General features: G+C 38.8%; 4 protein-coding genes and 1 long non-coding RNA gene across 10 annotated transcripts; 2 read left to right on the top strand and 3 right to left on the bottom strand.

Annotated features, from left to right (window-relative positions):
- The first annotated feature begins 22,568 nt into the window (after positions 1-22,568).
- Positions 22,569-42,877, top strand: LOC103479248 (dual specificity protein phosphatase CDC14AB-like). The gene is made up of 14 exons (XM_008433576.3): positions 22,569-23,414; positions 26,017-26,107; positions 30,082-30,157; positions 30,259-30,351; positions 30,452-30,531; positions 31,705-31,771; positions 31,881-31,943; positions 32,089-32,176; positions 32,714-32,944; positions 33,021-33,159; positions 34,089-34,296; positions 34,380-34,471; positions 41,268-41,399; positions 41,487-42,877. Exons 1-14 carry the CDS (start codon positions 23,378-23,380, stop codon positions 41,533-41,535), a joined length of 1,446 nt encoding a protein of 481 aa, XP_008431798.1. The 5' UTR covers positions 22,569-23,377; the 3' UTR covers positions 41,536-42,877.
- Positions 34,347-63,230, bottom strand: dnai4 (dynein axonemal intermediate chain 4). 2 transcript variants are annotated; one of them, XM_008433575.3, is made up of 17 exons: positions 62,707-63,230; positions 62,496-62,607; positions 61,980-62,137; positions 60,557-60,663; positions 59,006-59,177; positions 58,765-58,904; positions 56,816-56,971; positions 56,528-56,713; positions 55,907-56,055; positions 49,425-49,511; positions 48,945-49,099; positions 48,431-48,591; positions 47,008-47,132; positions 46,817-46,915; positions 45,203-45,426; positions 44,940-45,093; positions 34,347-34,512 (listed from the first exon to the last, which is right to left on the bottom strand). In XM_008433575.3, exons 1-17 carry the CDS (start codon positions 62,763-62,765, stop codon positions 34,483-34,485), a joined length of 2,274 nt encoding a protein of 757 aa, XP_008431797.1. In that variant the 5' UTR covers positions 62,766-63,230; the 3' UTR covers positions 34,347-34,482. The 2 variants fall into 2 exon arrangements, with proteins under 2 accessions (XP_008431797.1, XP_008431796.1); XM_008433574.3 differs by lacking the exon at positions 34,347-34,512 and adding an exon at positions 42,424-43,941.
- A 110-nt stretch (positions 63,231-63,340) lies between these two features.
- On the top strand, positions 63,341-78,948 carry fam151a (family with sequence similarity 151 member A). 2 transcript variants are annotated; one of them, XM_081598267.1, is made up of 15 exons: positions 63,341-63,602; positions 65,088-65,147; positions 65,737-65,826; positions 70,447-70,616; positions 72,249-72,389; positions 72,517-72,666; positions 72,744-72,906; positions 72,982-73,039; positions 73,497-73,580; positions 74,001-74,077; positions 74,264-74,400; positions 74,816-74,986; positions 76,167-76,273; positions 77,062-77,241; positions 77,437-78,948. In XM_081598267.1, the coding sequence occupies exons 4-15, from the start codon at positions 70,448-70,450 to the stop codon at positions 77,740-77,742; spliced, it is 1,743 nt and encodes a 580-aa protein (XP_081454393.1). In that variant the 5' UTR covers positions 63,341-63,602; positions 65,088-65,147; positions 65,737-65,826; position 70,447; the 3' UTR covers positions 77,743-78,948. The 2 variants fall into 2 exon arrangements, with proteins under 2 accessions (XP_081454393.1, XP_081454392.1); XM_081598266.1 differs by having other exon boundaries at positions 65,088-65,826.
- On the bottom strand, positions 64,188-64,928 carry LOC145547982 (uncharacterized). Its single transcript, XR_014084250.1, has 2 exons — positions 64,470-64,928; positions 64,188-64,381 (listed from the first exon to the last, which is right to left on the bottom strand). It is a non-coding gene; the product is annotated as an uncharacterized LOC145547982 (long non-coding RNA).
- A 993-nt stretch (positions 78,949-79,941) lies between the features above and the next one.
- Positions 79,942-102,697, bottom strand: LOC103479249 (acyl-coenzyme A thioesterase 11-like). Of its 4 annotated transcripts, none has more exons than XM_081598264.1 (17): positions 102,593-102,697; positions 96,903-97,090; positions 96,747-96,816; positions 96,614-96,674; positions 96,033-96,137; positions 93,678-93,813; positions 93,515-93,606; positions 93,330-93,391; positions 92,201-92,320; positions 91,920-92,058; positions 90,051-90,106; positions 89,815-89,881; positions 87,920-88,003; positions 87,699-87,832; positions 80,767-80,934; positions 80,552-80,678; positions 79,942-80,473 (listed from the first exon to the last, which is right to left on the bottom strand). In XM_081598264.1, exons 2-17 carry the CDS (start codon positions 97,087-97,089, stop codon positions 80,261-80,263), a joined length of 1,821 nt encoding a protein of 606 aa, XP_081454390.1. In that variant the 5' UTR covers position 97,090; positions 102,593-102,697; the 3' UTR covers positions 79,942-80,260. The 4 variants fall into 4 exon arrangements, with proteins under 4 accessions (XP_081454390.1, XP_017165285.2, XP_081454391.1 ...); XM_017309796.2 differs by lacking the exon at positions 102,593-102,697 and adding an exon at positions 99,434-99,540; XM_081598265.1 differs by lacking the exon at positions 102,593-102,697 and adding an exon at positions 99,434-99,540 and having other exon boundaries at positions 80,332-80,468.
- Positions 102,698-105,530: the final 2,833 nt, after the last annotated feature.

Below are 105,530 nucleotides of genomic sequence, written 5' to 3'. Positions count from 1 at the left end.
ATAATGTTTGTTTTATTGATTATGTTTCAAAAACAACTCTAAACAGATGGATTTTTAGTCTAGATTTAAAAGAAGTCAGTGTTTCAGCTGTTTTACAATTTTCTGTAAGTTTGTTCCAGATTTGTGGTGCATAGAAGCTGAATGCTGCTTCTCCATGTTTGGACCAGAACCAGAAGACCTAAGAGGTCTGGAAGGTTGGAAGGACACAGTATCAATACAGTTTTGCTATGGACCGAAACACTTCATGACGCCTCGCCTGCCCATCACTAGGAGAAACCAAGGCGGCACAGGAACCCCGCTGAAAGGACCTTTAAAGATCATAACAGTGATTCACAAAAACCCCCAAAAAACTCAGAGATCACAGAAAGAACAAATACTGGGAGCCATAAAGTACCATGCATGGCTAACACCCAGGAACCAGAGGACTGACAACTGGCTCCTTTTAAGCTCTTTGCAGGTGCGTTTAATAGTTCAGCAGGTCCACCCTCCAATGAGGAGCAACCTCGTGGCTCCCTCTGGTGGATGACTGTAGTACTGAACAAAAATCCACACAGATCCCATTATGCTTTCCAACAAGATTGTTCTTCTTTTATCATTGGTTTGATAACTGCTGTTTTCAAAGCCTGGGGGAAAACACCTGATGAGAGGGATACATTTCATTTACTATCTGATCAGATCAGATACAATGACAGACAGAACTTTCTAAATCAAAGTTGAGGGTATAATATCAAGACAGCAGTAACTTGAGTTTTAATTGATTTATAATTTCTTCTAAGTTTTATAGTTAAGTAGTTGAAATTGAGTAATTTTTTTCTGCATTTGTTGTGTTTGGGAATAGCATTGGTTGTGAATTTAGTGTGGATGTGGAAATTAATTAATCCTCTGTTTTTTTTTTTTTTTTTACTTTTCTGTGCTAAGAAAATGGGAAATTCATTGCAGGCCCTGTTATTGGAGTTTGGGTGCAACAGTGACCAGAGTTCTCAAGACTGTTTGTGAACCTATTGACTGTTGCAACTAAAGCACAGGTTTTGTTAATGTTTGTGTTTATGATTTCCTCAAAACGTTTCCCTTGCATGTTTTAATGTTGAGTGATAGCTTTGCAGTCTTTCTTTGCAGATTTAATTATAAACGGGAACAGTAACGCCTGCAGCTGTACGGCTGAACACACTGTGCGCACCTTGAGATTTTCTTTTAACAAAAAAAAAAGAAAGAAAGTAAATATTGGATTCACCACACACTCCTCTACCAACCCTCAGCAATTAGTATGAAAGAAACAAAGAGTTTCCATTTCCCCTTTTGGACAAACCAATAGCTACTTCAACTGAGAACTAGGGGTTGCACCAATTATTCGACTAGTCGATTCTTTTCTCTGCAATGACTTTTTTCTGGGCCAGTCGTCTAGTCGCAATCACGTGACAAACCAGATTTTTCCAAGGAAATGAAAGTAGATGGACAAGGTGAGTTCGCCAGAAAGCTGAAATTGTATAAAAATGTAAATAATTTAACAAAGAGAAACTGTAAATTACAGCATAGGCTCCCGCAATAGGGGCATTGCGCGGCGAGGTGGTTAGCGCTGCGCCCCGCATATAGAGACTTTAGCCCGCAGTAGTCAGGAGTCCGACTCGCGTCCTCCATTCGCTGGACCCAGGCTTCTATCTGCTTTCTCTGTCCCCTTACAGTCAGATTGCTGTCAAATAAACTAGTGCCGAAAAAATCCTTAAAAAAAAAAGACTACCGGAGTAATGTGCGACAATTTGGCATGATGTCAGGCTTTTTTATCCCTCAACTGATCAGCGTCACCGGTCCCTGATACTGAAGCTTCTAACCTGGCAGCTTTACGCTCTTATAAAAATATGATTTGACTGCATCTGTACACTAAGTCCAAGCTTCATCTGTAGGGTCTGACAGAGGTGATCTCTGCCGCTGTCTGCATGTCGGTTCATAGAGCCGAACCGACTGAGTCAGCAGAGCTTCCTGCTGCGCATCGGGCGGAGGAGCAGCAGGAGGCTTCCTTGAATTCAACTGTAACCAAACGGGATCCGTTCATAATACGTTTGGTTTGTCATGTTCCAAAAGCGCCATTGTGGTCAGTGTGATAATTTGACTCCTATACGAGTAGCTATCCAGAGATCATCAGTATCAGCCGGTGTTTGAAACAAAGAAAAAAGTCAGACCCGACTTTGTGCAACGAAGTTTTCTCTGCTGCTCATGAAGAATGATCTGTTTATTGTTCTTTTAATTCTGCATAATAGACTTAGTAAAGGCGGGAGAAGGGGAGGGTGTGTCAATATTTGCAGTAAAAATAGCTGATAAAACCTCCAAGTAGTTGTGAAGCGGTTTGCACTTACGTCACTATGACGTCACTGCGACTAGTAGACAACGACTCGACTATTATATTTAGTCGACCTAGTCGTTCAATCCCTACTGAGCACAGGAACATTTTTGCAAAATTGAGGTTGTTAAATGTCATTTGTGTGTGTGTGTGTGTGTGTGTTTGCTTGTGTGTGTGTGTGTGTTTGCGTGTGTGTGTGTGTGTGTGTGTGTGTGTGTGTGTGTGTGTGTGTGTGTGTGTGTGTGTGTGTGTGTGTGTGTACCTTAGTTGGTATGCACACCTACTAAGGTCTAAGGTATGGGTAGGTCTGAGTTCAAGGCTTTTATGAAATATTGGGCAAAAGTCAAACCTGAAGCCAATATGAACATATGAACATGGAGACACTTTTCAGGATTAAATCTAGACAGATGCTTACTGTGGATTACCAGGCAGACCAGGTCAGATTAGCTCAATTTACTTTCTACAAAGAAGTTTGGCTGCTTAACTGTAAACAAGCAAAAAAGTCTGTGGATTTTTTTAAAAGACAATTTTGAGAGTTTTATTAGTTATGCTAGGTCAGGCAAACCTAATAGTGTTTCTGTCGTATATGGTGTTGTTGAGGCTCAACCAGCAAACATATTAAAAGAAACTGGGGACTACATTCAATAACAACAACAATGAACAAATCTGTTTTTATTTAGACATTGGATTTGAAGCCCAGTGTTGCCTATTCTCCCTGAAAACTGCCACGGAGCTTTGCAGTAGAATGGCTTATATTACAGTACTAACATTAAAAATAAATTGTCCTGAGCAATTAATGGATCTATTTTTAATGTCAATACATTCATGTTCTTCATTTAACTTAGTTTTCAGGGAGGATAGGCAGTACTATTCTTTAAATGCTCAGATGCTTAAATGTTTGTATAGTTTCAACATTTCTTAAATTCTGCTGCAAGGGTTTAAATTGATTTGGTTTTCTACATAACTTTTGCACCACAGAGAGGTACATCCAGTTATTAGGCAATGTGAGGGTTCTACCAGACCAGCCAGAGAGACTGAATGGATTCCAAAAATATTCTTAATTTATTACAAAAAGTCCCAAAATAATTCAAAAATTATGAATTGGGCCCAAAACTGAGGTCAACATAACAAACTACAAGTAACACAAAGAACTCAAGCACAAAACTGACCTAACAAACAAGACAATGAGCAGACCACTGCTGACACACATTAAACATACAAGAACTTATACAAATATTGGTCAACACAAGACTAAATCTTTAAATGAAATAAATACTTTTAGAACTGCCAAGAAGAAAAAGAAGAAACATTAAAGAAATAGTCAAATTAAACTAGAGAAAACCAAATTTCCCCGTCCCCTGGCAAACAAATGGAATGAGGAAGTTTGCCAGCCATATAAGGACATCGATTAGCTGGAGCTCTTCTGTGACCCTCCAGCAGCTCCAAAGGAAACTAGTAACTCAAAACAAAGAAATTAATTTAGTGCATTTAACAAAAATATAAAGAACTGACAGATAAAGTTAACTAAATGTGTGCACTGCAAATAGTTAATGAAAGAGTCAGGCTCAGGATCATTTTAAAAATACAAAATCTCAACTATTCACTAATCAATATGTAAACTAATGTTAAGAATGAACAGAAAACGATTACCATTCAGATCTCTGTGTGACAGTAGGGTCAGCTGTCACAGAGCACACCATAAAAGCACCATGTATTTGTGACTGGTTAATGGTGCTTGTTGTATTAAAAACTTTTTAATTCAAATTTAATTACATTTTTAAATTTAATTTAAAATTTGCTTTTATTCTAAAAGCAAATTTTTAACGTCATAACACCTAGTCAGTCATGTTAAGAGAATGTGAATTTGTTGATTTCTGGACAATCACTGTTTAAATCAATACCAAGACAATGGGTTGGTAGAGAAAAAGCTCATCAAACTATTCAAAAACCTGTAAGAGTTTGACAAAGGAGTGGGATTGATTTTCAGTCAGTGAAACAGTAGAAATCTTTTTATTTTTATAATTAAAGGTCAAAATTCATGATTAATTGAATTCTGTTAATATTTAACGTGCTTTGAAGTCAAAGAGCAGTGATAATCTTGATTACATGCTGAAACAAAATTTCCTGGACTTTCCATGTATCATTCTTTTAAAAAAGTTGATTATTATCATGTTAAAACACAATCTAGATTCTTCACTTTTTTCTGTTGGAACAGAAAAATAATCTATTAGTCTAACAAGTTTTGATGAATATTTTTACACCTCAATTGTTAAAGGTAATTTCATTTAAATTATTCTTGTTCATTCTTGAATGAGTCCTATTTTTCTATCATGAAGTTCAAGAAAATAATTGACCCTAGATCAGTCCAAAATTATCATCTATTTATTGATGTTTTTACAAAATCATTTCAACCAAAACACATGGTGAGAACAAATCTGTTCCTGCAGGGCACACAGAAAAATTGATGGGCTGTTTTATGAACCCAGTAGGCTTCATGCTACTACTACAGAACATTTGATGTTTTAACCTGAAATTAGCTAACCCTAACTACTCTTCTCCAATGATGCTGTCAGACTTTCTGTTTATCACTTTAGTTGTAATTTTAGATAACATTAACTTCAACCTGTAAGTAATCATACAGTCAGTATCGGCAGTTTTGTTAAACCTTCAAAATTTATCAGAAAAATATTTGATCCCCAATTTTACTTGTCTTGTGATCCAGTTTTATCCAATCATTCTTTGATGATGTTCTCACTAAAACCAGGAAGATGGAGACATAACACCAGCTCTAAAGTCCCTACACTGGCTCCCTGTAGCTCAGAGAATAGACTTTAAAATACTGTTAGTTTATAAATCACTGAATGGTTTAGCACCACAATACATTAAAGATCTGCTGTTGTTGTACCAACCTTCCAGATCCCTCAGGTTCTGGCTCTGGTTTTGCTTTACATCCACAGAACCAGAACCAAACGAGGAGAAGCAGCATTCAGCTTCTATGCACCACAAATCTGGAACAAACTTCCAGAAAACTGTAAAACAGCTGAAACACTGAGTGCCTTTAAAAAGCAACTTAAACCCAGCGGGTTAGAGTTGCTTATGGCTAAATTAGGGTTAGAGTGCCGGTTTTGATGTCTTTGATATTTTTTATGTTTTTATCTTTACTTTTTATTTCCTTATTCTCACTGTTTATGTTTTAATGAAGGTTTTAAGGTGTGAGTACCCTTGTTAGATGGCGTTCTAGCTAAAACTCTGAGGTTTTAATGTTTTTATCTTTTTAAAAAAAATCTTTTTCATAATCCTTTTCTCTTTCTCACTGTTTATTCCTGTTTTTATTTTAATTATGTAAAGCACTTTGAAATGCCTTGCTGCTGAAATGTGCTATACAAATAAAATTTGATTGATTGATTGATTGATTGATTGTTTTAACATTAGACTTCACTCACTTTACCACGGTTTTTAGGTAGAAAATGTAACCCAAACTGGTTACCATGACGCAATTCTGTTCTGTTAAGTAAACCTACTGGTTCAGCAAAACAAACTTATCAACATTTATAGACACTTTTCCAGATTGTTTAAATTGAACAGTTGCTCACTGGGAGGTTTGATTTTTATTTCAGGGTTTTAATCGATAACATATGGAATTCCAAAATACAGTCAAATTCAATACATTTGAAAATGCATCCAGACAAGGTTTGTTTGTCAAATGAAAAGTACCTCTTGAAAATAACAACCTCTAAGCAGGTATTAATGATACTTTTTGTTAACATTTCTGGATTAAAAAATGTTTTTTATTGGTCTGATATAATATTCTAATCTTAGATGTAATGTTTTTTTCAATATAGAAAATCATATTTACCAGAAAGGCTTGAAAACAGCAGTCTGAGTGTAACTGATCTGTATTGTGTTTCACTTAGTGAAATGATTGATTAAAATAAATGAGCTTTTCAAAAATATTCAATATGACTGTACTTTATTTTTTTGTCAATGTTACAGAACCTGTACAAGTATTAATTCAACAATGTGGTATGTTTTTGTGTGCTGTCACTCTGTTGGCTGAGACGGAACCATTTGTATCCAAGTTGGACTTTAATAAGTCAGCAAAGGAAAGATCACACATCCTCTTTATGATCATGTCTAAGCTGGTGGAGAATGAATGCAAAACCCGGAATAACAAAATCAAAATGTACAGTCATGTTTAAGTTCCAGCGTTGCAATGAGACTTCTCTCTTGGCATTCACCGCGTGCCTTAATTGACTGATTTTAAATCAAGGTCCACTGTGAACACGGAGAGAAAGGAGCCAAGAAACACACATGGTCAGGTAAACAGCAGGTAGAACAGAAAGAAATCATCAGAAGGTCACATATGTCTAAACATTTATCAACTGCACAAGAACATGCATGTTCCTGATCATTTGTTCTGCTTGACATGTCAAGGGCATCAGGCAGACGCCATAACGGAGCAGAACCAGCTGACAAACCTCCTGATATGAGAAACTTCCTCCTGTGGTTTAGGAGGAGATAGAATATAAAGAAAAGGGTGTCTGTTGTTTTCTCTTTGTTTCAGATTATCACACAGCCTCATTTCTTTAATATGTGCATAAAAGAGTAGTAAGTTTGTAGTAATAGAAATGCTGGATTACATGATCAACATTTGATCTAAATGCCCGTCATGTAATCCAGACAGGTTCAATCATATCGTGATCTTTTTGGAGTCTTATATAACAGTGTTTTCCTCCACCCCTCCGACAATGAATGGAGCAGATGAGTCTGCAGGCCGGACGGTGCAACGTTAGCCTACATGATCCAAACAGGCCCGAACCGCCGCATTCCGCCTCATCCAATGCAGCTTCTGCCTTCAGCCGTGTGTCATTTAGAGATGCTCGCATCTTTCAGCTGACTTCGTCTCCATCAGGCTGTTCAGCGCACAGAGGCAGTGAGTCCCGCAAGAACCGCAGCAGGGAGAGGAGAAGCACCGGGAACATTGATCTCTGCTGCTGCCTGTGTCGCATAATCTCCTCCAGGATCCATCCCGCAGCCTCCACATCCTCCCCCTCTCTCCTCCCGTCTTCTCCTTGATGCGGGACAGGAAAAATAGGGAGGAAAAAGAAGGAAAAACGAAAAACAACCGAAGCGTCTCTGCCTTCCGCTGCATGGATGATGAAAACCACCGTGTGGTGTTTTTGACGCTCAGAACGGATGAGCTGTTTGGATTCCTCCTCCCGGACGGCGGAGGATTCAGGCGCAGGAGAAGGCAGGGTGACGTCACCATGCAGACAGATGCTCTCTCTCACACACACACACACACACACACACACACACACACACACACACACACACACACACACACACACACACACACACACACACAGCATCACTTCCTCCCTCTCTTTGCCCTTGACAGCAGGCCTCCAGTACCGGTTGAGTCCGTCCTGTAGTGATGCTGGACGCTGCGTCCGGTTTTACTGGGTCAGGTTGAGAGGCATGAAATGGACACTTTGAAGAAACATGCTGTTTCTTGATGCTAAAGTTTATTTGCCGTTTGTGTGCCTCAATAAGCTTTAAAACAAAACATTTTGTGTTAAAAATGGTAAAGATGTCAAAGTTGGATAAAAAGCTGTATCTTTGTGAGAGAAGCATACGAGGGGGAACCCAAAAGTTTCCAGAATGAATTTTCTTGTAAGAGCCGTTTTGTTTTGTCCAGCCGTCGTTTTTCTCTGAGCGGCTGAAGTTTTGAAACCTTCCACATCAACGCCGCTTGGCACAATGACTGAGGAGGAGAGGAGGAACAAATAACTAGCGGCAGAATCGTGTAGTACGAAAACTGCGCGTGCAGCAGCGTCATTCTGAAACTTTTGGGTCCCCCTCGTAAAATGGACACTTTGAAGAAACTTGTGCTGTTCTTGAATGTTCACATTCATTTACTGCTTGTCTACCTTATTTACCTTAAAGTAAGTAAGTAAAATATTTAACTAGCTCAAAACAAAATACCGCGCTGGGCTATAAGCCGCTGGTATCTCCGCCGCTCTCGGTTTTTCACAAGGACCCATAAAGGGCAGCGTTGTTAATAAATCTGTTGGATTTATCAAGGACGCAGCCCTCCGAGCTTAGTGCAGCGGCTCTATTTCCCTTCTGTCCTACCAGATCGATAACCTTCAACTTAAAAGCTGCATCATATGAACTTCTTCGTGTTGTTTCATGATGAGGGGGTTTGAGTTTGAATACATTTCTCCGTTGTGCCTGCTGCTAGCTTGTGCTTTCTTCTTTGATTTCCAATTTTGACTTCCAATGATTCACTTCCTGCTAAGAAGCCCCCTGGTGGTTGAAGAAAAATCCACAGAAAAGCCACACAAGGCTACAAGCCACATGGTTCAAAGCTTAGGAAAAACGTAGCGGCTTATAGTTCAAAAAATACCATATTTAATTTGAAAGGTAAGTATTTAGCTTACAGAATTTAATTTATCAAAGTACTTCTGCACTCTTCAAATCATTGCGTCACTTGCACATTAAAAAAGTAGCTTCTTATTTCGTTCAACAAGTTGCAAACGACAGGCAAATAAGAAAATGTACATAAAGGAGTCACAAGCCAAATCCTTAACAGTGCTTAATATAGTGCTTCATTTAAAACATGTTAAACTTGTCAGGAGGCTGGAGTTTGGGTTCTGTGTGGGGTTTGCCTTCCTGAGTGTCCTCTACAGGGAGCCAATGAGCCGCTGTGGAGGATATATCTGCTGCACGTCTCGCACACCTGCAATTCATCTGGGCTCATCAGCCAGAGGATAAGAGGAGTTTGTTGCCAGTCCCTCGACGCCTGAGTGTTAGCCTTTATGGTATTATCCCTGAAACTAAGATGCTTCCCCACTCGGGACGGCTTCAGCCTCCGTCTGCCTTCTCCCCCCACAGATTCTTCCTCCGTGCCACCATACCATCCCAAACTCCTGGCTTCCCGATCTCCCAGACTTTAGACTCACATTCATAATCATCTTTGTACAATAAACTTTATCTTTTGTCACCTGCCTCCTGAGTGTGTTCTGCATGTGGGCAAAGAAAATACTCAAAACCAAGACAAAACTCTTGCCCATTAATACAACGCTCTCATGCAAACCTTCTTCAATCATAACGGAGGTTCAGGTATCTTTTACTGAACATTTCTGTTCAGTTTTCATTGAGCAAAAACGACAAAAGATGATGACAACTGCACAGTTGGTTGTAACATAGCAACCAAAATCAATTGTGACAAAAGAAAAAAATAGATCCTGTTAAGCATTCTTCATTGTCTGTATGGCTGGAGACAGGAGAGGATGATGATGAGCTTGTTCCTGAACTGCACCTATTGAAGAATGTGTTCAGCTCTATCCAGACTTCCATCTTTCTGATCCTCCTTTTGCTTTAAGCCTTACCACACATCTCTGATATTGTTCCTCTTCAGTTTTCCTCCAGCTTCTTCCTGTACTTCTCTTTGCTGTCTCTAATCTTGACCTTGAGCTTCTTCTGTATACTCAATAACTCTCTGTCTCGTTCCCTAAAGGCTCTTTGTTTCTGGTTTAACAGTTCCTTTAGGTCACTGGTGATCCAGTGGTCACTATTATGGTGGGGATGGTTCTGTCCACACAGAAGTTAGTCAGTCACACACACACACACACACACACACACACACACACACACACACACACACACACACACACACACACACACACACACACACACACACACACACGCACACACACACACACACACACACACTCAGTCATGGCACTGATGTCATCTCAATGTGAAAAGTGCTTTACTTTGGAACCATATTCATATTTATACACTGATATGCATGTGGCAGCACTAGATGGAGCTCATGAATATTATGCAACTTCAGTTCTTGGATCCAAAAAATAAGCAGCTCAGCAACACCACCCTGGGAATATTTCCTTCTTTTTTTAAGACACCTGGGTTCAAATATGAGATTTGAGTAAATCTGGATGAGATCCAGATTTACAAATAAATGTATTAAACTCTATTGAAATACTCTTTTAAAAACAGATTCTCAAAAAAGTTAGGGTGCTCCTAAGTCACTGGAAGGCCTTTTCTTTTTTTTTCTTTTCTAATACTAAGAATAAAGCCAAAACTTGCATGTGAATGCCAGACAGTCTTATTCAACAAATTATGATATGATGTGTCTTTAATATAGCAAATAATAAAGACGCAAAACCTTTTTTGGGTCTGGCTCAGGCAGTTGGTGAATAGAGTGACCATTGATGTTACTGGATTCTATAAAATGCGGCTTAAAGCTGTGTTGGATAAATGTTATAATTATCTTTTTTTACTTATTAGTTTTCATTCTAAATAATGTAGTTATCTATAAAAGTATCTCTTCTGTTTATGAATAGTGTGTGGATTTAGTAGGAACTTGTGTCATATATTTGTTTCATGTGGTTGTAAAATCCCCCCTCACTCCAGGACGCCAGCAGACAGAGTAGCTGGTGTCAACAATGCATGCTGACCATTACCTTATAAGGAGAAGAAGGCCAGTTGGGGGCATCTGGAGAAGGAAGAGGAATGCATACTGTAAACCAGTTTCAGCCTGTTTGCTCCCCCACCTTTAGAAATCATCTGTAACCAGGGCTTTCCCTAAATAAAAGCGGGGAGAGCGGAATGCAAGCCAGAGTTTGTTTGGGGCATGTGACTGGTTGCATCTCCGAACACCTCTCCTCGCAGCGAGTTGAATTCTAATCTCTGTCTCCGTGTTTCTTTTGCAGAGTTATATACTTATGTCAGGGGTTAAACCTGACAAGCTGATGTTTGGATATGTAAAATATATATTCTCTCTCCTAGTAAATCTATAGTTTGGTTTCTGTCAGTTCTAGAAACGAGAGAGAACAAAGCAAATTTCTCTTTATAACGGCCCATTATTTAATTTGACTTAATATGATTTAAAATTTAACAAACGGACTCCTATATGCTTTATGAAATATTTCATCCTATTTGATGATTGCTCTGAATTGCCACATTCTACGAATAAATGATGCATTTTGTCCAGGGGAAAAATTTAGAAAAACGGGTGGTTATTTTATTTTTTCAGCTTAATGTCACAGGCAGACTTGTTGCCGTGGCAACCAATAAACAACAGCCATTAATCATTATGTATCTGTCATTATTAATCATTATTTATTTGTGTTTGTATATTTATATAAATATGTATTGATATTACTAAATATAAATAAACGGCTGTGTGGTTTGTAAAATGCTCATCATACATCAATATCAGAATATTCTATTCCTATTCTATGGTTTTCCCCACTAAGTGTATTTAAATATGCTGAACTATGTATCAATACAATTTAAAAAATACTTTAAAAATATAATTGTTTATAAATGTAGCTTTGATAGATGTTTGAATATGGTTTCCAGTAACAAAAAAGCGTATTATGATCGATTAAATGCGCTGATACGTCATTGTGCTGCTAAACACATAACGCTGAGTGGAGTGGTGGACCGCTCCAAGATGGCCGCCCTAAATCTCGTCAGCGACAATAGGTGAGAGCGGCCATGAGGCGTCCATTCTTATATTATGTCTATGGCCCTGGTTATCTTCAAGTGCATCAGGAATTACTCCCACACACACACACACAAACATTTACCACACAAAAATGGACGAACAAACACCAAACAGAACATTCTGGGTGCGTTCACACTGCAGCCTGAAGTGACCCAATTCCGATTTTTTTTGACGTAATGCGAACTGTATCCGATCTTTTCATGACAGCATGACATGCGACCTGAACAGCACAGGTCGGATTCTATTTCGAATGTGACCCATATCCGATACGTATCCGATTCAAATCCGTCTTAACGTTCAGGCCGCATTCATCCGAACTGAATGTCACTGATTCTCAACAAATCTCACTATTCTGCGTCCTGATATGCGCAAGCGGGAAAAAAAACAACAACTATGATGGACAATATGAGGATTAAGTTGTTAATATGCTGCTCTGGTTGGACAATGTTAGGTTCAAACCCCAAACATTTTCACACTGAAAGGAAGAACACAGAGACAAGTTATTTGGGTTAGGGTTAGGGTTAGGGTTAGGGGTTAGGCTTTGTGGGTTACTCGCGAGGAGAGTGCCCGGAGACTTGTACAGTTACAATCTCCCAACACACTCTGACAAGTCTCCGCTCTGCCTTGCTTTTTATTTCTTTAGGAACGCCCTAATTACACTATTGTTTCAACCGCTGAAGGTTGGGGGTAACCGGTTGGAACAGGAATATATTTCATTATCAGTACTATGCATATAAGCAAGGTTATAATATTATGCATGCAAGCGAAGGTTATAAGTAGAACATTCCATTCCGCTGATCATGCGGAGAGCGGCCGTGCCCGCTTCCCTATCTTAATGCAACATTCTGTGATAAAAGTATGTAGAATTTTTCTAACATTTCCCTCCTGTTTATCACATTTAGATGTGTTTATCATCACTTCACAATTGCTTCAAAGAGATTTTTAATTGTAAGTTCACACTTCACATCATTATGTTTACACTTGGAGGACATTAGACTGGAGTCATCTGGTCATCTGGGTTTGGATCCAGGTCGGGGAAGTTCAGGGACATCTCTTCTTCACGTCTTCTTTTCTTTCTGGGTCATCGGTCTCATTTGTGGACAATAAGGTGTAAACCTGCTTTTCCATAGGGGATATAGCTTTAGTAATTAACCTGTTAATTAAAGCCCGAAGACAGGGAATACAACAACATCCACACAAGGTCAGAATAGCTGCAAAGACAGCAATAGACATTAGAACAGAAGTTACCAATGTTTTATATTTGCCAAACATGTTGGCCCAAGCGTCCCACATTTCTGTGTCAACTCCAGAATGGTCTTTCATTTTGCCGTTCAGGGACCTTAGTCCTTCAATGGCCTTGGTCAGGCTGCCATCAGCAGCTGTATTGTTTGGGATAAACGTGCAACATTGTTGTCCAAACAAGGCACATACACCACCTTTTTCAGCCAGTAGCATGTCAACAGCAATTCTGTTCTGGAAAGCCATCAAAGAGGTAGCTGACAATTGTTGGTGCACTGCTTGGAAACCATGCTCTGTTTTGTTCCCTAGCCTTTGGACGTTGTAGTGGATGTAGTTGATTCTGTCTACATTTTTATTAGGTGTGACTGGAAAAAAGGCTGAAATAATGGGCAGGCTTTCAAACCCTGCAGCAATTTGGTCTGCCAGTTTATACTCGTCTGGTACACCTCTAGGGATTCCTATACTATCTATATATGTTGGGTCGTCATCTGACCAACCTAGACCTCTCTTATTTCTAGTTGGCCATAGGCTAGGAAAAACTGTTTTGGTTTTTTCTACCAATTCTTCAGCTGACATGGGAAATATGGATATAGGCAATAGAAGTGTAATCAATGCACAGTGTCCTGTGGTGTTGTAGGGTAACCTGTCAAACAGTCTATCGTTGCCACACCACCACCAGACATCGCTCCGGGAAACAGGTTTAAAATTGGTTGAGTTCACTGGTCTGATGGTCTGACACTGTGTAGCTTTCAAGTGTCCCAGTCGACGTCCTGACCCTGTTCTGTTGACACAGGTAAAGTTCCCTGATGCTATCTTTTTGGAGAAGATCGGTTTACTCTTCTCTGGTGCTGCAAATGGGAAAACTGTGTCCCAATATGTGCAATTTTTACTTGGATTAGTATTGTTCATTACATCAACTAAGCAGTTTGATTCTACAGGAGCTGGGACTATCTTAAGCACAGGGCGTGGTCTCATGCAGACGACACAGTCTTCCTTAATCATGGCTGTCGCCTGTTCTACCATTAATAGCCAATTGTTGGTTATTCCAGTGACTCCGGTGGTGACCTTGAACCAATCATCTGTATTGAGATCTTTCTTAATAATAATAGTTTGCGATCGTTTTGACCCTTTGGCTGGAGTTAGAATCCCTGTTTTGTTTCCGTTCAGTACCATTTTGTTCCCAACAAATTGGGGGCATAATCTTAAATCCCAGCATGGGTCATATCCCGACACCCATGCTGTGAGTCGCATAGCAATGCAGTTTTTGTCATCTAATGGTTGAGATGTTGAATTTATTTTTACTGTGGCCACTTTACTGTCATGATTTACAGTGAAGCCCTGTACTATGCTTCTCCATTTTCTTGCTAACTGCATCCAGCCATAAGATGTGCTGTCCCAGGTTCCCGTCATCCAAAACACATCCCCCCACCAGTTCGTCCTAGTGTTATGTGTGGCTGGGTCTAGATAGAAGTCGGACTCTTTGTGGTTTCCTGGGTGGTCCTGATTGTACGTATGTTTTAAAGCTTCAAAAGGGATCATTACAATTCCTTGAACTCTGGTGGAATTGTAGCATAGATATACTTCTCTTTCCCACTTTGCCTGTCCAAATTTCATTCCACATGGGTGTGCTGGTTTATTGTCATGTTCTCTCATCCCTTGCTCATCTAGGCTTATGTCCTGTGCCAGACAGGATATCCCTACCCATGCTATGGTAATTATCAATGCTCCAATTAGGAAGAAAAATTTATTCAGCGGTGAAATCATTCCTTCTGAGTTTTTAGTCCTCTTTCTAAGAGTCTCTCGGCAGAGTGATGGACTATCTTCACTGGTTTGAGACAACTGTATACTAAAAATACAGTTCCCTTTGTACCACAGACTTCCTCTGGAGACCAGTAAAGAGTTCCAAACCTACAGAAGATAAAACAACGTGATTGCCAAGACACTGGTAACGATAGTAATGCAAAATGCTATTACAGCAATAGTTATTTTATTCATCTCTCTTGATAGATAATTTACAGTTAAATGAATCCAAGTATTTCTTTCCGCTATTTTTAGTGCAGTACCCATTGTCAACAACACCTGATAGGGTCCTTCCCACTTAGGTGAGTACCAATGCTTCTTCTTTATGCTTTTAACTAAGACCCAATCTCCTGGTTCAACTAATGGAGTTTCCTGTGGGCACACAGAAGAGGAAGTGTCATCAGTTTGTGTCTCTTTTTGTTTTTCCAGCATCTTTCTCATATAGTCTGCTAAATTGCTTTCTTCATCTGTTCCCAAATGTTTTTGAAAAATGGAAGTCTGTAAGGTCTTCCAAATAATGTTTCATAGGGAGTTAATCCAGAGGTGCTAGTGATGTTTATATACAGTTTGACCAGGTCTAGACACTGAGTCCAAGGTCTTCCTGTCTCTTCCATACATTTCTTCAACATGTTTTTTATTGTACCATTCATTCTTTCCACCAATCCTGCACTTTGTGGGTGATAAGCACAGTGATGTTTCAAATCTATCTGAAAAGCTTTTCCAATGTTCTTTACAATTTCGTTGACAAAGTGTGTGCCATTATCGCTATATATTTTTTCAGGTATCCCATATCTAGGTATTATATCTTTGCATAGTGCTTTGGCCACTGTTAAGGCATCAGGGTGTTGCGTGGGGAATAGTTCTATCCATTTTGAAAACGAGTCAATGATCACTAGACAAAACTGTTTCCCTTCACTTTTGTTTAATTGTATGAAATCCATGTGTATATGTTGAAATGGATATTCTGGTTTGGGAAAACGTCCTCTCTGAGGTCTCAGGTTCCCTTGTGCGTTGTGCTTTGCACATGTTAGACATGTTCTACAAAATCTTTTTGAATAAGATATAAATCCATAGGTCTTTCTATTATTCCTACCATCCCTTTTCTAACAGACAACAACTTCAAATATGTAAGCTAAGCTCCACCGTTAGTCTCCATGTTTACTTCCGCAAACACTGAGCACTTCTTCTTTTTATGGCGGTTGGCAGAACACTGAGAACGCTGACGCTATTGCGCCCTCTACTGCGCATGCGGGACACTTTCAGGTCGTTTTCCCGTTCACACTGCAGAACACATACAGGTCGCATTTACTGGCAGTGTGAACGGCCCCGGCAAAAAAATGGGAATTGAGTCACTTTAGGCTGCAGTGTGAACACACCCTTAGTCTGTTGCAGATTTATGTTCTTGAATTTCCATTTTGCGATCATTAGGAACTGATCGCCTGAACACTAGCGGTAGTTGATTAGCCATCTTAAACACCTGCACTTCTTTTTTTTATTTTATTTTTTATATTTATTTATGATTTTTCAAGGTTAAACAGCCAAGATAGAAGAAACAACAAAGAAAAACAACAAAAGTAAACAAAAGCAACAAAAACAAAAATCCACAAAACAAAACAATTAAAACACTGTCAGCTAACTGAAAGTCTGATAAAGAGGATACGAGGATATGCACTTCCGACCATAAAGGGTAATTAAGCATGGGACAGAGTCCAAGCGGACAACAGGCATTTCTGGAGACATTGTATCAAATAGCTCACCATGGAATGTGGAATATCAATAACAAATAAAAACAATAAATTATAATCACAATAAAAATAATAATGAAGAAAAGATACATAAAAATTAAAAAAATACAGGTCCAGATGAATACAAGTCATTTTAGCCCGTTATTTTGTATGTATCTATTGAAAGGACCCCACACATCAAGGAACTTCTGATAATTGTCAGACAAAGAGTGTCGAATTTCCTCAAGATAGATACAGGACACCATATCATTAAGTCATTTCTGAAAACAGGGTGGGGTAGAGGATTTCCATTCCCGCAAAATAACCTGCTTTGCTACCACTAAACCAAACATTAGAGACTGTTGTAGAGACATGGGAAAAGTAAGAGAGGATTTAGAACAACCCAAAATTATAAAATGCTTATCTGGACATAAAGGCTTGCCATAAGCATTGCTATAAAATTCAAATATCCTACACCAGAAGTCCAGAAGTTTAGGGCAGGAGCAAAACAGATGACCCAGAGTCCCATCATCAACTTTACATTTGTCACATTTTGGTGAGACACAGGGAAAAAGCTTATTAAGTTTAGTTTTAGAAAAGTGCAGCCGATGGATAACTTTGAATTGAATAAGTTGAAGTCTAGAATTAATAGAACAGGTTTTGATTCTCGACAGACTCAAATCCCACTGCTCATCCGAAATCTCATCTAATGTATCAGAAGCCCAGGCCTCTTTTATATGCCTAGTAGATGGGGATGAACTGAAAAGATTAACAAACTGAGAAATTAGCTTTTTAGAGGCAGGGGGCTTATTTATCAGCTCATAAAAACTATGCTGCACCGGTATGGAGTCATAGTGGGGAAAGTGTTGCCTGACAAAATTTCGAACTTGCAAGTACCTGAAAAAATGGCTAGAAGGAAGACCGAATTTTGACTGGAGTTGTGTGAAGGAAGCAAAGTTACCATTGATGTATAAATCCTTAAAAGCAGCTATGCCCTTATTTAACCAGTGCTTAAAAACTACATCCATATTCCCTGGCTTAAATGCTGAGTTCTGACAAATCGGAGCATAGATGGAAAAACCAGGGAGATTCAGGACATTCTTAATCTGTCACATCACTAATTTTTCTGCTTGTGGGCTCAATGTTGGCGTGCAAGACATTACCCGAGAGAATCCAGTTAAAGGATTTTCAAAATAAAAGATCCTCCAGACTCAAATAATACATAAAACTGAAATATTTAATTATTTCTTCCACGGCCCGGTACCAATTGGTCCACGGACCGGTGCCGGTCCGCGGCCCGGGGATTGGGGACCACTACTTTAAAGCACCAGACAGTGAGACAAGTCAAAACCCACTTCATCATCTAAATGGACACTAGAGGGCAGTCTTTTCCATGAAGACTTCAGTTTCCTGCTGATAACAGCATTGTCCCAATACTCCTGTGTGTGTGGAATGAAACAGTGAAAACAGTTTTAATTGGTGAGATGAGCAGCATTGTGGCAGAGCTAGGAGACCGTGTGCCCTATTGTTGGGATCAATAAAGATTGTCTTTATTCTCACTTTCCACTTTCCACTCTTGGACAGGTGTCCTCTGGTGTCCTCAGCTCATTCCCTCCCTTCCTGGGTATAATCTTATGTCTAATTGGCTAACTGGAGCAGCTAAGACCAGAAATAGGGCTGTGTCCCATGGAGGAACATCTATGTCTGACTACGAGTGTTAGACTTTAGCATGAAATACAGTGCTGGTCAGAAGTTTGCAAACACTCTGTGTCAATGTCAGTCTTGGATTTATTTTGTGCATTTTATTATGAATTTCTGTCTCTTTTTTTCTTTTTTAAATCTCTTTTTTCAGGGTTAGGATGGTCATAATTCATATTTCTGACTTCTATCTTAGAGTTCATGTAAATTACACTGTTAAAAAAGTCACTGTGGAATTTATAGTAACTCGCTGGCAGCAGGGTTTCCAGTGAGTTACTGTAATTTTTACGCTAAAGAAATTACAGTAACTACAATAACCTTACTGTAATTTTATTACAATTTTACTGTAATTTTATTGCAGTTTTACTGTATCACAGTAAAACTGTAACAGAATTACAATAATTGTAAAAAAATTTTACAGAAAGGTTACTGTAAAGTTACTGTAATTTCTTTACCATAAAAATTATAGGAAGGAAGGGATCCAGCAGTGTCAAATATTGAAGTTACTTTATTGGAACGCTAACAGTGCATCTTAAACATTTGGGCAAGTTTAAGACTTAGTGAACAGAAAAGCAAAACCAACATGGATGAGTTCTGAGTTGGTCTCAGTCCTGAACTTCTCCAGAATCAATCAAAAATCAATCAATCAAATTTTATTTGTATAGCACATTTCAGCAGCAAGGCATTTCAAAGTGCTTTACATAATTAAAATAAAAACAGAAAATCATCTGGTTGCTAGAAGATAAAGAAAGAAAAACATGTTTTAATTTATGAGATAAACAGACCATTAAACTGCATTTATGTCAGTTAAAGACAGACAAGATGAAAAGGACAGATTTAGTGGACAGACACTCTCTCTGACCTTCCTTCATTGTAGCTGTCCTCCTGTCTGTCTATGAGAAGTGGACAGGACAGATACAGAGAGACAGGCAGAGAAAAAGACAGACAGGAAGAGAGATGGAGTAAGAGAATTGATTATGTGTAAATGTGTAATTTGACCATTTTAAAAGTTCCACTACAAGTCCATGAAGAAGAAGAATGGAGACACACAGGTTCACTGCTGTCCTAGTATTTTGCATAAGTCGTCTTGTTGGTTTTCATGTCACTTTTCCATTTGCAGCTTTTGTTCTTCTTTCTGGGTTGAGGCCTATGAATCGCCTAGAAACAGATGGGAGACTTTTCAAAACTACCCTTTTGTTTATTTAAGTACATATTACATTTTTAGATTAAATGCCTGTGAACTACCAAATATGTTTTGTAAAAGCATTACTGAAATAGTTCATTTCCATAGACAGATACATTCCTCTGTCTCCATCCATATAGTATGTTTGCAGACAGAGACCTTCTGTACCTTCTGTGCCTCGATCTGTAGACTTAAGGTTGGCAGATTCAGTCAGATGGAAATATCTCATTATGTCTTCCATCTATTAGTTTATGGACAGAAGGATGGACATTACAATGAGACACAGACAATTGGAGTATCTGGGACAGTAACCCCCCCACAAGATACCGCCCTGGGCGGTTGCCCACGTCGCCCATAGCAGAATCTGGCATTGGCTGATTAATCACAATTAATCACTATGCCTAACTTTGTAAGCTTGAAATATAAATATGCACACAATTGTGCAAACTTATCTTGCTGTGCCAGCGATTTAAAATCCAAGCAATTATCTTGCACTTGTAGTCTCCCATACTCAATGGCAACTAAGAGAAATTTACTCCACTACACATGAATACAAATGGAACCAAACTTGTTCAGGAGCCAACTGATAGATAAGATCTATTTTATTAGATCTATTTAATTTTCTAGTTCTTGGATGCCCCACCCCAGACACGTGCAGAAGGGGGGGGGGGGGGGGAGGAATAGCACCTACCCCTTTTGCTCCTTGCCCTCAAGTGCCCTTTTGGTCTTTTTTATTATTATTATTATCAATTGCCTCTCGGTCAGTGAGATAAAGCGGCTAACTGGAGCTCAACGTAGTGAACGTTCCACATTACAGAACAGTTTTTGGTGAATAAAGTGGAGACTTGCTACTTGTCAGATGATGGAAAACGTTGAAGTATCGTTTCTGCTTCAGCTCGGAGTCGCGGTTTAAGCAGAGAGGTAATGAAATACAACAGACACTGACAGGCCTCTGCGTCTGCCTTTCTCTGAAGAACTACTGAGGGGAGGAGACAACCAGGTGAGGAGAAACTGTTCTTATCTATCGATTCAGTATTTTTATCATACAGACATTAGGCTGTTGTTGTTGTGCTATTAGCTAGCTGCTAGCTAACGACTTTGCTAGCAAAGCAAGATAACTAAAAGCTTCTTCCCTGTACCGTTAATGATATCAGTCATTCTTCAGTATTACTTATACAATAAGGGCACATCGCCCGTCCAAAACCGATCATCTCCATAATGGATATATCCGATCTTCTAATTTCTTTTCCTGCATAATGTACATTGCATTTATTTTAGCGTTAGGTAAATGTATCTTGAAGGAGAATAACACTTAAATAAAAGTCCTACAAGGATATTCATTTAGAATGAAAAATAACTCACCCTGAACTACCATGGTCAATATAATGTATGTAATAATCAGTCAAGCTGCTCCTGTCCAATAAAAGCGTGCCATTAATGAAGGGGAAAAAACTCAGTCCAGACTTTAAGTAATATTGTTATGTTGTGCTATGGACTGAAAAACATATTGGTTTAAACACAAGGGTAAATAATTGGTAGTGTGGTTTAATATAGTATTCTGATCATAATTCATTATGTTTTGCTTTTTTCAGTTCAAAGATGCCACGTAAAGTCAGACATCAGAAACAAAAAAGAAGCAGCCAAAGGTAGTGAATTGTTGACCAACTGGGTCAGAACCGCAGGTAAGAACATAAAGAAAATAAAGGTTCTTACTATGATCAACATGCAGTTTTTGGTAGTGAAAAATATATTTAATATTACATGTTAACATGTACTAAATCTAGTTGTATATCTCACAATTTGTAATTTATCATTGTTTATTAAACTCTGAAAGCTGTGTGACTTTAATATTCTGTCCTAAAATGCAGATGTACCCTTTTTTTTGAGCACCTGCCCCTTTAGTGGTCTCTGCACATCCCTGCCCCACCCTTTTATGATACCGACAAGGGCAACTGCCCAGGAAGCCCATATCATATATGCACATTCTCAAAAAATGTTTTATCTCAAACCAACCATGTCTGAAGATTCTCAGTTTTCCAGGTTTTTATATTCAGGAAGATTTATAGAAAGTCAATTTGTTTTAAATGTTGGTTTAGAAATGTTCCTCTACATTTATTTCCTGCGATGAGGCGACACTCAATTGTTGTCATCCAGTCAGCAAAGACCAGTGTAATTTGTGCACGTTAAATTGCGGGCTATTAAACTAGATGTGCACAACGTTGGCTAAAGACCCAACACAAGAAAGTTGAAACTATTCAATTCTTGTTGCTGTCTGCTGTAGTGGAACAAGTATTTTGCTGTTCGTAGCTCCCCATATGTAACGTGCTGCTGTGAACTAGAAGTGGTCCCCAACCTTTTTACCAAAATTGTTGGAGATTTTACTGGATTTTCTTTTGGAACCGGGATGCTCGTGAGTGGAATCGGTTCGTGTGTGGTGTGTTGTTCCTGCCGTGTCTCTGAACACAAACCGATCAAACCTGTTGTACTTTTATCGGTTCACGTGGTCACAGAGGTTTGGAAAATCGTCCAACAAGTCTTAAATCGTGTCGTCTAAACCAAACTTAAGACTCATAAGCTCTACTCCTCTCATCTCGACCACTGCCCTAACGCTCTCTGACTCTGGTCGCTATGGTAATGTTTACACATCCCTTCAAAATAAGATACAGATGCGCCACAAAAACGAACCTTTTATTTTCATGAAAATTTTAACTCTCGATAACGACAAATTAATGGGAGCCCTGAGCTTGTTTCTCTGCAACGAGACGGTCCCATCTGGGAGTGATGGGAGACAATGACACCTGAAGTGTTGCTTATGCTCATGGGTGCTTGGTCTCTACGTGACGAAGCAGTTTGAAGGCTTCATTGCCTCATTAGTGAGCTGATAAACACCACCAAAACCATAAACATAATGGATTATGAAGTCTCTGCAAACAAAATTTTAGACTAGACATAAGATGATTAAAACATCCAAACTCTCAGTTGGAACTTTTATGAGTATTGAACTCATTTTAATTTATAATGTGAATTTTTGATTTATTTCTTATTGCAACAGGCTTACATACATCTCAAATTGTTTTGACACCCTAAGCAAACGCTGGATTCGGAAATGTTTAGTTGGATAACCTAGAAAAAAATAGTCTGTAATCACCATGAACACTTGTGACTGAACTAGCCCCATGTGAAGCTCACAGCTTTGGAGCTCAGACTGTTCGCACCCTCAGGTGACAGAACAAAAACTCCCCAGGCCAGCTGAATCAGTCTGAGACTGGAAGCTATCAGAGGTTGCTTAGTGACGCACAACTGTAGAAACAATGTTATGAAAGAATTAATATCAGCTATTACATAAAGGAAAAGGGATTACTGCAAAGGCATGCTTAAACTGTTCACCTACCCTGCCCTGCTAGGCTCTGGGAACTTGCATGTCAGTGTGTGTGAATGTGTGTGTGATGTGTGAGTGTGTGTGTCCAAGCAGTGCAGATTAGCAGAGAGATTAGCGTTCTCTCAGTGTGTGGACGGCTTGATGGAATGTTCTGGAAAGCCTTTCAGCTGCAGGAAACTGGAGAGAAGACAGAATCCTGAAGTTCTGACTTTCGTCATTTGAGCTGAACAGAAGGAACCAAACTAAAACCAACTTCAGGAGTTGCTACAGTCAGTAGTGTCAGTGCTGGATCCAGGCAGAGATAACGCAGTGGGATAACGGATCATGCTCCTCCCCTGTGGACGCCCAGGCGTTTGGCCACATCACAAGTGGTATCATATCAGCTAAATCAAACCCAGAAATAATCTGTTTTATTTTACAGTGAAACAGAGGCTTGGTCAGACTCCACTGAAAGCAACACTTCAACCTCACTGATCAAATGGCAGAGGAATACGAACAGGCAGAATTTATCAAAGGTAAGTTCAGCAAGAGAATTCATTTTGTATCGAATAATAATTATTCAATGCGTAAACCTCACATCCATCATATTTCAGCAATACTAACACAACCTGTAATATATATTACATATATTACCTATAGACCTTTTGATATACTTAGAACTAGGCCTGTCACGATAACAAATTTTGCTGGACGATTAATTGTCTAAAGAAATTATTGCGATAAACGATAATATTGTTTCAAGATCTTTTGACACTGATTTAATGGAAATGACTAATAATACATGCAATTTCCTGATATTTATTTTCAAAAGAACACGTAACACTGGAACTGATCAACTAAATAAACAAAACAACCAAAAACAAAAATAAAATGGATTCTCAGTCTCCATTAACAAAAAACGTACTTGAATAAAAACTAAACAACATAAAGCCAAAGTGGAAATAAATACTGCATTCAACCAAAAGAGTGCAGATTATGAAGTCTGTATATTATATTTCCCTTCAGTAATCACTAGATTTAAATAGAGAAGATGATCACATCCGACAACCTAATGCAAAAGTTCACACTACACCATTTTTTGCCTCTATTTTCCCCTTATGACAATCTTAGATCATTGGCCGATCTAACCGATCATCCTGCAGTGTGTGGTGTGTTACGGTAGATCGTCGTGGCCGCTTCGATCTAAATCAGGGGTTTTCCCCGACTGGGAGCTTAAAGCTGAATGTGGCAGGTAGCCAATCAGAAGGCGCGGATTCTCCTCCGTGTTTTCTGAGGGGAAATTACGGAGGGGAATCCCAAACAGCTGACACGGCGCAACCCGAAGTCCAGCGGACATCGGAGATGATATGTGGAAACATTAATATTTATGTAACATTTCGTGCAAAGAATATAGAAATGATAAGGGGAGGAGTTGGAGCCAAATTGCTACCTCAGTTGATGAACCCGGTAACTTTTCAGCTGTTCTTCGTTAACGTGACATAAATAGGTTATAATTATTTTCATTCAGTCAGGACTTTACGCTGAGCCACATGCATCACAGGTAGATTCTAGTAAAGCATTGATTAATGCCTGATATTAAAATTAGTTGGATGTGATCATCTTCTCTATTTAAATCTAGTGATTACTGAAGGGAAATATAATATACAGACTTCATAATCTGCACTCTTTTGGTTGAATGCAGTATTTATTTCCACTTTGGCTTTATGTTGTTTAGTTTTTATTCAAGTACGTTTTTTGTTAATGGAGACTGAGAATCCATTTTATTTTTGTTTTTGGTTGTTTTGTTTATTTAGTTTATCAGTTCCAGTGTTACGTGTCCTTTTGAAAATAAAGTGTATCTATGTATGGCAGGAAATCACATGAATTATTAGTCATTTCCATTAAATCAGTGTCAATAGGTCTTGAAACAATATTATCGTTTATCGCAATAATTTTTTAGACAATTAATCGTCCAGCAAAATTTGTTATCGTGACAGGCCTAGAAGGGAGGGTCAGTGGAGAGCACAGGAGCTGAGCCTTTTTTCATTTAGTGTCATCAACAGAAAGAAAAAAGGCCGGAAGAGACGATAAATACGATAATTAACTTAAACCTATTGACCTCATTTTATCGTGCGATTAATTGATTTATCGTTTATCATGACAGGCCTACTTAGAACTAGTTGTTTGTCACTGGAACTTTTCTGAAAGAATAGGACATTCCACCAGAACATTGATCATTTATGAATGGATGTTACAACTCCTTAAAGGTCAGCCTTTACATTCTGAAATGTATCTTAAAAAAAATGCATGAGACCTGGACCAGATGGGGACTCCGAGGGGCCCATCACGTTCATACGGCTGACCCCCGGGCCGCTCTTGGTGGCGGCCACTGATTATTTAAAGAAAATGATTTAAACGTAGACTGTGTTGATCAATTCTTTAACAAAAAATTGGGCATTTATCTTTGGTATATTATAATTATAAAAAAAAACCCAACAACTTTAAATTGTCATGACGACACTGGTGTCATGGACGCGTTGACTTGTTAGTGTTTTGAGGGTGACAGTTAAGGGAGTAAAGTGTACAAAATCTATAATTTTTTATTGTTAAAATCACAAACTAGAAATTGTGTTCTGACAGCTTGATTTAAAAAAAGTGTTCTTCAGATGGGTTCCTGTTTACAGCTTTGGATTTTTCAAAAAATTAAATGTATTTTTAACATAATTTCAGTTGCCCTGGGACTGCGGTTAGGTAAATATTGCATTTTAAGGTGAAAAGTTTTGGAGGCATGCTGCCATGTTAGGCAGTTGGTGGGAGAAGTTGGAGTTATCTAATCCAAGCACTGATCCTGTCTCAAGAATTCTTGAGCTTAAAATATAAACTCTTAAGTTTTAGTCAACTGAGAAGTAAGCTGGAAGTGCATCTTGTTTGTCTGAAGGTGATGAGACCCAGACCAACACACCACCACAGGGGCTGCTGGGACATGGAGTCAGAGCTGCCTGAGTCCAGTCCACAACACCTGTCATAATAATGAAATCCTGTCTGTCTGCTTGTGCCTGTGTGTGTGTGTGTGTGTGTGTGTGTGTGTGTGTGTGTGTGTGTGTGTGTGTGTGTGTGTGTGTGTCCTGTCCCCTGCAGATCGGCTGTACTTTGCTACTCTTCGTGTCAAACCAAAGAACACTGCTAACACACACTTCTTCAGCACTGATGAAGAGTTCATCTATGAAAGGTGAGCATCCACCCTGCTGCAGCCTCTGAGCCCAGCTCTACTCTCACCTGTTCACACAACCTGACCTGAGACCGTCAGACTGTTGGTGCAAACAGCCTGGAAAGAAACTATGTCAAACGAAGTGGCCTTGTTAAAGATAATTTATGTTCGTTGGTTTTAAAGGACAGCTAGAGAAGAAACTAGGGGTATTACAAGGTCAGACCAAACAGAAAAATACAAGTTAAAACACACACACGCACACACGCGCACACACACACACACACACACACACAACAAACACTCACAGGAACTCAGAACTAGTTGTAGTCTTCTATTGACCAAGCCATGCATGTGAGTGGAGTTGAGCCACAGGTCACACGTCTCTGATGTTATTCACTCATCACTGGATCTTAAACGTCTAAAAAGATTCATGTTGTCACCTTCCTCAAATATTGGCCTAAATATTTTTTTTGCATAAAAAAACCCAGAAACAAATCTCCACCTGTTTCTTTCCAAATTATATTTTAGGCAAAACAAATAAAAAATACAAAAAACAATACAAAAAATAATGTAGGCTATTTTGTTTAGGAAGGTGACAATATTAAGACTTCTGAAATCATACCTGTAACTGTTTTAATAGCTGCTTTCAAGATCTTGAACAATTTAGTTTTGATTCTCCTTTCCTTACAATTGACACTTATTTTTCTTATTTAGTAACAAGCAGTGATTTAAAGCCATATTTTTCTGTCATAGTTATGATACTGATATATAAACTAAAAGAAAATAATTATTTTCTCCAAAAGGCAGTCTGGGGATAAACACTAAAATGTGGAGCTGAAACAGTCTCAATATTCACAAATTGTCAGAAAGATTCACACTTATATTTCTGATATATTTGATTTACAAGCTGCTTCTGGTCTGCAAACTTCACTGCATTTGTCTGGGAATGTTTAGGCTCCCCTGCTGTGGCTCAATACAACCAATGAGATATCTTCCTTGTTTCAGCCAATCGTGTGAATGGATCCCACGTTGGGGTAACTTAAGCCAATCACAGAGTCTAGAGGACCACATAAATAGCCATGGTGGGTTGGATTTGGCCCACGCCATGAGTTTGACATGTGCTGTAGATGCTCAGAATCCAAATCGTCCTGACAGATTTAAACTCACTGATAATGATTCTTTGACAAAGTGTGGCACAAAGCAGTGAGCCATGCAAAATGATTCTGGAGACTTCAGACCTACATGACACCCTCACCTTCCAACAGCCATTTTCATGAGTTGACGTTCTGCAGGTATTTGTATAATTTTGAAGGTATTTTAAATCTGATCAGGGAGATTTCCTTTTACATAAAATTAGCAGATTTTGATGATAATGAGCAGTTTGGTGGAAGTGCCCTTTTCTAGCTTAGGGGCTTTAATTAGTGTGAGATTATAATTCCACATTTGTATTCATAGATAAACCAGAACACCAAGGTGTTTTTCACTACTATCCTTTTTCATGTAACCCAGTAGAGAAATCTTTTTATGGTTAGGCTCTGTAATATGCATATGTCATTTTGAAGGGAGGAATCCAAATTAGTTTATGTTTGTCACCCCATTCATGATCGTGGTTAGCTCGTGCTTATGGCTCCATGGTAAGATATAGGCCAAGATGAGATCAGCGCACCGACTGATTCAGAGATTTAGAACAATCTCCATGATGGCGTTCAGACCAGACACTTAATCATGTCAGCAGACACCACCAGGCTTCACATCTCTGCCACTTTAAATGTCATCATCGTCAGACATCAAAGTGGAAATGATCAAATAAACACAAAGTGCCATTATTCTAGCCATAAGTACTAAATTCATAGTTAAGAATATTTTACTTCAAACCACCATTATTAACAGAAGGACTGTAAATATGTAAATAAAATAAATCTGATACAGAAACAAATAAGAGGTTAAATACTGTAAAATCTGAAGCTTTTCATCAACATCGAATGAATGATACCAGTTGTATCAATAACAACTGAGGTCACAAAGAGATGCCATGTTTCAGTCACTCTTAAAGTTTGAATATCAGCACCGGAATCATGCAAGACTAGCAGAGACCCGTATGGTTGGTCTGCTGATCCCATCAGATCCCATCCAGCAGAGGGCAGTGTCCTTCCTTTACTACAGGATGTGGAGTCAGCACATCAAGTTTGGTTCAAGCAAAGTTTTTCCTCTTAAAACTGTAACTGACTATGAAAAACGTGCTCTGCACACTTCTGTCACATTATGGTGGATCCATTTATTTAATGCTGTTACAGCAGTAAAGAGTTCAGATTAAGTTCATTAGTAATGAATTTTTATCAGACTGGTCTAATAGAAAACCCAAACTGGTTCAGCTACATTAAAGCTACAGTATAGTCACTGTATGCAAAAGTTACATGTAACTTTTCCAAAAATGTGTTTTTTCCATAATTGTTAGAACTATCACCATGTCCTGACCAGGATTATAATTATAATAGTTTTTGATTTTTTTTAGTTATAGTTTACTTGGACTTGAATTAACTAGTCGTTTAGCTAACATTATCTGCATGCAACACCATAGCTACTCAATATACACAGCTTGTTTGGAAGAGAACTGCCACCTTTTTTTGCCTTTTGGCTCTAGCTGGTTGCTGAACATGACTGACTGAGCAGCTCCGCTCAGCAGCTGCTCTCCCCTCATCATGTCAGGCTGATGGCACAAAAGGTTGCAGCCTCACTTCGGACAGCCTGCCCCAAGGCAGCTGTAGCTACAATCCAGTAGCCTCCCATCAGCAGTTTGGGTCCACTTTGTTTTCCTTTTATATTATTTCACTTGCTGGCATTATTCAGTCTTTTTCAGATATTTCTTACCACATTTATGCTGATGAAATTCAATTGTATTTTTCATTTAGACTGCATCAATTGGACAGGTTGGCCATCCTCGTCCAATGTTTGTCCCATATCAGTGGCTGGCCCTCCAGTAACTCTGGTTCTAAACACCATTAAGACAGAAACTTTGATTATTGCTCACAGTCACTTGTGTAAAAATATCAGCCAGAAAAATAGCATCCTTCTGCCCAGTAAAATCAAAGGTTAAAAATCTAGGTGTCACATTTGACTCATCATTAGGCTTCAACTCGCACATTAAGGCTGTTTCTTGTTCTTGTTTCATTTAAGAAATATTTCTAAGATTAGACGAATGATCTCCAGAGTTGACTTGGAGGAAATCATTCATGCTTCCGGGTCATCTCGTCTGGACTACTGTAATGACCTTTTAACTGACTGGATAAATCCTCAATTCACGATTGCAGTCAATACAGAATGCAGCAGCCAGATTTCTCACCAAATCCAGTAAATTCTGTCGTATCTTTCCTGTTCTACATTCACTGCACTGGCTCCCAGTTGATTTTGGAATTCGTTTTAAAGTACGTGTGCTGACATACATGGCCACTCCTGATTATCTTTCAGTTTGTAACTAAGTATTCTGCTGCTCGTGGTCTTTGTTCTCAAGTCTGAATCTCCTGGTTGTTCCACGAACACTTAAAAACTAAAGGGGACCGGACCAGTTGGTGGCCCCATCGTGACAACTGTGACATGGAGCACCTGCAGCAAATCTTTTACTCCAGATTACTGACTTGGCTGGAACATCTGCCAGCCGCAGTCCTTCTATGTGGCGCTTGCATTTACTTCCTACTTGCCTGTTATTTTCTCTTGGTAATCCATTTTACTTTGGGTGTGTGTCTGATTGTCCGACCCGGTTCAGGTGTGGCCACTGATCAGCCAATCACCAAAGGAGAGTGCATGTGGTCTGGAAGGATTAACAGGAAACTGAAAACGAGCATATGTCCTGACTACTTCCTGTTTTCTAACATTTAATAACGTCAAAGTAAATATCAGCCATGTTGGATTTTAAGTGATTATATCTCATTGTTACATAAGTTGTTTTATTTGATATCTAAAAACAACCAAATTGAATTACATAACAGTGTATGTTCTAGTTTCTATGCAGACTTTGGGCCCCTGAATCTCGCAATGCTCTACAAATACTGCTGTAAACTCAACAAGAAGCTCAAGGTAATACTGAAAGTTTTAAACAATTAAACATTTGTTCCTTCACCTTTATTATTTATCTGTTAGTGATTTTTTTGCTCCTTGGCTGTTTTTTGTCCGGCTAGTCCTTCACAATGTCTAGAAAGAAACTGGTTCACTTCACCAGCTATGACCAAAAGAAGAGAGCCAACGCTGCTTTCCTCATTGCTGCCTACTCTGTAAATATCAGTTCATTTCCCCCCCATTCATCACTTAATCAGTATATTTCTTTGTTTAGTTGCTCACTGCTACTAACCCAGTTTAACTTTTACTCTGTAGGTTATCTATTTGAAAAGGAGTCCAGATGAAGCCTACAGAACTCTGATCTCAGGAAATAATACTCCCTACCTGCCATTCAGGTACAAACCCAAAAACATGCACCAGTCAGCAGCTTTCTGCTCATTGACAAAAAGAAAATCTAGGTACTTGGAAATCTAACCAGTTAACTAGTTACTTTACACCAATGGCTCATCTGAACCAAGTGTGTAGCACTAGATGATCATGCTGTTACCAATGATTTGGGGGGAAAAGGTTCATTTTTCTGTATTTCACAAATATGACTGACACAAATCAGAATCTCAAAATTTTAAAACTGTAACAACAAAGCAGGTAAAAACAACAGAGAAAGTAAGCCAGCTGTAACTCGGGGACAAAGCAGAAAATCAAGGAGGAGACGGCGAGGAATGGAATGATCAGAAGAGAATCGTCCTCAAGGAGACAAAGAAACCAGTGCAGCTAATCAGAGGTGATTGGAAGCAGCTGAGAGCGAAATCAGGAGATGGATCACAGCTGGCTGAGGGAAAGGAGAACAATGAACTAAGGAAGGAGAACCTGTGGAAAGGAAACTAGAGAACTGAAGGGGAAAACCTGGAACTAACAATAAATAAATGATTTAAAGAAATAAGTCCAGATGCACAGAGAAGAATAAATGCACAAAGAAACTAACAGAATGGAATAAACTAAGCTCAAATGGCAAGATCTAGTAATAAAACCACAAAGACAGAAACCCAAATCATCCGTTATCTACTTCACATTTTTGTATGTTAAATATTTTAAGCTATAGATGGTCAGTTGAAGGGCAGATTCATTAAACTGTGAAATGGACCTTTAGTTTATCCTGCAGTTCAGTATGACCTTTCTGCTCACCACATGCAGTAACAGAAATATACATTTTTATCTGCAATGAAAACCTTCTTGTGTGAAAACTGCAGCACAGACTTTTGTCATGCAATGTGCTAATGCTAAGGAATTTACATATGTGCATAAACATATTGTAGCAGTGACATTATTTAATGTCATGCTATGCAGAAGTTCCATCTACACTGATGAATATTCCCTCTGCTCTCTTTGCTGTTTTACTGTTGTAACTTTTATTTTTTTTTTAAATGTCGCTATAAAAAGAACATTTTCTTTTATAAATGAAATACTGCTCCTGAATTTATTTACAAGCTCTGGCTGATGAATGTTTCCGTATTAAACTAATCTAAACCTTTACAGAGTTATCAACATACTAACGTCTACGTGTCCCACAGGGACGCGGCGGTGGCAGACAGCACCTTCCACCTCGCTGTCCTGGACTGCTTACAGGGAGTACATAAGGTGGTGTGCACAGCTCGCCTCTCCTCATGTTTTCATCTCCTCAATCCCTGGAGTGACAGTTGGCTTCTCTGGTTCTAGTGAACATTGTTATTACGTTTCTCTCTTGCAGGCATTGCAGCACTGCTTTCTGGATTTTGAAACTTTTAGTTTTGAGGAATATGAACACTACGAGGTAAAAGTGATTAGCTGTGGCAACCCTTAAGTTTGATTTGGATTTATTCCATGATAATAATTGTCAGGGTTTTGATATCTGTGTGAATAGTTGATGCCCATTATTCAGTAACTTCCATTTGTGTTTTTGCTGTGTCTGACTTCAGCGAGTTGAAAATGGAGACATGAACTGGATCATCCCAGGAAAAATTCTGGCTTTCAGCAGCCCTCATGCTCGAAACAGGGTGGAGAACGGTGAGTTGACCGTTTCTCATTACTGCAGGGAATTTCAAAGGAGGAAACGGTCTTCCTTGGTTTGCCTTGCTAAGCTAATGGAATCATTACGCCTTAATAAGTCAGGACGTTTTCTTGTCTTTCTTCATCTTTCATCATGAAATAGATACATCTCAATGTCTTTTGGTTGGATTTGATGTGACACAAAGTAACTACAAAACTGAGGGAAAAAAAAGGAAAATATATGTGGTTTTCAATATTTTCAGCAAAGGCAAAACTGAAAAGTTTTGGTGTACTATATTGATTCAGGTCTCCTGAGTCAACACTTTGCAGAGCCGCCTTTCCTTCCAATTCCAGCTGCAGGCCCTCTGGAATTTGTCTCTAGTAGCTTTGAACGTCTGGAGACTGAAATGTTTGCCTGGTCTTTGTAAAATAGTTCAAGCTCAGTCAGACTGGATAAAGTACGTCTTTAATTGTCAACTTTGAAATCCTGGCATCAATCAAGTGTTATTTCTTAAATCCACTGTAACATCTTGGCTTGTCTTTGTGAATTTTAAGGTTATCCTCTCCATGGACCTGAGGCGTACTTTGAATTCTTCAGCCAAAACAACGTGACTGATGTGGTCCGCCTGAACAAGAAATTGTATGAGAGCCGACGGTTTGAGGATGCAGGATTTGAACACCATGATTTCTTCTTCATGGACGGCTCAACACCCTCGGACCTGATCGTTAGGCGCTTCCTGCATGTGTGTGAGAGCGCAGAGGGAGCTGTGGCTGTGCACTGTAAAGGTGTGGTTGGATGTTATTTATTTCTTGCACTCTTAAGAGCCATGCATAAGCTAAACGTATCACTCTCCAATCTCAGCTGGTTTGGGCCGTACAGGCACCCTGATCGCCTGCTATCTGATGAAGCACTTCAGGTTCACAGCAGCTGAGGCTATTGCTTGGATCAGGATCTGCCGACCCGGGTCAATCATTGGTCCCCAGCAGAACTTCTTAGAAGAGTAAGCTTTAGACTTTAAGCCCGAACAAGAAAAACTACATTTGAAATTTTTATTTTTGATGACACCTGTTTCTAGAATAATTTGTCATATTTTAGATCAGTATTAACTCAATTCCTGAGGGAAACTCAAGAAATATTTCATGTTCATGAATGGATTATGTGGAGTGTATGAACAAGTATGCCCAAAAACCTTAAATATGGTGAAAAGTTCAAGATTTACTGTCACTCATGTCAGACAGTGAAACTCATATTACATACATTCACTACAAATAGAGTGAAATATTTAAAATATTTCTTCTACTTTTGATGATCATGGCAAACAAATGAAGTAAAAAAAAAGTGAAGTGTGAGCATAAGCTCATTTATACCTTCACTTTTTTCTACATCCATTATCTAAATCGAAACAATACTCATCCAGTATATTTTTCTAAAACATATTTCCAACGTATCTTTAGACAAATTAGTAAAAGAAAATATAAATAAACAATCATAATCAGACCTTGTATTTATTTAGCAAATTATTTTCTATATTTGTTTTAAATAAAGGAAATCAGTTTTAATTCTTGGCAACAATTATTCCTCACAGAAATTCCTCAAGCTAAAGTGCAGGTGTTTTAAATATTTGTCCCAACCTTTAGTTTTTGAACAAACCCTTATCTCTTAATAATTTATTTATTTAACTATTAATAAATGCCTTGCATTTTGTCAATGTCATTATCAATTTGAAGTGAATAAAATATAAATATAGCTTGAAAAACAGCAGGAGGTAATCTATTTCTCAGCACTGTTAATTGTTTCCATCAGATATGAGGACACATCACCCAAAAAATCACCAGCAGATGCAACTTGATGAGAAGATGCTAAGTTATATTTTTAGGTAGAGGAGTTTACCACTCATTGTGTTGTATAAGAAAGAGTGTCTGCGTGCAGGAAACAGCACAGCTTGTGGGTTCAGGGAGACGTGCATCGCTCCAAACAGAAGCTTGCCCAGCAGAGGTTCAATCGACAGCAGCAGTACCATCTGCCTGGTTCTGACCCGGTACCGCTGGGCAAACAAGAAGCAATGCCTCATCTGGTTACAAGCATGAATGATCTGTCAATCAAAACCACTCTGTGCAAATCCCACAGTTTGGATGAAGTGAGACATTGACGTTTTTGGCATCTGTTTTTAAGCAGTGTAGAAGTGTAGTCAAAGTAATGCTGTTTTTTTTATGTGAGCAGAGCAACTGTAAGGAAACCAGTCTGACCCAGGGAGACAATCTGAGAGCAGTGAAGGGAAAACGGACACCAAGATCAGCTTCCTCCTCTTCCAGGTACCGTCTACTCATCCAGCAGCAGGTTCCATGTGATTATCCTTAAGAGAAAGAAAAAAGACTCCTCAAGCTCAAAGCTTAAAATTCAAGTTAATACAATATTAGTGTGCATCTGCTTAGAAATTTGTCTTCCATCGTCCTGATTCAGTTAACAAGTTCCTGTTAAATTGGAGGAATAAAATGTTTGTTTTCCTCTAGTGTCAGGGCTTAAAGTAAAAAAAAAGCCTGAGCCTGAAACTTATAGTGATGATAGAAATTAACTATAGCGTTGATATTGCCACAGTTTAATAAAAAGTTCTTTGAATAGTGCAAACAATTGCTTCTAACAATACAATTAACAAGCTAAGCACTCAAACTTAAATAAGACTTCAGTACATTTCAACTCAAAACAAAATGTAAAATGTCTGTGCCCTAAAGGTTTGACTTACAGGCAAAAATCCCTCAACATTAAATAAGAGCCTTTCAGTCAATGTTTTAGAACATGCAACATCACCAACTAGCTCAGTGTTTCTCAACCTTTTTCAGCCCAGCGCCCCCCCAGCCTTTATCCAGGTCCCTCACCGCCCCCACCAAAGAATTTGTAGGCTACTTTGCACTGATTATTATTTTACCATTAATATTACTATCACTATTGTAGATGTTTTGATTTTTATGCTTGTTTCTGTATTTATCATCAAGATAATTTCCCAGAGAACAAAAAAGTCATGGGAATAGAAATTATTTTCACAGGTGCAGGGCTTAAAGAGCTCCGGCCGGGGGCCGGATTTCCGGCTTTGGCCCAACGGTCCGCCTCAACCAAACTGTAGTCTCCGGGCTTAAAGAGTTCCATCTACAAACATGTCTGCCAATCAGAGTTCTAGCTCCCGTGTTCTTGACCAATGACTGTAAAACGGTTTGTAGAAAAGAAGCGCATGCGTTCGGTTCGGCGGTTAAATCAAATGCGATATGAAAGAAGATGGAGTTTGTCTGACCCGGTAATGAAACATGTTTACTTGAGAAAGGAATTAAAAACAAGTGGCGCTGGACATGGCTAGAGGAAAGAGGACAAGACGGGAAGTTGGTGGAAATTTTTACAAAAGGGGGCGCTGGGATTCCTTTGGGGGGCGTTTGGTCGAAGGTAAACTTTACACCTTACAATCACAACAATACCAGTTTAGACTTTGAGCAACTTGGTAAAACTGTATTTTGTAGCATTCATTTTATAGCGTTAACACGGTGCTGTAAGTGGTCCGGTATGAAACGGGGTGATAGAACAACACAGCATTTTAAATTTCAACAATCAGAATGCAGAAATTGTTTTAAAAGGTTTATGTCAGTCTGCCTTTTCCCCATCGACACGCTTCCCGACCGGCCTGCACCTTAGGGGCTTAAAAACACGACGAGCACATTGAGCAAAACTCTGAAACAGGAGAAACGGGACATAAAACGGAGCGACGAACTAGATGTGAATTATGGCATAAAAACAGAGAATCTGATGCTGAACAGTGAAAAATCAACACATGATGTGAAACATGACGATTAGACAGAGCAGCAGGTGATGAGTGAAGATTGCTGATGGTCAATAATTGATCAAATAAATGTAGCAACAGGAAAGAAACTAAAGTGGACATAGCAATAAACCAAGAGAGGATAATAATCAAAGGAAACTAAATGGAAATGAATGAAGAACAAAATGTAAGAATAAACTAAGAAACTAAAGTAAATACAGAGGAATAAACTGGTATGGCAAGACCTTTAGAGCAATAATTAATACAGAGACTGTATGGCAAGAATAAACAGACACTATTTCCAGATAAAAGGTAAAATAATATTGTTGAAGTGTCATGGGTTTGTTGAGACCATTTCTAGTACTGAGAATAAATATATCTTACAGACCATAACAGTAAAGAACTGATCACTTATTTATGTTTTTAGATTTGATATATTTATTTCTTCAATATTATTTTTCATGTCAGTGTTAATGTCATGAGGCTGATGACTCCATGACACTTTGAATTTGACTCATTAGGATTTGATTAAGAACCAGATTTGTTCAGACTAGTTTGTGCAAACCAGAGCTTTCAGAGGAAAAACTAAAGTTCCAGGTCCTTTTAATGCCATACAAATATGAGACAGAAACATGGATTATGTCTTTATATAGACATGTGTATTGATTATAGATTAATAGTTTTACTGGACAGAAATTACAAAGAATTCTAGATTCCACAATTTTGAGCCAAGCTGCACCAAACTTGACATGAGTGATCCTTTTGGGCCCCTCGACAAGAATCCATAACAATATTTTGTGGGCGTGGCCTAATTTCTCTACAGCGCCCCCTAGAATTTTTTAAATGATCAGCCCCAAACCATTCTTTAACCTAGAAATATGAAAGTTGGTACACATGTGTATCTTGTCAGGACCTACAAAAATGTCTCTTGGAGCCATGGTCCAAACCCAACAGGAAGTCGGCCATTTTGGATCAAAGCCGCCATTTCCTGTTTGTCAGAGACGTCGCATCTGATTGAACTTCTCCTACAGCGTTTGAGATACAGACTTCAAACTCAGTCAGCAGAGAGTTGAGACATTAAAGGTCAAAAGTTATCACAGGAATTTTTGTACATCAAAGCATGTGTGCGTGGCTAAGTGCCAGACTTTGATTATTCGCCATAAAACATAAAAGTGAGATAACTTCCACATACAAGATCACGGCTGCATCAGACTTCCTACGTCTCACTACTAACAAACATTCATCACATTCTCATGGTTAATGATATTACCTTAGCCCCGCCCACTTCCAACAGGAAGTCACCTTTTTTTTTTCTACTGTATGTCTTACTTTTACTGTGTTATTGATATGGAATTAATCCTCTGCCACCTCACATAAAATGACCTGATGGTGAACTCTGTCAATGCTGGCTGACCCGTTGGGGCGGGGCCAAATGGCAGTCCCTCGCCATATGCATACGATTGTCTCTAAATCACACATGCGCCTCCCGATTGGCACCAAACTGGGTACATATGACCTTTGTTCACCGCAAAAGAGCCCAACAGGATTGAATTGTAATTTGACTCCACTGCGACCCCTACATCATTCCATCAGCTATATCTCCTCTCTACATCGACCGATCTGCACCAAATTTTTGTTATCAGGTAGCGATGCAGGACTCATCGGTGAGTACGGCCTGGCGGACACGCGCTTCAACTGCTTGAGAGCATCCGCGGTGGCAGGCGGGCGGCGGTGCTGGATCCCCGCGGTAGCTATAGGCCGGAGCGGCGCTTGGCTGCAAGGGCCGCTTGAAGCTCCGTGGAGCTTTAATTATTTTTGTGATTCTTAATAAGCTCCCTGAACACAGCGGTGGTTGATTAGTTCATTTTAAACTCCTGCTCTGCTCTTATTTTGGTAATGGAACAGAAAGGCACAGAATTGCGCAACATCTTGTTGAAACAATAATTAATGAGGTTATTATTGTTGTTGGGTCATTAATTTGAAAACGTTTTGTTGATTTTGTTGTTGTTCTTTCATAAAGTTCTGAAGGTTTTAACCCAGTCAGAGGACGTGCTGCTCTCAGCCTCCTGGCTGCGTTCAGTTTGTCACCTGATGCTGAGATCGACTCAAAACCTTCTGCGATCCACATGTTGCACCGCTGCTCTAGCAAAGCACGAACAGTTCAGAAACGATATGAAATGGGAAAAAAGTTATTAACTGATTAAGTCGTGTTTTAGATTGTTCTTGAAAAACTAATCAGTCACGGCTGATTAGTGGTGCACTCACTGCTGCAGAGTGAACCCTTATTATTATTTTTTTACAGCAGATGTAACCAGGTTCTGCTTCACTCCACTGTACCAGGCCGACCCAAGTAACCCCTCGACTCTGCGCTGTGCAGTTAATTTGAATGAAGACAAGGAGTTTCTGGGTGATCTGCAGTTTATTTCCTGAATGAGAACATATCGGGTTCGAATCAGTGCAACGGCTCAGCTTCAATCAGCACACTACAACAGAGCGAGCGTTATGTTAGCTTTTAACTTAGCACATGAAGTGTTTTATAATAAAATTAAAAGTACAAAAATTGGTGCCAGGCACACATCTAGTAAATATTAATTATACACTGTTTATCTAAGTTAATAAAAATTATGTTTTATCTGTTGCTAACATATTTCTACTCGGTGTGCTGAAGAATGCAACTCAACTCTCATGCAGCTTTCACAGACTGGCACTGAGCACAGGGGCCAGCAGCATATAACCAGCCACACAGAGAGGGGGCGCTATTTCCCCATTGCACTTATACATAAAGCAAGTGGGATTCTACAACCGTTGCCCTGCGACAGACTGGCTACCTGTCCAGGGTGACCCCGCCTCTCGCCCGGAACGTTGGCTGGAGAGGAACCAGCACCTCCTGACCCCACTGAGGGACAAGGGTGTTAGAAAATGGATGGATGGATTCTACAACCTAAACACTGTTACACAGCCTCTCCTCTCTCTTGCAGGTACTGCAGGTACTGTGTACCCCCGCTAAATCTTTTAGGGGTACGCAGCACCCTGCCGTACCCCCCTACTTTCACCCCTGATTGAAGGTGTGTCCTCTCCTTCTAAACTAGCGGTTCTCAACCTGGGCGGTACCGCCCCCAAGGGGGCATTCAGAGGATGGCAGGGGGCGCTGGCGGACATTTTTACAAAAGGGGGGCGCTGGGATGCCTTTGGGGGGCGTTTGGTGGAAGGTAAACTTTACACCTTAAATCAGGGGTGTCAAACTCCAGTCCTCAAGGGCCGCTGTCCTGCAGTGTTTAGATGTGCCACAGGTACAAAACACTTCAATGAAATGACTTAATTATATCCTCTTTGTGTAGATATGTTCTCCAGAACGTTGCTAATGACCTAATTATTCTATTCAGGTGTGGTGCAGCAGAGGCACATCTAAAAGTTGCAGGACACCGGCCCTCGAGGACTGGAGTTTGACACCCCTGCCTTAAATCCACAACAATACCAGTTTAGACTTTGAGCAACTTGGTAAAACTGTATTGTGTAACATTAAATCATGCTTGGCTGCAACTGTATCAATGGCAGCTCTTCTTCTATTCAGTGTTTGTAGCTTCAGCTCCACATCAGTTCAGCGTTACACTGGCTGATGACGCTGCTGTGATTCACTTTGTCTGGTATTTATGTAGCTACATATGTTTTGGCAGTTCTGTGATCATGTCAAAGCAGCAATTTATATTAAAACGTGTTTTATTTCCGTTTGAAAGCTGGCCGCTTCCATGGAAGGACAACAGAAAATCGCTCTTATAAAGATGTAATTACTAAAATCACGATACCCTCACTGTGTATCCCTCTGAAAAATGAACCCATTTAAATCAAGAAATCCCTCCATGGCTGATACCACGATAGAGAGCGTTCATTTTATAGCGTTAACACGGTGCTGTAAGTGGTCCGGTATGAAACGAGGTGATAGAACAACACAGCACTTTTACATTTCAACAATCAGAATGCAGAAATTGTTTTAAAAGGTTTATGTCAGTCTGCCTTTTCCCCATCGACACGCTTCCCGACCGCCCTGCACCTTAGGGGCTTAAAAACACGACGAGCACATTGAGCAAAACTCTGAAACAGGAGAAACGGGACATAAAACGGAGCGACGAACTAGATGTGAATTATGGCATAAAAACAGAGAATCTGATGCTGAACAGTGAAAAATCAACACATGTTGTGAAACATGATGATTAGACAGAGCAGCAGGTGATGAGTGAAGATTACTGATGGTCAATAAACGATCAAATAAATGTAGCAACAGGAAAGAAGCTAAAGTGGACATAGCAATAAACCAAGAGAGGATAATAATAATAATCAAATGAAACTAAATGGAAATGAATGAAGAACAAAATGCAAGAATAAACTAAGAAACTAAAGTAAATACAGAGGAATAAACTGGTATGGCAAGACCTTTCTAGCAATAATTAATACAGAGACTGTATGGCAAGAATAAACAGACACTATTTCCAGATAAAAGATAAAATAATATTGTTGAAGTGCCATGGGGCGCAACTACACATTATTCAGGTGGATGCGAAAACATAAATCGGCGCCCCCACGAAGGAGCGTAGAAACATTGCATCCTGTTTTTTATCTGAACTGCCTAGCATCTGTTTCCTTTTCTGAGTGATTCATTAAAAAACAGATTCCTGCATCAAACCTAAAGTAACATATAGGCAACTTGGAACCCAATGTTCTTATTTTAAAATGCTGATGATTTTATATAATGTACATATGGTTAAGTTTAAAAACTAGCATATTTTAATTTTATTTTCCTCACATTCCTTACAAGGAGCAAGAACTGCCCTGACCCTAACTTTTAATTCTTACCCCTCGAGACAGCAGTGAGAGGTGGTTTATATAGGGACAGGAAGTTGTCACAACTGGCAATGCCCTCACAGGAAGCACATCCTGTAATTTAGAAACCTGTAAAATTACCTAGAGCAGCCCAACTGGAAGGAGCAGTGTTTCTCCACCACAATCTACAGTGTTTGGAATTAATATTTAAATTGGTATTGCAGCACTCAAATCTTTCATATTTGCTGAGCAGCTTTTTGCATATTTCTCCTGGTACATCTATGGTTTATCATTAGTGTCTATAATGTCTCCTTGCCATCACCCTAATCTTTAGCTCCATCCACACACACGCATGCACGCACGCACACACACACACACACACACACACACACACACACACACAGATATATACGAGGTCACCAGGAATGCTGGTGCCTATCTCCAGTGTGCATGCAAACATAAAGATGTCAAATTTCTTTCTACCGTTCTTTCAGGTCAAATACGTCAAAGGCGTCCCACTGTTCCATCCTCCCTCCCCCCAAGTCACCTAAAATCAGCCTATTCCTTCCTCCATCCTCTTCTAAGAAGCTTAGAAGAAGCTCTTCCACTGTCACACAGATCAAGAGGTGGGTGATGCTGGGTGATACAGACACCATTTTTTCTTGTTCTATCTTTCCATCTCTAACTTTGACACTGCATGCCTCTCCCCTCAGCCCTTTCAGCCTCAGTCTAATCAGCACCAGGCCTGCACTGATTCACTGAACTCAGCTGGGAGAACAAGGTTACGGATCTGACAGTGAGCAGATCGCAAAAATGGATCAGCCCGAGGCTGGGAAGGCCTGAAACATTGTGTTCATGAAGCTGTTGAACTGTGCTTCATTGATTTGATGAACAAATCAACTGTTCATGATATTTTCCCTTTATCACGCATGAACAACCCGTGGCGGTTGTCTGTGACGCAGACAGGGCTTGTCTGAATATTAACCTAGCAACTTTTGAACTGCTGATGTCGAAAACAGACCTTTTAGAGATGAACTGACAGAAGTTTTCAAGTGAGGCACAAAGAACATGTTTTGTGGCACAAACACAATACCTTGAAGACACCGCTCTGTACGGTGCTGTCATCCAGACTTTGACTACACCCATGGTCGTCTGCTAGAGGCAAACCAGCTGAATGTTACCACAATGCTGCCACCTGCTGGACAAAGACAGTGACCGATGTTCTGCTGGGAACCTTTTGTTTCTTTTAGGCTTATTTTTGATGGTGATTTTTCTTTTTTATGTAGGATGATGCTAAAACACTTGTTAGAATGTCTCATTGAGAAAACAGTGGAGAAAATAGCAAAAGTAATAATCCCAACAATATAGACAGTTTTGTTTCTTTAACCATTAATTGGAATTTATTTTGGCAACAATAAATCAAAATCCTTATAAGAAATTTATCACAATAAATACAATATGACAATACGATAAATGCCCTCCTCTAACTGGAAGTAAATCTAATATTTAAAATTTAAAAACATATGGAGAAAATAACTCTGTGTTGTATCCTGTACTGTGATGACCAATTTAATTAAAATTAACAGGCTTAGAGTATAATGATAAATTCATATGGATTTGCTTTCAATGTTAAAAAAAAATACAATGAAGAAACATAAAACAACTTTATTATTTGAGGCTTCATATAAATGAAACATGTTAGTTCAGAACATACAACATGAATTGACATCAAACATTAAGTAACATGACACTCCTGATTAGAAGAAACACACATTTTATTCAACGAAACAAAACACCAATACTTTCCATCATCATAAATGTCTGGGGGGATTTTTACCCCAAAACATTTTTAAGTATTTAATGAATTCTTTTTTTTGTTTGTTGCTAATCTCTAATCTTGTTATGCAAATGATATTTTTATTTCAGAACTGTTACGATGATGGCGAGCTTGATCAGAGGTCAATGACCTTTGATGGAGTTTACAGAACGTATTATTTAAACAGTAGTTTTTCTCTTAAATGATCTTCTTCATGTATGCTTTGTTTCTTACAGTTGCAGAGTTTTGATCCTTAAATGAAGAATAAAGGCTGACATAATGTGAGAATTGGTTTGTTGTAACTGTGATACCATTTAGTGATTAGTTGTTGCTCAGAATTATTCAGGTGTGTACAGGCTGTTATCTACACAAATACTTTTCTAGTGATCATGCTTGTAGAATGAATGAGAGGAAAGATGTTGCCATCAAAATTACATTTTATAACATGCATGTTATTCCAGTCCAGTGCTAATACAAAACAGACAGACCCAGCTGATCATAAAGTGACACTTTTGTAAAGTTTCCAGTCAGAAAGCCAGTGGCCACCTTCTACAGTCTCTCTCTTCCTGAGGAAAAGCTCAGGGCAACAGTGGAGAGAAACATCCAACAGAACCAGGCTTGAGATTGGCTGCTATTTATTACTTTTTTTTATTAAAGATTTCATTTATATCACCATGCTGACCAAATCAAAGACTGTACTGGCACAACATTGTTGGCTAATAAATCACTGAACAAGATAATAACTATTAGAGATGCACCAGGTAACCTGAGATTAGAATCGGTCTGTTTTTCCTTGATAGCTCTGAACCATGATCAGCAGGTTAAATACTGAGAAACATGATTATGATAATAATTATAATAAAATTATTTACATTAGTAATGCATCTGAATTTGACCAGGTCAGACGCTGTTGCAGCCTGAATGACTCCCATTCACCAGAAGCAGCTTGTTTCAGTGAAATTGCTACTGTGGTTTATGTTCTGGAGCAGTTCATTGTATTGTTGCCTTGCAGCAAGAAAGTTTTGGGTTCAAATCCTGACCTGGAGTCTGGATGGAGTTTGCTGGTTCTCTCCCCTCATACCTCGGTTCTCTCCAGGTACTCCAGTTTCCCCCACAAAAACGAGGCTGTTAATCAATCTCTCTGAATGGACTGGCAACCGGACGGACCTCATGTCCAACCCACTGACTGCTGGAGCAGGGATAAGTTATTGATGAAGGATGGATGGATTTAACTTGTAGCTGTAGATACATTTAAACTAGAGATGCATCATGGTGCTGTGGGTCCACTACATCAATGTCTGCTGAAGTTCTTTGGGAGATGCAGAGCGCAGGAGGTCTTGAATAACATCTCCCTGAAACATCAGGTTCCAAATCACATTCTGAGTGTGTTAAAGTGTCAATGACACAATAAAACCATTTAGATGATTTTAAATGAACTACTGATTTCACTTTGTGTTCACAGAAGCTTTTAATAAGTATTTCTCACAGAATACTGTAATGCAAGTTGAGTAATGCTGTTGGATGCAGATAATGTTAGCCAATTGATGACTGTATATTCCACTCAATTAGTATCATTTACATCGTAAGTTTTATACCAAAAACATATCATGATATATATCATTGCTGTTACCCATCACAATACATATCGCGATATAAATTTTATGCCACATTGCACTTCACTATCTGTAACTAAAACTAAATCTGTCTTGGTAATCTTCTCTCTCTCTGCTATATTCTCCTACGTTTCATTTATAGTTGCTGTTCATTTGCAGAAAACATTATGCATCGGAAAATGCACCGTTAAAACTTTTTCTGATGCAGAATACTTGTGTTTCAGGGAAAACCCCTTTTTGGTGGAATAAAAAAAGGGTTGTACATTGAACACGCATGGATTACTTACTATGAAGGACCCTCTGGTAAAACCAGCCCCTTGTTCCACGCTTTGCTTTGTCCAGAGGGTCCGGACACTTGGCTATTGAGAAACAATTGTTGGCTGGAGGAAAGGACTCTAAGGAAGCTTAAATCAATTGTTTCTGATTTTACCAAATTTCTAACAAACAGCTGTGACACACGTGATGCACCAGCTGATAAAGTTTGCCAGAAATTGCATGTGAATTAGGGCCATGACATCTTTGCCAGCAATAAAATGTCATAAACATTCCTCTTGCTCTGACTTTAACTGCTCAATATTTGGTCATAAATTACCAAATGGAGCTAACTAAATTATTAATTGAATGATGATCTTCCATGTCTGGATTTTGGTACTTCAAAAGATACATTTTTATAATCAATTAAAATATAATCAAATTATTTATGTCCCTTGTATGCCTGACATGTTTGTGTGATTTACCTGGCTGCTCTCTCCAACATGGAGGTTCTGCAGCTGGTACACCGTCACCTGGCCATCACTGTCTCCTACCACAACACAGTCTGTGAGGGATGCAAACAGAAGGGACGTCATCTTCAGTCCAGGAGCAGCAGGCTGCACGATTACTGGATCCAAACTGGAAGATGGAAGTTATAGAATCTGGTTCACTTGTTTCCAGTTCTTTTCTGCGTGCTGATGTGCTTACTGGCAGAGTGAAATGAAACAAGCAAATTCCACAGACTTACAAGCTGGAATTCAGGTCCCAGATCTCAAGCTGGCCTTCGTTAACAGCACTGAATACTGTGGCATGCTTTGGAGACCACCTGACTTCACCCACTGGCTGGTTGGAGGTGAAGCTTAACAAAGGGTTAATGCAGTCCTGCTTCCAGAGTTGGATGGTGGAGTCAGAGGAGCAGCTCAGGAACACATCAGGATGGAGAGGACACCATGTGATGCAGTTCACAGGACACTGTCAGGAAACACCGCAAACATAAATAAGTCACTCAAACTATGTTATTTATTCTAAGGATTATTGCTTCACATTATCGTGGTGCTATTAATCAGTTCCATGTAGATTATTATGGTGCTACTGTTCCGTTCCAGTGGCCAACAACAGCTGCAGATTCTTAGAGAACGATCATTTTGCTACAGTCGGGAGTGAACAAACCACCAGAACTGGGGTTTGTGAACACTGCATAAAAAAAGAAAAAGAAAAAAAAACCCACAGTAACATTAGAAATCCTTTTAAAAAAATCCAAATTAAATGTGGCCCATTCTGTGCAGAATATTGTTAGTGCAGAGACTTTAAAATCTAAAGCCAGAGAACATCTGGTATGTACTGAGACTCCCTGATGAGAGCAAACAACAGCTGTTGTGTTGCTATGCTAACATGTTTTTCATTCAAAACGTTTTCAGTTTTTACTTTATACCAAACAAACACAAAATACTCTAGTCAATTTAAAAACACCATATTCAAAAAGAGCTACTCCAACACACTCCAGTTTCCACCAAGGTCATGTAGAACTTGCTCTTCTACATACTACAAATTACTTAATTTACTGATTCAGTAGGTAACCAAATTTTATTCAAAATTAAAACACTTTTTGGTCCAAATGTTTGTATTTGATTCTTTAAAAAATGATTGGTTGCCGTTAATCAGCTAGACCTGTAACAAATTTTGCTCAATGATAAATTGTCTCAGAAATTATAGCAATTATTGATAATATTGTTTGAGACAATTTTCAAGTAAAATTGTGGTAATGGTATAATAATGCGGGAGCACATTCTCAAAGATCAATAAAAGATTCTAATGAACATTTAACACTGGAACTGAAAGACATTTTACATTTCTGAAATGAGCAAAACTACAGAAACACCAAATACAATGAATTATGGCATTTCTGTTATCAAAATTGTCCTTCAAAAAGGGGCTAGTTGTGACCAAAGCAAAAGACGGAAGACTTTCATCATCCAGTTTTTTGTAGAAAGAGAGAAAAGAAAAAACAATAACTAATTTAAATGGAAATTATTGAGCTTGTTTTAATTTATCATGACAATAATTGATTTATTGCTTATTGTGACAGGCCTGACAGGGTGTGCAAATTAGCCTGTGGCTAGAAAACCTTCGTACAAAACAACAGTTGGTTGTTTTTATCATGTAACATTGCTTAGTGCACTGCCCTTGATGAAAAAAACTTGAATTAAAATGATTTGATAAATTTCCTAATCGCATCCCACCATTAACAGTAACATTATGTTTGTAAATGTAAGAAAGTTTGACTTAGTTTTGGTGGATTTCACTGCAGTGGAAGAAATAACGTCTCAGAAAGAGGAGGTGACTTTTACTGTGTCAAACTTACAAAATGTTTCCTGTAAGTTTCCAGAAACTGGTGACCGTTGGAGCAGGAACACTTGTGGATGTTACCTTCCCAGGTACCAGTCAAATAGATGTTGGAGTCCTGTAGGAGCATGGTGCCACAAACAGAAACATGCTATGAGCCAGCTGGCATATGAGCAACCAGTAACTTATAGATATTCTGGAGCAACTTACACTTGGATGAAAGTCAAAGCAGAGACCAGGGGTGAGAACAGACAGCACACACTCTGCTGTCTTCTCTGGCTTGTTCTGTTCAGTCTTTCTCAGGGTGTTATTCATCTTCTTGAGCTTCATCAAGTCTATACAATAATCAATTAAATATTCAGTTGTTAATCTTATTAAGAGTGTATTCTTAACTGAAGAAAAAAAGTGACTTTACTGCATTTTAACAAAACAACGCCCTACTCTAATATCTAGGTTGTTTCACAACAACTAATGTAGTGATTTTAGCTCTTAAGTGGGAATAAATTTGCTCACAGAAACATTTTAAAGTCTTTTCAAATCTTAAAGTGGTAAGTGTGTTGTGCAGACACATAGAGGAAATGTCTAGCACAATCAAGTAACTATTACCTTTAGTTGTTATAAAAATGGTATATACAGGGTGGGCCATAAGTTTCCATACATAGAAAAAATAAGCATTTTATAGTGGACAACCATTTTTATTTTTGTGGGACTCTGTGTAATCGCTGCACATCTTGGACTACTTCATGGTTGATCCGCAACAATTCCAGTTTTCTGAAACTTGCAAATAAGTTTTGCCACAGTGTCGTGTGTGATGCTGGTTCCATGTTTTCTGTTAAAGTTTTGTGCAACCATGCGACTGCTTCCCGATCCATCCATCAGTATAATTTCAATTCTTTACTCTTTTGCCAAACGCATCTTTTTGGGTATCTGAAATATAAAAGAAATTTATATTTTACATTCTCCTATGTATGGAAACTTATGGCCCACCCTGTATATCAAATATGACTTAAAAGAAATTGAACTTTGATACTTAGCACCTTGAAATTGGGCTTCTGTCTCTTTAAAAACTCCTGCTCTTACTGAAACTCCACCTTCAGGAAGTCATCACAATATCACTCTATTAATCCTTCAACAACATTTTTACAGTTGTTGCATTGAGAAGTAGCTCACAATGAGCTCAGCAGATGCAAAGTTCCACCAATTGTTTGCTAATTGCTACTGGCTAGTCTGAAGGAGCTGAGTAACTGGGGAGCTTAGAAGGGCTGCATCTTGAAGGTGGCACTAGGTCCACCCAGGAGTTCTGCACAGCTGAATGGTTGCCGTGGGAGACTAAAAGAATACTCAAAACATACATGAAGGCAAAAATCCAGATATGTTCTTGATAACATGATGTAAAGTTCAAAAAAGTTTATTTAAAATAACACTATCCATTTAATTATCTATATTAATTCTTCATATATCTAAACATCTTGTATTTGGAACATATGGATATGGATCTTGTTTTTCACATGAAAATGTTAGGAAAATTCATAAAGGCTTTACGTAACTTATTGTTTCATTTTGTTTCTCTTTGCCTCGAAGAACACTGTGAGCTGGAAATTGAAAAGGCAGATTTTACAGTGGAGAATTGTACCTGTACAGTCAAGGCCACCATTGATGACAAACCACTTGCAGATTCTGCCGTCTGCTCCCACAGAGTACAGAGATTCAACCTTCTCCTCTCCAGTGAAGCTCAGTTCTTGTTGGTTCCACCTGAGCTGCCACACTGGCCCAAGGTGTCTTTTGGCACATTCACTGCATACCAGAAGAAACAGAACAGCAACATAGGAAAGTACCATATGCTGCCCTTTACATCGGCATTGGTGTTAATTATCAAAGTTTATTTCCATCTTGTTGCTGTGTGTATTAAGAGAGGGCGTGTCATAGTGACTGTGGGTTGTCTAACTGAAGCAGAGAAGGAATCTCAACAGTGTGATCATTTCTTCACAGTGTGGAATAGTTATGAGGAAAACCCATAGCTAATTAAACCCTATTGACTATTCCACAGACTGGGCCGGTGTCTCTACTGGCCCAAACTTTCATTTCGGTGCATCTCTAATTAAATAATGGTAAGAGAGCTGCACCAACCACCAACGCTCATTCCTCACCGGCTGCTGATGAAAGGTGACTTATTATCTGTACTCTGCACATTGTGGATAGCAATGCTGCCATCACACATCCCCACAGCCAGCTGCCCAGGGCTGTTGGATGAGAAATCCACAGTCGTTACAGCGCTGTCACAGTTAATGATTCGCTCAGGCCACTGCAAGAAGAGAAGAAGGAAGACAGCTGAAGCTTCTACATACCTAACCAACCAATGGCCTATCTTGAAGGACAACTAGAAACTGTAACAATGACAAGACAGATCAAATGTAGTAGAAATCACGAGTCCAAAGGCTGCTAAACATTCTATACACTGATATGTGGAGCTACTTGTTGACAGTGAAGCTGTAAATGGCCTGTACGTGTACAGTGCTTTATCAAGTCCAGAGGACCCCAAAGCGCTTCACATTACATTCAGTCATTCACCCATTCAAACTACACAAACATCCGTTTACTGAGGAGACATGAACTGAAGTCAGTCATACCATCGGGTTTTTAATAGACCAGCAGCACACCAGACCTGGTCCATGGTTTCTGTAGTCAGTCTCACCATAACCTACAGCAAGGAGGTCCTAGCACAAAAACTGTCAATGTTATGATGAGTTGAAAATATCAGTGGCAATAACTGTGCAATTATATAACAGACGCATCAGAATTTTTGTTGTGAGGTTAGGGTTAGAAGTTAACAACCAGCTAACTGTAATCCAGATGCTGAAGGAAATAGCTTAATGGCCATAAAACCAATATAACATCAATGGTTGGTGGAAATGCAATTTATGATTCTGCTCTTGTTGGGTTCTGCAGGGGAGTATTTTCTCTACATTCTCAGGGTGGCAGGCTGATGGGATCCAGCTGGTGCTCATCATCTCCAATCAGCAAGGGCCTTAAATAGGAGTGGCTTCCCGGAAGAAGATGCCAGATCCAATCTCCCCAGACGGACCCGGGTCGACTGGTTGGCGGAAGAGGTACGACCAGACTGTGAATGGTTGGAAGGATGTCAGAGGGAAATGTGACAGGTAGTGATTGTGCGGAAATGGAAGAGGGTGCTGATGATATGGAAAATGAAGGACCTTGGCAGATTCAAAAAGCTAAGCATAAACGGAAAAAATCAAGGCAACAAATAGAATCATCTGTTTCCGAGGATGAAGGAGAAGCTATTAAGATGACAGAATTTAAAGTAATTCTGAAGTTTGTCAAAGAGGGTGTGTCCTTTGGAAATTGGAATCCAATAAAGCTCACAAAAGAAATTAATTCTCTGGTTGGAAAGGTGAAATTTGTTAAAGTATTAAGAGATGGATCGTTGTTGATTATCTGTAATGATATTAAACAAAAAGAAAAGGCGATGAATACAAAAAGAATCCTGGGTGAGAATGTGAGAGGAAGACTTTTGGATAACAAAAAGTATGTATGCGGAGTCATTTCGGGGATTCCACCTGATGTACCAGTTGATGACATCAAGTCTAATGTTTCAGGAGGGAAAGTGGTGGAAGCCAAACGATTGAAAAGAAATAAAAATGGAGTGAGGAGTGATAGTTTTTCTATCATGTTAAAATTCGAAGAGAACAGTTTGCCAGATAAAGTGTTTGTGGGATACATGAGCTATAATGTCCGACCATTTATTCCTCCGCCCCTGCGATGCTTTAAATGCCAGAAGTTTGGACATGTCGCTGCAGTGTGTAAGGGGAAACAGAAATGTGGGAGATGTGCTGGGGACCATGAGTATGGAAAATGTGAGGAAGGAGCTCCGCTGAAATGTTGTAATTGCGGAGGTGGGCATAGTTCAGGATTTAGAGGATGCACAGCTAGTAAAAGAGCTGAGGAAGTTCAGAAAATCAAAGTCACTACTGGCATTACTTATGCGGAAGCAACGAAAAAAGTTCCTGTTCAACCAATATTATATCCAAAGAAAGTGTCTGGAGGAGAAAAAGAAAGATCTAAATGTTCAGAATGCTCCAAGATTAAAGGTGACACTCTACTCATGACAAAGGAGGATTTTGTATTGTTCATGGTAGAAGTTAACTGTACTGCTCAAACACAAAAGAAAACGGAAAAAATCCAAATAGTGAAGGCAGCCCAAAAGTATCTTGATTGTAAAAATGTTAATTGGGAATCAATTAAGGAAAAATTAAATGAGACACAATCTTCTCAACCTCAATCATGCAGTGGCGGCCCCTCCTCGTCATGTTAATTATTCTCCAGTGGAATGCAAGAAGTCTTATTAGTAATGGTCTAGAGTTTAAGAAATATATTTCAGATTTGACAGTTAAACCTCACCTGATTTGCATTCAAGAAACCTGGCTTAAGCCTCATCTGGATTTCAAAATTTCTGGGTATGCATCAATTAGGAATGATAGAACAGAAAGACAAGGAGGGGGAGTAGCAACTTTTGTTCTAGACAGTATAAGATATAAAGTGGAATCAATAGGGAAGAATTATGAATCAATAGTTATTAAGATTTGGATAGAAAATGATCAAATGTTGGTGACAAATTTTTATAATGCTAACAAGAAGTTGTCCATTCAAAATCTTAATGAAGTAAATGATCAAAATGTAGGTAAGACTGTATGGTGTGGTGATTTCAATTCTCATAATGTTATATGGGGGAGTCTTAATACAGATGCAAATGGATTGGCTATTGAAGAATTTCTTGAGTTACATTCTCTGGTTTGCCTTAATGATGGCAGCACTACTAGATATGAATGCTGTAGGAATCTAAAGAGTGTTTTAGACCCAACATTGGTTTCAAATAGATTAGCTGGAATAACTTCTTGGGAGGTGATGAGTGACTCTCCAATGGGCAGTGATCATTTTCCTATTCTAGTTTCAGTTGGTTCTGAAGTGATAAAAGAAGAGGAGGGACAGATTCCAAGATGGAAGTTAAGTAACGCTAATTGGGAGTTTAAAAATTTAGTTGATAGTCAATTTAATAAACTGGGTGAGAATATGTTTTGTGATGTGGAGATGTGTTATTCAATGATTAAGTCTGTCATTATTAATGCAGCTGAAAGTTCAATTTCTAAATCAAAGGGAAGAGGAAATAGAAAGTCTACTCCATGGTGGAATGAGCAATGTAGTATTGCTATAAGGGGAAGAAATAAAGCTTTTAAATTGTTAAAAAGATGTCATACCTTTGAGGCACTAATTCAATATAAGAAAGCACAAGCTATAGTTAGGAAGACCATTAGAGCAGCTAAGAAGGCTTGTTGGAGACAGTATTGTAATTCCATTGGAAGAGAGACCAAATTGTCAGAGGTATGGAGAGTTATTAAGAAAATGAATGGAGTTAAAAAGAGTTTTTCCTTACCGGTTTTAGAATTAAATGGGAAAATAGCGATTAGTAATAAAGAAAAAGCTGAATTATTAGCAGAAACGTTAATTAAAGTACATAGTTCAGAAAATTTATCTGAAGAAATGAAAAGTAATAAATTAGATTTATTGGATAAAAATCCAGAAGTTACTACTAGGAGAGAAGTCACAAACCAGGATATAGATATGCCCTTTTCTATGTATGAGTTAGAAAAAGCTATTAATAATGCTAAGCAATCAACTCCGGGGAAGGATGGAGTGTGTTATGTAATGCTCAAACATCTTAAATATTCATCTCTTACTGTTATATTAAAGTTATTTAATCTGATTTGGATGACTGGAAGAATTCCGGCAGAATGGAAACAGTCAGTTATAATTTCCATATTAAAACCTGGTAAAAATGCAACAGACCCATCAAATTATAGACCTATAGCTCTTACATCCCAATTAGGAAAAATAATGGAGAGGATTGTTACAGAAAGGCTTTCATATTTTATTGAGCGTAAAAATAAATTTTGTTCATTCCAGAGTGGTTTTTGTAAAGGGAGAAATACGATGGATGCAGTTCTGTGCCTAGAGTCAGAAGTAAGAAAAGCTCAAGCAAACAAAGAGTTAGTGATAGCTGTGTTCTTTGACATAGAAAAGGCATATGATATGTTATGGAAAGAAGGATTATTGATTAAATTAGGGAAACTTGGTATAGGAGGTAAAATTTATAATTGGGTTTTGGATTTTTTATTTGGTAGAGAAATAGAAGTTCGGGTTGGGGCGAATTTCTCCTCTAGATATGATGTTGAAAATGGTACCCCCCAAGGTAGTGTGTGTAGCCCAATTCTCTTTAATATTATGATTAATGATATTTTTGATGAGATAGATAGTAGTATAGGCAAATCTTTATTTGCAGATGATGGTGCTCTATGGATTCGGGGACATAATCAGGTATACTTGCAGAAAAAGATGCAGGCTGCCATTTTGAAAGTGGAAGGGTGGGCTAATAAATGGGGTTGTAGGATATCAATTGCAAAGACTCAAGTAATTTGTTTTTATAGAAGACATAAGGAAATTAAGTTGAACCTTTATAATCATAAACTTGAACAAGTGAAAATAGTGAAGTTTTTAGGTGTCATTTTCGATGAAAGCTTAACTTGGAAATATCAAATAGAAGCAGTTCAAAATAAATGTAAAAAAGTGAATAATTTGTAAAGATGTCTCTCAGGACAGGAATGGGGAGCTTCAAGAAGTGCATTGTTGGGAGTTTATCAGGCGCTCATGAGATCTACTCTGGACTATGGGAGTATAGCATATATGGCAGCTGCTGACAGCCATTTGAGAAAGCTTGATAGTGAGCAAACAAAGGCATTGAGGATTTGTTGTGGAGCCTTCAGAACATCATCTTTAGCTGCTTTACAAGTAGAAACTGGTGAGTTTCCTTTAAGATTAAGAAGGTTGAAATTAATGTTCATGTACTGGGTGAACCTACAAGGACATAAGTGTGATCATCCAACTAAGATGGTGCTGAAGGACTGTTGGGAACATCATAAATTAAATTGTAATAGTTTTGGATGGATTGGGGAAATAAAGGCAAAACATCTTGGTTTAAATATGCTCCAGTACAGTGCTACAGTTCCTCAATCTGAAATTCCTCCATGGTTATTTCTAACTCCAGAAGTTGATCTTCAATTAAGAGAAACTCTTAAAAAGGGAAAGACTCCAGAATGGGTTGTAGTTAATAAATATTTTGAAAGATATAAAGACAACATAATTATATATACAGATGGATCTAAAGATCCAAATAGTGGTAGAACTGGAGCAGCAGTGAATATCCCACACCATAAAGTCTTGATTAAGAGGAGAGCAGCTGATCATTTAGCTGTTTTTACAGTTGAATTATCAGCCATTATATTGGCCTTAGAATGGTTGCTTGATACTGATACTAGGGAAGTAAGTACATTTATCATAGCATCAGATAGTCAAGCAGCATTATTAAGTATTAAATCTGGCAAATCCTGCAGATTAGATTTAATATTAAGAATATACCAATTATTAGTTCATCTGCATAACAATAAATGCGTGGTTAAATTTGTCTGGATTCCTGCTCATGTAGGTATAGAAGGAAATGAGGAAGTAGATATTTTAGCTAAGCAGGCCTTGAAATCAGATATTGTTCATCTGAATGTTCCTTTGAGTAAAAATGAGGGTAAATCTATTATTCAAAAAGAAATTATTAAGATTTGGCAGGAGCTATGGGATAATCATGAAAATGGGAGACAATTATATACAATTCAAAGGAATGTTGGAGATAGTAATTATCTGAGTGGAAGGCGGAAAGAGGAAGTAGTTATGTCTCGACTTAGAATTGGACATTCTGGACTTAATAGTTCGCTCTTTAAATTAGGAAAGCATGAGAATGGGGCTTGTAGTTATTGCAATCAGGTGGAAACAGTGAAGCATGTCTTGTTAGAATGTGATAAATACTTAGAGGAACGCCAGTTTTTAAAGTTGTCACTAAGCAGGAAGAATATAGGACTGTCTATGATTAATCTATTAGATAATAAATCAAATTATGTTAGAAATCTTTTATTTAGGTTCTTAAATAACACTGGGTTAATGAATCGTATTTAGAATATGGCCAAGTATGTGTGTGTATGCCAGTGCATGCTCATGCATTAATTTATGTATTAATGAGTGTGTTAGGATGTGGATTTGCACATCCTACACATCATTGAGGAAAAAAAAAAAAAAATTCCCTCTGAGATCTCTGATGACCACACTCCAGTCTGGTAGGTGGCGGTAAATGCACCTTAAGTTGGATGCCAGCCGCCAATAAAAAACAAAAGAAGAAGAAGAAGAAGATGATGCCAGATGGTTCCCCTTCTACAGTGGTACACTCTAGCTCTTAGTGCTGTGTCTCAAGTGTTTTACTTGTTCCTGATGCCTCTTCCATCTCTTCCTTCCTCCTAGAACCAGCTCTGACCTCTCTCTGAGAGTCTGATCCACCTGGACCACCTGATCCTCACTGTCCTGCTAGGCCTTGCCCCTGGATTCCTCCACAACCACCACCCTGCTGCTGCCTGTCCACCCTGAGTTACCTGCTGGAACTCCTCCACCTGGAAACCCCCTCACTGCCCCAACTGCTGTACCCTCCTCCGCTCATCTGAACCCTCCAACCGTAAGCCTTCACAAGGTCACACCATCACTCCTGTCATTATTCCTCTGTCTAACCACTCACCCATTTCTCAGTTCCTCCTCTGGCCTGGTTCCTCCCTGCTGCCGCTGGTCTACACCTCTCCATCCTTCCCACCCCCATTATTGTTCAATAAACCTGTTAAAAGTAGTTTGGTGTCTGTAGTTGTTGCTTGCCTTCGAGTCCTGGTACTTCACATTATGACAGTTCTATGATAATGACAATTATTCACAAAGGAAATGAGGATAGAAGGCAATGCCTCATCAGTGGTATTTTGTGTGAAACATGTTAACATGACAATAGAAGAAGAAAAGCGTTTCTGGTGAAACTTGGGGCCAAAAATTCTGGATTCTAGATTCCTATTTAATAAAGTCATGATTAGTGGGAAATTATTATTTCAATGTATGTTGTGTTGCAGAGTTTTTCTGACCTCACAATTTTCCTATACATGTATCAGCTGGGTAGTGTGTATCTTACCGGGTTTTTTTTGTTCCAGGCCATGCTACTGACCCTACAGCCTCTGCTGAGCTCACAACTGAAAACCCAGAGACATTGTAGAGCTGGAGAGCAGGAAGTCTCTGCTTCACTCTGTTCCTTTTCCTTAGGTTTCACCAATCTGTCAGGGTCTGAGAAAATCATTGTAATAACTTTCTTGACTTATATATATACATATATATCCAAAGCCATCGGCCTCCTCCTGGTGGCTTTGAAAAGTGGGGAACACCCCCAAAGGTGGTGGAGAATGACCGAGCTAAGATCCTGTGGGACTTCCAGATCCAGACAGACAAAATGGTAATGGAGACCCAACCGGACATTGTGGTGGTGGATAAACAACAGAGGAAAGCCGTTGTGGTGGATGTAGCAATACCAAGTGATTACAACATCAGGAAAAAGGAGCAGGAGGAACTGGAAAAGACCTGGAAGGTGAAGACCACAGTGGTGCCTGTGGTCATCGGGGCCCTCGGGGCAGTTACCCCCAAACTGGAGCAGTGGCTACAACAGATCCCAGGACCAACATCAGACATCTCTCCAGAGAGAGAGCAAGAGAAAGAGAGAGAAAGAGAGAGACCACCCGCTGTACAAAAAGACTGAAATTACCTTGCAGCAAAGGCAGCTTTCTGTAAGCAGCCAGCTGGCTTTGGAAGTTGTTCCGCAGTACGGTCCTCTCCATTAGAAGTAAGGAGAACTGGAATTTATCTGACGTCATGATGCGCTCAGAGTCTACCTGTGTGTTTAAACTGCTCCCAACTGTTTCTACATCTTTCAGCGAGCAGGTAGAAATAACTGTAAAGGAATATGTTTGAGTTACATTTGTTTTAAAACAACCAAACTAAAACCGGACATCTCTTTTACGTGACTTTAACTCTGTTACCTCTACCAGATTACCTGTACTAGCTGAGCAGGTCAGGGACAGACTCCTCTCTGGACTTCTCCTGGAGTCCACAATAGTCTCTGCATCATTGGTCTGTTTCATTTCAGGGCTGTAAACCATCACTTCCTGCTCTGGAGGTGCATACATTTCGAAGGCAGACACAATCGTGGCTATAGATAAGGATAAAATTCTTTTAAAAATACTTCCACTGTATGAAGAATTATGTTTGTGATTAAAAACTAAAGATGAATGTCTATAAAGAAAACTATTCATCAGAATGTTATGATGTAAACTATGGTATCCCACAAGGCTCAATATTAGGTTTCACTCTCTTTAATCTTTATATAGGGTCATTGGCAGATATGGCATTCATTTAGTCATTTTCATAGCTAAGCTGATAACACACAGCTCTATGTTATATGTCTCTTATTAGACCTATTAGTGCAATGTTTAACCATATTTTAGGTATTAATTCATGGCACATATTTTCATTCAGTTAAATATGAACAAAACTAAACTTTTAGTTTTTATCAAAGAAATTCAAACAGAAAAACTCCCAGTTCAACTTCAAACACTGACAATGAATCATTCAGCCCAGGTCAAAACTCTGTTCAGTCCTAGTCCAATGCAGAGGATTCAGTTCTATCTTTTATAACATGCAAGGCAGATTGCTGTGCTAACAAAAAGCTACATCTGAAGATCTCAGGTGCCAGAACGCTGATGAGGACCAGAAAGCAAACTCACATTACACTGATTTTAAAAGTTTCTGAACTGGCTGCCTGTCCATATTAGAATTGATTTCAAGTGCTCTTACTGGTATTTTAAACTCTAAATGGTCTTATGTTTGCATATGTCTTGGTAATGTAATGTTTATAGAAAAGATTTGTGGAGCTGCAAATAGAAAATTAGCTTGATGGCGACCTTGAACCATCCAGCCAAACACTGATGCTAGAATGTCCGTCCGTCCGTCCACTTCCGCTTATCTGGGGTCAGGTTGCGGGGGCAGCAGCTTCAGAAGGGAGGCCCAGACTTCCCTCCCCAAGGCGTTCCCAGGCCAGCCGAGAGACATCGTCCCTCCAGCGTGTCCTGGGTCTCCCCTCCTCCCAGTGGGACATGAACACCTCACTATGGAGGCGTCCAGGAGGCATCCTGACCAGATGCCCGAGCTTCAACTGGCTCCTCTCATCGTGGAGGAGCAGCGGCTCTACTCTGAGTCCCTCCCGGATGACCGAGCTTCTCACCCTATCTCTAAGGGAGAGCCCAGCCACCATGTGGAGGAAACCCATTTCAGATGCTTGTACCCGTGATCTCGTTCTTTCGGTCATGACCCAAAGCTCATGACCATAGATGAGGGTGGGAACGTAGATCGACCGGTAAATCGAGAGCTTCGCTTTTTGGCTCAGCTCTCTCTTCACCACGACGGACCGGTACAGCGCCCGCTTCATGGCAGATGCTGCCCCAATCCGCCTGTCGATCTCCTGCTCCCTTCTTCCCTCATTCGTGAACAAGATCCCCAGAATGTTTGTATTTGTGTCAAACGGAGTTTTATCTTTAAATGAGTTGATTCTCATGGTTGGCCCTGTATGTTTCTAAGGTTTGTTTAGCTTCAAAACAGCGTGTTTGAAAATGTTTAATAACAATTAAAATTTATCAATGTTTGACATTGTCAAGCAAAATGTTCTTACATCAGGCAACAAAAAAACCTTATGAAAAACCATATTTAAAATAAACAACACTTAGCCTGGTGGCCCGCCAGGCTGATAATACACTAGGGGAAGTCCTGTTCAGCAATATATAGGTTTTAAGTCAATAATTCTTGAATATTCATTAAAAAACATACCACTGCCATTGTCAGATTTTTTTCACTTATATAATGGGAAAAAACATTTTATTTACTTTGAGCTTGGTATATTTTGCAGTGTGCTATACTTTTTTATAGTGAATGTATTGTCTTGAATCAAACCTGTGTCCACCATGAGCATGAGGTTGTTCTGTATCTGTTTGTTCTTAGTCGCTCCATTCAGTGTCTGCACGGCTCGATCCACATACTTCTCATTGTTTCTTCTGTTTCTGCAAACTTCAGAATACTGTTTATTTATCTCTCTGCAACACAAAACAAGGTTGAGTTAACAATAGCTTGTTCCAATCAGAGATTTAAAAAAAGATTTAAATATTTGTAAAAAATCAACAACAATTTCTCTTACATTATGACATCTGCATCATCAGCATTCACTGACACTAAGGTGGGGGGAATGTCCAGCAGAGAAATAGTGTCTGTCTCTGTGATTAAAATGTCCTTAATCCCTTTCAACAGAGCTTGTGTCATTTGTTCTTTAACTGAGCCTTTTTTCCTCTTTTCATCTGGCAACAAAGATTCTACAAAACAGAACATTGTTAAAAAGGTGTCTTTTTCAGCAAAGAACAGAAATGTGTATGATGAATGGAGTAGAACAAAATTTCTGATTCATTCTTTGAGCTCTCAACTTTTGCCAGTCAAGAAACACACTGCATTTGGAGAACATGGAGATCTCCATGTTTGGAGATGTCTTTCAGAAACCGGAGGCTTATGGTAATGATCTACTCTCAAAACATAGACACAGCATCAAAGCTTTACAAAAACCAGTGCAAGTAAACTGGTCGAAAAGTTACAGTCGATGTGAACATCTCTACATACAGTGGCTTGAAAAAGTATTCATACCCCTTGAATTTTTCCATAATAATTTATATTTCTTTTGAGTTTTATGTGAAAGACCAAAACAAAGTGGTATAGAATTGTGAAATAGAAAAAAAAATTATACTTGACTCAAAACATTTTTTACAAATAAAAAATGTATAAAATGATTTCCCAAGCTTTGAACGTCTCACAGAGCTCTGTTCAGTCCATCATCTGGAAATAGAGTGTGAAACAACTGTAACAAGACAAGGCCGTCCACCTTAACGTCCAGCTGAACAAGAACAAGTTCTGATCAGAGATGCAGCCAAGAGGCCGATGGACGCTCTGGACGGTCAGCATGGTCCAGAAGCCATGCTGGACACAACAAATGTGGAAGAATAAGCTTTGTTCAGACCAGAACAAAATTCAACTCTTTGGCCAAAGTGCAAAATGCTATGTGTGGAGGAGAACTAACACTGCCCATCACTCTGAACACACCACCCCCACTGTCAAACATGGTGGTGGCAGCATCATGCTCTGAGATTGCTTCTCTTCAGCAGGGACAGGGAAGACGGTCAGAGTTGATATGAAGATGGATGGAGTCAAATACAGAACAATGGAGTCAAATACAGACATGAGACCGGGGCGGAGCTTCAGCTTCCAGCAGGACAACCAGCCTAAACATAAAGACAGGCTAAAATGGAATGGTTTCAAGCAAAACATATTCATGTGTTAGAATGGCCCAGTCAAAGTCCAGTCTTAACCCAATCGAGATCTGAAAACTGCAGTTCACAAATGCTCTCCATCTAATCTGACTTGAGCTGTTTTGCAAAGAAGAATGGGCAAAACTACGTCAATGCGGTACAGAGAGCTGAATACTTCTACACACCACACTTTTCAGTTTTTTATATGTAAAAAAAACGTTTGAATCATCTATAATGTTTTTTTTCTAATGCACAGTTGTTTACCACTTTGTGTTGGTCTGTCACGTTAAATTCCAAAGAAATATATTTATGTTTATGATTGTCAGATGGCAACTTACGGAGAGGTTGAAGTGGTATGAACGCTTTTGCAAGTTATTGTATACATTGTGGTGATGAACCTGGTAAGTTGAAGGGAAAGTCACGTCTACAAAATGTTTCCTCCATTTCTTCGTTCACAGACTCTGTGGTTGACTGGCTGGATATCCTGCTGCTATCCAAAACTGACCTGAAAACAGTGTCAGAGCAGATGTTTACTACATAGTCATCATGAAAAAAAGCATCTTCCTCACTAACACACTAACACTGATTGACAGGAAGGTTGCTGAATTGTTTTATTTTGAAGACCCCTACCCTCAATACTGTATGTGAATGGTTTTGAGAGCTTTCTCACATTTTTCTAATGACACATGGTGGTATCAACATGGTTGAATTTGGTGCCGCTAACTCATAGGTTGTTAAAGTGCTTTAGCATTAGTAGAACTAATGTTTATGATTAGTGTTTCAGGGTCAATGCAGTTAATGTTTTAGCTAGCCGTGCCCACCGCTGCCGTTTGATGATTTAACAATGTTAGTTTTTGAAAATAGCACTTTATAGTGCAGACCTGGAGGAAAAGATCTACACAATTTTTGTCAACAATGTGTGTTCTCTATAGAGAATGTGTGTTCTCTATAGAGAATGTGTGTTATCTATAGAGATCACACACCACAGCTCAAGTGAAATTATTCGCGGTCCTGTTCAAGTCCTGGATGTGGAGAAGGTCAGCCCTGACAATGGTCTCTGCAGACCTAATTGTTCATTGCAGTTTAAACTCATCCTATTTTGAGGCTGAGTCAAACCACAATATGACAGATAAACACAGGCCAAACTGCATAATGGCTGCATAGAAGATGACCAGCAGCTCCGGTGAAAAGTTCCCCCATCACAAAAGACAAATACAGACTGATTTTGTCAAAAAGAACTGAGACTTTCAGCTGCTTCCACTTGGGGAAATTTCTGCTACAACCACCGTAGCAGAAACAACAGTCTCTACAGAAAGGCAGTCAGAATTTTAGTGTGTAGTTTCACCATGGAGTGCTTTTAAATCATCAGGTAGGGTGCTGGTCTGGTAAGTCTTCAAGGAACTGATTTCCTGACTTCCTCCTTATGAATGAATAGATAACCGTGTAAATCTTAAATTTTGGAGCTCTTCGTTCAGCTGAAGGTTTTGCTATCACTACTTGCATTCTGGGGGACCAGGGTACTAAACACTGATGTCTGGGTTTGATGCTACATGTGTTGCGTCTTTACTTTTTGGCCACTTTCATCTGGAACTTGGCTGACGTGTGCTCAATTTTTCCTTCACGCCATTACATCATTGTCAACTTTGGACATGGAACTGAAGAGAACTAATATGAGCAACAAGGTGGAATACAACTGAAAAAATGTCTGTACAAATAATGATAATACTCTGTAAACAGAAGTGCTGCTGTAGAGGATATTTTGAACCCCTCCTGAACTTGTCAACTGCCCACCTCCTGCTGCACAGCACTGAGCTCCCTTACCTTGAAAAAGGCATAGTGAAGCTCCCAGTGAACGTTGTCTGGTCTGATGTTGATCCAGCAGAGAGTTCATCCACCAAGAACCTGCTGCCTGGCTCTGCTCTGAGATCTGCCCGGTAAAATGGCTGAGGGGTCACATCATTGTTTTCCTCATCAAACACCTGAACACAGTAGAACAGTCAGCTATATCTGTTGCATTAAACGCCTCTGAACATTTAAAAGCAGCAAAATAAAATACTAAACACATTTTTTAAAATGCATAATATTTCCTTATTCAGTAAATATTACACATTTAACTTAGTTAAAATGACATAATTTAGTGAATATTAGGCTACAAAGCCCCTTTGATTTTTTTAAGGTTTTGTTAAGCACTTAATTTAATAGTAAATAGGGAGAAGAAGCAGCAAATGGTCAGAACTATAACGTCTGTACATGGTGCGCCACCCAGCGCCTTTATTCAGGTATTCATGTGGTTAACAAAAATTTGTAATTATTTGTCGAATTCACAGTGTAAGTTACCCGAACAGCTTGTCTCGGAGTTGGACCCGCCATTCTGTCCAGAATTTTGCTGCCGCTGAAAGTAAAACTCCGTCTGCTGGTCAAGGCGAGCAAGTTGCTGCCGCGTTTAGAACTAAGAAACACCATAACGGTAAATTAGCACAACTACCAATGCTTTTATTTAACAATATATTGACGAACTCAATATTTACGACCTGAGGTGTCAACTTACGGCTTGAGCATCACTGCACATCTCATCTTTTTCCCTTCTTTTGCTACAGAAGTAGACATGATGGAACGGCTTCTGTTGTGGCTTGTTGTCGGGGCAACACAAATGCGGTGAAGAAGGCAAACACTGACCCCTATTGACGATTGAAAGTTACAGGTTTCACTGCTCGAACAACAAGGCACGAAATGTGGACTCGTTTACACAAATACACCGTTCTCTAAGGAAGGAGGATTAAGACCACTGAATTTTGACTTTAATCTCAGATTTCTGGCTTTTATGCAAATGGGCTGCTGGAAGCAACCAGCTGGAGATTACAAGAAATGTGTTAAGACTACAATCAGTCTTTCTCTCCCATCGACAGCAACTCCGGATCATGGTTGGTTTTTGCTGGTTCTCAGACACGTGCAGAGGGGGGAGAGGGGGGGGGCGGGGGTATAGAGGTGTTTGAGCACCTGCCCCTTTTGCTCCTTGCCCTCAAGTGCCCTTTTGGTCTTTTATTTTTTATGCTATTATTATTATTTCCTAATCCCTCTGACACATAACATGTACTAAATTTATTTGTTTTTTTGTTCTTTTTTGTTTTTTGTTGATGTTTTTTTTTTTTTTTTTTGGGGGGGGGGGGGGGTGGGAGGGGGGTTGTATTTTCGACAAAAACATAATAAGCCCTCCGGTCACCTTTGACCTTTTACCCATGACGCACGACTCAATTGCCTCTTGCACAGTGAGATAAAGCGGCTAACTGGAGCTCAACGTAGTGAACGTTCCACATTACAAAACAGTTTTTGGTGAATAAAAAATCGTTTTTGGTGAATAAAGTGGAGACTTGCTGCTTGTCAGATGATGGAAAACGTTGAAGTATCGTTTCTGCTTCAGCTCGGAGTCGCGGTTTAAGCAGAGAGGTAATGAAATACAACAGACACTGACAGGTGAAAAAAAAGTATACATTAGTATACTAAATTTTAACATACTTTAGTATACTTTTATCGATGTACTTAAACTATTTTGGAACAACTAATTTTGTGCTTAGTATACTTTAGTAGGATTTAAATAGTATTAAATTACAACTAATAGTATATTTTAGTATACTATATGTACTTTTTTGGAACAACTTCAAGTGTACTTAGTGTACTTAAAGTATACTTTTTAAATATATTTGAGCTTTATTATATTTTGATATAATTCTATTTTGAGTGTAATCAAAATTATAATTATATCCGGTGAAGATTTTTAATTATATTTAAAATATATATTTAATATACTTCAAATATATTTTAAATATACTATTAATATATTAGTCATGTATTTAAATTACATTTAATTTTTATTTTTGATTTCCTGCTATTGATAATGAACTACAATTTTAATTACTCGTGAAAGTCTTTATTCCTACGTACCTATTTTGTAAATGACATGCATAACTACAGTACTTACATTGTTTTAGGCTAAAATTACATGGAAAGATTAATTACACAAGATGTTCAAGGTAATTCAAATATTTTGTTTTATTACCGACATTTTAAAATTGTCCAATTTTACTCACAACTTTATGAACTTTACATAAATTATCAGTTTACACATCAAAAGTGAACACATGAACATGAAAATTTAAGTGCGACAATAAAAAATGACAGTGAGGATCAACGACAGAACATTCCTGATCACTGCACTTTACAGAAACCTACCAAAAAGAACAATAGAGCAATTAAACAGAAAGTGTTTGTATTTAAAGAGAACAGAAAAATGGCAAATAAAAAAATAATACTTACAATTTTAAGATGTTTAGAACTCGCTGTGTATGTGACATCGTATGAACTGATGATGATTGGGACCAGATTGGGGTGGGAAAACATTTCTGGGTGTCTTCTTTGCCTGTTTATGATAGAGGTAGAAAAAAATAGTCAGCAATGTCTGCGTTCAAGTTTTTTCTTCTCTTTGTGACGTTTTTTTAAATAAATGAAAGTGTGCAATACCGCCACCATCTGGTCTGGAGTATGAACTTGAGCTAATGCCGTTGATTATAAGGTTTTACATCACACATCTGAAAATTGATTGGGTACTTTCTTAAAAATTACATCATGATTATCCTTTTTTTTATTGTATGCAATTTTAATAAATAGTAAAATATTATTAAGGCACTTAAAAATTCATACATATTCATTCATATTTTGTTCACTTAAAGTATACTTTTATTTAATATATTAAAAGTGTATTTTAGTAAAATTATGTTTAAGTGTGTTTAAAGTACTAATTTCGAAATTGGTACAAGTGTATTTTTAGTATACTTCAGATATACTAATAGGTAGTACACTTAATAATTAGTATACTTAAAGTGTACTTTCACAGTATGCTTGAAGTATACTAAAGTATACTTATTTTTCACCTAGGCTTACAGACCTCTGCGTCTGCCTTTCTCTGAAGAACTACTGAGGGGAGGAGACAACCAGGTGAGGAGAAACTGTTCTTATCTATCGATTCAGTATTTTTATCATACAGACATTAGGCTGTTGTTGTTGTGCTATTAGCTAGCTGCTAGCTAACGACTTTGCTAGCAAAGCAAGATAACTAAAAGCTTCTTCCCTGTACCGTTAATATCAGTCATTCTTCAGTATTACTTATACAATAAGGGCACATCGCCCGTCCAAAACCGATCATCTCCATAATGGATATATCCGATCTTCTAATTTCTTTTCCTGCATAATGTACATTGCATTTATTTTAGCGTTAGGTAAATGTATCTTGAAGGAGAATAACACTTAAATAAAAGTCCTACAAGGATATTCATTTAGAATGAAAAATAACTCACCCTGAACTACCATGGTCAATATAATGTATGTAATAATCAGTCAAGCTGCTCCTGTCCAATAAAAGCGTGCCATTAATGAAGGGGAAAAAACTCAGTCCAGACTTTAAGTAATATTGTTATGTTGTGCTATGGACTGAAAAACATATTGGTTTAAACACAAGGGTAAATAATTGGTAGTGTGGTTTAATATAGTATTCTGATCATAATTCATTATGTTTTGCTTTTTTCAGTTCAAAGATGCCACGTAAAGTCAGACATCAGAAACAAAAAAGAAGCAGCCAAAGGTAGTGAATTGTTGACCAACTGGGTCAGAACCGCAGGTAAGAACATAAAGAAAATAAAGGTTCTTACTATGATCAACATGCAGTTTTTGGTAGTGAAAAATATATTTAATATTACATGTTAACATGTACTAAATCTAGTTGTATATCTCACAATTTGTAATTTATTATTGTTTATTAAACTCTGAAAGCTGTGTGACTTTAATATTCTGTCCTAAAATGCAGATGTACCCTTTTTTTTGAGCACCTGCCCCTTTAGTGGTCTCTGCACGGCCCTGCTGGTTCTTACACATTGCTACGACCCAGCTCGTTGAGCCGTAACAAAAAAACAGGGAGACACGGCCTTCAACGATACGCTCTTTATTGAGCAACAAATAAAACAAAAAAGCAGCAAACAAGCAGGCGGCCCCCTGTGGCCGATGGCATCTCACAAGCTGGTGGTGTGAGCGGGGAAGTCCTGCAAAAGAAAAGAAAGGTCAAACAAAACAAAACCAAACAAAGACGGGGTGAGCAGGCAGGCGGGCAGGTCAGGGAAGAGCCACCTCTGGAGAGCAGAGCTGGGTGGAGAAGCTCCAAGCCATCTTCAACTCCTCTCCCCTCACTTGACGCACTGGAGCAGGCTGCTTATATAGCGAGGATGTGCTGGCCCTCGGATCCTGGTCCCGCCCCTTCCGGTCCGCCTCTGGACAAAACGCAATTAATAAATAATGGATCCCTCCACGTAGAGTGGAGGGGGACGTCACGTCACACACATTTTCTTGCCGACCCGACTATTAAAAAGAAAAATTCAGAAATTATTTACAATGAAATAGTTTTTTTCCTCTCTGCCACTGGCCATAAGCCAGGCTGTGGCATGAAGACCTCAAAAGACTTCCATCCATAATTATAGCAAAACATGGAATGTGTGGAGAACTGAACACATATACACTGTATTTTTCACATTTTTATTTGCAAAAAGGTGATGAAGGCAAAAAGGTGAAAAAAAAGGTAGTCATGATAAAATTCCTTCCACTTCATAATGCCACACAGCAAATTCAGAAGTGTCAGATTTCCAGTGCAAGTGTGGAATGTTAAGAATACAGTGTTAATTCAACAACATGAGTGTTGGTGAGTGTTAGATTCCCTAAGGAGTTTGCCCAGTCAAGTGTTGATTTCTAACTCAACACTCAGTCTGGTGTTGATTTAGATAGCTTATATAGTAGGTGCCCCATTGTTGACTCTTGGTTGCTAAAAACTTTACCAGACTGACTGATTTTAGTGACATATTGGGTGTAAAATATTGAATAAAATGTTGTGCCACATGACTGGCTTTATTTTCACTCTTATATTTGACTTTATGACACACAAAACTACAAATTAATTGTTCTTATTGTCGCCAGGTGCATTCTGGGTAAAGCTTGTCACAAACGTCATCATCAGTCACTTGGCAACAAATAGCAAACTAGCTAGAGCTACAGAACGTTAACATGTTTTGAATTTGTGTTGTTTCATCATTAGTGACCAGTATCCTGATGTTTCTGTTCTTCTCTTGGTTTGTTGTACTTCATGTCAGATGGATTCAAAATGGCAGTCGCTCTCTGTGGTGGTGAAACTTGTTAGCTCCGCTGTTGCGGGCATGTCCATGTTGTAAAGTTAAATTATCATGAGCTTTATTATTTGGGCCCGGTCATTAGCATTTGCAGGCTACTTTGCCCTGACTATTATTTTATCATTAATATTACTATCACTATTGTAGATGTTTAGATTTTTATGCTTGTTGATTGGCTGCCTAACAGCAGCCAATCAGAGTGGAAAACATATTCTTATTTTGAGCCATTTTCTAGTTGTTAAATCTTCCACAAAATGACCAGATAAAAGATGAACAACATGCCAGTTTAAACTTTGATCTATTTGCAAAACGACTGAGCTCTGCAGCATTAAAACATGGATAGAACTGTAACTACATTAATCATAACTCTTCTTCTCTTCAGTGTTTGTCAGTTTCTGGTGGTGCAGCTCTGTGCTGCCTTCAGGAGAATGGGACATCAGAGTATCATCCATAAAACTTCACCCTCATGGCATTTATTGTTCAAACCAGAGCTTTCAGTGGAAAAACTAAAGTTCCAGGTCCTTTTAATGCCATACAAATATGAGACAGAAACATGGATTATATCTTTATATAGACATGTCTATTGATTATAGATTAATAGTTTTACTGGACAGAAATGACAAAGAACAAATCTGGTTCTTAATCAAATCCTAATGAGTCAAATTGAAAGTGTCATGGAGTCATCAGCCTCATGACATTAACACTGACATGAAAAATAATAATGAAGAAATAAATATATCAAATCTAATTAAAAACATAAATAAGTGATCAGTTCTTTACTGTTATGGTCTGTAAGATATTGTAAGAAAGGTTAAACTTTATTAGACTTTGAGTTTGGTTGTGTATTTTAGTTCTCCGAGCCTAAGTTAGATCAGTTACCATTACTAGTAGCGCGAGATTTGTTGTTGATGTTGTTATTGGTAACGGTTCTCACTGCTCACTGCCCGGACATTGCTAAATGCTGTCTGTGCCAGAGCTAGAGGCCGAAAACCACACAGTTCTTGCTTTGGAACAGCTCAGTTGCCATTGTAGCTAATTGTTGCTGGAAGAAGTAAAGTTCATGCCAGAGATCCTTCTCTTTTTTTGTCGTGTATCTTCGCTACCCACACACCTCCGTTACACCGGAAACCAAAAGCACGACAATATATTTATTCTCAGTTTTACTCATCACCTGCTGCTCCGTCTAATCATCATGTTTCACATCATGTGTTGATTTTTCACTGTTCAGCATCAGATTCTCTGTTTTTATGCCATAATTCACATCTAGTTCGTCGCTCCGTTTTATGTCCCGTTTCTCCTGTTTCAGAGTTTTGCTCAATGTGCTCGTCGTGTTTTTAAGCCCCTAAGGTGCAGGGCGGTCGGGAAGCGTGTCGATGGGGAAAAGGCAGACTGACATAAACCTTTTAAAACAACGGAAACAATTTCTGCATTCTGATTGTTGAAATGTAAAAGTGCTGTGTTGTTCTATCACCCCGTTTCATACCGGACCACTTACAGCACCGTGTTAACGCTATACAATGAACGCTCTCTATCGTGGTATCAGCCATGGAGGGATTTCTTGATTTAAATGGGTTCATTTTTCAGAGGGATACTCAGTGAGGGTATCGTGATTTTAGCTACCAGTAGCAGGAGAACGGAGCTGCGCCAAGAAGCTAACAGAAGCTACAAACACTGAATAGAAGAAGAGCTGCCATCGATACAGTTGCAGCCAAGCATGATTTAATGTTACACAATACAGTTTTACCAAGTTGCTCAAAGTCTAAACTGGCATTGTTGTTCATTTAAGGTGTAAAGTTTACCTTCGACCAAACGCCCCCCAAAGGCATCCCAGCGCCCCCCTTTTGTAAAAATGTCCGCCAGCGCCCCCTGCCGTCCTCTGAGCGCCCCCTGGGGGGCGGTACCACCCATGTTGAGAACCGCTACTCTAGTGGCTTTTATTTGGTAGTAAATTGAGAAAAAAAGTGGGTAATGAGAGAAGGGGAAGACCGGGAAGCGAAGCCACGACAGCCGCATTGAAAACACATATGAAGATATGTGGGCTGTGCTTAACCTCTGCACCACCACCACAGCATACGCTGCCAGTAGTATTTCAAAACTCGGATTTCTATGTTAATATATATTTTACACCGTTCTGTGTCGGATTAACACATTCATAGTTTTAACTTTTGACAATATACACTAGTTTTTGGGTAGATTAACACTGAAGTGTATTTGATTTCAGCTACTGTGTGTTGATTCAACTCTATCAAAAATAACACTTTCAAAAGTGTAACTTCTACACCATCCAGAGTGGACCAATATAGACACTTTCAAAGTGTTGAATTTAACTCTGTAGGAGTTGATGGAACACTTCCAAATTTGCTGTGTGCACTTTGTACTAGTCTAATACATAAAATCTCCATAAATTTCACAAAGGTTTTTAGTTATGACATGTGAAAAGTGAAAATGTTTAAAGTAGGTTATTGTTTGCCCATCAGATCTTTCATTGACCTCTTGGAGTGAGTCAATACACAAATTCAGCCATTTCTTTGAAAAATCATTCCTTTTACAAGTATCGTTTTAATTTAAATTAAACTTCTGATATGATGTCTCATAAGTTTTAGACACCCAGATATATCCATAAACATGAGGTTCATAACTTAATATTTATTTGCCAACATGCTGTGAAGTGAAGGAACACACGTGCAGCTGCTTTCTGTCTAGATGTGAGGAGAGCAGAGATTGCCCATGGACCTTATCTGCTTAATGATTATGGACTCTGCTATTTAGATAAGATGCATATAAATAGGAGGCATATTCCTAAGCTCTAGCAAACACTGCATGTCAGAACCTTTTCATCAAGTTAGCTAAAAGCTGCAAGAAAACAACGTAGGAGACTAGAGAAGAACCAGAACAAAGAAGACTAGCAGTCAAAGCAGGTTGGTGTTAGACATGATGTGCTAACATTATTATTTTATGTTACATATGTTATCTAAGAAGGTACAGCTGCAGGAGACTTAAGGGTCTCATTTTTAAGCATGAATTGAAAGCAGGCCATTCAGGTATTTCACATTTTGTTTGTTTCCCTCCAGGATGAGGCCTGATCTTAAGGATGGAGACCAAAATCAAAAACAAGAACAAGACTTTTATCTGGGCTGTCTAACCAAGAAACAGTTGATAATGTTATCAACTGCTGTTGGACTTCTTATCCTGGTCATCATTATTGTCCTTGCTGTGATTCTCACCAGACCAGCAACCAAAGGTACAAACTCTGTTATTGTGGTTCACTTTTTGTTCTTCTAAATTAAAATCCAGCTGTGTCCTGAGATGATGCTAAATTTCACATACAAAATACATGAATTCAGTGTGGTTTTGGTTATCACTAAATTTAATGAGTTTTCTTGATAAAATGCCTGCAAGTAGGAATCCACATAAAGCGTTCCAATGGAAACATCTTTTAACACCTCGAGCAGGAAGTAAGATCAAGTTAAAGGTAAAGCACAAGCACTTCTAGAATAGAAGTTCCATCTTCTGCTACTGGATTAGTTATTTAGTTATCAAGTTATTAATGTAATACTATCAGAACTTATCTTCTGTTGTAAAGTGATAAAGCTGGAGGTAAAACCAATTATTGCTCAGGTTTTTCTTGAACCTATAAATATAAACAATAACCATTTCTGTCATCGGAGACGCACTTTGAGCTCACATCTTTAGTTTTGTTCCTTTATGATTAAATAGGAAGCCCTGTATTTTCATAGTATTTACAAACATGGACAAACCTTCTGTTAATGACTAATAATCCAACAATGGTTATTGGAATAACTTCAAGCCAAGAAGTCATTGAGCTGTTTGGTGACCTGGTGCGTAAAACACTGAACATGGAGCATGGGATTTGTGGCGATTTGTGTGACAGATCGCCACAAATTACTGCTTGATTGAAAGTTTAAAAAGAAACTGTGACATTACATAAAAATCTCAAAAGTGTGGTGTACATCTGATATCTCTATCTAGAATCCAGTGAATCAAACACAGCACGTAGCCTGAAAAGTAGTTTTCAGTAGAATAAGTATAAATATCTCAGGCAAAGCTGGTAGAGGCATATCCAGGGCTTAAAGTAAAAAAAAGTCCTGAGCTTGAAACTTATAGCGGTGATATAAGGGGACAACAAAAATCAGAATGATAGAGCAGCATGTTTAAAGGTAAAGCCTATCAGATCATCTCCAAGCAGCTTGGTTGCCCTGTGACTACAACTGCACTGATTATTCAGAAGTTTAAGGTCCACATTACTGCACTCAACCTTCCTGGCCTCAGCTGCACTGATGACAAATAGAAGAGAAGGATTATATGACTGGTAACCAAAGACACAGACATTGAAGGTGAACTGCAAGGTGAAGGTACACCAGTGGAAGATCACACCACGTGTCATCAGTTGAGCCAAAGTGGTCCTCATGGAAGACGACCAAGAAAGAAATCTGAAAGAGGCAGTATTGGGTGTTTTCCAGGCACATGGATTCAAACCAGATCCTATGTATTTGTGTGTTTCTGGTGCAGCAATAAATTTTTGCTTTAAAATAGAAGATCTGATGGGACAGTGGAAAAACCTATTGTGCTAAAAGGAGTTGGCCTATCAGCGTAGCGATTCAAGCCTACGATGGCATTTCAACAGAAAAGGCATGGCCACAAAATACACTAGTGTTTATCATAAGTATGCACACCTGTTGAAGTTTTTATTGCACTACAATCAACACTATTTATTAGTCTGATCCGCTAAGATGATTGATGCTGTCATTTGGCTTTTTAGTCATTCATTTTAAGTCACTGAAATCAAATCTGTCATTTGGTTGGCTCATTTGGCAGATCTCATTACTTGTATTTGACTCCTTGTTTTACCCAGCTCCTGTTCCGCTGTTTCCTACTGGTGGAGACATGCTGGACTTCCTGCTTCAGTCAGGTGAAATCAGTGAACATGATGGTCTCTTGGCAACCTGGTTCCACCGAGCCAACAGCAAGGAGCAGATGAACATGGCTCTTTCATGTAAGAGCACATAGATGCAGTCTTATTAGTATTTTGTCCTTGGTTTACATTCTGAACAATTGTAACAACATACTCATCACAAAGTATGATTCTTAGAAAACACAACTGTTTTTTCCCCTCCTTCAAGCTGATGTCATGATCCTAGAGGCAGACGTTACTCTGGAGGGTTATGGAACTCCAGATCAGAAACCAGTACCGATCATGGCTCACCCTCCTGATGTTTATAGTGACAACACCCTGGACCAGTGGTTGGATGCTGTGTTGGACTCTAGAAAAGGTGCAGATTACACCCAAAGAAACAGTATTTGTGTGGCAGATGTGATTGAAGTTTCATTGGTTTGTATCAACTTTCAGGCATAAAACTTGACTTCAAGGCTCTGGACTCTGTGGGTTTCTCTCTGGACCTGCTCAAGCAAAAGAACAGCAGCAGAGGAATAAACAGGCCTGTGTGGCTCAATGCAGACATCCTTCGAGGTCCCAACGTACCAAGCTTTGTGACTCCAGTCAATGGAACCAGGTCAGAATTCTTAGAGCTTAAAAGTGAAATGAAGCAAAGCTGTTGGTGAATTGCTGTTTTTCATCACTTTCCCAGATTTTTTCAGTTGATTCAGAAGACATTTCCAGATGTGACTTTGTCTCCTGGATGGATGGTGTGTATGTTCATGACCTAACAGGAATCTGAGCACACATCAGCTTGGTGTTCTTGTTTCATGTTTTTAGCCGTTATAACTCCAGTGGGTGGAGTGAGTGTTCCAGTGACGTCTACAGTTCTGCGGTCAATGTCTTGATTCCTACCTGGTCACTAGGATATTTTTCTTTAACTGAAAACAGGTAATAAATGTTTATGTATGGATCAACTTTTGTTGGTGGAGGCTGAGAAACCCACTCTCACTACAGAGTTATGATTCAATAGCTTGTAGAACAGCAGTCTCAAACTCCAAACCTAACACAAAATTGATAGTCTACATTATGCATCTTGAGATGCAGAGGTGAAGACTCTTGTCAAGGACCTCCTGTCTTCTGGGTCATGCAAATGTCACAGGATACAGGCTGTCTGTGTTCTCACAAACTGAGCTCATTTACAGTTAACATCACTGTTTCTGACAGGTTCTCTATATTCCTGGAATTGGAACTTATTCCAGAGACATGGTGAACCAGATGTATCATCTGATCAAAGATGTCCCTCAGAAGGTGAGAAACATCTGTGGGTAGAACTGGGTGTAGAGTTCTCTGTCATAGGTCAGCACAGCTGAAACTGCAGATGCATGTTAGTTTAATTTGCTGCTTTAAACTATTTATAATTTCTTTAAAAGCAGAAGGAATGAAATCTGGTGTTTATTGTGTAAAACAGGTTAGGTCAATATAACAGTGGCAGCCACCTCTGGTTGTGTTAACCTGGTCTGGCCCATCAAAGAGTAACATATTGTCAATTTCTCCCCTGAAATGATATTCACTATTTATGCTACTTTAATGTATTTAAATAAACATTTATTTTTCACATTTCATAAAAAATATATAGCACAATTTTTTTGCAATTACTGAAGGCTGCTGCTTAGTGGACTCCACAGCAGTGTAACAGTAACTGTCTGGTCATATCATGAATCTCTGTAGGTGACATTCCCAGTCCATGCTCTGCTGGTCCACAGAGGATGGCAGCACATCAGCTGGCTCCTCAACCAGTCACCAAGGTACCAAACAGCATCAACCTTACAAGGATCACAACATATCAGTCACACAGACATGTGTGGACAGACCTGAAGCTTGAAGCAGCAAATACATTCAGCAGACCTTAAAGTCGGTCATTCTGGTCATTCTGGTCATTCTGGTCATTCTGGTCATTCTGGTAACAGGTTTTTTTTTACATGTTTTTCTAGGTTCAGCTTGACTCTGTGGCAGGGTTCAGATCATCCAACCGTCAGTGACCTGCTGTTTGTCCGGGACAACACCCAACCTGCACAAGTCTACTACGATATCTATGAACCTACACTGACAGCGTTTAAAGAGGCCGCAAGTAAAGAATAATGCTCAATGTTCAGGCAGTACTTGTAATGTAGATGGAATAATCCAATAACGGAAAACTTCAAGAATTAATTTGTTTGCATGGGGAAAATCTTACTTTTTGGTTGAGCAATGTTATCAGAGATTGTGAGAGTGTGACAACTAAAAAAAAGGAGTAAATGATGAAGCCTAACTTAGACTTGGGATTCTTAAAAACCTTCTTTTAAAACATAAATATGCCAAGAAATTATGACTGGGTTTGGAAACGCTAATGTTACCTGCTGCACTGACATATCGTTTAGTACATTCTGTTACCAGGCAGAAGTTGTAGTTGTTTGCATGATATACCAGCTAGATATGAAAACAGGCTCGAGGAAAACTGATGTCTTCATTGAAGTGTTTTAGGAATGTGTTGAATGTGTCTCCAGGAAACCGCAGTGGGGTTCAGAGGTTTTATCCTGGAGGAAACCTGATGGACTTTCTTTATCCAGTTCACAACTGGAACAGCAGCTTCCTCACTGATGTCACCCAGCACAGCAGCATGGGAGTTCGCTGGTTCTCAGTCACTGATGAGGCCTTCCTGCTGGCACGGCTCTCAGGTGAAGGCCCTGCTGAAATAACACTTCCAATAATTTGTTGGAATGCTCCGATTTTTTTTCTTCCACGCAGCACCGTGTCACAATCTTCCTCTTGCATGTCTGACATCCCCTAATGCTACACTTTTATCAAAACCCTGAAAAAAAATCAATGCTACAGCAGAAAAAGATCCCACAAGAATTTTCTGTCTTGCTTTACCCAGTGTAGTATGGAAAGCTTTTTTCTTTTAAGTCTTTTATTACCTTTCCACATTTTTCACTTAACTCATATCCTCCAGGGACAACCTATCCATTATTGTTCCAGTATTTTAGCTGTTGTAAACCTTGTCCTTAATTGATTTCTGGTTCATCTCACATGTAAACCCAAGCCTGAGGCTGGAGGCATTTCTGGTTCCATCCTGGTTCGGCTCTGTTAGTCTGACTCACACTGAGATCAGGAAGGAAGCCTTGTGAGGTCCAGAGCCTCAGTCCGCTAAAATACTGCTGACCCTAGCATGGACTTACTTGACCTTAGCGTAAAACTTCAGTGACTATATACTCACTACTAATGCTTTTCATAATTCAAATATGTAGAAAATGATACAACTCTTACAAATTTGGGTAACACTTTATTTGAAGGGAGGTTAATAAGACTGTCATAAACATGACATAACAAATGTCATGAACATGAATATTTATGACTGTTGTCAAAAATATTAACCAAGAAATCATTACTGATATCAATTTGTTCTAAAAGTATTACTGATTGCACTTTAAAATTAGGTAACTTTATGTTATTAAAGGTAAAGTTTACACAGTAATGATTTCTTGGTTAATGTCAAGTTGTCATAAAAAGACATTTTGAATAATGTCAACTTTGTATTAAAAGTGTCATAATTTACCGAATGACGCTTTATGACAACAGTCATAAATATTCATGAAGGCTTATTCATGTTCATGACAGGTGTTATGTCATGTTTATGACAGTCTTATTCACCTCCCTTCAAATAAAGTGTTACCCAAATTTCTCCTCATTCAGTTGGCAAAAACGCCCTGCTCACTCAAAGCTGGACTGAAATTTGTTCACAATCTGCACATCACAGCAAAGTCCAGTCAGAAATGCTGACTGAGATCTAAAGAAGCCGAGTACTGATGCACTGAACCTGCTGAATCTCATTTCTGGACTGTGTCTGCGTGTCTCCAGATGAGGATGGTGGAATGCTGGTTCTTCATGTAGTTTCTGACAGAAATCAGCCTGGAGTTCCTGTCCTGGGAGATTCTGGGACCAGCTCTGAGCCCTTCACACTTCAGGTAAGTAAGTGGAGATGAGCCAACCTTTCTATTCCACATCACTTTACACCTGTATCACTGCAGTAGACCTGTCAGCCAGGGGTTCCTTTGGGTCTGTCTTGTCCCTGCAAACTCACACCTTAGCTCGGTTTACAGAGCTGCTGCAGTGTCCCTAAAACATGTCACCTTAAGCATTCAATGATTAATCTTTTAAGTTAAGCATCTTACTTCAGAAATATGATTACAGTATTTAATAAAATCCCACCATACTCCTGCTTAGCTTTTGTTAGGTTGAAGTGCTAGGCTAACATTAGCTTCATTATTTTGTTTTGATATGACTTATTTGAAACGAAGCTCCTAACATATTTCAGTGTTGCTCCAGTTAATCATCAGGTGGGTAGAATTCACTGAAAACTTTGTTCTTTCACATGTTGGATTTTAAGGCCAGAGTTGGCTTTTTTTTGGAAAGAGTTTTTTTGTTTGTTTGTTTTACCTAAATCATCTTTTTGCAATAAAAAGGTGATGGTGTATTTTGTCAAAATCAGCTTTGGCCATTATTTTAAGAAGTTGATGATATAAGTGGGACAGAGTTCTGAGCTATTCTTTTCCACTACATTTCTTATGTCTCTCACATTAAAATCCAAGTTAGGCATAAAAAGTTTTACATATACATACCAATACTTCAGTTGTTAGCTGTGATTTTGTAAACCAACTACTGTATTTTGTACCTTTCAACACTTACAATAAAGTTTAGGGAGCAATGAAATGCACCTGAGGACCTGTTGCATGTGTGTATTTTGTGTTTGAAGCGTGTCTGTGAGCTGCTTGGGCAGAGGACCGATGCATCCTGGGGGGTTTATCTTCGGGTTCATGGTCATCAGCTTCTGGAAGCTTCCCTCAAACTGCTGCAGGCTGCCTACTCTGCAGAGGAACTCTACAGGCCCATCTGGATCAGCATGGAGAGTTCCCAAAGTAGCTACAGCACAAATGTGTGTATTATTTAGGTCATTACATATTTGAACAAGTCCTAAAAATGCTTACAAAAAAGAACTTTTAAAAGGTCACTTGAAACAAATTGATTATCAGGTTAAAAGTCAAGTGCATGCAACTGTTTCCTGCTGGACTTCAGTTCATGCTTACTGAGCTGAAGTAAGCATGAACTGTGTGTCGTCTGTGTCTTTCAGGATTTTGTGTCCACAGTGGAGGAGTTGTTTCCATATGTCACTGTGGTCTTGGCTGAGCAGAACTGGCCTCCTCTGATCCCAGCAGCACTGACAGGAATGTCCCAGAGGCTGGCTGTTCACCTCACCTCAGCATCACTGCTCAAAGAACCACAGGGACTTCCCTCCCTGAAGGAGAGGAACCAGTGTGACTTTGTGGTGGAGGTAGACACAGAGGACACTGCAGAAACCTTTAGAATTATGAAGAAGCTCATGGCCCAACAGGGAGGAAAATTAAAAGCAAATCTCTACATGATGACTAGCCAATAAAAGAAACTATATGACACAACCATATGAGGCTGGACTGTCTCATCCAGCAGGTTGATGGAGATTATCTTTAGTGTCAGTGAGGAGTTGTTTGCTTTATTTCTTTTCTCTAACCATCACACCTTGATTTTAATAAAGTTAAATGGAATAAAGCCTGGTTAGTTCTCAAAGTATGTTTTCTGTTTGCATTATGTATCATGAAGGAAAACGATGCTAAGGTTAAAAATGAAGGTCCTCATATTGTTGAAACGTTCTATTTACAGTCACAAACTTTAAAGTCTTTCAATGAGATTTTATTTGATTGATCAAGTTTAGCATAACAAAGAAAATAAAGCTCTGAATAAACAGTGTTTGATCTTCAGTGAGAAGAAAGCCACAAGAGGATGTGTAAGTCAAAAAACCCTGAATTTTTTCTTGCACATGCAAAATGCTGTGTGGAGGAAAAAAACCTGCACATCATTCTGAACACACCAGTGCCGGGGATGGTGGTGGCAGCTCAATGCTGTTTGTCTGCAGACCTTTGGAAGCTAATTAGTTGATGGGGAAAACAGTCAAAGCCAAATATAAGGTGGAGGTTCACCTTCGTGCAATGTGATGTTTCTCAGGTCCACTGCAATGCGTGTTTTAAGTGTTTACCTTCTGCCATACACCTAACTTTAATATGTGGGCGACTCTCAGACTTCTGCAACACTTGATGGCTGCAAAGGTCACGCAGTCATCTGAATCAGGTGTGCTGGAACTGACACATCTGCTAACGACAGCGAAGGGTGCCAAAGCCGCTTCTCTTGGCCCACTGAGGTTCATTTTTGCTTCACAAAAAACAATCAGATGAGATGCTGGAAAAAGACTATTGCTGTGTTCAGGTTGAGTTAATAGGATAACTTCAATCAGTGAAGCTATACAAGCCTAATATAGCATCTCGATGCTAAACGTGTAGCAGCAGCACAGACGTCCACTGGTCACATTTCTAAAGACGTTCCATGAATGAGCAGGAGTTCCTGAAACAATGGAAACATGAATGGATAGAATAACACAATCTGATGCTAGAAGAACAGATTAAAACTTTATACTTGTTCAGCTCGTATGTCCATGTGTGCATGTTTGAATTTGTTTTACTTTTGTGTAACCAGATTGTTGTGTTCAACAGATTTCTGCTCTTGAAAATGAGATGTAGATCCTGATGGTTCAATAAAGGAAATAATAATTACAAAATTATTTCAATAATTTAATAGCAAAGATTTTTGAATTGAAAATGCTTATTTTGTTCATTTGTACTTTTTGATTTAAATGCCTTGACAGACCGAGCAACTAACTTGATTACAAGCTGATCGAACCACACCACTAATAATTTTTTATTTATCTTATGTTACATCCAAAACAGGCACCACATATTTGAGGACACGCAGGCAAAAATGAGGATTATTTTAAAACTTTTCTTTTGGTTCAGCTGCTTTGCTTTCTGAAAAAGAGAGAGAAGGGCGGGTCTCCCTACACACGTCGAAACCCAGCGTATTTATAGGCGGACCAACAGTCACAACTTAACCCTGGTCCTCCAGGCTCACTGTCCTACAATGTTTTATTGGTTTCCCTGCTTTAATGTGCCTAATTCAACTCGCAGCTCAGCAGACGCCTGTTAATCAGTCATCGATTGAAATCAGCTGGACTGAAGCAAAGAAATACCTGAAACATGCAGGCAGTGAGAATGAGGACCAGGCTGGGAAACACAATCAAATTAATTACTAAAACAAAATTATCCCAACTCCACAATATATTAAACAAAAAGTCATCAACTAAAGTCTAAACACCAAACAATCTAGAGAAAGACAGAAATAATTATAATGTGCCTGAAGCATATAACACTTATTCTTTCTGTATGAAAAATGTCGTTCAGACTCTGATCGAGACTATTTAGATTTTTGATCAAACTGAGGCCACTTAGAGAAATATATTTTTAATAAAATCATTTTTTTTCATTAATTATTTGATTAAGTTTGTTTACTAATTGCTACTAGTAATTTTGTGTTGGGAGTGTATCATGCATAATAAATACTACCACAGGTAAAACTAAAACACACATAAACTTCTACTTTACCTGAATTTCTCCTTTGCAGAACAATAAAAGTTGCTTCTAGTCTACTCTAAGTTCTTGCTTTTTTTAATAATACACCAGTGTTAAAAATGTACACAAACAGAACACCAAAGTGAAAAAAGACTAATTTTATTGATATACCCCAGTACCTGAATCTGTACAGCAAACATCATCTCTCCTAGGAGCAATAATGTCATTTATTAAACATAGACATGTTTAATAAATTTGAATATAAGGAAGCAAAAGTACAAAATCAATTTCCAACCTTAGTCAATAGCTTAAAATCTCCATTTTATTCTTTGGTTTGCATGTGATCAGAACATTATTAAAAAAATAATAATAATAATTCTGTGTTTTTCAGAAAACGCCAACAGTAGCGTTTTTTGACTGATCCATGTGTTAAGCAGCACATTGATGATCTGGCCCTGCTGTCTACAGCGGGGTGCTGTGCACTACCTCTGACAGCAGATAGGTGGGGCTGTTGGTGTTCGCGGCGCCATAGTTGCCTGTGACCTCCGGCTGCCCCTTTCTGCTCAGGTACTGGCTGCAGGAGCAGAAGGTGTGATAAAAAGAGGAGGAGAGGCCTGCAATATCTGTGGAGATGTAAGGAAGGACCTCTGGAGACGCCTGGTTATAATAACTGATCTGGGGAAAAAGTAGAAAAGTAACTAAGGTTGGACCTAAAAAGACTTTAAAAGAGAAAAGATTAACCAACCATCTCACCAATGACATGTTGTTGTTGGTCTCCAGTATGGTAAATCCAGCACACAGAACCTCTCCTCTGTTGTATCCTTCAAAGGGAGGATGGGTTGCCAGGGAGACTGAGCGCAGAGCAATGACATAAGGGTCTCTGAAGAGGGAAAACAAAGAGTGGCTGTCAGTCCTGCGGGGCAGATGTGGGTCAACTTCAGGGGGACATGTCCATACATGTAACTGACCCAGGGCCACATGGCTTCCTTCTAGAGGCTAGAAGGATGAAATCCTGGAGAACACCTTCTCCAGGATTGGTGGAGGTGGGGGACCCACCCGCAGCCTGACGCACTGATGGTGTCACCACACGATAAATAAAGTCATCATCATCAACACCGAGAATCAGCTCACATTTCCTGGTTTAGAAAGGATATGCACAGATCACCAGGTAGAAATAATTATAGCCAGTGGTTTTCAAGAATGTGTTCATTAGTGGAGCTCACGTTTCGAAAACGTTGAACAGGACAGTGTTGTGTTTTATATTCTGAATGTGAGGGAAACTCAGCTCATCCTGATGTCATTTCCCAGCAAAACAAAACTGTTTTTCAGCATCAAACTTTGGATTCTTCATGGAGAAAGAACTGCTGAGTGACTGCTGTATGTTGTGATGCACATGCAGGGAGTTTTTGTCATCTTTGTGAGGAACCAGATTGGTAATATTTGCCTTTCGGTCTGCTCTTGCCACCTTAGGTGTTGCTTTATTAGTAGGAATAGAAACATACGGTCAAGCAACAACAGACTGAACTTGCACTCCACTTTCAGTTCGATTTTTTCTGGGCGGGAGAACGGAGAAGCCATTTCCCCTTACACCATCTAGACGAATGAATAATTTGGTCAGAAAAGCACCTAAATATTTGATTTATTTAGTTATTTTTCTACAGAATCATTTAATTGACAACTTCACCTTTCAATGTCTGGCAGTTATTCAGTATCACTGCGTGGTTTTAACTGTCCAATAAGAGCTTAAAGAGCAAAAACAAAATAATGTCATGCCACATCCTGTCTACATTAAATTAATGGTAATAAATGGAATAAAAGTGAAAGTTGTTAGTACAGCATCAAATTTGAAGTAAGTTTAAGATATTTCAATTTAACCAGTGTTAAATTGGCTGAAATGAATTCAGAAGTATTTCATGTAAAGGATTAAATGCTACAACTCTACATATATCTGACCTAAAACGTTCTGAGGCAACATGCTGTGATCTGTGGTTAGTGTAAAAATCAGAACCAAATATCTGAATGTTAAGAACACTGGTTTAGTCTGAATGTTGAAGGGAGTCTGTCATTTTCACCATCAGTGAGGTATTTAATATAGAAGGACGACGACGGAAGAAGTTATGAAAAAGGAAACTATTTTCTACAACATGTTTTTAATTTCATTTCTATATCTTCTTATTCATAGTTCTGAGAGAGATCAGAATTGGCCATTATTATCGGAAGGTCATTTTATTGATACAGCACAATTTCAGCAAAAAGGCAGTTCAAAGTGCTTTGTTGCTTCATAAGTTTCATTAAAACTTCCTAAAAACCAGAGACCAGAATTTGACCGCAAAATTCTGATCTGTGCATCTACAAGAAGGACAAGTTCATCTGTAATCAGTGTCATTATTATTATGGTGATGATTCCAAAAAGTGTTTACATCAGTTTAGTCTCTCTTGTGCTACCACTTAAAAGACTTTGTTTTACAGTTCTCTTACTATGGAGAGCCATTTCAGCCAAAATTAAATAAATAAATAAATGGGTGAAATAAATAAAAAATGAGTAAAATAAATCAAAAAATGAAGAAAATGAGTGAAATAAATAAATAATTTGTTAAATAAATAATTTAGCTTTTTCATTAACCCATTTTTTCATTTATTTATTTTTCATATTATCAATTTCTCAATTTCCCTTTTTTCATTAATCTATTTTTCATTTACCCACTTTTCATTAATCTATTTTTCATTGAACTATTTCTTAATTTAGCTATTTCACTAACCCCATTTTTCATTTCTTTATTTTTCATATTATCAATTTCCCAATTTCTCTTTTTCATTAATCTGTTTTTATTTATCCCTTTATCCATTTACCCATTTTTCATTAATTTATTTTTCAATTAACCTCTTTTCAATTTCCCTTTTTACTAACCCAATTTTTTCATTTATTTATTTTTCAGATTATCAATTTCTCTATTTCTCTTTTCATTAATCTATTTTTCATTAATCTATTTTCATTTGTCCATTTTTCATTTATCCCTTTATCTATTTACCCATTTTCATTAATCTATTTTTTAATTTAAACATTTTTTGATTTCCTTTTTCCTTTAACCCGATTTTCTATTTCCCAGTTTCATTAATCAATTTATCATATATCCCTTTTTATTTACCCAATTTTCTTTTATCTATTTTCATTCAACATTTGTTTGAAAAATCTTTACTTTTCCCATTTTCCAATTCCCCTTATTTATTTAGTATTTCCTTATTTTCTTATTTATCACATTCTATTTCCCCGCAAAACTTAGGGAAAAAATAAATGCAAATGAGGAGAGGCACGTCATCAGGCTACAACTTCCCCAATTGGTTGGTTAGCGTCACACCCATACTTTGCTTCAAGAAAGATGGCGACCTACTAACGGGTTATCAATAAGCTGAAGCTCATTAACTTCATTAGAAAATAGTGTCATTACTCCTGACTTTAGTTCTCGTGTGGCCGCTCAGACAGAACGTGTTTCAGTTGGCGGCTCTCATGGACTCAGAGCTTCACCGTCGGGAGTTTTTATAGTTTGAACGAAGCGGCCGCTGAAGTTGGCTTACGATTGAAGGTTCGGGACACCTTCGTAGCTACCAGCTGTGATCCAACTATAAGGAGCAACTTTACTGTACATCGTAAGTGAACTGCAATATCCAGAGGCAGCTTTACGGAGCATCGGGCTGAAAGAATGAGAGTGGAGAGCCTTGGAGATCTGCATCGGAGGCCATCTTTCAGACATGAACCGCTGCTGTCCGTCCAGGATCCTCCGGTTGCCCAGACGTTGCACGGTAAGCTACTAACGCTGATGTTTGTTTTCCAACTACAGTCATATTTAATCAATAAATTCACAAGATGTGGCTTCAACCTAACTCCTGTCAGTCTGAAGCTTCTCATATTTAGGTCATCAAACCAAAGTTCAGATCTACCATAACTGGTTCCATCGCCACCAGGTCAAAAGTACAGCTTTTTGGCGCAGCACATTTATTAATGTTTCCATCATGTATGTTTTCAGATGCAGACCATCCTGCAGGCCTCTGGTCTCAGTGTTTCCCTTCAGACTCCCAGTGGGCTCACAGCTTCAGGATGACCAGAGACCTTCACCTTTCTGGAGCAGGAACACTCGGCCAAATGCACTGGTGACACATTCATTTAAAAAAATGTGTCTGTTCTTATACCATTGATATGCATTAACCATTTGTATTTTACCGTTTTGAATAAACAAACTGTTTGATTATTATGAAATCTGTGTTCCTTCTAATCTGTCAAGTTCTAATTTAATCAAATCTCATGTTTTCACGTCCCAGAGACAATAAAATGATTGTTTGTGGCTTAAAGTAAACGAAACAATCTTAATAGAACAAAGCTACAAAAATAGAATACAGATTGAAAGTTTTGGACCCGTTTTATTTTTTGGTTTCATTACACTGAAGATTCTTCAACATGAAGCTAAACAGTGAGTGGAGTACCTTGTATGTACGACAACATAGAAATGAACAAACATGACATATTGGGTTCTTAATAGCAACCCTAGCAGTTATTTTACACAGCTTGATTTATTGAATAATGATTGTGTTCATTTACAGACGCCTTCAATTGGAAATCTGCAATCTGAAGTGTCAGTGAAATAGTTTAACCAGTCAGTCCTCAGGTCGTCTGACCTGCATGTTTCAGGCCTCAGTAAATGTCTGATGGATGAGCTAATGCTATCGTTTGTATCAGGTGCTCTGGAACAAACACTTTAAAATGTTAATGTCCTGTATAACAGAGTGATATAGACAAATGTTTTCATCTCACTGTGTCATTTCCACTCTATAGCTGAAGTTCATCACATTTCTGGATGTTCTGTGTTTCAGTTAAATTGAAGTTAGCAGGTTTTTAATCAGGGCCACAACACCCTGTGTGTGTTGGGTTTAAGAAAAGAGGCTGCTCTGTTTGAGCACCAGCATTCATTTTTCCTCTGATGTTTGGGTGAACTCTTCTCTGTGGAGGTCGGCCGTCTCTCTGGTTCTTCCTGAAGGAGACCCATCAGGAGTTCTGGTGCTGCTCACAGTGCAGACGGTTCTCCTCACTGTTTGCCATGTCAGCCCTGGTCCCTTTCAACCAGGATCTCCAGTCATTCTGTTCCTTCACCCTTGAATAAACATAACAACAGAATATGTTCTGGGTGTTATGATTCATTTGTTAATTGAAACAATGTTTAGTATCAAAATAAGATTAATTTATTTCCTTAACAGTTCCTTCTCCTATTCCCTCAGAAGGGCAGAGTTTAGGAGTGACTAATTACATTTACTTAAATATAGTTGAGTAACTTTTTGAAACTCAAATGAACTTTTAGGAATACTCTTACTATGCTGAACTTTTTACTTTTACTCAAGTCATTTTATTATGAGGCATCACTATTATTTAAACTAATTTTTCATTTTGTCTTTAAAATACCAACATTTCCACTGAACTTAATATTTTGGGCCTTCTAATTGTGTAATTTTTTTTAGATATGAAATAACTTGATCAGTTACTCAGTACTGATCAACTTTTTACCAAATGCTTCTTTACTCTTTTTTTAATTTCTTATTCAGCTATGATTTACTTTGAGTAAAAACATGTTGAAGTGCTACTGTTATTCCTGGAGGATAAATTGTGGGTCCTCTGTCCACCTCTAAGGAACAGTAACCAAATGTTGAGGCACATATGTTGACCAAAAACAGGCAAACTAAGGTGGGCAAGTTATACATACAAAGAAATACTTAAATTAATAGTCATATTTACTTTATATGCATGTGGGCCACACTTGGCACACCTCAGGGATGTAACCAAGAGAGGCAAAGATTGTAGCAGGAGTTCAGCTTTTATCCATTCTCCATTCTGTACCCTCACTAAAGGTCACTGTATTCAGGTTGTCTGTTTACAAAGGTAAAACAAGGCGATCGACTCGAAACCACTCCTACCTTTTTACTGTCTTTAATCAACCTGTTGGGCCATTAATTTGAACACGTTTTGTTGATTTTATCCTTAATAAGATGTATTGGATCAGAGGACGTGCTGGTCTCAACATCCTGGAGACGTTCAGTTTGTCACCTATTGCCGAGATCAACTCAAACCCTCCCACGATCGTAATTGAGCGCCTATTGATAAATATGACTGTAGTTGGAAAACAAACATCAGCGTTAGTAGGCTTACCGGTGCAACGTCTGGGCAACCGGAGGATCCTGGACGGACAGCAGCGGTGCATGTCTGAAAGATGGCCTCCGATGCAGATCTCCAAGGCTCTCACTCTCATTCTTTCAGCCCGATGCTCCGTAGAGCTGCCTCTGGATATTGCAGTTCACTTACGATGTACAGTAAAGTTGCTCCTTATAGTTGGATCACAGCTGGTAGCTACGAAGGTGTCCCGAACCTTCAATCGTAAGCCAACTTCAGCGGCCGCTTCGTTCAAACTATAAAAACTCCCGACGGTGAAGCTCTGAGTCCATGAAGCCGCCAACTGAAACACGTTCTGTCTGAGCGGCCACACAGAGAACTAAAGTCAGGAGTAATGACACTATTTTCTAATGAAGTTAATGAGCTTCAGCTTATGATACCCGTTAGTAGGTCGCCCATCTTTCTTGAAGCAAAGTATGGGTGTGACGCTAACCAAACCAATTGGGAAGTTGTAGCCTGATGACGTGCCTCTCCTCATTTGCATTTTATTTTTCCCTAAGTTTTGCGGGGAAATAGAATGTGATAATAAGAAAATAAGGAAATACTAAATAAATAAGGGGAAGGGAAAATGGGAAAAGTAAGATTTTCAAACAAATGTTGAATGAAAAATAGATAAAAGAAAATTGGGTAAATAAAAAAGGGATATATGATAAATTGATTAATGAAACTGGGAAATAGAAAATCGGGTTAAAGGAAAAAGGAAATCAAAAAATGTTTAAATTAAAAAATAGATTAATGAAAATGGGGTAAATAGATAAAGGGATAAATGAAAAATGGACAAATGAAAAATAGATTAAAAAATGATTAATGAAAAGAGAAATAGAGAAATTGATAATCTGAAAAATAAATAAATGAAAAAATTGGGTTAGTAAAAAGGGAAATTGAAAAGAGGTTAATTGAAAAATAAATTAATGAAAAATGGGTAAATGGATAAAGGGATAAATAAAAAACAGATTAATGAAAAAGAAATTGGGAAATTGATAATATGAAAAATAAAGAAATGAAAAATGGGGTTAATGAAAAGCTAAATTAAAAAATGGTTAAATGAAAAATAGATTAATGAAAGTGGGTAAATGAAAAATAGATTAATGAAAAAAGGAAATTGAGAAATTGATAATATGAAAAATAAATAAATGAAAAAATGGGTTAATGAAAAAGCTAAATTATTTATTTAACAAATTATTTATTTATTTCACTCATTTTCTTCATTTTTTGATTTATTTTACTCATTTTTTATTTATTTCACCCATTTATTTATTTATTTAATTTTGGCTGAAATGGCTCTCCATATCTTACTGCTTTACTTGTTTGCAATTTACTATTTTCAGTTCAGTTTATCATCAAAGCTCTTGTGTATTTAAGGGCACAACGATATTTAACCATATTTAAATTCCCTAACATTATGGACAAGTAGCATGACCAGGCCAACCCAGAAACCACAGTTCACACTAAAGGTGAATAAAATATGGGCTTTGGTCTAAGGAAGGATAACTCAATACTGTATGTTCTTCATTGATTCCAGGCTGACCACGTTCACAAGTTAAGAATTATTCATTCTAGATGGATTATACGTTGGTGACACGTAAACACCAAAATTATGAGGAACTGCAGAAAATAACACTCACTGACAGACATGTGGCGATGCATTACAATTGATGTGAATATTTCTGTAAATGTGTGTGGATGCATTACTTATAGTGCATGTCCCAACTTGTTCTGTTGCTTAGTTCAGCAAGCAAACAAAAGGCTCTGTGAGCAGGAACATCCACCTCCGCTTCCACCCTGAAGCTCAACGTGGACTTTTGCTCCAGGGTGTACAGACGAACCTAACAGGGCAAACCACACAGCTCTGTGCATTGAGACAGGAAAAAGAAACTCATCTCATTTCAAAAAACAAAAGCACTTCCTCAGACCTTATCTTTCTCTGTGCTGAGGCGCCAGTTCTTCCTAGCTGCCAGCATCTTTAGGGCCGACACATTGTTGTAGCTGAGATACACCTGCTCACAAAGACACACAGCACATGGCTTACAGGATGACAAACAGTCGCCATATGAGTCAGAGTCTTGGTGTAAAATGTACTGAAATGTTCAGCAATGGTGCAAACACATTGCTACAGCCACTGCATCCTTAGTCAGCCGGCTAAATGCTCAGCGGCTGATTGTTGTGGTGTCACTTCCCCCCTCAGCATGTTTCCAGCCACCATTACCCAACAGCCACTGTCACAGGGTCAAGTGAGTATGTGTACTGGCACATCAATTCTTAGGATTTGCTTGTGGGATGAAGGGGCGATGTTATGGGGGGATGAAGGGGCGATGTTATGGGGGGATGAAGGGGCGATGTTATGGGGGGATGAAGGGGCGATGTTATGGGGGGATGAAGGGGCGATGGTATGGGGGGATGAAGGGGTGATGTTATGGGGGATGAAGGGTGATGTTATGGGGGATGAAGGGGTGATGTTAATGGGGGGATGAAGGGCGATGTTATGGGGGATGAAGGGCGATGTATGGGGGATGAAGGGGCGATGTTATGGGGGGATGAAGGGGCGATGTTATGGGGGGATGAAGGGGTGATGTTATGGGGGGATGAAGGGGCGATGTTATGGGGGGATGAAGGGGCGATGTTATGGGGGGATGAAGGGGCGATGTTATGGGGGGATGAAGGGGCGATGTTATGGGGGGATGAAGGGGCGATGTTATGGGGGGATGAAGGGGTGATGTTATGGGACTGTTGGACTCGGCCCCTTCGTTCCAGTAAACAAAAAAAATCTTAAAGTGGAAGAATATCAAGAGATTTTGAACAATTTCAGTTTCAGTTTTGGGGCTGGTCCAAAGTGACATGGTGCACAGACAGGAGAGATGTTTGTAAAAGAACATGACTGGGCTGAACAGAGTCCTGATCTAAGCAAGACTTTTTTATTTAACCACAAAAAGTTTTTCATACAGGAAATCAGTCAGACATCTATAAGATAACAACAATATAAAAAGGAGTAATATTTCAGAATAAACTGAATAAACTGGATTAAAAATGGCTTATTGATGGATGGATGATACGGAAGTTAAATTTAGCCAAGACACAAGTTGTTGTCTTTGGAGCAGCAGCTTTGAAAAAAACATTTCTCTCAGACATTTAAATTCCATATTAAACAGGTTTTTAGAAGTTTTAGTTTCACCTCAATGTTTCTAAAATGGGAAATATCCTAAAAAATAGTCTGTGCATTTTCTCCTTCAAGGATGGACTGTTGTGACTCCTTACTATTACAGAACAAAGTAAAATTTGTTATTAACATTTAGTTGAGCCAAAACACTTCAGAAAGAGTTCTGGTGAAAATTAAAGACAGATCATATTTTCCCTTTTTTTTACCTTCTCCTCAGTATTCATTATCTGCAGCTCTTGCTGACGTTACCTTTATATTTTATATTCATAGAAGGTACACCTGACCTGAAGCAATGGCTAAGATACTGTCAATGACTGCATGTTCTTTTTTTCTCTTTCATATTCTTACTGACATTCTTAAACATACTGACAATACCCAATGCTTTGATTAATCTAATTATTTTTTTGAATATATTATTTTTCTTCATTTATTGCAAATAAATTAAATTGAAAGTGTAAATATAAACTTTATAGAACTTTTGTCTTTGTGTCACTATGCAGTTCAAGAGTTTCAGTTTGGGATTCGCTCCCATATTGAACTGTGATAAACGTGTTTTACATAAATGAGCGTCAGTTATTGTTGATGTGTGTAAAAAAAGTGTCAAATGTGTCTGAGCGGTCAGTGTTGTGTTTTCTGCTTGGCTCTTTAACTCACCTGGTTCCTGAGGTCCCAGGGGACAGACAGAGGAACTTCACTCTGTTTGCGGGAGATGATGTACTTCCTGAAATACATTTTGTTCTGACATGAGACAGTATGAACCCATTTGTAACATTATAATTTCACACGTTCAAAGTGTGTTACACTGCAGAGCTGAAAAATGTTGAGTTCATCATCGGAACATTAATGTTCAAATAGAACTTTAATGTTTCATCTGGAAAGCAAACCTTCACCTGTCCAGGCGGATTTTTTTCCTGGCTGTTGCTTCTTGGAATCTTCTCTCACCTTCCTATAAATGAAAGATATATGCGCGCACACAGGCACACACACACACACACACACACACACACGCACACACACGCACACACACACACACACACACACACACACACGCACACAGGCACACACACACACACACACACGCACACAGAGGAGGTAAGTAAACAATGAAAAAACCTGAGGTATTCTAAGATCTGCTTTCACACACTGGGCCAACTGTTACCTGGACAATCAGTTGCTTAAGATCTGCTGTGTTTGTCATGATAATCGTTGCTACAATCTGATTATAGCAACTCATAATTCAAGTGTGTTTTACAACGGCATCATCTTCTAAGTGCTCGTGCAGCGAGACCAGCACAAAGTTCTGACCTTCAAAAGGTTTATGATGGGTGATATATTGATTAGATATTTCACAATCAGCTTACAGTTCTGAGCTTTGTGCATGCAGGCCATTAACATTACTAACAATTAACAAGTTAACATACTGGAGGTTAAAATGTAATAGGGGTTCTTTTAGAAACTTGAAATAGAAACTTCAAAGGGTTGATAACTCCACCCACAACTTCCAAAGTCAATATAAGGAAAACAGATTCACAGTTTTTCTCAGTCGCTTTGGTTCATTTCTCAAAACTTCTTGTTCAATTTTCTAATCATTGTGCTGCTCATATAATGTTTTGCAACAGCAGCAAATTATTGCTGGTGCAATGATGTGTGCACACCAGAATGTCTCAATATCACACTTGTACTTCAAGTGTCATATTTTGTTTTCTTTGTGATATTCTGATAATGGCTCCTATTTTTAGGACATAGAACATTTCTTTACATTGCTTTGCTCATGATATTCAAATACATTTCCCTTTTAACTCCAATGTCTCTGCAGCCTCTATTAAACTGTCTGCATGATGTCAAAATGGTTAACTGTAAACTGTCTGGACCTGAATGAAAACAACACTGAAATGATTGTGCTTGGTGAGCAACCTCTTCCTAGACAAAGTCAATTCCTTGGTCTCCTACTATCCATCGCTCCCCGACTGGCAGGAATCTCAGTGTTTTTAGACAGTTCTGTTGAACTTGAGAAACAAATGTCGACTTGGTTTTATCAGTGATACCAAATTGCCAAACCCTACATTCTTCCTAAAAGGCTGACAACTATTGTTCTTGCATTTATTACCTGCAGATTAGATTACTGCAATCCTTTATATTTATATCAATCAATCAATCAATCATCAGTTCATCACTTGCAGTTAGTCCAAAACGCTGCTGCTCGACTTTTAACAGGTACCAGAAGGCATGACCTCCTCACTCCAGTTTAAAGGATTTACATTGGCTGCCTGTTCATTTTTGTATTGATGTTAGTGTTACTTACTCGTAAAAGTTTGGCATCTAATGATCTAACTGTTGTCCTTAACTTTTCCAATCCAAAAAGTCTTGAGGTACTCCTAGTGCAGCTGATGACCAGATTAAAACCCAGTGAGATCGAGGCTTTGCCATTGCAGAACACGACTCTGGACAGTCCTTCATATTTGTGCTGCAAAGTCTGTACAGTTTTTTTTTTAATCTCTCCTGCAAACTCATTTCTTTGATTTCAGTTTGAGGTCAATCAGATCTGTTTGCTAGCACTGTCCTGTTAAGTTTATCCTATTTTTTGATTTTATTATTGTTTTTAATGTTGTTACTTTTACCCTTTGTGAAGCACTTTGTAGTTCTTAAATGGGCTTTAGAAATAAATTTGACATTGAAATTGATGACCATTCAGTGTCAACATAGTTTTCCAATGAATAATTGTTGCTTTATGAGGTTAAGGTCCTGTATAGCTAACTCACCAGGGGTTCTGGTCGTATCCGTGGAAGAGTACATGGCTTCCCACTGTCATCAAGAACCTCAAAGGTCATGAAGGCGGAGTTTATGTGGCGGTTAGGCCCCTCCTCCTGGTAGGCTTCTGCACGTACCCCCACCTCCAAACTGCAAGGAATTGTCTCGTCTATTAGCCAACAAGTGTCTAATAGATGAGGTACTTTGAGAGAGTTCTCAGCCCTCACGCTTTCCAAACACAAGGTTCACATCATCTGAGCTGACATTGTGTCGAAGCAGAAGCCCTGGATACCTGTTTTTGAAGGCGTTGTTGACGATAGCCCTCAGCAGGAGTCTGTCTCCAACCTGGGAGGGTCCTCTGAAAGTGAACATGTCAATGGCCCGAAGAGTTGGATGAGCCTGGCACAGGCGGCTGGGTCAGCACAGGAAGAGTAACAGAAACAGTCACATTAGAACAAGAGCAAACCAAACTCTGTTGGAGAGAAAAATATACTGATCATATTCAAGCTAAGAGGAATTATTTAATCCCCAAATAACAATTGCTTTAAAATGCTGTTAGTTGCCAGTTTATTTCATGTTTTCATTATTTTGTCATTTTTTCCAAACATTAGTTTAAAGACAAAAACTGTCCTAAAAGTAGGCAAAACTGGTTTTCTAGAAACATTCATGAAGTTTTTTTTATTTTATTTTCAAATGTTCTTTTGTAAAAATAAGCTTAAGTTGTATTTTTAGCAGAAGATTCAGATCCTGATTAGTTGTTAGAAATCTAAACACACAATTTATGAAAGGTTTCAGGCCTGAACAATGATCTATAAGAACATTATTTTCTAACTAACTATGGAATTAGAGTGTACTTTCTGACATTTTCTTTATGAATATCTGCCATATGAGCTGCTGCTTCAGGTTTACAGATTTTATACATCAAGAATTTCTTTAGATATTAAATGTGCAAACAGGACAGAAATGTGGCTTGTTCCATTTTTTATTTTATTTTCCCCATACCAATTTGAAAATAACTAAAGGAAATTCCATGCTTTCTAAAACCGTAATTTGTGAAGCTTTTTCTACATTTTTCTTCCACAAAACTTTTCATGAACATGCCTGCATGCATAAGCTCCTCTAACAGTGACCTTTTGTGGCTTCACTTCCATGTCGACATTATCGCTGACTGTTGCTAGTCCACTGCCAGCTCAGCAGTTCAGCCTTGGACTTGAACAGTGCCAGCATTTTACTGGCCTTGTGTTACATCCTCATTTTCTGAGTGTATGTAATGTGGGTTGTTGACCATGTTGATCATTTGTAGTTTCTCTACACCAGCTGTCTCCATGCATCTAGCAATAGTTTGATTTCCATCAATTGAAAATGCAAATTCCTATAAATACAAACATGAAAAAAAGCAACGATTCAAAGTAAGGAGTTACCTGGCAGCAATTGTTGCCACATTCACCATCCAGGCCATGATCTGTCCTCCAAATGTATTCACCTGAATACAGATGAATTACAGTCAATGATGTTTCTACTTTCACATGATAAATGTTCCCTGGAAGAACGCTGCCATTGATCATTCTTCGCTTTACAGCTGGAGAAATAAAAGTACATGAATAACCTGGTGGTTTGCATGTGGAGGCAGAACCAGTTCAACACTCTCCACCCTGGTCTTCTCTGCTGCCATCCCGCTACACACTGCAGAGCTGTCAGCTGGTACAGAAAGACACGCTCAAACAACACGTCTAAACTTCTGGACCGACGGCGCTGTGCATCACACCCACCCTGCTCCACAGAGCCACTGGACAGGAGTTCTTTGACGATGTCGCTGTGCAGCATCCGAACCCGTCTTCGCTCAGCTGCCACGCTGTATTCCACATGCTCCCTCTGCGTCTGAGGAGCAACTGGCCTCAACTTCACCTGTGAAGAATATCCTAGACTTTTAACATCCTCACTAATACACAGCAGCACCAAAACATCACTCATCTGCAGTGATGTCCAGTTTTAAAACCAACTTTCCTCAGAATTATGGGAGACTGTCTAGAAATATTTCAAACAAGTTTTCATCAATTTATCAAGAGGATCACTGTTCTGTTCTTGTACCTACAGTATAACATGAAGAAAGTGTCCAACATTAGTAAAACAATTTAAGTTAAAAATGAAAATCATAAATCAAGTCCAACAAACTGCATTCACAGCAAAGCAACATACTTTCAACATTGGTGTTTAATAAACATTCAGTTTTGGAGAATTGTTTCAAATTTGAGCTCAAATATCCCTTTATGACATTTTGGAAGATTTGATCACTCGTCTTTTATTCATAGTTATACCTATGAACACGCTTCACATCTTTTCATTAACCCTCCTATTATGTTTGTTTCTGAGGTTCAGCAATAATGTTCGTGGGTCAATTTGACCCGGGGAGAGTTTAGTCTTGCTATAGGGTCAGAAACCAAAAAATTCCTCCAAAACTTTTTTGTATCTGATTATTAACTCCAATACTAACCATGTGATTTTAAATTTTTTATGCCCACTGAAAAAACCTAAACACAAAATGACATTAACTATCCTTGAAAGTGATTTTTTGTAAAAAAAAAAAATAAAATAAAAAAAAAAGATTTTTTTTTGAAAGGGTGATCTTTATAATTGAACTTGAGACACTTTTCTGCTCTGGGTCAAATTGACCCACTGATTAAAATCCAGACAAATGAGTCCAGAAGATGATCCTGCTGCTGGATGTCCAGTTTAAACCTGCATGTTCAAAACATAACTGGGTTTTTCATCACATGCTGCCCAGATTTTTATGCCATATTTAGCTGGTGTGGAAGGCATATACTGCCTAAATGAGCAGCGACCTCTGAATGCCAGGGGTGAACTTTATGAATGCCACAAGCCTTTCATCCACTGTGACATGAGGGCCTGGATTATAGAACAGGGGAAGTTACAACCCACATGTCCCACACTGTTCTATTAGCTGCTAGTTTGTCTTGTCCATCGATTGTCAAATCAGATTACTCTGGAGAGAAGTCTCCAGAAACATTATGGCCCGAAATATTACCCTGCCTGTCTCTGCATCCCTTAGACTGGCTGTTGATTCATCCTTTGACTTGGAAACTCTGGTCAGAATGAGGACCTTCAAATATGCATGTAAATGCATCTGGTTCTTCCAGTTCTCTCCAAAAACTCTCCTTCCTTTTAGATTTGTCATTTCAACAATGATTTCCTGTCTTGCACCAGGCCTGAGTGGCTCAAAGACTGACTTGATGTCTGTAATGTGAGTTTCTGCCTCCTAGTCGGTCCTGGATGATCAACAAGACGTTCCAGAGCTTCCAGGGTTTTCATCTTTTTATTTCCCTGCGGCTCATTTCCTGATCTCTGACAGTGACGACATCACATGTACCTTCAGTGTGTTTAGGACTCCCTTATAAAGAGTATTTATGTTTTCTCCACTTCTACTGAGTGTCACTCAGTGTGGGTGGAGTTTGTCCAGGGGAACCGAAAAGGTTCCTGTCAAAAGTTGTATGAACACTTTCTGCTCTCTGGCAGCTTCCTAGTGAAGTAAAGAGAATAGTGAAAGAGAGAGAGTGTGTGTGTGTGTGTGTGTGTGTGTGTGTGTGTGTGTGTGTGTGTGTGTGTGGTAAAATATGTCTCATAGGTGCAAAGAAACAAATAGAATTGGACGTTTTTTAACCTTTTTACCCTTCAACTTGACTGCCGGGTCAAATTGACCCGAACAGTATCGATGTAACAAATAGACCCAGGTCGGCTGCAAATGTGTAAAATGAACCATTTTCATTTTATACATAGAGTGCACCTATTAAGACAAATAGAAAAAGTTTCATGCAGAAAAAAATACTTCTATTTTTAAAAAATTTTTAAACTTTGAAACGGGTCAATTTGACCCGCAACATAATAGGAGGGTTCATTTAAATATTTTGCTATTATGATTTTTCAAAAGCTTGATTGTTTAATTCCTTCCCTATTATGTGGTCCTGTCCCATTTATTACAGCAAATGTCCAAACTAACACTTTGAATTAACAAATTTTATATTAGGACAGTACACATTAGCACAGTAGCTAAGTTTAATCCTTTATCTTAAGGCAAATAGACTCAAAATGCAGTTCTGACCCACACATACTTTTTGTCCAGTATTGGTTCGTTGGGTCACAAAGGTGGCGTAGGAATGGCAAACCCTCCAGTGGCGATCAGAGAACAGGTCTTCACAGCTCACATGGATCCCCACCTGGGACAGAACACAGGAGAAACTCACCCTCGACATGGAAGCCAGGTTAGATGGAAATGTATGGTGGGCAACTTTAATCCCACTGAGATTTAACAAGCTTCTCCAATGTGGCTAAATTAAAACTATTCCGCTAAGAGGAGTTGGCCAGAGTTTCCATAGTTTCAAACACTTGATGGCAGTTGTTGCTGCCAAAGGTGGAACAACCAGTTTTAAAGTGCAGGAGACATTTAGGACCAGGCTGCTGTGGCTGTCAATCAAATCATCATTTCTGATTACAGATTATCTTTAACGTTTGATCATCTGAAACATGTAAATGTAACAAAAACAGAAAAGTCAAATGTTGTTTCTATTCTGTTTTTTTTCCCATTAAATTAAAGCACTGCATATGTGACACTTGAAACCTGATCAATGCTTCAAATTAATTCATAATCGTTAGGATTATATATTAGCATTGTTTACAGTTCAGCTTCACTGACCTCCATGCTGGTGTTGAAGGCTCTGTTGACCTTTGCCCTAATATTCACCACCTGGCCCACGCTGAGGAAATGGAGCAGACGGATCAGTACTTTATGTCACATTGTTCTGATACACCCATGGCCTTCCTGTTACCTGATGGTGTGTTCAAAGTGGATGTCATCCATGGAGGCGGTGACACAGAGACTTCCAGCATGCCTCTCAGCTGCTCACATGAAACAAGAGTCTGGATTAGCTTTGCTGACAACAAGAAATGTCATTTCCACAAACTCTTCTAACAGCAGGGCACACCTGAGAGGCAGGCAGTGGAGTCCATCCATTTCAGCAGCTGTCCCACACTCAGCTCCTGCCGATGGTTACAGTGGCAGGGCATGACTATCTGACTCATTTTCACCTCTGTAGGGTTAACACAACCCTCTTCATCTTCCTCCTCCTCTTCATCCTCTTCCTTAAGGTCCTCCAACACCTGGGAAGTCATCCTCAAAGATAAAGAACATAATTACAACCAAGAATGCATCGGCTGATTCAGATTTTGGCTGATACCAATTTTTGTTTTTGTATGAAAAGTTGCTAAACCTGGACATGCCATAGATTTTGTTCATTTAATTCATTTTTGCTAGATTTTGCAAAAATCATTTTAATACGCATTTTGTAATTTGCATTTTGCAGCAAGAAGGTTCTGGTTCGATTCCCGGCCCGGGAATGGGGTCCTGCATGGACTTTGCATGTTCTCCCTGTGCATGGTGGGTTTTCTCCGGGTTCTTACCACAGTTACGTTAATTGATGTGGTGTGTGTGTGTGCATGGGTGTTTGTCCTGTCTGTCTCTGTGTGGTCCAGCAACAGACTGGCGACCTGTCCAGAGATAGCCTCTCGCCTGAAACGTCTCGCTGGAGAGGCACAAGCAGCCCTCCTGACCCCATAGAAAATGGATGGATGGATGGTGACCAGTGCACACTATAAAATATATTGGGGTTTTTTATTTTAGAATTTAAAAAATTTTTTAATTCTATGGTTGCCAGTATTTACCGTATGCATGTAGTATTTATACAGTAAATATAAATACAGTATTTAAACCACAGCTGTTGGTATTTTACCATAAATTGGAGATTTTTTTGTTCTTTTTTTGTTTGTTTTTTTTACAGTGCATCTCTCAGTATACATTCCTTAGTCTCAGATGGCGACAGTAATTCTTCATTTTCCTCAGTCAAACCTGACTTGAGAATCCGGGAAATGTCGTTGTCCGATGTTCTGTTTATCTGTGCTACCCATAAATCCGTCCTACCTTATGGTAATGCACATGCGCACATCGATGCTATGTTTCATGCGTTTTATTTAATTGAAGATTACGGTAAGCTTTAATTTATTTTATACTTGGCTTTCATTAAACTTCTGTCTCGCTTCATGTTTTAAGCTTACATGTCAGGCAGCTTAAACAGAGCAACAAATGGCTTTAGTTGGCCACTGCAATGTGTAACTACTGTAAACAAGTCATTGTTTGACGGTTAATCAAGTCAAAATACATTGTTTTCTATCTCTATACTTAAAAGTATTTTTAGATTAATTACAGTCTTCTTTTTTTATTAAACCGTGATAAATAGATGTCGATATGTGAGATCAAAGGTGTGTAACCGCGGTGTAATATATAGGAAATGATAGGATACGTGAAGCATATCGTATCATCTCAGGTCCACAGTGACCTGCGCAGTTCGGTGGACAATGGCTGCGTTCACACTGCAGCCTGAAGTGACCCAATCCCGATTTTTTTGAGGTAATGCGACCTGTATCCGATCTAATCATGACAGTCTGAACAGCTCAGGTCAGATTCTTTTTCAAATGCGACCCATATCCGATACGTATCCGATTCAAATGCGACCATAACGTCCTGGCCTGATTCATCCGATTTGAACGTCACTGATTCTCAACAAATCTCACTATTCTACGTCTGATACGCTCAAGCGGGAAAAAAAACAACTATGATGGACTATATGAGGATTAAGTTGTTAATATGCTGCTCTGGCCGGATAACAACTTCAAATATATAAGCTATGCTACACCGTTAGCCTCCATGTTTACTTCCGCAAACACTGAGCACTTCTTCTTTTTATGGCGGTTGGCAGAACACTGAGAACGCTGACGCTATTGCGCCCTCTACTGCGCATGCGGGACACTTTCAGGTCTTTTTCCCGTTCACACTGCAGAACGCATACAGGTCGCATTTACTGGCAGTGTGAACGCACATTGTGACTGCGCTGCATTTGATAAAGTCATACAACGGATTAATGCGCAAATGCAGCGCAGCCACATTGTTAAATAATTTAATTCTAATAAAACCTGTTTCCCCTGTGTGATCTTGGGGCGGCGCTAACGTGAGAGCGGGCGCCACAATACCGCTTTACCGGAAAATAATAATACAGGAGATCGGCGGGAAACGGGCTTAGAAAACGGTGCTTTGACAGGTAAACTCAGTTCATCCTCAGCAACAGACTTTTAAACTAAGATGCCATATCTGTTCGACGGGTTAAACATAGCCGACATGATATATGACTTATTGATCTGCATTTATAACTCAGCATATCAGAACATTGTCTTTGTTTAGCTGACTCTGCTGAACGGAGCAACCAAACAAGGCTTCAAACTTTCTCCAGAACAGACACGGAGCGTCAAACCTCAGAGGAGAGGAGAAAATCTGAGCACTTTCTGTTCAACCTGCACCAACAAACATCCATCAGTTCCAACAGAATCCAGCCGAACCCTCACCGCTCAGCAGCACTAATACAACTATTCTGGATTACACGTTTTGGACGCATTAGGATTCACTTACCTGATAGCAGATCAACAAGTCTACACACAAAGACGATCAACAAAATTTACTACTTGTTCCTGTGAGGATTTCAAAATAAAAGCCATCCAACTATGCAAACTGCCATTGTGGTGTTTGGCTGTGAGAATAAAAAGGTTTAACGGAGGAAAACAACCAGAGTTTTAGCGAGAACTAAACTATTTTGTTCTGAAGGCAAAACACGTCCACAGCTTCACACAGCTGTAGGAAAGTTGATCTTAGTTTTAGGGAGAGCTGATTGTGAAAGGGTGAATTCCGTGTGAACGTGACTGCAGCGGCCTGACTCTAAACTTTATGCTTTGAGTTTAAAGCTGCAGTATGTAACTTTTTTTTCATATTTGTTAAAAACCTCATTATGTCATGAAAGTAGAAGATGAGAGAGACAATTTGTGAAAAAATCAAGTCCCCCATGTCTCTTCTCTACGGAGGCCTCCAGGGGACATGAGGAATTGTTTTTCTTTTGCGTTTCCTCGCAATAATCTACTGATCAGTTCATGCGGCATAATTGATACTGTAAGCCATTTTTATGGTGGCCGCTGTACTTTCTGCTTTAATACAAGCTTATAAGGTTTTTCCATGAACTATTGAGTTATTACCGCGGGGTAATAATCAGTCATGTGATTATCTCTGTTGTGTTCGTGTCTGAATGGTTTAAAGGGCTGAACAGACATAAACATGCAGTAAATAAATCGATTTTCAATCAGTTTTCTGCACCAAAGAGTTAATAATAATAAACACGTTTTCACTGAGGCTCTGTAAGCCATATGAATGAAATAAGTAATTATTGATATGACAGGAGCATCGGCTTTGACACCTGGTGGTGGGCGTGTCTATGTGGGCGTGACGTCATCAGGTATGAACGGGAAGGTGATTGGCTGCTGGCTCTGTGTCTGAGGAAGCTGGTGACCGGTGGTCAGTCCTCGCAAAGTTTGGAGAATGATAATAAAAATTAAATAAATCGATAATTGTGACAGAACAAAGAGGTTTGGAGTTGATTGATACAGATGAGATTCCCAGTTAACCCAGTGCTGCTCTACCACCGTTAGTTTGCTGTGTTTTATAATAACAAAACGTGTTTATTATTATTAACTCTTTGGTGCAGAAAACTGATTGAAAATCGATTTATTTACTGCATGTTTATGTCTGTTCAGCCCTTTAAACCATTCAGACACGAACACAACAGACACAATCACATGACTGATTATTACCCCGCGGTAATAACTCAATAGTTCATGGAAAAACCTTATAAGCTTGTATTAAAGCAGAAAGTACAGCGGCCACCATAAAAATGGCTTACAGTATCAATTATGCCGCATGAACTGATCAGTAGATTATTGCGAGGGAACGCAAAAGTTGCCCCTAATGGCATTTATAAAAACATTCTGCTCCTGACCAAAGCAGCCAATCAGAGCCAGGGGGAGTGTCTTATATATGAGGCTGACTGCTGGTGGTGTGCTAATGGCAGAGAAACAAACCAAATTTACAGGGAAATGTCTAATTTCTGGAGTTGTATCTGGTCCTAAAACCAAGACAGGTAAACAAAAGAAGACTCACGATGAAAGACAAGCTAAAAAGAGAGAATTAGACTGAGCCCGAAATAAAACGAGGGTAAATATCGGAGAAGTGCTTCTGAGGTGGAGCTCTGAAAGGATTCAAAAGTGATCCAGTTAGCCACATCTCTGTCTGACAATTAAGTATCTCTGCTTGATTTGCTTTATTTTTCATTTTTAAAAAGTAACAGCTGAGATGCGGTTACAGTATCACTGGTGATGCGCAAATCTAATATTTGTCTGTAACTTGATGCAGCACTGTTGTACCTGGATGGTGATTCATTTTAACATTACCTGCTAACTCAACCTCAGTATAAATATTGTTTCTATACCTACATGTATTTGTCCCAACGTATTTTTCGGATCAGAATTAAATGCATCTAGATTTGGTGAAATTCATAAACAAACAGTAAAATAAATATGAAAATGTTTACAACATTTGGACTAGAATCAGCTGTTTGTAATCCAGGATATGAGAAAGGATTGTGTTTCACATGATAACCTACTGATTTTGTAATAAATTGTTCCTATTTTATAACATTTCAGCACTGAAAAATGCGTGCTACATCAACTACAGAATATATTTGATTGCAAGTTAATTTTCAGGAGTAAATATTTAAAATGCAGCAGTAATGAATAACCTCAGTAGCTGTGGTCACTCACGTTATGTGAAGTGGCAAAATAATTTAGTGGAAATCAAAATGTTTTTCTGCTGGGTAATGAATGCTTTTTGACATTTTGTCTGAATGTTCACCAGTGGTGGAGAAAGTACGCAAAAAATGTACTTAAGTAAAATAAAAGTAGCACATTAACATTTGTACTTAAGTAAAAAGTAAAAAGGTACTGGCTTTTAAAAATACTTAAGTATTAAAAGTAAAAGTACTTGCTTAATGGATTACCTAATCACTAATATCATTAAGTGTACCGATTGTATTTAATTTCAATACATTAGAAATGTGCCATTTTAATGATCAATGCCACAGATAAAGCATGTTTTTATTATGTTTACTCTATAACATAGTTTAGACTCAGATATATGATTCTATGCATCATAATTTCAGGGATGGAAACATTTTGTCTCCTGTCCTAACAGCATGAACTTCACTGTTTTTGCCACTAGTGGCATTTATTTAAAAAGAAATCCAACAGAAAGGGGATGGAAAGAAGGTGGGTGGGAGAGGACAGGCAACCAAGGAGCGACATAGTAGAGTTGTAGTCAAGACCACTGAACCCGAGACCAAGTCCAGACCAGCACCCCGTGCTACGTGACACAAAAAAATTAACTTTTACCTATCAAAATTACTTCTCAAATTAATGTGAAAGATCCACATTCCCATAAAACACCTTGATATTAAATACTTAGAGCTGAAATAAATTTAATCAGTAAAGATCCATCCAGAAGAATCAGATCGTTCCTGAATGTCATATCACTATATTGCACTTTGGTCACAGCGTTGTCCCATATCTGCGACACCTCAGTAAACACCTCCACACAGTAATTCAGCGCATGAGTGACAACTTTTTTTCATCGCAGATGCAACATGTGTCTCAGTACAGCTAGCTTTGCTAGCATCACGTCCACAGAGCTTACCTTTCTTAAAGCTTTCCTTCCAAGTGACGCGTCTGTGAAAGCGAAGCGCTGCTGATTTTCCATGTCGTTATATCAATTTATGCAGCGCTATTATATATTACTGACATTAGACAGACATCGCCTCCAGCTCAGAGGAAACCACTGCGCATGTCTGGAGCTCCGCGTGCGAGTAAAGGTGGAGCCGATGGGTGACAACAGACACTAAGTCACGTTATTGCTTGGATTTTACGGCGCCACCTTAAGACCCTGAACTTCACATTTTAACGGAAAAAAAGCGCAACGAGACTTGGATGTAACGAGTAACGCGACAGTTTTGTCGAAATGTAGTGGAGTAAAAGTAGAAAGTATCCATTTTTAAATCTACTTAAGTAAAGTACAGATACACGAAAATTGTACTTAAGTTCCCACCACTGACAACAATGCATTGGACATGCATGTATTATGGTCATCAAATAATATGCAAACAGTGAAACGTTGTGGGGGGAAAATGCAACCACTGTAAAAAAAAAAAAAAAAGTACATTTAAATTTTTAAAAGTAAGTTCAAAGCTGTTATGTTCATTTTCTAATTTAGGACATGTTGATAGGTTTTCTTCACTATGACATGAGAAAATAAGTGGCCCCTGGATGCCTCAGCATGGTTAGAATTTATTATTGTTTGTCACTCTACATATGAATGGCAAAATGGTCTATACATGTATTGTGCTTTGTCATGTCCAGAGGACTCCACAGTTCTTCCCACTACATTCAGTCATTCACCCATGGACCTTACCACAGGGCCCGCCTTTCATTGGCTAATGCCCATTTTACGTCACAGCGCAGCTATCACGTGGGTTACCGGCTCACAAACTCATCCTAATGTACATTGTGGACTAACAGACCGACAGAAAGTTTTTGCATCAGGACTCGATAAAGAATGGTTCTCCACCATCAGTGGGGTATCTGTACAGGTGATGTCAGGTATCCTGATCGTGTTTGTGGAACTAAAATTCACAGATTTCTAAAATCTGAAACGGAAAGCCTTGCTTGGATCAAAGCTTGTTCACATTGACCGCATTTGCAGCTCAACCGTCGTAGGATCAATAAGAACAAAGTGTCTGCTGGTGTAAGTATTATTGCTTTGCTTTCTTTGTGTTTAGTGAATGAAAAAAAATAGTCAATAATAAACACATCCATTATGAAAACCCTTTAGCCAAGTACAGCATAATGGCAGTACCGATACAACTTCTACATCCTGAAGCCTGTCTGTTACAGTCTTACGTTAGCTGAACAGATCTGACATACATTAAAGATTTTATTTCATCTGAAAAGGCTTTTTACTAAACTAATCGTGTTAGCCACGTTAGCTTTTACTAAACTGTAATCGTGTTAGCCACGCTAGCTTTTACTAAACTGTAATCGTGTTAGCCACACTAGCTTTTACTAAACAGTAATCGTGTTAGCCACGCTAGCTTTTACTAAACTGTAATCGTGTTAGCCACGCTAGCTTTTACTAAACTGTAATCGTGTTAGCCACGCTAGCTTTTACTAAACTGTAATCGTGTTAGCCACGCTAGCTTTTACTAAACTGTAATCGTGTTAGCCACGCTAGCACAGAGTACCGTGTATAAGTCCTTGGCACATTCGAACCCTCTAAACCATGAATGCCCGACTCACCCAGCCTTGGAAGAACAACAGCCATCAGTGATCTTGTCCACAGCTATATTTATGCTGAGGGTCTGAGGATCTGCTATTTTCCTCATCGACTGGTAGCATTTAGCTGCAACTCGCACAATGTTAGAAGCATCGCGTGGCTAAAACATCTTGATGTCGTCCCAAAAAGATGACATGAACTTTTTGGTTCCCTTGTCGTGGCTGATATTTTGTGAAAACCTGGCAGAAATGCTAAACTAATCGACTCAGAAATACTCTGCAGAGTCAGTCGAAACGAAAAATCCCATAGAAGCTATTAGCTCTGCGAGGAGTTAATGTGAGACATGAAGTCACGTGGGACTTTTGAGGGGCGTTTCTGGGCGGAGCTTGGTAAGGTCCATTCACAAACTGATGATGGTGAGCTGACCACCACCAGCAGATGGTGAAGGTGGTGAAGTGACTTGCCCAAGTACACAATGACAGAGGCTGACAGAGCAGGAATCACACAGTTTACCATTTTATACAACACAAGTACAATAAGATTAAAGTCAAAAAATCCGACTCCAAAAACTAATGGAAGTGCAAACAGAGTAAGAAATATATACAATATAAACATAAATATGATGATATAGTGATACATATAAAGTTCAGATTATTATTCACATTGGTTAAATTAAGTTTTATATCTAAAGAAACCAAGCACAATGTATCCAGTTGTTGTCTTGCAGGCGTCATCTTTTACAATCAGTTGAATTAAACAGTGGATAATCAATTGCATTTTGCCTTTAACTTTGCAGAAATTCCTAATACCAAGCACCATGTCTCAACAATGGGGAGAAAAAACTTCCCTTTATATGGAAGAAACCTCCAACAGAAAGTTTGTGAGGACACCTATCTGCCACGACCAACAGGGGTTTTGAGAAGGCAGAGCAGATAAACACAATAAAAACAGAATCTAATAAGAGAACTAGTACATTAAAAAAAATATAAAATAAATATATATATAATATTTCCAGTCATTTCCGATAATGAAACTGTCATTTTATAGAGCTTCATTATTATACATGGACCACTTCCATGTTATTGTTTACATCCGGAAATTTCTTGCATGGTCACAAGGCTGGAGGGTAAAAAGACGATTGTTTTACACAAAGGTATGAATACATAGACACCTCAGTGAACACTGAGACCTATTTTACAATGCAGTACAGTGATCACAGGTCTATTATTCATGTGGTGTGTGGATTTGTTTAAACTGTTTTAAAGCACAAACTGGATCTTTCAGAATACCATGTACGGGACATAAA

This window comes from Poecilia reticulata, chromosome 17 (assembly GCF_904066995.2).
Source record: "Poecilia reticulata chromosome 17, P_reticulata-male-v2, whole genome shotgun sequence".
NCBI lineage: Eukaryota > Metazoa > Chordata > Actinopteri > Cyprinodontiformes > Poeciliidae > Poecilia > Poecilia reticulata.
Note: the sequence above shows the minus strand (reverse complement) of the source record. Positions and strands in the feature narration are given on the sequence as shown.

Excerpts from the sequence above, each read along its gene's own strand:
- LOC103479249 (XM_081598264.1), bottom strand. The coding sequence starts at position 97,089 with ATGACTTCCCAGGTGTTGGAGGACCTTAAGGAAGAGGATGAAGAGGAG. Across the intron at positions 93,607-93,677 it reads CAGTGGCTCTGTGGAGCAGG|CTGACAGCTCTGCAGTGTGT; the intron begins GTGGGTGTGATG and ends TTTCTGTACCAG. Across the intron at positions 92,321-93,329 it reads GTGGCAACAATTGCTGCCAG|CCGCCTGTGCCAGGCTCATC; the intron begins GTAACTCCTTAC and ends GTGCTGACCCAG.
- LOC103479248 (XM_008433576.3), top strand. The coding sequence starts at position 23,378 with ATGGCAGAGGAATACGAACAGGCAGAATTTATCAAAG. Across the intron at positions 26,108-30,081 it reads GAAGAGTTCATCTATGAAAG|TTTCTATGCAGACTTTGGGC; the intron begins GTGAGCATCCAC and ends TGTATGTTCTAG. Across the intron at positions 30,532-31,704 it reads ACTCCCTACCTGCCATTCAG|GGACGCGGCGGTGGCAGACA; the intron begins GTACAAACCCAA and ends CGTGTCCCACAG.
- dnai4 (XM_008433574.3), bottom strand. The coding sequence starts at position 62,765 with ATGTCTACTTCTGTAGCAAAAGAAGGGAAAAAGATGAGATGTGCAGTG. Across the intron at positions 56,714-56,815 it reads GACCTGCTCAGCTAGTACAG|TTATTTCTACCTGCTCGCTG; the intron begins GTAATCTGGTAG and ends ATTCCTTTACAG. Across the intron at positions 48,592-48,944 it reads TCACCTTTCATCAGCAGCCG|TGAATGTGCCAAAAGACACC; the intron begins GTGAGGAATGAG and ends TCTGGTATGCAG.
- fam151a (XM_081598267.1), top strand. The coding sequence starts at position 70,448 with ATGAGGCCTGATCTTAAGGATGGAGACCAAAATCAAAAACAAGAACAA. Across the intron at positions 70,617-72,248 it reads CACCAGACCAGCAACCAAAG|CTCCTGTTCCGCTGTTTCCT; the intron begins GTACAAACTCTG and ends TGTTTTACCCAG. Across the intron at positions 74,401-74,815 it reads AGCGTTTAAAGAGGCCGCAA|GAAACCGCAGTGGGGTTCAG; the intron begins GTAAAGAATAAT and ends ATGTGTCTCCAG.